This window comes from Carassius gibelio, chromosome B25 (assembly GCF_023724105.1).
Source record: "Carassius gibelio isolate Cgi1373 ecotype wild population from Czech Republic chromosome B25, carGib1.2-hapl.c, whole genome shotgun sequence".
Lineage (NCBI taxonomy): Eukaryota > Metazoa > Chordata > Actinopteri > Cypriniformes > Cyprinidae > Carassius > Carassius gibelio.
Window position 1 is genome coordinate 6,654,230 of NC_068420.1, and position 144,179 is coordinate 6,798,408.

Genomic DNA, 144,179 nt, shown 5'->3' on the forward strand with positions numbered 1-144,179 from the left:
AATATTTATAGTAAAGAAATGTCTGTCTGTCTGTGTGTGTGTGTGTGTGTGTGTGTGTGTGTGTGTGTGTGTGTGTGTCTGTTTGTCTGTCTGTCCTTGCTGTTCTATAATTATATTTATTTATGCTTATTCATATTTGAATATTAAATAAATATTTTGAATAAAATATTAAATATTTATAGTAAATAAATACGTAGTTCAGTTATTCATAAATTCTTATTGTTTAATTTATTAATCAGAAAAATGTAAATATCTATTTTAAAAGTATTTTTTCATTTTTACTTCATCTATTAAAAGGTTTTTAAATATGAAATAAATATGAAACTATTAAATATGTATAGTAAATAAATACACATTGTATTCATTCATAATATTTACCTGAAAATAATAAATATGTATATTACATGCATGAAATATATTCATCATTTATATTAATACATTTTTATATTACAATAATAAATATTTATTAATTCCTTTTTTTATTTACGTTTGTTTGTTTGTCACGGAAATGTTTATTTATTTATTGAAATAATAATTTACTTAGTGCAGAAAGATCTTGGTGCTCATGAAGATGATCATGGTTCAATTCTAACCATTCCTATTTCCAATCTATTTTTCCAATCAAAATTTATAAGGCAAAAAGCCCAACAAGGGGGAAAAAATGCAAGCAAAAGTTTAGAATATGGCCTGTCGAGTCATTTATCCATCATAAACAAAATGGACAGTGCAGCATAACTTTTTCAATGCCATTACAAGACATTTGGTGTAATGGTATTGAATTGAAATGGCATAGATTGATGGTGGGATGCCGCAAAAAGAGGAAGGATTGTTCACTTTAAATGAACTCCTATTCCCGCTTGAGCTGGCAGCTAGTCCCCCATCTGCTGTCCGGTGAAGTGAGTTATTTAGCCATCGCAGGACCATCAGGGGTTCAAAGAAAATGATATCGCTCTGTTATGTACCAGCTATCTTCAGAGGGGTTAAAACATTTCAGCGCTCGGTTCACATCAATTCTCCCGCTTGTTCCAAACAGGCACACTCACGTTTCACGGCCAGCCAGGTTCCTCCCGGGAGCCGCGTTTCACAAGACTCTCTGAGGTCAGGCAACACTGCGGCGTCTCTCTCACTCTGGGACACGGCAGCAAATGCTAAATTAGGACACAGAAAACCTTCATTCCAATAAAGCCTCGGTCTCCTGAGTCAACGGACAAAAAGATCAGGGTTTGCTGGAAGAGGTGGTAAATTATTCATGGCTTTATACGATTTGCTGGGAGCAATTCTCTCCCTCTCTCGCTTGCACTCCTCTACTCGTTCTCTCCCCTTTGCTTCTCTCGAAACTTTCCCTCCACCTGCCAGTCAAGACCTCCAGTTTCCCATCATATGTTAGACAGGATCTGAATATTGCATCTGAATCCTTGGACTATAAGCAGAAGACCAGATACGAAGACATTCTTCCAGGTAAAATTAGTCAACAATTCCAGCTCTTCAATGTTAAACTTTTTCTCCAAAGATGAACATTTGAGTTGTTTTGTTTCCTATTTTGGCCAATCATGTGGGGTAGCTCCGCCCACAACACAATCTCATTGGTTCAAAATCATGCACCACTGTTGTATATTAAATATCAGATGTTTGATGTTTTGTTCGGCTGTATTTCATTATTTATTTATTTTTTTACTTTGCGTTGCAGTTTCAGTTATTTATTATTTTCATATTATTTCATATATAAGCATTCAAATACAAAATAAAGCATATCTGTTTTTAATGTCTGTAAATATTTATATTTTGTTATATTATATTAATATTAATATTATAAAATATTATTACCATTAAAAATTATTTTATCTTTAAATTATTAATGTCATATAATTATTATATAATAAAATTGATATTTTTAACATCATTACTTCAGTCTTCAGTGTCACATGATCCTTCAGAAATCGTTCTGATCTACTGATTTACTGATTTACTGCTCAATAAATATTTCTTGTTAATCTCGATGTTGAAAACAGTTGTGCTGCTCAATATTTTTGTGCAAACTGAAGTGTTTTTAGTTTTGTTTTCTTCAGGATTCTTAAATTTTTAGAAAGAACAGCATTTATTTTAAATAGAGCATTTTATAATATTATAAATGTTTTAATGTCATTTTTGGTCAGTTAAATGCATCTTTGATGAGAAAAATAATGAACTTATTTAAAAATAATAATAATAATAATAATAATAATAATAAATCTTACTGAACACAGACTTTAAAAAAATCACTTTTTTATTAGCTCAAAAAGTCAAAACAATGTGCTGATAAAAAAATAATATAAATCAAAAAACTTATAAAAATTTACATTTTATTTATTAACATTTTATCAGTTAAAGTTTAAAATTAAAACTCATTAAATTAAATGATTCTCATAAAATGATTACTGTACATATATATATATATATATATATATATATATATATATATATATATATATATATATATATATATATATATATATATAATTTTACTAAAACTTGGTGAATAACATTTTTTAATTTTAAACAGTCACACACATATACCCCCATAGACTTTCATTAGAAAGATCAAAAGCTTGTGAGAAAACTGTTGACGGCAACAGTTGCCATGGTCGGATTGGTCAGTAATGTTTTTAAAGCGAGGCTTAGCAAATGGTCAATTTACATAAAAAGGTCAATCCAGTTCAATCCATGATCAGTTTGAGCCCGCGACAAAGAATCTGAGCAAACAAACAAGAACCTTTGTTGCCTGTGCTGAACGAGGATATCTGAAGATTCTCCTGGAGGCTTTTATCTGCTGTGCAGAAACTTTCTAAAGTCACACTGATCCTGGGCTTTGATCCTGAGCTTTCTGTTCTACACAATCCTCTTCCTCTCTCTTCTTCTCCACAATCCCATCTCTGTCTCTCTCTTCTTCTTTTTTCCTGTTGTCTGGTCTACTCCACACACATCATAAACACTGTCCCCTCATTCTCTCTCTATCAGACTCCAGCTGTCGAGTCCTCAGCTAACATATTGCACAGGAACATAGAGGATCCATCACTGTCATACGTGTGTAGAACAATGATTGAGGGACAAACAACTAACTCTGGAAAAATCAGAGCGTCATCGTTATTTTTGTCTTGTTTTTCAAACATAAACATGCTTAAAACGCAATACATTTTCTTGGAAACAAAACTAAATGAATGCTTTCATTCAGCGAGGATGCATTAAATAGATCAAAAGTGACAGTAAAAATATTTGTAATGTTTTATAGATTTCTATCAGCATCAGCATTTTATCAGTGACAATGACGCAATGATGCATAGAACTCAGGTTTGCATCACAGGAAGAAATTACATTTAAAATAGAATTACAGTACGAAACATTTAATTTTAATTGTTATAATAGATCAGTTAATTTGAACTATTTCACATAATGCGACCTTGGTGAGCATAAGAGACTCAAAATCTATTATGACGCTTACAATAATTTAACCTTATTACATAACATTTTTATATATTCAATTATTTTATGTAAATTTTTTAATGTATTAAAATTCATTTAGATTTTTTAACAAATTTCCATACAAAAATAGTGATATTTGATGCAAAAAAAAAAAAACATAGCTATATTGTTTGAAAACAAATTTGTCAGCTAAAAAAAATCATGTTTAGTGCATATGTTATACTTTTTTAAAATACTTTTTATGGATATTTCTATGGTGCTTTTAAATTATTTCAAATCAAAAGACATCTTTTCAGAAAATATATCTTGAATAAACTTTTTTTTTTTCTTTTTTTTTACTCTATTAGCATTTAATATTTTTCTACTTTTATGCATTTATTAACATACCCTAGTTAGCCAAAAGGCTAATTGTCATATATGGTCCCTGCTTTTATTAGCCAGAAATTAATATAGTAATAATAATAATAATAATAATAACCAATAATTATAATAAAATACAGGTAAATTTTAGCACATATAGTACAGTACTGAAATAATAAAATGATAAATAAAGCATTGTTATAGGTGAAAAAGCAACATCAGCATCAACATGGTTGATTACGAAAAAGTATAATTGCTAAAATTAAACTTTAATAATAAGAAGTATATTCTAGAATAGACTGTGGTATTGAATCGCACTGATGTAACGTCTAAAAGAAAACGTCCAGCGCGCTGCACCTCTAGTTGCTCTGCAGATTTGAAACAGATAAAGTCAACCTTCAAACAAAAGCATAAATCTAACAAAATCATCTTGTTCTTGATGTATTCAATGGGAAACAATATAAACAATACTGATGAAGAGAATAAGGATTCCCCCATTCATTCTCTTGATACCACTGAGATATTCCAGAGATCTCATTTGTAGTTTTCCTTCCCCATGGGACAGTTTGTTCCATCAGAAAACAGCTACTGTGATGGCAATGAAGAGAACAAATGTGATTGGTGCATCTTTGTCTCTCTCTCTCTCTCGGTTTCCCACACTCCACTTCCTCCCTCCACCTTGTGCCGTCCTAACACTCTCTCTCTCTCTCTCTCTCTCTCTCTCTCTCTCTCTCTCTCTGTTGGCTGACTGTAGGTACGCCCTCTGCTTGAGTGTGTGTCGGTGCGCTCGGAGAGTGCTGGTGTGTTCATGCGTGTTGGAAGCAGGTGGATCACGGATGTGTCTGCAAGCTCTTCATCAAGCGTGCGTTTTGTGAGTCTGGAGCATTCTGGATATAATTCCGTCCCTGTGGATACAGACACACGTTAGGACGACTGTAGCTAAACATCCGGTAAGAGAGGTGTTTTTGCACTCTTCTCAGAGGGTTTTTTCCCCCTCAGTTTGCGTTTTTGGGCAGGTGCGCACTGGCTTGGCATCAAATCAGACAGCTTTGGTTTTATCTGGAGCGCGTTTGCATGAGACATCCATTAAGATTTCAGACATCAGTGCGTGCGGCGTCTATATTTAGTCCAGAGAAATGCTGGTATGTTCGGATGGCAGCCAGTTTCTCTGCCTCTTTGGTTTCCACAGGACAGGCGGATCATTTAAAGAGCGGGAAGGGAGGGGCATTGTGGGTACAGCCGACACATCTAGAGAGAGGCAGGTAGAGAATGCTCTGAGAGACTGTAATGAACATCAATATTTATTAGATTCGGTCACTTCAGCCTTAATTTCTCTCGGTGCGCTTTGAAACCAATAAGAAGGAAATGTGATTAGGCGTCATGGGCGGAATAGCAGTTTCCACTTCTCTTCCCTCAAGATATGAAGCTAAAAAAAGGTCCTGAGGGAATGAAAGAAACATGAATGTGCGGCAGAAGCACTTTGGGGATATTTTAGCTGGCCTTTGAATATTAATGAGCCTTATTAGTAGATATAAGATGCCTTGCTAAAGCCCAAAACATGACATTTTCATAGCATATCGTATGTTAGATGAGGATATAGCGACTGACCACATGTCTTCTTCTGATTGAATAATGACCGGTTACTGTGGCCAGTGTCATGTGATCAGAAACAGGAGCACTTCCTGTCCTCTTAGATGCTCTGTCTAATCACGTCTGCTGCTGGGAAGATAATTCGTTTATGAAATATTACCTGAGTGAAATCTTGATACGTCTGGACACCCAGAGTTCTTTGGGAGTGTATTAGTGATTGAAATGGCTGGAGGTAAGACAGATCGGGAGATCTCTCGTTCCCTGTTTTTGTGTGTGTGTGTGTGTGTGTGTGTGTGTGTGTGTGAGCTCAGCAGAGTTTTTGGTGCTGGAGTTTGATGACTTTGGGGGAGGTTCAGCTAGTTGGTGCTAATGGTGCTGCAAAGACTCATTATACACTGAAGCATCTGTTCATCGATTCGTTCGTCTATTTTTGTTTTTATTTCCCACATCAGGTTCTGCGTGGAGCAACCTAACATGAGTCTGAGTGGCAAATTAACAGTATTATTTCAACGTTCACAAATCACCAATAATGCAGTAAATATAATTTTCAATGTTATACTTTTAATACTTAAAGATTTGATTTGTATTCCTTAGCATTTTTTTATTTTCAGATTTTTTTTCAATTACTTTTTTAATGCTTAATGAAAAATGCTATCTATTATTTACTTTCATATATATATATTTCCCTTTTTATTATTATAATTTTTTTTTCGTAATTGGATTTTTTATTTAATCATTTACTTTGATACTGATTTAAATTATATTTTATTTATAAATTATGATTTTTTGGGGGGTTTTATGCTTGTAATTTGCCTACTTGTTTTGTAAAAAAATTATTAACTTTTTTAATATACTGTATTACAAACAGTAACATAATTCATGTATTTTTATTAAAAATACATTTTGTATATTAAATTTTATTTATTATTTTCTACTTATTTTCTTTAGTTTTTTAATTACTGACTTTTAATATTAATATTTTATTTAAAAAAAGTTTAAGTATTTTTATTTGAATACTTAATTTAATTATTTACATTTAATTTATTTAACAATTCTAATTAAACTAAGTTATTTTAATTATTTAATAATTTTTGTCATGGCCTCAGTAATGATTTTTCAATTTTTTAAAGACATTTTTCAGAATTTTAAAACGCCTTAGCAGGTAATTTGATTACAGCGGTGGAGTGATATTTTCCACTAGTTTGGGAATTGTTGCATGCATATTGAATTCAGGAGTATTTTGGTGATTCGCGTAATTCCTCTTGACTGTTTCTTTGCATAAAAGCTTGTTTCTGTTGGAGTGGCAGTTCCCTAGCCACCATATACTACACCTTTCTCAGTCATCGGTCAATTTTCAGCTCCAACACGATGAGCCTTGGCTCACATATGGCCAACAAGTTTGAATCGATCTATTTCCATTTCCTGATCCCATTTCTCTACATTTTCCACCAAAAAAGTGGCCAAAAAGGAGTATCGTGTGAATTTCTTAGCCATGAAAATTCACAGTCTTGCCCCAATATGTTCTCATTGTCCATTTCACACACATTCTGTAAAGATGGATGAGGTTTTCATTTACCCAGAGGATGTGTTCACACAGAAGGCCTTGCTCTTGACGAACTGAAGAAGCTCCAGGTGGACATCAGCAATCCACAGAAAGCCTCTGGCAGCTTTATAGAGGAAGACTAATCTTTCTGTTGGCAAAGAAAGGCGGCTTCCCAAGGGAACATGAAGTGGATTTTTCCAGGATCTCATTGTTGAAGATGGTTAAGGTACTTCTCAACCAACAATGCCTCACACGTGACCTTCCTCCTGTGGGGCATTGATGTGGAAGCCTGTTAGGAATCAGCTTCGTTCAGGAATGTTTGACGCACATCAAGCTTCACACCATCACTCTCAGAAGATCACCATGGATTTCCACATACCAAAGAGCAAAAGAGACCGACAGAGCGACGTGGAGAGAGCGTGACCTTATATTCCCAGATCCATCTGCGTCATGTTGGATGATCTGCGCTCTCCTCACAGCAGATCTGATTGTTCTGGATGGTGTTGCTTTGGGTTGATAACCATCAAACCCTTGACAGATAGAATCCATCTCTTACACCTGTTCTTTAAATGCGTTTAATATAAAGGAAAAGTCAGTCCGCCACCTTTTATCAAAGACAAATTGCTCTCATCTGAGCGTTTCCTGATCAGAATTCCGTGCCGGTCTCTGACATTTAATTTGCAGCTAAATTGGGGTGAGAACGGTGTGTGTGTGAACGGGCGATTCTCCAATCTAGAAGCGTGCGAACAGAGCACTGCTGTTATTCATGCCGGAAGAGGACAATGACAGCAGTCACAATAAAAGCTTTTAAAGGAGACAGAGGACATTGTGTAGTCGAAAAAAGGCTTTATGGAGCTCAACAAGGATGAGTCATTAAATTATGGACTCCAAAAGCATTTTCTTAATCAGTAACTTCAGCTTGCTTTCTAGTAAAATATCCTTAAAATAAGAATCATTTATAAAAGAAATAGCATATTAAAGGAAAAGTTGAAAAAATAAATGTTTTCTATGCAATGTAATGAATGTAAATGTAAATGTAAATGTAGACTGACTGGCGCTTTTGAGCTTCGAAAAGGATGCATAAGTACCATAACATTTTTATAAAAGAGATAAATTTGACTTGTGCAATAAAATAATTCATTTTGGATTAACAGTTTTTTTAAGTCTCAATATAGCCAATATATCTTTGTTTTGTTTTATCTCTCTTTTTAAGAGATGCATTTAGCTATATAGTAAATGTATCTTTGTATCTTAATGAATTGATGCAATTAATAATATTAATATATTAACATATAAAATATTAATATATTAATTAAAAATTAAAGTATTTTGTTTTATTCATTAAATTATAATTAAATTAATACATTTAACAAATTAAATATTAATATTATAAAAAAAATAAGTACTTAATGAGTAATTTGTATTGTTTTTCAGTAAAACAAAATAATAATAATTATTATATGCAGTATTTTTCTATATATTTATTAATTAATTATTTGTTTGTTTAAAAAAAATTCACTGAAAATTCTGGCAAAAATACTCAAGTACTTTTTAGGAAAATTATATTTTTTATTTTTAGCATTATGACGCAAACACCCACATAAACCACATTAATGATTGACTTCTTCTCTGAAACGAAAGCAATTTGATTCGTCGTAATTGCCTCACAATTATATTTCACTACTAATGCACACTATTCAAATTAATGCATTCATGAAAATCATATAAACATGACAATCTATGAACACAATCTTGTCATCTCGTCTTCTCTCTCTCACACACTTTTTGAACTGTATTATTTTAATTACCTTGGTGATTAAAAAAATTTTCCCGCTCCATTTTCTCTGTCTGAATTAATATGGGATTTCGGTCTAATGAGAGAGAGAAAGAGACAGACAAATTTAACATAATCAGTCATTAAATGACTAAAAGAAACAAATGAGTAAACAAATAAACGAGGGAGTGATTATCAAAGCAATGGGAATAGTTAAAGTCGACATGACATCAAGATGGACCCTATTTACTTTTTTATGAATGTTGTTATCTTTTATTAAAATGTAATAAATTGCTATGCCATCTGAATTGATTGATTCGGCCTCATTCCTTGTACATTTTCACCATCCAGTCAATTCTCATTAGATAAAATCAAGCTCCAACCAACATTCCCATTAAATATCTTGATTCACTCATAAGTATGAAACATTTAAAATCATGTTTTTAACATTTTAATGTTGTTTCTATCCTGACCCATTGAAGTGCGCCGTCATGTTCAGCTCTTCTTTTGTTTTCACGTCTTTTTGTTTTTCGCTCGGCGTTTTGCATGAAGCTCTACAGAACGCACCTTTGAAATCTCTGCCGTCAGAGCTGATTGCTTTTGAAGTGCTTCGGTAATGAAATGGTGGTGGAGTTTCTGGTAGGAATAAGAAATGCTTTCTGTCTCACCTCCAGCCCCCTGCAATCAGAAAGAGGTGATTGAATTCAGCTCATTAACAGCCTGAGCAAAGACAGACGCTGCTCCAGATCCTAGTGAGCCGATTTTTAAACATGGCAGACTCGCTCTTGACATGAAGGCTGTTATCCTGTTTTATAAAAATGCCTGGTTTTGATTGCGTTGCATGAGCTTTGGGGCAGTAATGCTGGTCATTTTGTTACATTTTGAGATTATTGGCCTCTAGAAGCGTAATGGTCTGCTCAGATTTTGGAGCCAGGTGGATTTTAGATGCAGTCTTTGAATATTAAGTTGCACAATTAGGGTAGGTGAAGAAGTTTTCGTTGGAAATGCTGTGGCTGAAATCACCCATTCATTTGATCAGTCCTGTCAAGTCATGACTTTAGCAGATCTTTTGCTTTAAATAGAAATTTCTTCCATCAACCCATCCTCAATTATAGAAGTTAGAACTTAGTTTGAAAGCTGTAGAAGCTGGCTTCCAAAAGGAAAAAAAGGAAAATTAAGTATTTTTATATTTTCTTTTATATAATTTGTATAATTTTTTTCAACATCTGTTTTAATTTGATTTTTTAATTGTAGATCTTACATATAAATATAAATGCTCAAATTAAAGTGTAAGTATATACTATACATACTTATTATATGCATGACTTATTATTACATATACATTATACAGTATATGATATCATATATATATTATATATATATATATGATGAATTTTTATCTCACAATGCAACTATACTTTTCTTTACTGCATCATTTCTTTTTACCCTTTTCTACATTTTTTTAAATCGCATGGTTATTATAGTTAAAATCATTTTAAAAATGTTACTTGAAAATAAAATAAAATGAAATAAATATTGTTTCGATTTTTGTCTTAACTTAAAATATTTTATATTTAAAATATTTAAAACAATATGTAGCTTTCTAGTTATCATCATAAGAAGTTGCAGAATGCATTGCAAGGACAATCAAATTTTCCAATCAATATATCAAGTAAAGGAAATGTTGATGACAAATATAAGCATATTTTGTATGTATCTTAAAGACATTTATAATTCCAACTGATGTTAGTATTATTCATTTGTAAACCGTTTTCCATTCAGTATTTTGCTCAGGTGTGTGTGCATTGATCTGGTGTGGAGCCAGGAGCAATGAGCTTAAGCAGCCTCCTGTAAATGTCTATTAACTCGCGCCAAACCGCACTCTACCATGCTAACATTACAGCGTGAGTATCTGCTGAGTACAACTGATTCAGGGTTACGTTAGAAACCACCTCTCAGACTGATCTATGTCTCAACTAAACCCTCCATCTGGAAAAAATCACCCTTCATTAATCACCACTGAGCTCACGGTTCAAGAGCAATTTTCCAACTCAGTGTTAATTAAATAGGGAAACTCATCGCAGGTTAAAATCCCGACATCTGTTCACGGCAGTCATTTCATTATTATAATTTTTTTATATTAATAGTAACCTAAAAGGGCAAAAAGCCCCATAAACTGCCTGTGACATAATCCATAACAACCTCAGTATGACCTCACTCATTACACATCCCCACAGCAAAATCTGCTTAAATATCCAAACTACACGAGCATCAAATAATCACACACGATTGAGTTCAAAGCGTTTTAACATTAGATGTTCTTACATAACTGTTCTGTTGTCTTTGGGCCATTTTTGACCGTTTTATTTTAGTAAAGAATACACCATAAAATTGTTTGCTATTTGAAACAAGTTTTTGTTATTTTTTAATAGCATAATACACTTTCGTACTAAATAGAAATAAAGTTGTTATTGCTTATTTAAAATAAAATCGTTCATTCAACAGTGAACAAAAAAAGTGATAAATAACACATTGAATTAGAAGTAGTTAAATTGTTTTTTCTTGTAAACTTCAAAAATGTTTTTTTTTTTTTTTTTATTTAGATGTGTCCTAAACCGCATTATTTTTCCTATAAGTTTGTAGCGTTGTTTGTGGGAAGCTCCGCCCTCACTGAAATCTCATTGGACATTCCAACCATGAGGTCATTAACACACTGCATAAATTAATAAATATGGTAGTGTTGGACTGACTTTGAAACAATTCTCACTCAGAAGTTGCTAGTGAATTTCACAATTAATTACGAAGAAACAGAGAGTAAAAAAAAATGTAATTTAACATTGAAATAAAGACTTTTGAAGTTGTACTTTCTTGTAAAACTTTCTCCAATAATCAATAATAACTTTAAAAAAAATTATTACAGTATAGGTGGACTAACAACTTGTCCTAAACCAGCGAAAAATGCAATACTTTTTCCAATCTGTCTGTTTCAGATTTTTTTTTTTTTTTTCAGTATTGTTTCTGCGAAACTCCGCCCTCACTGAACACTCATTGGATGTTGCAACCATGAGGTCATTAACACAGAAAAAGAATTGTATTTCCTTTGAATCTATTCAGAAATTGCCCTCAGAAATTGGCAGTAAATTTCGCAAAAAAAAACAAGTATCACCTTGAATTTTCAGGGATTTGGTCTGTTGTGATGAACAACAGTATACATATATGGTGCTTACAGTCTTCATTTGCATGTCTTAAAGGTACAGTAGCCCGCGGTTTAACTGTGAGAGTCATGGAGAAGATGGAAAATGGTCATGTAAAACTAAACTTTGGTTGAGGAAACCCAGTGTAATCTGTGTACTTCAACAAAAGTGTAGAAAACCTCCCTTTTAACGTTATACGGTTCATCCCTCTGAGATAACGCAGAGGATCTGCGGACGAAGCTGTAGTGCAGCAGTCGTGATGTTTGACAGAGTCAGTGTGTCAAATACAGACACCGGTTCAAACTCTGTCTGGGAGCTAATTAGTCACACTTCATTATGAGTCTGACTGAAGGTGATTGTAATAATTACACTGAGGTTTCCCTGTTTATTCGGTCACATGAACCTTTGATGGTGGCTTCTCCGGAAGAAAAAACCAAAGGTCATTGTTGCTTTTCTGCACAATAATAAAGCCGCTCAGAGGAATCTCTTGAGGTAATGGGCCAGAACCTTGTAAACAGCAGAATGCGCGTCATTAACACCAGAAACGAGCGGCCACCTCGTGTCATTACAGGCTGCTTCGCCAAACAGCTGTAGCACATTATGGGATATCTGAAGCCCGACGGGGATGACAGAGGAAACCCTTAAGCCTGGTGCACTTTTTCACATTATGCAGTGAGATTTTGGGGAAAGGCCAAGATAGACTGTGTAGCATCTTTTATCACCCAGTGTTCTACACAGAAAAGGAAATAAGAACCATAGCATCTGGAGTCTGTCGCGGTTGGGTGAACAAGGAAACCAACTTGAGGTAATTATAAAAGTAAGATCATCATGTAAAAGAATGAAGCCTTTTAAAGATATTTACATAAACACTAACGTGCTTTAAAGGGGTCATATGACGTTGCTAAAAAGAACATTATTTGGTGTAATGCAATGTGTTTATGCAATTTTTTCTCCACATAATGTACATTATTGTTGCTCATTTATGCCCCGCCTTTCTGAAACACGTCGATTTTTGCAAAGCTCATCGTTCTGAAAAGCGAGAAACAAGACTGTCATTGTAAGCAATACCTATATTTGTAAACATTTATTATATCCATCTCAAAATTCTGACTTTAAGTTTCCACCAGCAAATAAAAAAGGTAATTGCAATTTTGTATCTCGTAATTCTGAGATATTTTGAGATTACAAAAAAAAACAAGGCCAGATTGTGAGATATAACAATGCATAATTTATTTATTGATTTATTTATCATGTGGTGGAAACAAGCTTCCATAGCATATCATATCTAATATAAATATGTTTTACTGTTTTTAATTCCTGTGCTCCTATTGGTTTTCATTAGACGGTTGTCATAGCAACAGACACACTGCAGGACTGTGACCCAAAATTTCAGTCAGAACATCTACATCTGAAATTACAATTATAAAGATGGAAAATGGTGAGCAGGTCACACTCTTAAATAAATCTTATTATCTTAATATTTCCCAAATTAATCTAGGATTGCAAAATCATAAAGTGTATGTTAGTCTTAAAACATGTAAAGTCTTCATGGGCAGTTAGAGTCACTTTTAAATTTTATCCAGGCACAAGTATTTTATTCTGAGGGTTTGAGAATTTAGTTTAAAATATAGTTTCCAGTTCTATATCATTTTATTCAAAGTCACAGAGTTGTTGTTTTGAATATCAATATCTGTTTATTATATATATTTAATCTTCAAGTTAATACTGAGTGCCTTGCATTTTTGTTTTCTTCAAACAATGAACTGGAACAGTGTATAATATAAGTGGAATAAACAAAGATTATTATTAAAAGCAGCTTAATATAAAAATCTCACATTTGCTGTCTTAATAAATGTGCCTGGTCTTATGTGCACGATCCATCAGTACATTATTCTAAAGAAAAATAATGTTTTTATGTATCTTTCTCCACGTCTGAAATTACTTTTGCTAATAATATCATAGTCTAATTATTAGATGGTAATCATTTCATGTTGCCTTTTTAAGAACGCAGCTCCAACGCTAATTAATATTATTACATTATTAAAGCAGAATCAGTGATCGTTCGATATGATAAGTCACCGGTCACAGATCGCACGCATCTCTCATAATCTCTCCCAGAAATTTAATTTCCTCTGTTTTCTTCCACATCCGAAAAGCTGCCGTTGGAAAGGAGCAACAGTTCATAAACACCTTCAAAAAGTACAAAACTTTAATTTCCTTCGATCTGCATCTGCCTTTGCTCCTCTCTCTCACCATCGGTCGCCACAGCTCTTCTCTTCTGGTCTCATCTGGGTGCGTGTGTTTGGCTCTGAAGGTCTGCTGGGAGGTTGACAGTGCTCTTCAGGTTGACTCTGCGTTGCGTAAACAGAGATTAGTGACCATCCTGGCTCTTAATTAAAGTCAGAAAGCTGTCAGGGGACACACCAGGCCATCAAATATTAATCTAGACAGTTCCCGCAGCAGCCCGGCCCTCCACTCAGGGGGTTCCAGCGGGTGTGTATCACCATGATGTGCCATCGCACACGGCCCAGAGGGATCACTGAGTGTCATGACAGATCAAATGATGCAATGGAACTGGAGGGGGGAGCGAGACGCCACTGAAACATTCAGATGATGGCCTGTGAATGTCTTTCTTCAGACCCCGCCGACGGCCCGTAATGAGCCTATGTTTCATTCTGAGGGATCACGTCCACCACGTCTGACGGAGGTCTCAATGTCATCGGCTTCTTGCCTGTCTGTAGCGTCTCTGATCTGTTGGACTGTAAGAACCACACTGTGGATTTAAGGTGTTTAGAGGCTTTAGACTTGGTACTTTAGGGTTAAAGAGCTAAGGGTTTATGATTAGATTTAGTCTTCACGGTTATAGACTTTATAGTTTAAGTTTTAAATGTAGTCATTTGGTAAATGGTTTTACGTGACTTAGAAACAGCAATGGTCAAAAAGGGTTAGGTGTAGTCTTGGATTGTAGACTTTAGGTTAAAGGTTTAGGGTTAAACTATAAGGTTAAAACATTGAGTCATTTGTTTCGTTGTTGTTTTAAGGGTTTATGTTCACGATTTAGGTTTTAAATGTGTTTAAGGCTTAATATTTGTATTTAGTCTGAATACTTTTTGTTTTTGTTTTTTTACTTTGGGGCTTAGGATTTAGGCTTTGGAACGAAGACAATTACTTATTTTTAGATTTAAGTGTTGTTATGTTTTCTTATTTTTTTTTTTTTTTTTTTTTTTTTTTTTTTGCTTTGCTTTGGAGTTTAGGGTTAAGGCTTTGGAATTTAAACATTTAATTAGCTTTTGTTTTAGGGTTGTTTTTTTTGTTTTAAGGGTTGATTTTTGGGGAGTCTTTGAAGTATAGGGTAAAGGCTTTGGAATTTGGATTTAATTAGTATGTTTTGTTTTGTTTTGTTTGTTTTTTTAGCTTTGGAGTTTAGTGTTTATGTTTTGTAATTTACACACTAAATTAGTTTTTGTTTTAAGGGTTTATGTTCAAGTTTTAGGATTTAAATGTAGTTTTAAGGGTTTAGGTTGTTACTGATGGAGTTTTTGGTTTAAAGTAAGGTAGTAAGTGTTTGGGGTTTTGATTGAATCTTTTTGTTCTTTTGTCGAAAGTGACTTATAAATGACCAACATCGCAAACAATCTCTCTCAGAAGAGCCAACAGCGCCAAAATATTAGGACTGGTTTTAGGGTTTAGTGTTACATTTAGTCTTTACTGTTTAGATTGTAGATTTTGTGGTTAAAGGTTTAGGATTGCGATTTAGAGACAAGACTTTAAATTAGTTTTAAGGGTTTATATTGAAGTTTTGAAATTTAAATGTGTTTAGGACTTCAGGGTTTGGCTTCAGTCTGACAGTTTTTTTATTCTTTGGGGTTTAGAGTTTGGTGTTAAATTTTGTTTATAACTTAGTTTAGTATTAGATGTCAATTGAGTTTATGTGGTTTAGGTTGCTATTGGAATTTAGAGATTAAAGTTAAATATTACGGGTTTGGGATTTAGATTCAGTATTCAGAGTGAAGGTTGTAGGATTTATAGTTTAGGTTTTACATTTATTGATTAGATGCTTTTTATTGCAAGCCATCTCTCATAAGAGAGCCAACACTACCACAGTTTTACCATTTAGAAATTTAGGATTGAGGTAAAGTTAAGACGTTATATTGAGTTTTAAGTGTTTGTTCAAGTTTTAGGATATATATGTTGTGTTTAGGATTTTTAAAATGATATTTAAAGTTTGGTTTTTGTCAAAGGTATATTATTTTTAGGCTTTGGCCTTAAAGATTTATGGATTCATTTTATGACGTAGTTTAGGCATAGAATTAGAATATTAATTTAGTTTTAAGGGTTTTGGTTGTTTTTGTTAGAGTTTAGGGTTCAGAGTTAAATATTAAGGGTTTAGTGTGTGAATTATTCTTTAGGTAGTAGGGTTTAAATTTAGTCATTTTGTAAAGTGAGAAATAAAGAACATTGCGAGCAATACAGTACCTCGTACACGAGCCAACAATACTGCAGTTTTAGAATTCTATTTTAAGTTTTAGAGTTATAGATTAAAGGTTTATGGTTAGATTGAGTCTTTGGTTATAGGCTTTTAGAGTTAAGTCTTAGAATTAGTTTTAAATCTTAAAAAGATTTATATTGAAGTTTCAGTTGTAGATTATACTGGAGTTTATAAATGAGGATTGAAGGTTTAAAATTAAGTACTCTGCAGGGTTTAGGGTTTAGCATCTTCAGAGTTTTACATGTTTTCATGTTGTTTTGTAGTGTTAAAATTTTGTGTTAAATTATTTCACCTTTTTAAATTCAGTCAATATTTCATCTTGTCATTTTCGTTAATTTAAGCCTGATTAAATGGTTTAATTTTCCTTAAAATTCCTGTGTCTTTGCATTTAAATTCATTCTAAATAATTTATTTTATTAAATAAATTAATATATGTATATATATTAGTATATGTGTGTGTGTGTGTGTGTGTGTGTGTGTGTGTGTGTCTTAAGCTGTATTTTCTTGTCTCAATAGTACAATAGTATTTTTTAATTTGAAATTTTTGAAATCCATCATGTCTTCTTTAACCTTGAAAAATCAAAAACCCTCTGTCAATAAAAGCATTTGATGATATTAACACTATACTTTAAATAATTAACAAATAATTACTTCTTATTTGTCAACAGTCTTCGCATGTTTATATCATCTCTGAGAGGATTTAACAGGTTTTCTTGCTTTCTCCGTAATGTTGGGACTTTTATTAATTATAACGTGTAAAGGTGAAGTTCTGGTGCCGGAAGCACTGTCAACAACTGATATCATTAGTGCTGATTGGTTTGATTAAAGGAGCGAAGATGTGGAGCTGCTGTTGGTGCGGTGTGTCTTTAAGAGGGGGCGTCGGAGCAGAAAGGGTAGGAGTAGATTTGTTAGCTTAGTGATTAATACCGAACCCATCTGAATAGCAAAGCTCAAGAGTGTGGGCACCACATTTAATTGGCCTGTTTGAGGCATGACCTCACAGGAAAGAGTTGGAAGACTTATGTCTACAGGATACACACATACACACATTCATCCTCATCCTATTTCCTTTTCTTCATCTCTGATGTCATTCAGCTGTTTGTGTATTATAGAGGTAGGAAGCATTAACAGTTTACGAGGATTGCTTTAGTGCGCCATGGTCTTGTGGCTCTCAAGGTTGTGGAATACGGCGATAATGATCTTGTTCTAAATTGATCTGCTGCAGTCATCCCCGGGTTTATATTTTTTTTTTCTACATCCTGTTTGTCCAGCACATGAGTGTCAATAAAATTAGAGCGGATGGATCTGGTAAAGTGCATCATCGCATCATGAAGCCGAGTGGTTTTGCTGGTTACTCCGGTCCATGTGAGTGATCAAAAGTTTCTGACACACCCTGATGTTCTCTGATGCTTCAGAAGAACCTTGCTTAGAACATATTAGAAGTTCAGGTACATTTATTTTAAGGGGTAGTACACAAATATTAATAATAATAATAATAATTCTGTCATCATTTACTCACCCTAAGTGAGTCGCTTTTTTCTGTTGAACACCAAAACAATATTTTGAAGAATGTTGATGACCAAACAGTTGGTTTGCAAGGCATTGACTTACATAGTATGGAATAAAATTAATGGAAGTCAGTTGCTAACGGCTACTGTTTGGTACCCATATTCTTCTTCTTATGTGTTTGGAAAAACATGAGGGTATGTAAATGTTTAAAGAATTTTCAAATTTGGATGACCAAAACTTGGTTCTAAATTCTGAGTGGTTACTAGGGTCTTAATGTTCCGTTGCTAAAGTATTCTGAGTGGTTGTTAGTGCACTGCTATACAGTTGCTAAGGTGTTCTGAGTGGTTGCTAGGGTGCTGCTGTCCTGCTGCTAAAACATTCCACAGTCATTAAGTGTATGGCTATACTGTATGGTTGCTAAGGGGATCTGGATGGTTGCCAGGGTGTTACTGTTCTATTAATAAAGTGTACTGAGTCATTTTTAGTGTTCTACTACATATATATATATACATATATAGTCGCTAAGGTGTTCTGGTTGCTTGCCAAGGTGTTTCTTTTCCATTGATAAAGTATTCTGAGTGGATGTTGTTATAGAGTTGCTAAGATGCTCAAAGCGGTTGCTAAGCTGCTACTATTATATTATCATGTCATTGCGCTGATACTGTATATGGTTGCTTAGTTGTTCTGGCTGGTTTCAAAGGTGTTACCGTTCCATTGATAAAGTATTGTGAGTGGATGTTGGCTGACACCACCACCGTCGGTGTATGAATGAGTGAGTGAATGGGTGAATGTGAGGCAACTTGTAAAGCGCTTTGGATGGCCATGGGTCTGTTGAAAGCGCTCTATAAATGCAGTCTATTTACTATTCCATTGATAAAGTATTCCAAATGGATGTTGCTAAGGTGCTGAAAGCGGAAGCTAGTGTGTTACTATTATCATGTCATTGTGTTGAAACTGTATACGGTTGCTAAAGTGTTCTACAGCGTTACCAAGTCCAAAGAGTTTACACCCACATCTCAATGGTAGTCTATAATATTTGTGTGCCGGACAAAAATTGCAACTTTGATTGCTCAGGAAAGTTATAGCACAAAACAAAGCCAAAGGGGTTCAGAAGGCAAATTGTTTTAATAATTCACCAATGATTTGATTACATGACAAATGCTCATATTGAAATCTTTGACATTCAATTGTAGACAGTAGTGTCTTGGAAAAGCTGAAAGAGATATTCAAGAACAGTAGGAGAACATGCAGGAAACTCCATTCTCCATTTAATCAGTCATCTAAGAGAAACAATTGATATATTAAAGACATCTCCATCAGGATTTGTCTTGCCTGTGGTTAGATTTGATCACAGTCGAATATGAATGAAAACAAGTGCTTTTTCTATACATATACAATATGTGCATGCTTGTTTCTTTCTTATTTCTCTCTCTGATCCACGGCGCCCTTAATGTGCAGCGAGAGTTTAATTCCGATCTGAGCAGCGGATCATTTAGTGATCCTTTCCCATGTCCCCCCTCCTGTTCTCGCCTGGTTTCCACAGCAACAGCAGAGAGACGGAGGCCAGTCTATTGGCTGCAAAATCTCACGGTGCACTTATGAAAATGCTTCAGGAAGTATACACAAAAACACACACATGCTCATTGACAAAAAAAAAAAAAATCACTTTTACTACAAGCATTATGTCTTAACATTGGAAATACAATGGTAGTCTTTGAATTACTGTACTTATGCATGATATGTAAATACTATGATACACACCCAAGTACTATAGTATTACAACTGACGCTGTCATAGCACTTTGTCATTGTACTTTAACTGAGGCTAGTGACATCAAAGGAAACTGTCCTGAGACCAGAGATTCGGTTCTTCTGATGTGGGAAGTGTTTTTCAGCTGTCTTCATACGGCGTCTGAGATGTTCACCTGACAGCCGAGCAGTTTGCACCACAAACAGAAGACTTTTTAGACAGGAGACATTTCTTGCTTACATGTGTCTATGGAGTCATATATGAGGCTCTGCTTTAAAATGGTGGCTTCCATGCAGCGAGAAAGATTGAGATAATATTGAGATAAATATAAACCTCTGGAGCGTAAATATCAGAGTGTAAGACAACAGCGTGTTTACCTTCAAAACAATGAGCTCTAAGGAATATAAAGTGATTTTTATGGGCTTCGCTGGCTGCTGGGTAAACATTCTGTCTTCTTAACCCATTCAAAACCCAACAATGGAATAAAAGAAGTATGTTGGTGACAGAAAATTATATGTCAGCGGCAACAAATCAAAACTGACCCCGTTTACTTTTGTAACATACGTTCTCTGTGTCATTGTGTGCGACCCGTCAGTGCGTGTTTTTCCAAATAAGAGAATGTTTATCTTTGTAATGTTTTTCATCAGAATGTAATAACTTGCTCATCCTCTGAAACGGATTTCCTTTTCGGATGATGTCACAAATCCTTCTTGCTTTTCAGCCCCTCGCGTTCAATCACCTGACTTCATGCTGGTATGCAACACCTTTTATTTTTTTTTTTTTTTTTTACAATGTAGTCAGTTCCAGATTGATAAAATCAAGTTCTTCTTCGTGTATTTTTTCATTGAAAATCCTTTTTCATGCCAGATTACTGAAGTAAAATGGGTTGCTTTCATGTTGATGTAGAACCAAGGAAGGTTTTGTGCTGCTCAGTGAAGATCCAAACACATGCAAGAACAACAAGAGATAAATTAGATCATTTTAAACCAATTCTGTTAAATTTTGTAGATGTGATACCAGTTTATAATAATAGCATTTAAATTGAAATGATGATAATTTAATTCATGGCCCAATTTTATCACATTTTAATCAATAATTTTTTTTTATATAGTTTGATTGAAATAAGATCAGTCATCTATAATAGTAAATTCTTCAGACTTTGTAATAATTTTTATCAATAAATCAGTATATGTTCGATGTTAAATTTTACTTGACTACATTTACAAATTTTGTTGAAATCTTACTTTATTTTATAAATATGATCAGTTATTATAGTGTTAATTTTATAGTTATTTTCATTACATATGGTCAATAGCCTATCAATTTCTGTTGATTTCTGTATATTTTCCAAGAATTATACTGTATGCATTCTTAATTAATTATATTTAAACTCTTATTCTGTTGAAACAGGCAGTTTTTGTAATATTTTTTATTCAAATATGATCAATTAAGGATGATTAAGTCCACTTTTGGTTGAATTATAACTATTTTCCAAATAATTATAATTGTACTTAATTATATTTAAAGTGTAATTCTGTAGAAATTGAAGGAGTGGATGCCGAGTTGCCATATCCTTCATACCAGAGATGGGACCAAGTCCCCATGTCTGCTTCATACTGATATTATATTATATTATTACATGATTTCTTGTTTGACTATTAATCAAGTTATAGCAAGAGTGAAATGTGTAACCTTATGTGTGCTGTATTTCTTTTCCTCAAGATTAATGTCCACATATTATGTGTGTGTATCCAACCGTAATGATAAGACACTTGCCAGTGCTAGAAAGCCTTGAATTTTAGATAAGTTCTCTGTGTATGTGTGTTAGTATCTGTCTGTACAGGGAGAAGCTCAGACAGTCCCAGGACAAACAATCAACTGCCAGTGTCCAGCGTATCAGATCTACGTCTTTGGAGAGTTTATCTAGGTTTTGGAACCAATCAGAATTTTGTTGACTCATGTATTGACGCAATTAGTATCCTCTGTCAGGGTATAACTGTGCTTGATTTTGTATTGTACTGGGGGCGGCCTGCGAACTCCTTCGAGAGTTTTGAAGCTGACTTCTGCTGATGAAATTGCAAACTATTTTCTTCAAGTAAAATTATTATTATTAATTGAACTCATCTCTGAGTCCTGGTCTTCATTGCGACATATCTGGTCCTTGGGTTTTAACTGTAAATTCCCCTACAGTTAATGGTGGAGGATCGGCGGGCAATAGTTCTTTGGTGACATCCCTGATCAATCATCAAACCAAGGTAGGAAAGATTTTAGATTTAATATTATTGGTTAGGAACTGTCTGTAAGTGGAGGGGGTCGAGAGAAGGAGGAACGATAGACTCACTCAGACGTGAGGGGGTAGACACCAGCTCCAGGGTGGAGTAAGGTAAATTGGTGTCACAATATACCTGTAAATAAGTAACCTTGTGAGTATAAGGGGTACAAGTACACATCGGTAGGTCTTGATATAAGATATTTAGAGATGTGTACAGTTACAGAGGGAACAGGTGCACACCTATAGGTCTTAGAGAGAGACGTAAAAATTTGTTTCTAGGTGTGCACAGTCCAGGGGGGGACAAAAACGCATTCTTAACAGGCATGTGAACCCGTAAAGGGCAGTGCTGGGTCAAGCACCGAGGGACAAGGGACACATAGAGCCGTAAATAGGCAGTGCTGGGTCAAGCACAGAAAGCCGAAAAGCACGAGAGGCCATAAAGGGCAGTGCATTTACGGCCAGGGAAGCCAAAGTAGGGGTATGGGAAATCCCGAGAAGAATGTAAGACGCTAGACGGGGGTTCTAGTCGTATCTCGCTCTTCCAACTCTCGATCACCCACCATTACAGACGGGGGCGCCCCGAGCTTAGAAATAGGCCAGGTCAGTGGTTAGGGAACAGAGTATCCAAAATTAGTGTTTAAAAATAAATAGTGATAATTCATATGTGCACCTATAAAAAATATAGGGATATATGCAAAGGGAAAGTATTGATTGATCTGGGATGCCTCAGGAACAACCCCAAAAGAGCTAAAATGTAGTTTTCATGACCCTGATTGGATTGGACCAGTATATGGAAATTCTGGAATATACTTTGCAGTTTCATCACGCAGAAGTCAAGTGCTGTTGGTAAGATCGCCGCCTCAATATGTTTTTGGTTTATGATAGAAATATGACTGACAAATTAGGTAACCTGGTAAGCCCTGATAGAAATAATGAAACAGAAGAGAGCAAATGCTGTAAACAGTTTGGCTCTGAAGCTCTGACTTTAAAAATATTCTCTGAATTCATTGAAAGAATGGTCAGTCTGAGCTTTGATTCTGGTTGGAAAGTTAAAACTAAAAAATGTATTGGCTTTAAACAAAGACAGAACCAGAGAAATAAACATTTATAAATGTATGTGCCGATTTGTTAAAAATAATCCCCGAAATAACTGAGTGCTATATAATTGTTGAAAGTCCTGATAAGGAATACTGAACAGAATTCTGGGTTAGTGAAAAAAACAACTGAAGGCACACAAATTGGCAGTGGCATTTTGGAAAAACTCAAAAGCTTTATGTAGTGGTTTATGTAGAACAGAGATAAGTTGAACAAAAACGTGTGGATAGCCCCTTAATGGAGCAAATCCATAACAAGAGGTTTGAATTAATTGAAATAGCACAGCAAAAAAAAAATTATAATAATAAATTTTGTTTAAACAACACAATTGTAATAGGCTCTATGGAGCTGCTTATGAACACTTGTCAAGTCAAATTAATATTGTGAACACTGACAGGTCTTTTTGATAATGTATACTGTTTCAATACAGATTTACAGAAACTGAGGATGTCTCTTTAATAAATATTTGGCTGTTTAGAACTAAGTAATAGTATTGTTCATTTAGTAATAATATTGGGAAATCTGTCTGCTCTTTTTTTAGTTTATAATAATTTTGAGTAAATTAATATCACTGCCAAATGACAAACATGAACGAGGGTTTTTAAGACATTGATCACGTAGCTGACCTGTAAGCATTTATCACTGACAAAACAGTGAGAACTAAATTGACTTTATACTAAGTATTGAGGATTTGCTTCTGAATGTGTCGCTAATATAGTCTGAGTACAGTAATATGGTATGATAATTGACAAGATTTGCATTTAAAAAAAAAGGTAATAATAAGGCAATGAGTATGGTTAACAGTAATGTCATGGTATAAAATAAATACATGCATGACAATAAGTGGATAGGTTAGTTGTATTTTAAAAGTTAGACACTTCGATACTTAAAATGTAATTTTAACCAAATGTGTTAACAATGACAAGGTTAATGGTTCATGTATGTTTAAACAGCATGTGAACTATGATGACTGCAACTGGATTTGTGGTCAAAGTAAAGCTTAATAAAAGGGCTATTAAGTAATAAACTAGGAACTGCTCTAGGTTTTCGAGGAAATAATGATTATGATTATTTTTATTTTTAAAGATGGCTCAATATTGATCTTACTTATTTTTGGTTTGTTTATTTTTGTGTTTTTAACACCAAGTTTGGAATGAAAGGGTAAAATGGATATTCAATCTCTATAATTGTACCATTGATCGGGAAAATGATAGATTTTCATAAAATAAGGGTATCTTTACTGGGATTTAGGTTATAAGCAATGTCTGTATTTGGTATCTGTGAGGTGACTGAGGGTCTGACATATGTCAGGAATGCAATAACAGTGGTTATTCATTTAGCCCGGCTTCCAGAGAATAATATATATACGTTTACTGTAATGAGTTTATTTTACTATATGACCAAATTAACTAAAATTCATCATAGTTGTATAAGACATGTTAAAAGAAAACAAATAAGACAAATATCCTTCTTAAGGGTTAAATTTTTTTTTGAATTGGTTATAGTGTATGCGTTTTTCTTTAATGATTTGTTAAATCTGGTTAATGAATATGCAAATTTAGTCTTAAGGCTGTTGGATAAATGTTTGGTTTTAGAGGGTAAGTGTGAAGTAGCTGTAGTAGGAAGAGAGGTATTTACAAAGATATGTTGATGAAAGTGAGGACACTTTTCCAGGTAGAGGGACACACAGAATGATTCACTGGAAAAGACATTATGTGAAGAAAGACTAGTGCAAGTGCCAATATTGTGGGATTAAGTAAGTAGATTAATGTATATGGGAAATAAGAATGTATATGGGAAGTATTTTGTACAAAATAATGTGTTTATTACTAGAAATGTCAGCCAGTACCAGAGATTTTAAGTATGCACATGTTTAAGTTGACCAACAGTCTGCATTCTTAGCATGCATCACAACTACACCTGACCGCATTTATTAGACCAGATGTGGGGTATTAGACCCCACATTGATCTAAAACGGGGGACTGAAGGAGTGGATGCCGAGTTGCCATATCCTTCATACCAGAGATGGGACCAAGTCCCCATGTCTGCTTCATACTGATATTATATTATATTATTACATGATTTCTTGTTTGACTATTAATCAAGTTATAGCAAGAGTGAAATGTGTAACCTTATGTGTGCTGTATTTCTTTTCCTCAAGATTAATGTCCACATATTATGTGTGTGTATCCAACCGTAATGATAAGACACTTGCCAGTGCTAGAAAGCCTTGAATTTTAGATAAGTTCTCTGTGTATGTGTGTTAGTATCTGTCTGTACAGGGAGAAGCTCAGACAGTCCCAGGACAAACAATCAACTGCCAGTGTCCAGCGTATCAGATCTACGTCTTTGGAGAGTTTATCTAGGTTTTGGAACCAATCAGAATTTTGTTGACTCATGTATTGACGCAATTAGTATCCTCTGTCAGGGTATAACTGTGCTTGATTTTGTATTGTACTGGGGGCGGCCTGCGAACTCCTTCGAGAGTTTTGAAGCTGACTTCTGCTGATGAAATTGCAAACTATTTTCTTCAAGTAAAATTATTATTATTAATTGAACTCATCTCTGAGTCCTGGTCTTCATTGCGACATATCTGGTCCTTGGGTTTTAACTGTAAATTCCCCTACAAAATCTTTCAATTTCATGTCATTTTACTCACATCCGATCAATTAAGTATGATTAAGTCTATTATGTTGAGTTCTGTATATTTCAGAAATGTCATTTTTAAAATCAGAAATAGTAATTTTATATTTATATTTAAAGTCTAATCCTAAGTTTACAATAACTTTTATTATATATGATCGATCAGGTCATATTTTTCTGTTCAGTTCCGAAGAGTTTATTTAAAATATGTCCAGTCAAATATAGTTCAAGTCAGTTTGTTCATTTCTGTGTTTTTTAAGAATTATTATTATTTATATACTTGAGTGATTATATTTCAAGTATACAGTAATTCTGTTTAAATCTATAGTTTCATAACAAATTTGATTATGATCAGTTAAGTATGATTACAGTAAATCCATTTTTGTGAGAATTTTAATTATAGATTACATTTAAAGTCAATTTCTCCTGACACCTGCAGGGTTTATAATCATTTCCATTCAGTTTGATCAGTTATGTGCATTTAAGTCAATTTAATTCTATGTGATTTTCTAAGAATTCCAATTATATTTATACTTGGTTGATTATATTGCATGTTAAATTCTGTTTAAATAGGTTTTAATTATCATCCGTTAACATGTTTTTGTTGAGTTCTATGATTTCTAAGAATTTTAATCATATTTATTGATTATATTTCAAGTCTAATACTGTTGAAATCTGGAGGGTTTCTAATCATTTAATGAAATGTGCTCAGTCTAAGTATGATAAGGTGTAGTTCTGTTGGTTTTCTGATAATTTAGTGCAGAACTGAGGCGGTTTGCTGAGCTGCACAGATGATTTCTTCAGACGCTCCTGACAGCATTAGAGAGCAGAGCCGCGCAGCAGAAAAATCAATAGCAGCCTGGATAATTGATGCTCAGAGTGTGTATGAAGGTCAAACACGACTGCTGACTTCATGATGCGCAGATTACACTCCGCTGTCTGATATACTGGGATTTGCTGATCAGAATAAACAAAAACTGCTGTGCATTTTGAAAGAGAAAACATGTGCACAGGACACATACTCTGATAGTCTTCCTAAAGCAGTGTTCCTCCATCAGTCGCTGATCTATTAGTATAACTGACCTTGGCTTTTAATGTCTATTTTTGGATATCAGGCTTATGGAAATGACCAGGATCTGTGGCGTTTGGTCCTGAGAGCTTTCTACGGCTCGGGGACTTGATTTAGATCCACACCCACTACATTTAGAGGCCAGAAAATGACTGATGGATGTGATTATTGTACAAGAACGCACTTGATACATATTTGACCTCCATTGGGTTGACTGGGACGAATCATTTTGAGGGCAAAAATTATGTTTAGTCCATAAATAGAGCTCTATTGTAGGAAATCCGCTGCTAATTTCCGTTGTGGCACAAGGAAAAAATGCCGCTCTGTTGACGAACAGGTTCTGTTTGCTGTAATTAAGGAAGATAATGTTCCATCAGGGGAATTCATTACAGATAACATCTTGTTCAGTGTTATTGATGCTCAAAAGGCTAAAATAAATTTTACTTTGTATCCCGGCAGTGCTTAAAAATGACAAGCCACCACATTTCTAAGATACTGCGTTGAAAATATTTTATGTTGCGTTACGATATTTATTATGTCAGAGGCAACCATTTAGGCATCCATTCTTCATCTGTGAGTGTGACAACAGACCAACATCTAGTTGTTTTGAGGCAGATAGTGAAACGCCACCTGAACATTGTTGTTTGTTCAATTCACTCAATAGTTTGTGCTGCGGTTGGCAATTCCATTGATTTTCATGTTTACTGAGTGCCTAAGGTGACAGAACGAGTTCAAACAAATGAAATGAGAATTGTCTTGTTATTTACTTATCCTCATGTTGTTTAAAAACCTGTGTGCTGTTCGTTTTTTCCATGTAACAAAAGGAAAATTTGGAGAATATGTACAGAGAAACCAATAAATAACACCATTAAGCACTATGAAAGTTATCCAAATAAGTTTATTGTAAGTCTTCTGAAGTCATACGATAGATTTGTGTGACGACAGACCATCATTTATTCACTGATCACTGAAGCAATGAGGGAATCATTAAGTCAGTGAGTTGAACTCAAGAACAAATAACTTTGATTCAGTCAACCAATAAATGAATCAGTGAGTCAGTAAATTGAACTTGGGAACAGATTAATGTTATTCGATCAAACAATGAGTGAATCAATGAGTCAGTAATTTGAACTCAAGAATCTATTACTTTGATTTAGTTAATCAATGAGTGAATCATTGATTCATTAAGTTGAACTCAAGATCTGATTACTTTGACTCAGTGATCCAATGAGTGAATCATTGAGTCAATACGTTGAACTAAAGAGCTGATTACCTGTGAGTGAATTGAGTCAGTAAGTTGAACTTAAGAACCGATTACTTTGATTCAGTCAACCAATGAGTGAATCATTGATTCAATAAGTTGAACTCAAGAACTAAATACTTTGAGTCAGTGAATGAATCACTGAATCAGCAAATTAAACACAAGATCCAATTTGTGAACTAAAAATTCATGCTATTTTCTGAATCATGATTCTGAATTAATTGAATTCTGAATCTACTTCTCTCATGAAGAGCCATGGCAGATATCAGGGTTTTTCACGAATTATGACTTAAAGCATATTACTTCAGAAGTCTTGAGATTTATTTAGTACTCTTTAATAAATATAATATGTCAGTGATAATAAAAGTTGTATAAATTGGTGGTGAAACAGTTTGGTGGTTAAAAAGTGTTTAAATATCCCTCTTTCGTCTTTTATATTGCAGGTTTGAAACAACATTTTGGTTCACATGAATTTGTTTGTACAGTAATAAGCACAATTACTCATCTAAATATGCTTTCGCTTCTCTTGTGAGTGTTTGTGGAGTTGTTCTGTGTCTTTCTGGACTTTGAGAGCAGAGCGGTGTGTTCAGCATCGCGGCTTGTGATGAATGGATGTTCTGATTTGACGCAGACTCTGCAATCGCATTCCTGCTGCGGTAGTGTTGAAAGCCGCAGTTCTGAAGGACATTCAGGTGAAAAAATTACATTTCCCAGCTGTTCTCTCAGCTCTTCAGCCCTTCATTTTTATGCGTGCTTGAAAAACATGGTGTGTGGCTGGTACTTGTTCATGAAGTATATTTAAAAAGCATTTTAGAGGTGTTTTCCAGCTAACAGCCATCGAGCATAAAACAAGAGTCTCAAATCAAACTCTGCTCTGAATTACAGTTTTTAAAACACTTATATTTACCATTACAAACACACAAAAGCATTGTGCACAGTCCACTTATCAATTAAAAATATAACAGATATATAATAACAGATTATATTCTTTATTATTTTATACAATATTATTGGAATAACATCGGAATCGGCCGATAATGGCATTAAATCTAAATATCGCCATCTGCACGATATGAAAAATTATGTGATATCTCTTTCAGATAAGAGAAATAGATTAATGCTAGCCATAAGATCACATCAGCAGTGTGTCTCATTGTTGAAGCAAATTTTTGCCTGAATGATGGTGAGATTCACTGCGTTTAAACTGAGAATGCATGTACAAAATGACACGTTTGGTGTATGATAGAGTAAACGATAATAGCACATACAGCAGCGGAAGCCTCCCCCGTGTCCTAATGCCCGTTCTGTAAGGAGTTTTAATTTCTTAGAGGGCACTGTTGGCCTACTTCTAATAAAATGAAAGCAAAATACACATTTTTAGACTGTGTCTCTGATTAAATAAAGCAGTAATTCAGGCAATAAAATCATGAGTTTATTTTGATTTAAAGGTCAAAAGCTGTAGCTTACATAAAAAAAATCACTTGAATTATTTATATATATATGATTTATTCATTAATGTGTTTATTTAAGCAAATTATGAAATTATTGAATGAATTATCTCTAAAAAAAATTCAGTATATTTAGAAATCTTTTGCTTTAGACATTTACAAATGTTAGATCTTAAAATAAAATGTTTAAGGTTACCACTGCATCTTTCTAAGAGAGAAAAAAAATGCAGTGTCCGAATATAGTTTATTTATAGTTCTTTTCAAATGTTCAGTGTACTGTCATTATAAAAGAACTTCATTATTGTTTATTTAATTCTAACAAATGAGTTTTGTTTAAAAACTAACCAAAATGAAAAATAATTTGCTTAGAATTTCTTCACTGGAGAGATTTGTTTCCAAACAAAAGGAAATATATCGATATCTGCATAAGCTATGGGCTATAATGAATTTAAAAATATCGGCATATCGGATATCGGCAAAAATACAATATTGTGCATCCCTTATTATTACTATATAATTTATTTAATGATTACAGAAATATAATGAATTAAGTGACATACTTTCATTAGGTGGTTCTTAGAGGGACGTCCTCCAGGAACATCCTGATCCACCGGTCTGAGGATGTTAAGAGTGTTAAGAATGATAAATGAAGTCTTTTGTACATTCGAGGGTGCTAGAATGGCTGAATTCACAGTCTTTGGTGTGTCAGTCTCTTTGAATGGCAGCTCTTATCTCAGGGGGTGATGGCTGGACTGAGCTGTTATTTGCCCGCTGTCAGCGCTGCTGGCCCTTTACAGCCCACAATCCTCTGTCTTCACTTCCAGGGCATTGATAAGGCTATTCAAACAGCGAGGATTGACTCCTGAGCTTCTGCTCAAACACAGATTCAAATCATATCATGATCATATGAGTTATGAGATTCCTGTTGGTCTGACCTCAACTACAATTAAACGACAGTCATGGAGTGCATAACAGGTGATGCGTAATTTTAGTCTTTATAATTTTTTAAGTCTGCATAGCTACCAATTGCATGGGCTCGTGGTGAAAAAATTTTCTCTTTCATTCTCGATTAGCCTGATGAGTCGTTTCATTCTAACTGCTCATTCGACTGAAGGTAAGAGGAGAAAGCCGCTTCACTGCACTTTTAGCACGTTCTGCTGGTGAGTGGAGTTAAAGTCCTTCCACAAGCATTTTTATTCTTTATATTCATGATAAAAAACCTTCAGCAGCTCATGCCATCTGCTGCTGAGCACAACTCGCAAGCCCTCAGAATCGCTGGATTTGTGATAAAATATTTGCTGGCCTTATAAATCATTCAGATGGGGTGAATTTAAGGGTTTTTTAGTGTTCACAGGCGATCTGAAACTCAGAAAAGCCATTTCTGGGTGTGAGTGTGTGTGTTTGTGTGTGTGTGTGTGTGTGTGTGTGTGTGTGTGTGTGTGTGTGTTTGAATGTGGGTTCATCCAATACTCCAAACAGTATATGTCTGTGAACTCTAGAGTTCAAAATTAACCTTAAGTTAAATGTCTGAGAATTATTGTGTTTTAATTAGAGCATAATTTAATTTATTGAATTTAGATTTTAGAATATAGAGACGACTGTCTTGAGAATTCTAGAGTTCTAAAGGAAATTTATACTCGATCATTTGAGTTCAAAACTAATCAAGAGCCAATTGCCTGATACTTTTGTAGTTTTTTTGTAGGATTAATCATGTATTTAAGTGTTTTGTCTGAGAAATTGTTGAGGTTAGACTCAGTTGTAGAGTCAGTCATTTGAGAAATTGTAGGGTTCAGAGTGAATCTAGACTATTGATTGTGTATTCTAGAATTCAGAACAAAGGTAAGAGTCAATCGTTTGAGAAAAGTTTGAGTTCAGAGGGAACCCATACTTTGTCATTTGAGTATAGTGTTCAGAACAGATGTACCTGTATAAGATGTCACACTGAAGAAGCTGATCTGACTCACATGTTTTGGACGTGCCCCACACTTACTGTTTACTGGTCAACCATATTTGATACACGCTTTCAAATATGTAACATACAACTGAAGCCATGTGCTGAATTTTCTATATTTGGTGCTCCAACTGATGAATCAAATCTGACTCGAAGACAGCTAAACATTATTGCTTTTGCATCCTTATTGGCTCGCAGACGGGTGTTACTACATTGGAAATCTGCAAACCCACGTAAAGCATCGCATTGGCTTCTGCATTGATCTGATGTTATACCTACATTTGGAAAAGATTAAATATTCAATTAAACATTGCCATAAATATTCATATGTCTGGCAACCATTGGCGGTTTCTCCATTAGGGTGATTGGGCGACGCACCACCAAAGCACCACTGTTTTTGCTGCCTCTAAATAGTCAAATCAGCGTCGAGTCGCGTTCTGTGTAGTACCACCCCTTTTTGGGCGATTTTTGTCAAACTGTGAATCGCCCAGAGTGCTCATAGACTTCCATTCAATTATCTTTTTTTTTTTTCGAACTGCAGCCACTGCAATGCAATCTCATTTAGTTCTGGGAGGGCTAGCCCTAACGTGCTTTCGTCATCGTGCGTAACCTTAACTTGTGCAACAACTGGTGGGAACAGTGACATCCAATAATATTTAAAAACTATTTTTAATTTTAACAACAAGGAAAAATGTATAAACTACTTTAACATCTTTATCAAATGTGAAAAAAAAACAGAAAGACGGGGACAGCTATGCAAATTCAGTTGTCAACTGAACTTGATTAACATCACGGCGAACGTTAACTCTGCGTAGTTAACGTATATAAGGATAAATTGGCAATTAAAGAATTATGATAACCAAGACCAAATTTAAACATCAAACAAGTATCTACAAAGGGCGGGAAGTCGTATAAACAAGTATTTTCGAGGAAGTGGTATGAGCAGAGAAAAAGGCTAATAGGCTGCGAAGTAGCTGACGCTTTATTCTGCTAATTTACAGCTGCATTTTGTTGCATCGCAAGAGCATGACAGACATTGCATGGACAACTACTGGTGTCACCGAAATGCATCATCTCTCGGAGAAGGTGAAAAAACACGAAAGAGCAAAGATGCATATGGATAGTAGGGAGCAGTGTAATATAAGTGAGTAATTTAAGTAAGTAGTGTAATGTAAGTGAGGAATGTGATATAAATGAGCAGTAATATAAGCGAGTTGTGTAAACAGGGATTAATGTGACTTCAATTATTTCTTATTAAACTGAAATCGAAGTAAAACATTTTTTTTTTTGGAAACCCACGTCTTGGCATCAGTCTTCATTTGCTACTGCTGTTAACATGCATATAAAAACATAAGGAGAGCCAGAGACTGATTCCTAATGTCAGTTTATTTTTAATTAATATTATAGTAGTTCAGTTCCCTTTACATCTTTAACTAGCTGTTAATTTATCATGTGTATATATATATATATATATATATATATAAAGGGACCGATGTAGAATCAATTATTTGAGAAATTGAGATTAAAAGACTTTAATCATTTGAGTATAGGGTTCGTGCCAGATTTCAGAGTCGTTCTTTTTGTAAAATGAAGAGTTGAAAGTGAAAACTCTAAAGTCCAAAACAGATGTAGACTCAGTTGTTTGAGAAATTGCTCAAACATTGGTATTATATGCTTCAGAACAGATGTAGAGGCAATCTATTTATAAACTGAAGAGTTCAAAGTGATTCCAGACTCAGTTGTTAAAGTACAGGATTCAAAGCAGATGTATACCCAATCATTCGGAAAACTGATGTTTGAGTATTCTGAAATTCAGAACAGATGTAGACTTAAGCGTTTGATAAATTGAAAAGTTCAGAATGAATCCAGACTCAATCGTTTCGGTATTCTAAGGTTCAGAGCAGATGTATTCAGTCTTTTGAGAATCTGTAGAGTTCAAATTGAACTCCAGACTTAATTGTTAGAGTATAGGATTCAGAAAAGATTAAGAGTCAATAGTTTGAGAAATTGTGGTGCTTAAAATGAATCCAGATTCAGTCATATAAGTATTCTGAGATTCAGAACAGATGTAGATTCAATCGTTTAATAAATTGTAGCATTCAAAGTGAATACAGTCTCATTGGTTTAAGTATAGGATTCAGAACAGATGTAGAATCAGTTGTTTGGAAACATACAGTTTGATCATTCTGAGATACAGAACAGATGTAGACTTAAGCATTTGATAAATTGAAGAGTTCAGAATGCATCCAGGACTGTTTGAGTCTTCTAAGGTTCAGAGCAGATGTAGTCAGTCGTTTGAGAATCTGTTGAGTTTAAAGATAATCCAGACTCAATCATTAGAGTATAGGGTTGAAAACAGATGTAGAGTTGGTCATTTGAGAAATTGTAGCTTCCATACTCAATTGTGGCATATTTATGGGCTCAGAAGATATGTTACGTCAGCCATTTTAAAAATGAAAAATTAAGTTCACAATTCAGGTCATGTTCCTTAAATAATACAACTTTACTTTAGCATCTGAACTGTCTAGACCAGCAGCGGTAGCCTCGGCCTTGAATCTAAGTTTAGTCCCGATCAGCTCAAATGTTCTGCTCATCTGCGGTCAGCAGTGAAAGTTGTATCATCTGCACATCCAGATTTATGATGACTCAATATACACTCCAAACCACACACACTCTAAAGAAATTAAAACCATGTGACTGGACACTGAACTGGACCAGACAGCTTTGTCATGCATGTCTGGTTAAATAAAACTTCCTCCATCAGCATGCTGTGAACCAAGAGCAGTACTACACACAGTGCACTGATATGCTGTATGTTTCCCCTTTTGCCCTATGGCTTGAAGTAACAGGTTCCTCAAACCCTGATTGTACACTTTAAATCGAAGATCTTGTTATCCAGACGTCTGCTGTAGGGGGGCTTTATTCACAGTGGAAGATTTTGGAGGAGGTTTTGCCGTTTCAAAATCTTAGGTCATCAGATTACAAGCACTTTGTAAAGTTTTGGGGTATTCAGGCGCTTCCGTCTGTTCTGCCATCGTTGGCTTTAATGAATAAGTCATCAAGGCCAGTTGCCACTGAAAAACAGATACTTTTTAGGCTCTATACCATAAGAATTCTGAATTATAAGTTGGAAATTAATGTTGTGGTTATGTAAGGCTGTCTGTCATCAGGTGTCATGATATTCTGCCTGAACATCCTGCTAAATTTAGTCAAGAAGTGTCATGAACTGAAACAGTCGGTGTCTGGTTTGCTGATGCATGTCTACAGGTTTGATAAAATATCTCAACGACTTACAATACAAGTTCAAGCAGAAGCCCAGCTGAGTATTTGATTGCTACTGGTTGAAAAAGGCCATTTATACGCCAAAGAAAGCATTGATATAGCATTTGATGGATAGAGAATCATAAGATTCGCTTGAAATGCTGTGAAAGAGCCAGGTCAGGTTGAACTTAAGGAATTCAGTGAATTGGATTTCTGAAAGCACAATTGATTGTATCCGTCTGTCTGCAGTTCTCAGCGGATGCCTACAAATGTGTCATAGCAAACATTGAAAATCTGGTCGTGTACCGGATTGTAACTTTCACAAAAAATTAAATGACCACTGAAATTATACAGTGCATGGTTTCCAAAATTATTAGTATTAACACTAGTATTTTTCACCAGCTACCACTGTTAGTGTGTGTTTGTGTGATAGATAGATAGATCCTATTTCCGCCTCCTACATACAGGCTTTATTACAGTTGCACACAGATAAAATTGAGCTTTTGAAGGCCTCTGTATATCTGATATAAACAGCCACATAGAGTCCAATGTGACGCATCACATTCTTTCCACATTAAAAAACCCAGAACAAACTAAATTAAATCATCACTCATCGCTGGTGGTTGGAGTGCAAGTAATGGTTATTTCTCTTCCTGCTGTTGAGGATGTGTTTTGGGTGGGCTAGAGGGGGGTTTCGATTCATGTCTCCATCACATTAGAACTCATTACCGCTGCTTTACCACTACAGCATCAGGAAACTTTGTGTCTATTGTGTGCAGCTCTAGAGCAGAACTCCATCTTCCATCTCCTGTGTTAGTAAATGTGGTTGCATTCAGACTCTTGGTACACTCAAATGACCAGAAATCACTTCCATTCAGGAATAAACCTGAAGTATGATTACTGTAAGAATAGACAGGCGTGGTTTTGTGGATGTGAGATATTTTCAGATTATTCAGATATGTTTTTCATCTGAACACTGGGAGAGAAAATGTATTAAATGTGACACTGAAGAATTGTTTTAAAGCTGTAGTTTCAAATGTATTCAAACTGATACATTTATACTAAATAAAACATATTATATATTTTTCAGTGAATCCATCTGTCTGTCTGCCTATCTATCCGTCTATCTATCTATAACAACTTGGTTTTCATAGATGACACATGCTCCACAAATAAAGCTCTTGTATGAAAGCTCCCTTCTATATTAAAGAAATGGTGGAAAAACCGACTTTCTGAGTCATCTGTCTTCTCCTTAATAGATTCATCAGCAGTGTCATTTCAGTGGTGAGTTTGATCAAGTCTTATAGAAATATATTTCATGTAAAATGCTCTGACAGAATCTTTGGAAAGGTGTCACACACAATAAATGCCCTTTGAGAAAGTAAAATGTGGAGCTTCAAACAGACGAGCATGAGAGCACAGCACGGCTCCTGTCAGGGAGAAAGATTTCAGAGTTTTTAGGTAACAGTAGAGGATGTCATTTTTTTTTTTCCTGAACACGGCCACACTAAGGCAGGTTGTGGCAGGAGGGAGTTGAAGTCAGCTGTGAATAGAAATGTTTCTGCCCGGAGGAGGAGGACAAGAGGCCAGCAGGTTCTGGCTTCAGACATGCTGCTGTTGTTACTCACCCTTCCTTGACTCTTAACCCCGCCCACCATCCCCTGCTCTAGCTGTAAGCCCCGCCCATTACTCCACCCCAGTCATCTCATCCCTCCCTACCTCTGTTTCCATCACCTTGCTTCTGTTTGTTTATCCATTCAGATGGTTTGCAATAAATCACACATACTAAAACATACTAGAAAGTAAAGATTGCATACAAACTTTGATGTTGACTTTATAATGCATGAACAAAAACTTTTATTTTGGATGCAATTAATCATTTGACAGCACTAATATATACTGTATATATAAATATATTATTAATCTGTGTTATTTTAGTATTTTATATACTGTTATTTTAGAAATTGTGTGTTATTTTGTCATTTTTTATTAACTTTACATTAAATCTTTGGTTAGTTTTAATCTATTTTGTAGTTTTATTACCTTCAGTACTTCAAAAGTTAGAAGTCAAGATAATCTTCATCAAGATAAGACATCATTTCCTGTGGCTCCAGACTGGTTGGTCATATTTACAGCTCAGGTGATAGCCGAGCCATTGGGATAAATGAGAATCTAATAGTAAGCTACCCACACAGCCTGACAGCCCAATCAACACTCCGCTGCTTGTCTGTAAGCCCCGCCTCCATTCCCGCCCCATTCCATTCATGTGTGCCAGGCTCTGAAGGCCGCCTCGCCACACAGCTCACTGGCAAGATTAGACCCTATTGTATGGAGAGTGAGCCGGCAATAGGCCTGTCAGCTTTCTGGCGCCCAGGGAATAATTACGCTTGGACTGATAGATGGCCGTAACTGCGGAAGAAGAATGGAGTAATTCTCATATGCGCCCTACCGCAAAATGCCGGCGGCCATTAACTGGAATGATGGGGAATTAAATTCTCTGCAGTATTTTAACAGGATCTCATTTGCAGCGGAAAGCCGAAATATTGCGGCGTACCTCACAATTGTGTCATTCGATTTCAGCGGCCTTTGAATGGCACTCGGTGTGTGGTAATCACTCTACTGTGCGTGACACAGGGGACAGCTGGGGGACCAGACATGCTCATAAGGCTGTTGAGTAATTAAAAGAGATCCAGTCAAATAGATCAATGAGGATGTGGTGTGTTTACACTGGGTGTGTGTCTGTTTAAGAGGACAGTTCACCATAAGAATGAATATTCTGTCATTTACTTACTCTTATGTTGTTTCCTTTATGACCAAAAAGAGACTTTTAAGCTTGAAAAATGATGCAGAAGCATCATCAAAGTAATCTAATATGTTTCATGTATTATATTTAAAGGAATTACCTTACAATTAACCATCTACTCACCCTCAGGCCTTCTACATCGAAAACAGATTTGGAGAAGTGTAGCATTGTATCACTTGCTCACTAATGGATCCCCTGCAGTGGATGGGTGCCGTCAGAATAAGAGTCCAAACAGCTGATTAAAACACCACAAGAATCCATATGACTTCAGTCCATCAATTAACATCTTGTGAAGATAAAAGCTGCATGTTTGTAAGAAACAAATCCAGCATTAAGGTTTTTAATTAAGGTGTTTTAAATTTAAACTTTAGCCTCTGGACAAAATACCAGTACATAATCTATAATAATGCTTTTAAGTCAATCCCCTGTTGTCCTCTCATATCAAAGTCTGCCCACATATTCATTTAAAATGGTATTCGCTTGTTAGCGGTGCTTGATCCTTGGATATTTTTCTCTTGATTCAGATGAGATGATCTCTTTTCACAAGAGAAAGCAATAATATGGACAAAGGACTCATATTTAGCTGAAAGGGTTAAAGTTGAAAATGTCTGCATGGATATGTTTATTACAAACATGCAGCTTTTTGTTTCACAAGATGTTAACTGATGGACTGGAGTGGTGTGAATTACTTGTGGATTCTTGTGGGGTTTTTATCAGCTGTGTGGACTCTCTTTCTGACGGCACCCATTCACCTCAGAGCATCCATTGGTGTGTGATGTAATGCTACATTTCTCCAAATCTGTGAACAATAAAGAAACTACATCTTAGATGGCCTAATGGTAAGTAGATTTTCAGCAAATGTTTATTTTTGGGTGATATATTACTTAAGTCTTCGGAAGCCATACAGTTGTTTTGTGTGAGGAACAAACTATAATTTACCTTGTTTACAGAAAATCTTGACATTTGCTCTGTAGCATGACCTTTGGTCGTTGTATCTAAAAAGTAATTGGGCCACACATGCATTCTGACTAACAAGAACTCAAGAGCTTTAATTTCCAACTCCTAAAACATCTGATATCCTGATGAGTTTAATCGTCTCTGTGCCGACTGATCAGAGAGCATCTTCAGTCTATAAGAATGTTTATGACTTATCTCAGCATTAGATTAAACTCCTTTCCCATGAGGATTCGTGTCAAGTTGAGCAATAACTCAAAAGCTCATTAATTAGTCTTCCGTTTGATTGCTTTTCCAATATCCAGAGATCATGGTTTGGCTCTTAGAAAGCCACTCGACTTTTCGACACAGCAAACAAGTAAATTTAAGAGTCTGTAATTGCTTCTTTGATCTTATTGTGGGTCACAGGTTCATTTCCGTTTTTTTCCGTTTATTTGCTGTAAATGTCTTTGTGCAGAATTGTTTCTTTAAAAAGAAAGTATTTTATCAGACTCCAAGGGTTGAGCAAAACCTTTTTTTTTATTCGGACATTTAGCATGTATTTGAAATATATTTTGGCCGGGAAAAAAACATCGGAAGACTTTAATAATTTCACCTAATATTCTGGCTTTTGGAGTTTAAGAAGAGATCTCAAACTGTGCTCATATTAATTTTTGTAGCCCAGCAAATTAATAACTGAAAGCACACATACTTATAGAGGAAAATATAAGCCATAATGTTTCTTCCAAGCTGTGTTTATCCATCGTTTATCAGTCTTTTTCATCTTTCTGGCCTCCCATGTTGCCCCTGTAAACATGGTGCCAATGGGTATGTGCCCAAATGCCTATATGGTCAATTTAGTCCTGCTTTTGTTCTCTCAAACCCATTCAGGTTATTTTCATAGATGATTTAGTTGTAGACTCTGGCCTGCTCCCACAGTCTTCTGTTTGAATGCAGCATGCATTTTCATTAACTTTACTGTTATAGAGTGTTTTGTGCAACAGCTCTTTATTTATTAAGAAAAAAGCTATACTTCTCAGCATTACAATGAGATTTTCTTTCATTCACGTAGCTGAGAGTGAGCTACTGATACCCTGTTGAACTTAGTATGAATTTCCCAGTGCGCATTAATGGCGGATGACCTAGGAACTCTTGCTTGTGAAGCTAAATGGGTGTTTTAGTTTCACAAAAACCTCATTTAAACATTAAATTGTCATTTGGGAGAGCCATACCCCCTTGTGTAACTCTAGATAGATTTGCTAATCCATTTTTTATTCCGTGAAGTTAGTGGAGAACATAATGATATCTCGACAATTTGTAATAAACAAGTCTTGGCATTAGATAAATTCTGCACATTCAGGGCTATTAAAAATACCCACCGTGAAGGGAGCTGCAATACAGGAAGTAGCTTTGATGATTTGTGCTGGTGGTGGGATTCAGGTGGAGATAAAGCCACAGCGGGAAATGAAGGGTGGCTGAGATGGTCTCGCAGCACGTGTGCGACTTTTGTATTACGCAACTCGTGACCAATCAGAGAGGGGAAAACTCTAATCGTGTGGCCGAGAGGAGACAAAGCGACCCTCCCAGCGGAGCCAATCAGTAACAGTGCACTCTTACAGCAGAGCCAATCAAATGGAAGGGTTATGAATTGTAATACCACAGGTCTCATTTAAAATAGAGTGCTGTTAAACCTTGAGATACGGTCACATCTGCTGCAGCCAAGTGAGGATACATGTAATGGAGCTTAATTTAAAATATATGCGTTAATAAAGGCTTGATGCTTAAATATTTCATGGGGGACTTCATTATGACTGCTTTCTCAACAGCAAAAAAGATTGTTTTGGGTCATCATGAAGTTGCTAATTTGCTCTAAGGAGTTTTAACACAGTTGCTAGGTGGTCTGTGTGGTTGCTAAGGCATTAAACTCTGTGACATTCTGCTCACTAGATATGGTTCGAGAATTTGATTGTAAGTCTATGGGATTGTAACGTTTTATCATCAAATGCAAGTCATTATGTGGGTGTTTCTTCAACGTGGGTCCTGAATTTTATTAAAAAGAAAAAAAAAACTGATTTTGTTTTGTGTTGTTTTACTCTCAGATATTAGATCTTGAATGTAATCATTTATACTTTTTTTTTAACAATGAATCAGATTAAAATATAAATTTCTACGTTTAGAACTTTGATACTGTACATCTAAATAAAAAAATCCTCACGAATGTCCCTCATTTGTCATTTTCACAACAACCAATACCCCCCCCATTTCCCCCCCATTGTGTTTAATTTCAGTCACACTGTAATTTTGTCCAAAATATTATTTAATCCTGTGAAATCCTGTGGCAAAGACATCATTCGTTTTGTTCCAAAAATGTTTCAAATGCATTTACACCACAAAATGCTTTAAAAAAAATATATGTAATTTGAGATTTGATGGAAATACCACTGTGGTTAAATTAAATATTTTTGAATTTGTCTTAAAAGTCCACCGCAACAAATATGTTCATAGTTGAAGAAAAGCCCATATCCAATAAATACAGAGTTCTGGCATGAAACTCTAGATGGCGCAGTCTGATAGGTCCAACTCTGTCTGACCTAATGACATCATTACTACATGGCACAGCTGATTGGTTCGCTCCTGTATCAGTAGCCAATGAGCTCGCTGCTAGACTAGATTATGACTAGAGCTTGCCATAGCAGGAAACCCTCCACCTTCCCCAGCTCCACATGTATAGATCTGCTACGAGGTGATTCATGTATGCTATATGGGGGTTATTTCAGGTACATTCAACAGTTTATGCAGCAGCAATATTTCTTACATGCTCACAGCAGCATGTTGTGGCTGTAACTGGCAGTAGCAAGTCTTTGTACTTACTCTGCCGCAGCAGCAGCGTAGCAGATCTATTCCGCCAAGACCAAAAAATTTACATTCTCATGTACATTACCATGCCAATCCCTCCAAGAGCTGTCATAACAGAAGTTCTGTCATGAACTTAGGAAAGTTCACCTTTAATTTGAGATATCATTCATTTCTGAAGCATGCAGGGTAAGATATGTTTCAAATTTCAGTAGTTACTATTGGCGTTTCTTCAAATCCTTAACCCTCAGTTTGAGTAATAGTACCAATAGTGATGGTTATTAGCAAGCGTGGCTAATAAATGTAATATATTTTCTAAGATAATTAAATCCAATGAAATAGACACAAATGACGACATACTGTAGCATAAATCCTGACATACTGTCTTCTGCTTTGTTTATCTCATTGCAGTTTCATCTGTTCTGGGATTTTCCACTGAGGAGACATTAAGACAGGGGAATGTGGACGTGGGAGAGAACGTGTCTCCGTCTCCTGCATGATTCCCTGTGAACCAGCAGCCTCCATCCTAAAGAGCAGAGAAGCGTTTACTGCCCGTGAGTACAACTCAGCCTCTCCTACAGTGCGAGTGATTTGTGTTTCTGTGATGTTATGTAAGTGCTGGCACAGTATTTTTCCTCAGTATACTGCCGTCTCCTGCAGCTACACTTTAAATCATATTAAAGTCAATGTGCCAGAAAAGAAATAGAGTTGATTTCGAAATAAAAGAGATGCCGCATTGACGGTCTGTGAGAGAGGTGAGTGATGTCAGCATATCTGACAGACAGCAGCTCTCGTAGGAGTTTACAGGGGTCCGTCTGAAGCATTCAGGGCCACCAGGAGACGTCCAAATGTGTCCGGACCCACAAACCCAGCCGGAGCAGAACAAACACACCCACTGACACGTATCAGCTTCAGATGACACCCCCACGGGTCATTTGCACACTGCCTGTCAAGCTGTAATCTGATTGGCTGTTTTTATGTAATTCATGGTACAGGGTTTTATTGGTTTGTCCTGTTTACAAGTTACCGGGTGGCTAAAATTACCATTTCTGAGGAAAGGTTTACGTTTTTTTCAGTTTTGAATTCTAGACAGCTTTGTTGATGGTTAAGAAGTCAATTTTGTACTTAATTTGTGTGTTCTGTTCAGTTTAAAGAGTCTATCATTAAATGTGGTATACATATATCGACATTATATCAGCCAACCTCATATTGTCAGCCATTGAAAAACCCATTTCGGTTAACTGCTAATCTCATTACATGTTTCTTTTCTAGTCTAAAACTAAACATGTTATACAATTAAAATTTCTCATCCATTAATGCTTTAAGTATAAAATTAAACAACTCAAAATGTAGCATAGATTCCAATTAAAACTGGATTTAACCACATTTAATATTTTCAATTTCTCCTTTGTAGCTGCAGTCAAGGAGGAGAATGACCTTGTAATCACATTCATATTTTGCAATTAATTGTGGAAAGTTTATATTTTCTAGTAAATTTGCGTACCTTCCAGTACAGAAAGGTTACCTCTCAATTTAAAATTGCGACAAAACCCGAATTATATTGTAGATGCTATGACGCATTTCATACTGGATGTAATTACGAAGCGGATGTAATGCTAATCGCTTTATATGGTAATTCTCTTTTTGAGAAAACAAAGAGTTTATTATGAGACTAAATGTTTTTGTACATTAATGTTTTAAGACAAAACAGCCTAAATTGTAGCATAGATGCCTAGTACACTGTGTGTACTTCCCTGATTAGTTATTAGTGAGGAGCAATAAGCAACAGCCAAAAAAAATTGTGAGAAACACAAAATTAGACACACTTTGTAGTTTTTTGGTGGATTGTGAAAGGTTTTCGTATTAGTAAGTTTGTATGAAAATTAATTTTGTCATTGTACCTGTAGACACTGCAGTTCATATTTTACGATTACTTAGTGAAAGTGTGTGCTCATATGACAGAAAACAACACAAATGACTTTGGAGCCTGAATGAGCTGCTTTGTGGACTAGTATTTATGCTTATAGTCCAAAAAGTCTGGCTATGCAAGGCTGTTTGAGTTTTATTTGATGGACTCTGAGTCTTTTAGGCCCAACATGCTGTAATGGCTATTTCCATGTAATTGCACTGTAAAAAATAATTCAGTGGCTTAGTAAATTTCACAAAAATAAAGAGCTATATTAACTTAATAAAATCTTTTGAAATCATTTAAGTGATATTTTGAGTGGGTCAGATTAAAAATAATAATTAAAAATCCAACCAATCATTTCTCAAAAATTTACATATATTATTTAAGTTTATGTAATGAAAATAAATAAGTATTTAACTAACTAATTATATTTTTAATATACCTTCAATATTTCTGGTGAATTCTAATAGAAATATTTGATAATTATTTACTTGTACTGATCTGTTTTAGAAACTAAAATTATTAAGTATTTCCTACCAATTTTCCTAAATAAAGTTCCAGCTTAATAAATGAAAGTTTAAATAAATTGAGTAAATTTCGCGGCTAAAGTGATCACGTGTGCAGCTCCGCAGGAAAAAAAAAAAAAATCTGCTTTCCTCAGCAGCGACGTCGACTAGCCATACACCTCACAGCTCCTGGTAAGTAACGTTAGTCAGCTAATCCTACTTACGTTTGTAACACTTTATTAAAAAGTTAATAATTATTAAGCATTTCCTAACAATTGTCTTTGTATTTTACGTCATATTCAACAAGTTTCGTAGCTTAATCGAAGTCACCTGAAGGACGGCTTTCCTCAGCAACGGCAAGGCCCGCACTCCTCTCATATTGTGGTACGTTATGTAATTTATCCAGCTAGTTAATACTAATTATGTTTGTAATGTTTAATTCAGAAGTTAATTATTAAGGATTTCCTAATAATTGTGTTTGTATTTTGCGTCATCTTAAGAAGTTTAACAAGTTTCGCGGCTCAAGCAAGAGGCACCTATCACTGAAGGACTGCTTTTCTCAGCTACGACGTGAACAGCATCACTCGAATTTCCTGTAAGTAACGTAGTCATTTTATAACTATGTATATTTGCAATGATGTATTCAAAAGTTGATTAAACATTGACCGTGTGTACGTGTACATAACAGTGTAGTTTTCTAAGTTAGTTAGTGGGGCAGCCATATGTATGTTAGGGTTTTTTTTTTTTTTTGGAGTGGGTTAACGTTCGTACTATTTGGATCACCGTTTATTTCAACCGCCATTTGAAAGTCTAACGATAAGTGTAACCGTGGTCCAGCAACTATACATGCCCAATGGAAAACGATTTTGTACAGGTTCCCCTTTGGGGTCAGTGGCTTGTCAAAAGGGAACACATCATTTATGAACTTTCAAATGACAACATTCTGTCTTGTAAAAAGCTGTCACGTTTTTGTAAAACATCATAATTACTACATGAACTCAGGTATGAGCTCTTAAATCACCACTACAAATACTCCATGCAAAAGTATTTAAAATGGCGTGGACATAACATAGACTGGTGCGTTTTAATCAGCTCCCACTATATGCTCCGTTGTAAAATCATTCTAGTACACTGAAACTTATGACATACAATATCGGTCAAAAGTTTGAAAACATTAAGCTTTTTAATGTAACAAATCCAGACCTGGTGGGTATTGAAGGACAGCCGAGGCTGGGTGAGGGGTACGTTGTTTTAATTGAGTGAACTTACTAAATTTCTTAAGAGTGTGTTTAAATATATTCATTTTGATTTGAATTAAGTAATATTTTTGTTCCCTGAAACAGATCAGTTTAATTTTCCATCCTTAAATAGTTTGATAGAAATTTCACAAATATATTATGTGTATTATAAATGAACAATTTGTTAGTCAAATACTAAATTGTTTTAGTGGAAAAAATAAAATATAACTGTACATTTTAGATAAAATAAACTGTTGTATTTTTAGTCAGTTAATATGTTTACATTTATGCATTTGGCAGACGCTTTTTTCCAAAGCAACTTACATTATTTCCTCAATAAAAGCCTATAGCATTGATTTACAGCATAGAAGCTCGCAGTTGGTCTCTTTTCATTTTTCTTTTAGGGTTATTGTTAAAAATAAATGTCCCTATGTAGAAAATTAACCTGTCTTGTTGTTAAGAAGAATGCTGTTAATTTTTGCAACTCCTCCCCCTAGTAAACTTTGTTTGAGATTTTACCTATCATATGGTCCAACAGAATGTTTGCTTCTTCAGGTGCTATTTGTTTTGTGTATTTGTCACTTTCTTGTAACATTCAGGTTAGAGTTGTTCCGATTCCGATACTAGTATCGGAAATATCTCCGATACCACAACAAATTCTGGCATCGGCATCGGCGAGTACATGAACCCATATACCGATCCGATACCATTTTCTTAAAAAAGACCTAGTTATGACCGCAAGCTTTGCCTAACCGCTGCACGGTTCTTCTTCGCTGCTCAAAATGCATTGAAAACACAGGAAGTTGTGCTGTGTTGCCACAAGCAACCCCTGTTTAGAGCAGCGAAGAAGAAATGAAAACGCGTTAGCAGCCCTTATCTATATATGACTGGATCACTCATCACATTCTAAACTGCCAAAAGACAGTGAAGCCGCTACTATATTATAGATCAGTGGTTAGCAGTATGTCTCTGTAGTACCGGTAGTTACAGACTCTCGAGTATATTCAGTACCGGCAACTGCGTTCAGTCGCTTCCGTGTAAGTCAAAACGCAGGGCTCCAGACAGTAGCCGAATATATACTAGTGTCTGTGAATATTAAACTGCAAAATACTATTTAAATATTACTCCCGCAAAATCTACATCTCTGTGGGTGACTGGCACAGATGCGCGAGAGCTCGCTGTTTTGTAGTCTCTGCTGTGTGTCATGAGGACACGAACGCATAAACCGTCACTTCATGAGAATTTACCGTTTCATTTGAGAATACTGTCATATCATAAACACAGACACTCAAAGATCTTCATGGCAGCCCATTAAAATAAATGTTTGGTTTACATGAGTAAATTGACAATATATAAAGCTACTGTTGTAGCCTACAGTAATAATAATACATCTCTATAATAATAATAATTATGCCTAGATGGTTGCTTGTTTTTTACTTGTTTTTTACTTGTTAGAGATTATCTGATTAATAGATCTTTTTTTATATTCCTAGACTTATTTGTTGCAGTTTTTTTATACAGTTATATTGTAAAACTTAAATACCTTTTTTAGTTTGCGGTGTTAGATTTTTGGCTGCATTTGAAGTTCTTTTTTGCATAAGAAAATAAATAATACTGTCAAATTCATGTTAGATAATAAAAATACTGTAATAAATACAGTAGTTCACCATGTATTTGTTCATGTTTTATTGAGGGATCTGTCTGAAGCACACCATAAAAAAATTCTAGCAATTTACACAGGGCTAGTAGTATATACAGCTGTATATACAGATATACACCCAGGTATCGGATCAGTACTCGGTATCGGCCGATACCCTGAGCCCAGGTATCGGAATCGGTATCGGGAAGAGAAAAAGGGTATCGGAACATCTCTAATTCAGGTTTGAATGTTAGCTCTAACCAGTTATCTTTAAAATTTGCCTGTAGGGTTCAGCTGATCTACCCATCTTCGTACAAGCAGAGTTGGCAGAGGAGGTCATAAAAATCTACATCCTTCGGGACAATGATGGGGCAGTCAGCGACGTAATCTTGGGAATCACAGCAGAGCCTGCTGCCATCTTTTGGGAGTCACATTGGATTTGAGATATCCCAAGACCCACAAATACAGGTCCTTCTCCAAAAATTAGCATATTGTGATAAAGTTCATTATTTTCCTTAATGTAATGATAAAAATTAAACTTTCATATATTTTAGATTCATTGCACACCAACTGAAATATTTCAGGTCTTTTATTGTTTAAATACTGATGCTTTTGGCATACAGCTCATGAAAACCCCAAACTCCTATCTCAAAAAATTAGCTTATTTCATCTGACCAATAAAAGAAAAGTGTTTTTAATACAAAAAAAAGTCAACCTTCAAATAATTATGTTCAGTTATGCACTCAATACTTGGTCGGGAATCCTGCAGAAATGACTGCTTCAGTGTGGCGTGGCATGGAGGCAATCAGCCTGTGGCACTGCTGAGGTGTTATGGAGGCCCAGGATGCCTTGATAGCGGCCTTAAACTCATCCAGAGTGTTGGATCTTGCGTCTCTCAACTTTCTCTTCACAATATCCCACAGATTCACTATGGGGTTCAGGTCAGGAGAGTTGGCAGGCCAATTGAGCACAGTAATACCATGGTCCGTAAACCATTTACCAGTGGTTTTGGCACTGTGAGCAGGTGCCAGGTCGTGCTAAAAAACGAAATCATCTCCATAAAGCTTTTCAGCAGATGGAAGCATGAAGTGCTCCAAAATCTCCTGATAACTAGCTGCATTGACCCTGCCCTTGATAAAACACAGTGGACCAACACCAGCAGCTGACATGGCACCCCAGACCATCACTGACTGTGGGTACTTGACACTGGACTTCAGGCATTTTGGCATTTCCTTCTCCAAAGTCTTCCTCCAGACTTTGGCACCTTGATTTCCGAATGACATGCAAAATTTGCTATCATCCGAAAAAAGTACTTAGGACCACTGAGCAACAGTCCAGTGGTGCTTCTCTGTAGCCGATTTCATGCACGGCTGTGCACGGTGGCTCTGGATGTTTCTGCTCCAGACTCAGTCCACTGCTTCCGCAGGTCCCCCAAGGTCTGGAATCGGTCCTTCTCCACAATCTTCCTCAGGGTCCGGTCACCTCTTCTCGTTGTGCAGTGTTTTTTGCCACACTTTTTCCTTCCCACAGACTTCCCACTGAGGTGCCTTGATACAGCACTCTAGGAACAGCCTATTCATTGAGAAATTTCTTTCTGTGTCTTACCCTCTCGCTTGAGGGTGTCAATGATGGCCTTCTGGACAGCAGTCAGGTCGGCAGTCTTACCCATGATTGTGGTTTTGAGTAATGAACCAGGCTGGGAGTTTTTAAAAGCCTCAGGAATCTTTTGCAGGTGTTTAGAGTTAATTAGTTGATTCAGATGATTAGGTTAATAGCTCGTTTAGACACCCTTTTCATGATATGCTAATTTTTTGAGATAGGAATTTTGGGTTTTCATTAAATGTATGCCAAAATCATCAGTATTAAAACAATAAAAGACCTGAAATATTTCAGTTGGTGTGCAATGAATCTAAAATATATGAAAGTTTAATTTTTATCATTACATTACGGAAAATAATGAACTTCATCACAATATGCTAATTTTTTGAGAAGGACCTGTACTCACTTAAGTTGTTCCAAAAACTGTTTCTTGAGCTGGATCCTCCAAAACTCTGTTAATGTTCAGAGGTTAAAAAATTATCTTCTTGCATAGTAGTGATTCATGATCATCCCACAGAATGGGTATTCCTGATGGAAGTGTTTCTGTTATCGGATTAATTCTGTTGAAGGGATAGTTCACCCAAAAAGATGATTTTGTCATAATTTACTCTCCCTCAATTTGTCCCAAACCTGTACGAGTTTCTTTCTTCTGTTGAACACAAAAGATATTTTAAGTGAAGTGACGTGACATTCAGCCAAGTATTAAAGAGTGTTGGTTAACGCAGTTAAAGGCTGCCATTGACTTTGCATAGTATACTTTTTTTTTTTCCTACCATGGAAGTCAATGGCAACTTTCAACTATCTGTTAACCAACATTCATTAAAATATATTTTGTGTTCAACACAAGAAAGAAATTCGTACAGATTTGGGACAACCCGGGGGGAGGGGGCGAGTACATTATGACAACATCATCTTTTTGGGTGAACTATCCCTTTAATATTGATGTAAGTGTTGCTTTTATTTTTTTTATGGTTTAATGTTGAGTGTGACTGCAAATGGACACCAGGAACAAAGTAAGATGTCATTTCTCTTATGGCTATCGTATTTTACATGTAATCTACTTGAATACTAAGATGGATGAAATGTTTCATAAGGTTTAATCATTTCCCTTATGGCTACTTTACAGTTTTAATTTTTGCAATTTACTGGAATATTAAAATGGATAAGATGTTTCAAAGGTTGATTTTAGACTTTGTCTTATGTTTAATTGAGAAATAAATTTTCAATAAAAAAATGTGTTTCTTTCTTTATTTGGTTTTATTATATTAATTATAAAGGGTAAATAGTGTAAAAAAAAAAAAAGTGAATGCAACATTTTGATAATTTATAGTCCAATATTAAGTTAAATTCACTTTTACATGTAGTAAACGTAGCACATTTTTTTGGTTAAATTTCATCCAATATTTCAATTATATCTACTCAATATTTTTTGTTTATTTTACATAGAATTACAGTTGTGGTGTTTTATAATTTTGATTATATCTAATTAATTTTATTTCTCATATAAAGTAATTCAGTTATTCAGATTTACTTAATTTTTTTACTGACAATTACTCAATTTAAACAGTATATTTAATTGATTTCACAGCTTTAAAATTTACTCAATTTTTTTGAGTGTAAAAATGTTTCACCAAAAAAATTGAGTAAATAATAGTTAAACTTTTTACAGTGTGGTTGAAAAACAGTTTGCTTTACGCTGGGCTGTTTTTGCACCTCCGTAGCTGGTAGAAACCATGAAGTAAAAAGGATCCGTCCAAAACAGCAGTATAAATGAACCTTGTATTATTTTGGTTTGTCATATTGAATGATAGCGTATGAAAACCAACCCGAAAGCCAGTTTTTGAAAGCCATATCTGTTTAGAAACATTACAGCCCTGCCTCTCTTTCTCTCTCTCTTTTCCTCGTCTTGCTTCTGTTCTCCATCATTTATCGTGACTGTGCGGAGAGGAAACCAGGCTGCAGTAAAGCTGACGGACGGTATTTCGCATGACTGAAGACAAACGACACGCTAGATTCTGCATGTATGATTCTCTTCCTCAAAAATATAGGGACAAAGATAGGAGCTCAATTTCTGTCTGAGAGTGAGATGAGATGACTGGGCCGTTCTCTCTCTTTCCTCATTTGAAGGATGGTTTTAGGTGCTCAGAGTCTTGTGGATGTTCTAAGGAGCTCTATTTTCTCTTCTGTCAGATCAAACACTAAAAACATCCAGTTAAATTTATGCTAAACACTGCCAGCTAAGTTCAGGTTAAAGAAATATGACAAAAATAATATAAAGCATATTGAAGTAAAATAAAACCATATGTGACTGCTACTTAGCTGCCATATGAGCTAAACAGGAAAATACATTTTTTTTAAAAAATCATTTGATTAATTTGTTATATATTTTTTAAATAATTTTACAGTGAAATAAAAAATATTAATCAAAAATATATATATTAACTATTGATTTATATATGAATATTTACTGATTTATGGAAGTAATTATACTGAGAAAAACATGTTTCATGGTAAATTATTGAAGAAAAAAAATAAACAGTATATACTTTTTACTGTGAAATTATTGGTTTCACTTTATTTTGATGGCCAGTTTTACACATTCTGTTGTCTGTAAGAAACATTGCACCTACTGTACATATACATTAATTCTTACTATAGTAGAAGTAGATAATTAGTAGACTGGTAGGGTTAGAATAAGTTGACATGTACTTGCAAAGTTATAGTCAGAAGAATGTCTGTTGGGAGACCATCACAATAAAGAGTTAACAGAAAATAAGCAGACAGTCTACTAATATTCTATAATATTCTTTTCAATGTTACTTATTACCAACAGAATGTTCAAAAGGGACCATCAAAATAAAGTGTTACCAAATTATTAAAATGTTTGATGCCAAAAACTTTCCTTTTTAACCATCCATCCAACCAACAAAACATCCAACCATCCATCCATCCAAACAACCATCTATGCAATTAACCAACCATCCATCCATCTTCCATTCATTCATTCAATCAATCAATCAACCAACCATCCATCCATCCCTCCATCATCCCTTCCATCCATCCACTTATCTATCTAACCGACCAACCATCCATCCAACAAACCAACCAAACATCCATCCATCTAACTAATCATCAAACCATCAATCACACAACAACCATATTTGAGGTTTATGGAATTGACTTGATCACATCTATATCCCATTTTCTCCGAGTTATGTCCAAATACAGATTTACCAATCTATAGACATTCTATATACTTGTAAAAACATTCTGTGATTGGTCATATAATGTGTCAGTCAAGTGGGTGGTTCTGTGGGAAAATGAGCAGACCAGATTTCATGTGAGACTAGGGCTAATGTTACTGTCAGTAATGTGTATATAGCCTTGTCAGGATTGACTGGTAATATTAATATACAGGCAGATGGTTTCTGTGCAATGGCTCTTCAGTGATTTATTAAAATATCTGCTTTTTCTAACAGCTGAACTTCGGTGCCTGTCTAGAATCAGAGCAAAATAAGATCAGAACAGCACTGCTGAATAGTATAATTTCAACACCTAACACATACAGAGTTGCAAATACAAGGTGCTGATGCATGCTGGGAACCGCTGTAGATCTCTGCTGAAAGAGCTGATTGTAATTGTTAGAAAACTCAAGAAAAAGACACCCCACTCACCTGTGTTTATGCATGTGATTAGTGTGTGTGCGATTGAAGAAAGAAGAAAAGAGTAAAGGTTGAGAAACTGAGCGGTACTTTGTGAATATTCATATGAACTTTTGAATATTCATGTTCATGAATCCATGCATGCTTAATGAGATAAAGAAGTGTTTATGCTGCCTCACAGTAAATTTGACTCTAATCTGAGTGTCCTGTGTTGTTGAATAGCTGCCGCTGAGATATAAAACCATCAGAGGTGGAAAAATTGATTTCTGGAAGCATGTGTGCTGGAGAAAGATTTGGTGTAATCTGCGTTTAAGAGAGGGACTTGTCGTCAAGGTCAGTCTTTTCCCTCTGAGAGGCGGCAATGTGAAGACATTTCTCGGGTGGTGAGGGGGCTGCTGGGAAGGAGATTTGTAGCCAGTGGTGAGGGGAACAGAAAGAGTTTGGAGATTATGCCACACATGCATGAATCTGGAGGGCGGTAATGTGAGCTGCAATGGGAAACTGGTGACCATATCTCTCAGAGAATACACCACACGATCATGTTTGCTGAAGTAATGCACAAAACCAAAATGAAAATGCTCTTTTGAAGCTTGGGAAACTTGGAGTTATAATTTATGTTTAATTTGAAGTGTCAACTGTTTCTCCTTATTCCTTGGAAATATACATAAACTGGATAGCCGCAAATTAAGAACTTGTTCCCACATTTTAATTAAGTTGTCGCCAAGAACTAAAAATGTGTTCCTTTGTTTCATTAAACTGTGGCCACCAATTCCCAATGTGTTCCCTCATATTAGTTAAATACTAATCATTTTTAAAGTTTGTTCCATCGTTTAAAGGGGTCATATGATGCAATTAAAATTTTCCTTTCTCTTTGGAGTGTTACAAGCTCTTGGTGCATAAAGAAGATCTGTAAAGTTGCAAAGACTAAAGTCTCAAATCCAAAGAGATAGTCTTTATAAAAGTTAAGAGCCAACCCCTAAAATGGTTCGTCCTAACACGCCCCCATGTCTACTTCACGATGTGGGAAGATTTGCCTTACACCGTCCAAATGTTCACGCAAAGAAAGGAGGCATAACTTTGATTCGCACTGTAGTATTGTTGTTGCCACGGTATTGGCTTTTTGCAACTGGATTGGCTTTCACCGTGGACAAAGTAGAGTCCAGCCTGGGGATGTCACATGTGGTTGCCCGCCGGCTGCGCCATTCTCAAGCCCACCAGCCGCCACTCACTCTAGGCTGCCATCCATTCCTCAGTTCAAACTTTGCAAGGACAGTCTGGCAATTCTGACTCACAGCCTGTAAGTAAGATTTTATATTCAAAGAATATGCAACTGATGATTCGAACGCAAGTTTTGAGCAGTGTAGAGTAGTGTTTGTTGTTTGTCGTTTTTCCAATCACAAATGCAGACGTGGTTTTATGTTTACGCAGTGCAATATGCAACACGTAAAAAGACAGTATAAGTCATTATAACCAGTAATTATGTCCCCACTGGATGCAACAAATGTCTAGTTTATAATGGGTTTTATTGTTTTTGTCTCATCATGCCGGGAGACGGCATAACAGTATGTTAAGGGGTGTAACATTTCCATCACACACTTGAGGTATTCAGCCAAACACAATGCAATGGATAACTTGCCAATCAGCGTACACCTCGCTTTTTAGATCGATGAGCTTAGTAAAAATCAACGTGTTTCAGAAAGATGGGGCATAGAGGAGCAAGAATAATGTACTTTATGTGGAAAAGAACGTGTTTTTTTTTAATTAAACTGCATAAACACATTGCATTACACCAAATTCAACAAAATGTTATTTTTAGCAACATCATATGACCACTTTTTAGTAAATCGTAGACAGATAATTTAGATTTAGTTCCCCCATTTTAGTAATTTATGGACACGAATTAAGAAATTGTTCCCTTGTTTTAACATAATTTGGTCACATAATTTGGTCTTGTAGGTAACTGAATAGAGATCTCTGAGTTTTGGCAAATCTGAGCTGCATAAGACATTGTTGAGATCTCTTCTCAAACATAACAGAAATAAAACATAAAACAAAACATAGTTTTTCTGAGAAAAAAAGTGAAGTCTTAGGTGTAGCTTTGTTTGCTCTTCATTTAAACCTTATAAACTGGTTTATAAGCAATTGAGATATTAATTAATAATGTGATTTTTCTTCCCTGATGTGCCACATTCAAACTCACTTGCTGATTTAATGTGCCAAAATATGCATAATCTTTGTTGATGTAAAATGCAAAACACTCTTGTTGGTTTTCATCATGAAGCACTTAAATGCTAAAATTCATTCTGAATTGAATTAGGTTACAAATCACTGCTGTCAGTAATTCAACAATAATATGCTGACAACAGTTTGTAATTTGTAGGTTCTAGACTTCCAGAAATTATAATTACAAATCTGGGATGGATCCAAACCAACCTGTGACAGCTTTAAATATCCAGGCTTTATAAATATCATGCCTGAAAATAGACCCTACGTGAGATGTTAATCATATGGACATTATATGGATGAGTGTAAATGAAGCCAAAGCAAAGAAACCATTATTCAAGCAGATGCGTGATTACATGTGCCAAAAATGGCTCTATCATGTAGGAGTAGAATTCACAGTTACCCCCTCGGGTCACAAGGGAACACTGACTCCATCTTTCCTATGGAAAATTCAAGTGGTAATTCCAGATGAGTCCAGCTGATTAGTGCAGCCGCAGAAGGGGCTGATTCGCACCCTCAGTGTGGTCAAAGTGAGGCTGTTGCTCCATTTGGGGAGTGCAGCGATGGCTTTTTAATCATCTCTGAATTACATCAAACTCTGCAGGATTATCTCCCCTGCTGCCATCTGCCTCTTAATTAAATTGTCTTTAGACTGAGTTTCTCGATTGGGATGATATGTGAGGATTTACCTAAAGGAAATCAATCGAATAACCCCATGATCCCTTCGAAACACTTTTTTGAGAGCTTTCTTTTTTTTCTCCTGACCTGCAGCTGGTTCCCTGTCCCTGTGTAAAACACCCTGTTGGTAAAGATTTTCTGGTTACCTTCACACCAATGTTTACCAGTGTAGTTTCCCCAATGGCAAGGGTCTCATATATAATCTTATATAGCCCCTCAAGAGTTAGTAATTTATCCTGAAATCCAGTCCACAAATCAGTTATTATCTAAGATTTGCTTTGGACTTTAATGTGATTCATGTCTTAAAGAGCCAGTAAGATGAAAATTCTAAGCTTCCTATCACTGTTTATAAGTCCTGTACAACAGGTTTAAATCCATCCAAGGTCAAAAAACATTGTCATTTTGTCAAAATATCATTTTAAAATTACCTCAATTCTCAGAGATCCCCAAACGGTTCGCGCGAAGCTGTTCAAAAGATTCAGTTTCCTTAAACTCCACCTTTCGGTAGCATACTGTGTTCTGATTGGTCAACTAACATAGTCATAGTTAACATAGTTTTGATTGGTTGTTCCGCACACAACTTCATGGTAAACAATGCGTTAGCATTTTTTGCGGTGAATTATGTCTTATTCCTCTCATCGCGAAGCAAACAGTAAAATAAAAAACTTGAACAGTCTCGCTGCTCTTGTGTGGGTGTATTCAAGTCGCACGCTTCAGTTTGAATCTGAATAGCGCGTTCAGCGCGGGGGCGTGGTCACATTAGATATAACGAAGCAAACATACTGATAAGACGCCCGGGAGAAAACAAACACATAACTTCATAATCATACTTCGCGTGGTGATTCGGAGATGCTTGTTGGTCCAAATAAAGTTGGTAATGAACCCTCTTTTATGGCCAAACGCTTTGAAAATCCCGCCTTGTACTCACGAGATTAGAAAAGCAGTCATCAGTGAAATGTTGTGAACACAACAAAAGGGAATTGTTGTACTGCTCTGTTACTGTGCTAAAAATGAATTTTAGCCATTGGTTCTTCTGATCTTCATTCATTGGCAGTGAAAATAAAACAAACTTGCCTTTACAATTAAAAACGCACTCTCCTCGACATGATGCTATCACACCAACCAGAGCGTCTGTGTGGGGGGTGGGGCAGGTCAGAGTTCCGTTTCTCTCAAGACGGTAGGCGGAGATTATTATGCAAAGTGCTCCTAGTGACGTACATAGAGATGGGCAAAAGATTTGAAATCTATAACGACTATATATATATAATAATTACTTCATTATTATTTGCAAATTCCCCCTGATCTAAGAGACAACAACAAACAAGCTCTCATTTACTATTCCCAATATAGCAAATGTCAAGTAGTGCATGCAGAGAAGCAATTTTGGATACATTGCATATGCATTACATTGTATGTGGTGCAAAAATACTAGATGGCTACCATTAATAATCAGTAGAGCCGTAGACACTGGCTGCGCAAGTTTAGGCGCGCTCCTTCAGATGATGAATGCTCATAAATTTAAATACCTGACCATTACATCAAAGCCGGCTTGTGATGTTTCTGGTCTCTTAATAGGACCGCTACCTGCCTGATCTTCAAGGAGCAAATTACAGTTCATTGCAGGCATCATTAATCCACTAAACATGCAGAGCAGTGAGTGTATGAGGGTTAGATGAGGCGCTCAACTCTGAAAAGGTCTGTCCATGCATCGATAACTGTGCCAATATATGTATACAGTTAAAATTCCAGGTGCTAAAACAGATCTGTTTGGTAATTTGAGAGCTCTGCTCGATGGTGCTGATCTGTTCCTGAGAAACAGCTGATGTTTTCAGCTACATTCTGCATCTGATTTGTGTACACGGCATTATGTATCTGTCTGAGAGATATGAGGAGAGATTTTGAGGAAAAAAATCCTTCTATCCTCACGTTTATAGCAGGATCATTGTACCAGCATAAGATATTTATGAACCCACTTAGGAGATTCAGGAGGGTGCATGCACACATGCATACTTACACCTAACAATAATGTAACGTCATTGATCTGTAAAATAGGCTGTGCTGGTTTATTCTCTTAGAGTGGTTTGATGGTGGTGAGCCATACTGGCACAAACAGTTGCCAAACGTTCAGCCAAGCTGCAAGCTGATCTGCATCCAAATTCTGCTGTCCATCCATGTTCTGCTGCCATAAATTTCCTTAATTTGCCTTGTTCATAAGCTAAGTGTTTTTAATTGATCTCACTTTGACCATTCATCTGGGAAATTCTGTTTACTGAAGTTGTAATTGAGATGCAGAATAAAAATCTATTTGTATTGGACTATTGGTTTTCCACACAGATGCTGCATGATCAATTCTCATTCCAACGCTGAAACTGAAGAGGATTTCTTATTAGTGACGCTGTGCTGTAAGATTACAGTACTGTTGTATTTACTGTAACACTTCAGTACCCTAAGGTTTCAGTTTTGTAAGGTTGTATTGCTTTAGATTCAGTACTGCAGGGATGAATTTCTGTAGCTTATGCCATTTTGTGTACAGTGTACAGTGTTCATTACTTTAAAATTACAGTCTAAATACTGTAAAATGTCAGTAGTGTAGATTTTTAGAACTGTCAAATGTAAAAGTTTTTATGTTGTATGATTTCAGTAATGTAGTGTTTTAATATTGTGATATTTCAGTACTTTACGGTCTTAATACTGAAAAATTTCAGTAGTGTAGTTTTTAGCACTGTAAAATATCAGTGCAGCAGATTTAAATATTAAATGACTTTAGTGTCGTGTTTTAATAACTGTAATATTTCAGTACAGTCAAACTATAAAATATTACAGTTTAATACAGTTTTAGTTTTGTATAATTTCAGCACTGTGGTTATTACTGTAATATTTCAGTATGTTACACTCTTAATACTGTGAAATATCAGTGCAGCAGAGTTAAATATTAAATGACTTAAGTATTGTTGTTTTAATAACTATAATATTTCAGTACATTACAGTCAAAAGATAAAATGTCAGTTATGTACAGTTTTACTTTTGTAAGATTTCAGTACCATGATTTTTTTATTACTGTAATATTTCAGTATGTTACAGTCCAAATGTAAGACATCAGCACTGTAGGGGTTCAATGACGTAAGATTTCACTGCTTTATGCTTTTAATAGTGAAAATTATCAGTGCAGCAGGGTTTAATAATGTATGACTTTAGTCTTTTTTTGCTGCAGGGATTCATTATTGTAAGGTCTGAATGTAGGGCTTATTCCTCAAAGAATTGCTGGCTTTGATGTTTGGGTGAAAATGTGTTTCATGAAGTGTAAAATCTCTTCTGAGAGAGAATCTGAATATTATGCGTGTACGTGGGCAGGCAATGAGTCCTGATTATGTAAACCCTAACAATGACCTCATGAACCTCAGTCAAAGGTTACAAGGCTTGTGTTCTTCTGTCGGATTTACAGAAATAATTCACTATACTGTTGAGGCTTAGAGTTTGACAGCATGTGTTGTAAGACTGAGCAATCTCTGGGACCTAATGTAGAAGTATGTGTAATTTCTTTAATGTGGATAGTTTTAATCATTGAAAGGTCTGGAGGCAGGATTTGAATTGGATTCTCTGGCCACAAAACTCTATTTATTATGTTCTATGGCCTGACCTGTGCCCATAGAGACATGAAAAACAGGTCACTCCAAAACCGGTCAGGGTTTTTTCTATTCAGTGTCTAAAACATTTTTAACATTTGCCATAATTCCTATTCATTTTTACAAAATAATATGTTATCTGTGTTTTTAATTAACTAAAATAAATTATTTGAAGTTAATACATCAGCTGATCTGGTCATGCCTGTGTATTGTGCTTTGGAGGAGTGGTCTCTCTGTTTGGGGTGTGGCTTATGGATCTTTCAACAGCATACATAATTAAGTAGCTCCTGAGAAGGAATGGGAACTGGTAAGGTTATAAATAGTTGCCATTTTTCAAGGATTATATATTTGGATTTACAGTTCTGTTTAGTGTTATCAATGTTATTTTGTATAAATTTATGGTGGTTAATTTACACTAAAGCATATTCCTGCTTAATATGAACATGTAAAATGAAAATTTTTAGATGTGGTTGGATTTACTTGTATCACTCCCTATGAATTAAAAATAAAATTACTTACTAATAATATGGTTCTGAGGTGGCTATTCACCTTAAAAGACAATTAAAACTAAATTTTTTCCGGTATATCTTCACGTTTTGTCCAACTATGAACCAGTGATCGTAAAATTAGATGCTGGTAATCCTGACAGCCCTTGACTTGCTGTATGTGATCTGAGTCAGTGTGGGTAGATATGATTGTTACCAGCATAGCAAGAGAATACAGAACAAGAGAATGAGATTTTGTTGGTTCCAGATTAGATGAGTGCTGTGCTGGAAACATCTTTTAAAGTAGCTATTGCTGTCTCTGCACTGCAGCCTGCGGCTGGGAAATGCCATCAGTAATACAAAGAGAAATATCTCAACATAGTATATTGTGTGTGAGCCCAGCTAAAGTGAGCTGAGCCATTTCTCTCCACACCCTTCCTTCGCTGCTTTGATCTGACAAGCTCAAATCTGATTGGCAGCTTCACGAAACCTCTCTGAGTCGGAGTGTGCAGGTTTTGTACTAGTCCAACTGGAAGCAAAGTCGTATCATTTTGGCAATGCAAGGTTGATAAAATGAGAAATATTAAAAACGTTGCATAAGTTTTTTTCAAATTTGTTAGATTAGCTGCAAAGGATAACCAGAATTTAAATCTTTAAAGGATAACCAGAATTCAATTGGAGATTCTTAGTAGCTATTAACCAAAATTATTCACAAGATTAACTGTATATTGTACTTTGGGTTTTATAAATGTCTACAGTGTAAAAAACAAAACAAAACAAAGATTTCCGACGTTGTACATAAAAAATGTTTTAGTATGTTTCATATAAAAAGTTGTTCTACTTAGAAATTTCTTCTTTAAAAAGTGTTACTTAACATTTTCTTTGTAATTATTTAAATTTACATTCATGTAAAATTTCTTAGTAAGTGAAACTAGTTTTAAAGCCATTTTTTTTTACTGTTGTGCTTTTTAATCGTCAATGGACAGAAGTTCTACAGTCTACACATTATTATTTTTGTGTGTGCATGTTTTTATAAACCTGCTATTATATGAATTATTTGTATACTTTATCTATACTGACACTGCTGTATGTGAATTAATTTGTATTATTAAAAAAAAAAAGATAATTTATGCATTACAGCAAACTAACGCTGCTGTCATTATATATATTTATATTTATAATTTCAACATTACTAGGACACTGTTGTGACATATTATTTTGAGTATTGTATTAATTATAATTTAATTATTTAAGCATATTTTATTTCCTCGACTGCCTACTCAACTATTTCAAATAGCTGCATGTGCAACAAACTGTGGTTGATTTCTTGACATGTTAGTCATTTGGCCAGAACAGTTTATGCTGCTAGTCAAAGTCTGGCTATACAAGACCAGGCCAGAATAAGCCACAATATGGGCAATAATCAAAAATCTGTCTTTTTAATCAGTAGAAGCCATTATCTTCTCCACTAGAGAGTATTGTGTTGGATTGTGCACATCACTTTGACCTTTCCAGCCTTGGAAAGAGGCGAGACGGAGATGGAGAGACAGCAAAACAGCAGGATTATTCTGAACTGAATGCCGTTGTGTGTGCAGACGGAGTTTGTGTCACACTGGAATTGTAGATCATATCAAGTGTTGCTCAGACGTCAGATTAGGCCTAATATACGTCTGCCCTCATCATGACGTCCTGTGCCTTACAAACTACTCAGATTTGTCATGCTGTGACAATAAATAATGTGGTTTGGAAGATACCATTCTGATGTTTGTTTTCTCCTCGCTGATGGCTCTATTCCTGTCGGGCTCATTTTCCCCAGTCACAAAGAATCAGCCAGAAAAGCCAATGCAGACATCCAACACCAATTGAGAGTAGAAATTGGCTTTGGCGAGTAAATAAAATTCAGTTGAATTTTTAAGAATGAAAGTTTAACCCTCTCTGAATGATGTGAGGCTTTTGGAAGACAGAAACCATGTACTAGAGAAAGCATCTGTCGCATCTACTTTTACATCTGTAAATTTGCCATCAGACGTTTATCTAGGATTTTTGTTTTAAATTTTTAAGCCACTAACTTGAATATATTATGAACAGACATCATGATTGGCTTCCTTCAAATGACATCACAAATCTAAAATGACATTTTGCTGATTTATGAATGATGTGGAAAATGCTATTTTAATGTGCGTTAACAGGTAATGTATTACTGTATGTCACAAATAAACAGAACTATTATGTAATAATGTGTTTGTTCATATATACGGTTTGTAACGTACTGTATGTATTCAGTCGTGTTATTTTAGTACCACTGAATATACAAATACAGTATTAAGTAATATTTTAAATTAGCTTTTATGTTTTAGGCTTAAATTTTTTATTTTATTTTAAAGTTTGCCTTTGAAATTTTGTGATGTGATTGCCATTTTTATAATATTTTCTTTCAATCTTTCTATTCAGCTTTAATTTGTTTGTATTTCAACAGTAAGTAGCCATGTTTATTAAGTTAGTTTTTCATCTAATATATTTTTATTTCAATTACTGAGCATGATATTAAGAAAAATAAAACATGTTACTTCAGACTTTATTTTATATATATATATATATATATATATATATATATATATATATATATATATATATATTTAATGGAATTTAATGGCCGCTAAGGAATATTGCTGGTAAATTCACTCAGTCTATTTTGGATCCTATACTCATCTCTCAAACTGTCAAATGATACAGATGTCACCATCTTAGATGCCACCATCTTGTGACAGGAAGTTCAGCTTGAGAACTTGAGGCTTGTTAGCTGTGACACACACACATACACACACTCAGGTGTTAAGTGACTCTGATCCTGTAGGTTTAGTCTCTGCATAGCCGGGGCGTCTGCAGAAATCTCTCATAACTCAACTGTTAATGCAGCCCAGTCGGAATAAGACCATCGATTCAGGCATATACGTCTGTCTGGAAAATCTCCTGAATGCAGCTTTAATCTGATTTATCATGCGGAAAGGAGCTGAAAATCCTGGGCCGCCCATTTACTGAATGCAGTTATGGGTGCGTGTGATGTGCACTGACCCATATTAATTTAAACAGACAGCTGTTATGTCATGGGAGGCCATTTGTTTATGCAGTTCACAGCTATTGTGTTTAAACAGCTTCTTCAGGCAGATGCTTAAGGTGCCCGGAAAGTGATTTTTTAGGCAACAGCAATCTGAGTGAGAGCAACAGCGCCCCCAGGACCTCGTGTTCTGTACTGCAGTCAACAACAGTAAGAAAAGAATGCTTCTGGATGTTTCCTTAGAAAACAAAATGCTGTAGGTTGTACCATGAGGATGTTAGAAGTTAATACCGTAGCACTTTGATATTGATAATGTAGAAATATAAAGTCACTCATTTGTTTAGTCACTTAACACATCATTATTTTGATCATGCAGCCTTGAAATGGTGACCAAATTTTCATTATTCAGTCAATTTTCTCATACACTGTGAAGAGAGAAATTATGGATCAAGTATATGTAAACATTGGAATGTGTGAATGTTGTATTGTTTAATGGAAGGCTAGCCGACTTTTCAATTACCACATTCATTCAATTGCGTATGCTTGCATTATTCTCTAGCTGCTTTGGATAAATGTATATTAACAGGTTTGGAGTATGATAGCATATTTCAAAGTATACTATTACCAGCACTATTATCAAAGGGTGCTATTACCGTCATGGTGTTTTCTGTAAGAATAAACATTAAATGTAGCTAGCTCAGTTTGATCACAAATATAGTTAACCTTAAAACATTTATAATGTTAACATGGAAAATCCCCCCCAAGTACCCTGCTACTAAAATTAAACTGAGGTAACTTAGTGTTAGTCTTGAAAAAATAACCGTCAGAAACAGGGGCGGTGTTAGGGGTGGGCTAAGGGGGCTGGAGCCCCGAATGTTTTTATTACCACCATGCCATCAATGAGTTTTCATGGCCAATAAAGTAATTTATATTAGAATTTAAATAAATAAATAAATATTTCTCGACTCTCATGTCCACAGTGTCTGTAAATTTACGTGTTGTCATTCACACCCGACGAAAACCACCCACTGAGTATAGTGCTTCTGACTGACATGTAAACTGGCCAACCATCGATGAGCGTCTGTACGATCCAGCCAATGAAATGAAATCTTTTGGAGGCAGGCGGTTTGTTGGCATGTAGTATTTTACTAGATCAATTTATTTGAAAATTAAAATGGATATTTCAAAATTAATCTTCTTCTTCTTCAAAAAAGGAAGAACCCCCCAACCCCAACGCCCCCCAGTCCCCCCCAGCCAAAACACTTGAATGCCAAGATACAGCTTCAGGTATCTCTAACTTTTAATCATAGTATTAGATTTCTTTTTCGGTTTTAAATTGTGTCTGATTTAACGTTACATTTTGAACATCTAAAAGTTAACGGTTGCACAGCACAGTCTTTAGGGGACACACACACACACACACACACACACTTTTTCTGAATGAATCATCAGTTTCAAACGAATCCATTGATTAAATGACTGACAGACTCACACATTAAGGCAGTGGCATGCCGCCACCTAGTGGCAAAGTACCAATCTAATTTTTTTCATAATTTCATATTTCTGTATTCCAAATTTTATATTTGATACATTAGCCTCATAAGAGTATTTATGCAATTTGTAAGTGCTGTGTAAGTGCTCCTTTAAAAATATAAGTGTAAAGAGCCCTGCGTTTATAATTATACTTGGCTTTAAGTGTACATAAACACAGAGATAAATTCCTTTGACCAGATATCTTTGTAGAGTAAGAGTGTGTCAGTGCACTGCTTAATGTTTGCTTCTTATCCCTGTTTTACCAGGACGAGTGTAGCCAGTCAGGCTTGATTGGAAAATAAAATAAAACAGAGACAGAGACAAAAAAAAGTAGAGACACAACATCAGCATATGTGTCGGGATACAAGGGATAAACTTTAAATAAAATGTTTTAAATTTGTTTTTTTGTTTTTATTGTTTTTGTATATTTTAAACAAGGTAAATCTTTCTGATTTATTAAAATAAAAAGTCACATACATGGATTTTTCTGGGCTAAGCCCCGGATCTCCACTCACCCTAGATCCAACCCTGCTTATGACAACAAACTGTTAAAAGAAAGGGATCATTGGGGTTCTATATAGAACCACAGGGTTCTTTACTCAACTCCAAAGAACCTTTTATGCTAAAAAGGTTCTATAAGGACAAGAAAGAACCCTTTTGGCACAAAGGGTTCATATCTTGAATTTTGTGATCATTCACATGCATTCATAAATGCATTTGAATACACCGAATAATGCAGTGAAAGAACGCACTCAAAATGCACATGCGCACTTGTATGACTTCATCATGTACCTTTACATTAGCCTAGATGCGTGCACTTTTTAGGCAAGATTTGTTTTCGAATATAATTGATACTGTTAAAAGGCACATCATTAAAACAAAAAATACGAGTTCACATTTCACACCTAAACAAGCGTGGAAATCGTAATTATAAATAGCTACTAAATTAGTTAAAAATGCCTATCCATATACAGCTATGATTCGCCAACCCCAAACTGACTCAAATGGTTCGCGATCCTGCTCCTACTCCCAAACTGACTCAAATGATTCACTATCCCCAAATTGACTCAAATGATTCGCGATCCCGCTACGAACTCCCGAACTAATTCAAATGATTCGCGATCCCCAAATTGACTCAAATGATTCGCGATCCCGCTCCGATCTCCCGAAATGACTCAAATGATTCGCGATCCAGCTACGAACTCCCGAACTGACTCAAATGATTCGCTATCCCCAAATTGACTCAAATGATTCGCGATCCCGCTACGAACTCCCGAACTAATTCAAATGATTCGCGATCCCCAAATTGACTCAAATGATTCTCGATCCCGCTCCGAACTCCCGAAATGACTCGAATGATTTGCGATCCCGCTACGAACTCCCGAACTGACTCAAATGATTCGCGAACCCGCTACGAACTCCCGAACTGACTCAAATGATTCGCGATCCCGCTACGAACTCCCGAACTGATTCAAATGATTCGCGATCCCCAAATTGACTCAAATGATTCGCGATCCCGCTCCGATCTCCCGAAATGACTCAAATGATTCGCGATCCAGCTACGAACTCCCGAACTGACTCAAATGATTCGCTATCCCCAAATTGACTCAAATGATTCGCGATCCCGCTACGAACTCCCGAACTAATTCAAATGATTCGCGATCCCCAAATTGACTCAAATGATTCTCGATCCCGCTCCGAACTCCCGAAATGACTCGAATGATTTGCGATCCCGCTACGAACTCCCGAACTGACTCAAATGATTTGCGAACCCGCTACGAACTCCCGAACTGACTCAAATGATTCGCGATCCCGCTACGAACTCCCGAACTGATTCAAATGATTCTCGATCCCGCTACGAACTCCCGAATTGACCCCACGTCAAAACAGTGCCACAAAGACAGACGTGCAGAAAAGTGAAAAATGGTATGGCAAGTTCAAACTAGACTGACACCCAAAATGAAAAACGTTGCAAATAAAGTAATTGTTATGACCATGGAAAAAAATATGTATTTGAAAAATCATTGCTTTTGCGCTGTTTCATTTGTTTTGCAATTCTTAATTTTTGTTTGCAAAAAGCAAATGTATTTTCCTCAATACTAATAAATTGTTTTAAATTTGTTTTTGTTTTTATTGTTTTTGTATATTTTAAACAAGGTAAATCTTTCTGATTTATTAAAATAAAAAGTCACAATATACATACATGGATTTTTCTGGGCTAAGCCTCGGATCTCCACTCACCCTAGAACCACCCCTGGTCAGAAAGGTTCCCAATGCTTTCAATATCGATTCTAGAGCACTTCTTACTGATATTTTGGCGGGAAATATGGTTCTCTCGGTAAACTGTCGTGAGGAAGAGACATCTATTTCTCTCAGTTTTTGCGTGAAAATATCTCTTATAGGCACGTTTCGGCGCAGTTTATTCGTTCAGACATTTCTGAGACAGTCTGAACAGACTCGGAGACGCGCGCGCGTGTTTATGTGTGTGTGAGCGCGCGCTCATGTGCGCGTGTGTGAGGTGCTCTCGTTCGCGCTGGGTGAGTCCAGACTGCAGACGGGAGAAGAACCCAAGCACTGCTGTGGTTTTAATAGGACAGACGGATGATTGCAGAATATCCGTGCGACTCCTTGAGCTCGTCGATCAGCCGAAAGATGATGTTGATGAAGATGGTGATGGTGTCTGTGATCATTTGAAGAGAGTTTATATGTAGCCTATGTTCCTATGAGGGATCGTCTGTGATCGCATGAAGGGTTCATCAGACACGGATATAAGCACTTTCAGCGGTGTTTGTGCACAGATCGTCGCGTTTTATAAGATGAACATATGCACCTGTGTGTTATTGCAGCGAGACAGAATGATGCTGTAAGTTCACAACGCTTCGGATTTTAAGGCGTGTGTGTGTGTGTGTGTGTGTGTGTGTGAGAGAGAGAGAGAGAGAGAGAGCATATATTGTAGGCTATTTAAGATTAAATGCTCTGTGTGTGTGTGTGTGTGTGTGTTCAAAATGAAAGTAATCAATAAATATATAAAATATATGCTTTTCATCTATCTATCTATCTATCTATAACTTAATAATAACTTATAATATAAATTGTCTTATCTCATTTTACGGTTAAACCTTTGGCAGACTTCTTAATGTCAAGATCCAAGACAATTCACAGGCATTTGGGTCAGTGTTGTCTGTGAAGCTTTCTTCTGGATTAATGACTCTGTCTTGTAGTTATTGAAGAAACGACAAATATTTCACCACATGGATAAATCAGACATTGTTAGAAATTGAGAGGTGCTCAGGGTCAAAAAAAAAAAAAGCCCCTGTAATGGATTTTTTTTTTCTATAACCTGATTTGTGATTAAGTTTGATATAAGTCCCATTAAGAGCTTCATATTGGCATTAATGGTTCAATTAAGTTCCTTTAAAACCTGGAACCTTTCCATCACACAAACGTTTTTTTTTTTTTTTTAATCATTAAAATGTTCTTGAGAGTAAAAAAGAAAATGGCTGTTTTAAGAACCATTCACTGAAATGTTCTTAGGGGAACCAAAAAAATATTCTTCACTACAGAAAACCTCCTTTTGGAACCCTTGTTTCTTAATTGATCAAATGTAAAGCAACATTTGACATAGAAAGATGTAAAACATATATATATGAAAATCACTCCCTTCATAAAATTATGTTTTATTATCAAAGTTTGGGGGGGGGGGGGCACGTTCAGTTAATTAACCTAATTAACACGAGAGGAGCACAATAAGTAATCAACCCAATTAACAAGATAAGATACACAGCAGACTTACCAACCTGATCTCATGGCAATTCGTACATATTTTACGAGGTGGCTTATTCGTACGAATTCGTACGACCACACTTGTAAGTTGCACAATTCGTATGAATTTGTACGAATGACCTACACCTAACCCCGCCCCTAAACCGAACCGTCATTGGGGTTTAGACAAATTATGTAAAATCGTACGAGTGAGGTCGTACAATTTAGTACGAATAGGTCGTGAGGTAGCATTGGACTTACCTCTGTTCCTTGACCGTTTTTCCAGAATCCTTCCGCCATCCCTTCTCCGCACTTACAACTATTTCTGTCCTAACCTGTAGGGGGGATACTATGGGTCCGGGCCAAAATTCAGAGCTCCGACAGCATGCCAAATACGCATAACCTTTACTCTGTTTATTATATGTAAGTGTGGACTCGTGAAATGTCCAAAAAATGTCCTTAAAAATCAAATAAATTAAAAAAAAATTGCTGGTCCTCATGGTCATTTCATTGTTTGGTACAGTCTAGTGAAGATCCATGCAGAAAAGCTTTAGAATGGTTGGATAAAGCTGTAGACTCATCATTCAAAAGGCTCTAAAATGAGCAGCTGTCTTTAATAAGTGCTCTGCCACTCAGTGAAGTTGATTTCTGAATTGATCTGATTTAGAATTGAGGACTTGATGCCAGGTGCTGTGGTATCTCTGTCCACACAGAATATTAAATCAGTCTGGGCTATTTCAGCCCAGCTGGCTCGGACTACGTTGGGTTGTGTGTGTGTGCGTGTGTGTGTGTGTGGGTTATCCGTTTTGTCTGCTGCTGTTGGATTAGTTCTTCATATAAATCTCACAGGAGCTAAAAGATTTCCCACAGAAATACTGGTCCAAATATCACTTCCTCAGTGTGAGCTATGAATTCAGAGCCCTCTTGAATAAACCTTGTGTACACATAAAATTTGAAACGCCGGGCTCAGAAGAGCACGCTCGCCATTTGTTACGCCCACGTGGGCATTTCTAAAAAGCTGGCTTGACATGACAATGTGCTTGCCGTCGTGCAAACATTTGACCCGGTGCATTTAATGTCTCCAGTGGCAAAAACATCATGTGCGTTTCATTGTGATCGCTGGTTTTACAAATGCAATCAGCGTGATCGACGGCACTTGTGGTGCAGTAAAGGCACCGGCAGAGAATAAATTCACTTTCTTTACTCCAGTGTGCAAATAATATGATGTACAAATAGGTCCGACTGATGTCATTTCGACAGGGCCTGGATGAATTTCTGGTTCTGGTATTTTATTAGATAGTAGCGATGATATCTGGCTTTACACCCAAGCTGTGAGACTGGGCTTCTTGATGAACGTGTTTGCAGCACTGTGTGAGGTGTTTTCAATGGTATAGCCAACAAGGTGACCGGGTGGGTATTTTTTATTTGTATTTTTTTTTAAATCACTCTCAGGGTACCCCGTATCTGACTGCAACCACCAATCCTTAGGGAGTAAAGGGTCATTTACATGTAATACTTTACCAGTAAATGTAAAATCTATCTTTGTTTACCCAATGTTGTTTAAACCCGTTTGACTTTCTTCCATAGAATACAAAAGAACCGAATCCTTTAATCTTTGATAAAAGAATGCTTAAAATTATGCTAAAAGTTTTCAATTTGTGTTCTGCAACTGTGATAAATTTGTTTAAAAAACAAACCAAAATTTAAGTTGTTCACTAACCATCTCCGCCTACAGTGAGCCACTGCTATTGGATTAGTGATTCAGTGTGTCAACTTTGTGTCTAATATAAAATAAAAGATTTGTTCTAAGGAAATAATCATTCATTACTCAGACACAGTGCTACTTCTCATAAACTAGAAAGAATGTAATATAATGCACAAGTTGTATGTACTAAAGTCAAAAATACAATATTTTTGGAAGAAAAATATAAAATAATTTCTGGGAAAGTAAAATAATAAATAAAATAATACTGAATAACGAACTAAATGCTTTTAAAAGAACGAATCATTAATGAATCAGACTCTACTTCTCATAAACTCATAAAGTCGTATGTTCTACTATTATAGTTGAATATTAAATCATTTGGGGTAAATAAATAAATATAAAACAATTTTAAATGACAAACGATTTGTTCAAATACAAATGAATGATTTATGAATCAGACTCAATGATTCAATGCTACTTCTCTTATGAACTAAAAAGATTTGTTGTAATATAGCGCACAAGTTGTATGGACTACTTTGTGTGTTATTTTTTACATTTGGTGTTGAACAGAAGAAAAGCATGCAGCTTTAGAGTTAATTATGACAAAATTGTCAACTTTTGGGGTGAACTGTTTCTTTTAAGTAAGTGTAGTGTACGTAGGATATAAAAATCCAAATGTGTATTTACACAATTTTTCAATACGGAAATTATGCTAAAGCTTTCCAAACATCAGGGATCTGTGATCTGTAGGTGGATCCACTGGCTTGTTGTGTAGCAACAAATAGCAGTATAATGGTCTGTGGTTATGCAGATGAGAGGGAGGGGCCTGTGAAGGGGAGGGGTTTGTCCAAGTGTGTCTTATTGCTAATGACTTCCTGTGTGGCACACACATGCTCACTTACCCTAGCTCTTTAAAGTCAAATCACTTACAGTCTCATTGTCAGAGCGAGAGAGAGAAATAGAGCAGCTTACCGCTAATCTTTAAATGAAATGCTTTTTGCCCAGGAGAAAAGCCCTACTGAATAACTATTATTTTATCCATTAGTTTTGCATTAGTTTCCTGAAATTTCAATCGCTGTCTGTTTAGCGAATAGTCAGACACGGTGCATCCAAATTAAATCATTTCCAAAATCAGGATTTTTGTCTCTGCGTTTGTCAAAGGAATACTCTCTTAGTTGTTATATTAGTGATATTCTCCAGCAGATGTTTAATGCCGCAGTATCATATTACGCTTTAAAAAGACATTATGTGCAGTTCAAGACGTTAACATAAAGCGACATGAAACTGCATTTATGTATGATACATGAATACTGGATTCATGTTTTTATGATGACTCGGAGGATGTTCTGGAAATGAATTGGCAGTAACGAGCCAGCAGAGCACATTAGTCTTGCAGGGAGAAGATGCTCTATGCGCCTGCTGAGTAAATGTTAATCACAATGGAAGACTCTATGGGAACAAGTTGGAAATGTCAGGTAGTCGTGTGGTGGGGCCTGGGTTGTGGGTGGCGCTCGTGTTTGGTTTTTTTTTTTTTTGTCTGTCTGTGGGCGGTGCCTGTATTGTCACTGGACAATTGAGTCAGTACTAGAATTTTAGCTTTAGATTTAAAACCTGCCTCAGACGACATGATGAAAGTGAAAATTATGTTATTAACAGCACTTCGTCAAAACGTACAAATTACATTGTAACTATGATTTAATTTTTTTTTTACAAAAATATATATTACAAATTATTTTAATAAATATATAATCCAAAGAGTAATCGAAAATAAAATAATAATATTATTATTATTATTTAAATAGCTGGTTATATATATAGCTCGAAACCAAAAATAATTTTGATTATTAAAGATATACATTTATTAAAAATGTAAATGTATTTTAAGTAATAAATTGTCAAAATAATAATCAAAATAGAATACAATCATAAAAATAGTCTTTGGTTCTTTTAAAAGTGATGATTTTGGCTCACATTTAACAAAAACCCACCAATTTACTATCTCAACAAATTAGAATATGGTGACATGCCAATAAGCTAATTAACTCAAAACCTGCAAATGTTTCCTGAGCCTTCAAAATGGTCTCTCAGTTTGGTTCACTTGTTTACACAATCATGGGAAATACTCCTGATCTGATAGTTGTCCAGAAAACAATCATTGACATCCTTCACAAGGAGCCACAAACATTCATTGCCAAAGAAGCTGTCACAGAGTGCTGTATCCAAGCATGTTAACAGAAAGTTGAGTGGAAGAACAAGATGCAAAACCAACCGAGAGAACCGCAGTCTTATGAGGATTGTCAAGCAAAATCGATTCAAGAATCGATTCAAGAACTTCACAAGGAATGGCCTGAGACTGGGGTCAAGGCATACAGACGTGTCAAGGAATTTGGCTACAGTTGTTGTATTCGTCTTGTTAAGCCACTCCTGAACCACAGACAACGTGAGAGGCGTCTTACTTGGGCTAAGGAGAAGAAGAACTGGACTGTTGCCCAGTGGTCCAAAGTCCTCTTTTCAGATGAGAGCAAGTTTTGTATTTCATTTGGAAACCAAGGTCTGGATGATGGGTGGAGAAGCTCATAGCCCAAGTTGCTTAAGTTTCCACAGTCTGTGATGATTTGGGGCGCAATGTCATCTGCTGTTGTTGGTCCTTTGTGTTTTTTTTTTTTTAACCAAAGTCACTGCACCCGTTTACCAATAAATTTTGGAGCACTTCATCCTTCCTTCTGCTGACCAGCATTTTGAAGATGCTGATTTGGCACCTGCCCACACTTCCAAAAGCACCAAAAGTTTGTTAAGTGACCATGGTGTTGGTGTGCTTGACTGGCCAGCAAACTGGTGATATTGTCAAGAGAAAAATTTGAAACAAGAGACCAAAAAATGCAGATGAGCTGAAGGCCACTGTCAAAGAAACCTGTGCTTTCATACCACCTCAGCAGAGCCACAAACTGATCACCATACCACGCCGAAGTGAGGCAGTATTTAAAGCAAAAGGAGCCCCTACAAAGTATTGAGTACATGCACAGTAAATGAACATACTTTCCAGAAGGCCAACAATTCACTAAAAATGTTTTTATATATATATATATATATAGCTTTTTTATTGGTCTTATGAAGTATTCTAATTTGTTGAGATAGGGAATTGGTGGGTTTTTGTTAAATGAGAGCCAAACAATTTTACAATTGTACAATTTAAAAAAACAAGTTTCACAATTTTAATTGAATTACTGAAATAAATTAACTTTTCCACAACATTCTAATTTATTGAGATGCACCTGTTTAACATATCAGAATTCTAAAATCTAAATTAGTGACCTGTTTTGAGCCTTTATTGTTATTTTTACATGGGAAGAAAAATCGTATTATAAATTTCATGGCTAAATACAGACTTTTCATTTCCAGATGTACATGTAGCCTAATCCAGTTTGACTAAAATATTTTCTGCTTATGCGATATCTTTTGCATGAACTGCCACCGTTGTCACATTCGGAATTCTGCGAATGAATTTTGAATGTTGAATATGAGTATTTTCTCACTGCAGGAAAATTTTAATTGAAAAGGTGGGCGGTGCTTGTATTATGGCTGTGGGCGGGGCTTCGGTTAACATGCAGATCTGAGGCAGAGAGTGTGAGTACTTCTCATACAGCCATAGCCTGTTAATATATTTTCAAGTGTGTGTGTGTGTGAGTCCTTGTGTTGGAAACCAGATTGCAGTGTGTGTAATCAGTATTCTTCACAGGCCAGTAGATCGATGGAAGCTCAGCAGCTGGTTTTGCTTCCTGAATGAGATGGCAACACCCATCAGGTTTGTGTGTGTACATGTACGTGTTTGAGTGTACAGTGTAATGGGTAAGTCTATGTGTGTTTGTGTGTGTATTTTCGAGGTGATTGGCCGTAGTGATCCGAGTTCAGAGTGGTTATAAATTCTTCAGGACAGTGAAGTCGTGCAGTGATGCTCAATGGTGATGCTGCTTAAAGCACAGATTAATAAGGTGTGTGAGTGTGTGTGTGTGTTAAAGAGGCTGAGGTAAGCATTCCCAGGCTAACGCTTTCTTTAATTGGATTTGTTTATTCATCAGCAGTCCTTCTGGATTTACTGCGTGAGGTAAATGTGCCGATAGCACCAGCAGTTAGCCTAGATCCACACAAGAGCATCAGTTCAGATAATTCATGTTTCCAAGAGAACATCAAATGAGGAGTTGTGTCAGAGCTGTCTTAAAGGGGCCATATTCTATTTCTTTCACTAAGCCCCACCTTAAAAATGTTGTTGACACATTCTAGCATACTGTTCAAAAGTTTGGGGTCACTGAGATTTATTTCTTGTTTTTGAAAGAAGTCTTTAATGCTCACCAAATCTGCATTTATTTGATAAATGTTTTCTATTTAAATATATTTTCAAATGCAATCTATTCCTGTGATGCAAAGCTCAATTTTCAGCATCATTACCCCAGTCTTCAGTGTTAAATGATCCTTAAGAAATTATTCTAATAAGTTGATTTGCTGCTCAAGATTTTTTTTTTATTATGAATGTTTCCTCATTATTAGATTTTTGAGGATCCTTTTATGAATAAAAAGTTCAAATAAGTTTTTGTTTTAGTCATTGTTTTTGCCTTTTAATACATTTGTTGAATCAAATGTAGTCAATAGTCAAAATGTCATCATTTTTGTCATTGAGAAAATTAAACCAAATATTCAGACAACAATTGTTAGTGCTAAATGTTTCAATTAAAATCATTCAATTTGCAATTTTCCCTTAACTTGAGCAACAAAAATTAAACAAAAATATATATTTTTGTCAGTAAAATAGTTTTTAGGAATGTGGTTTACATAGTGCATACCATATATTATAATGGTAAAACAGGCCCATTGCACCGTGGGCTGGTGAAATGTTAACCAATGCAGAAGCCTATGAAGTGTGTGAGTGTGTGTTTTGTGGTTCTGTAGGATTGATTTACATCGTTGAATCTCCTCTGAATCATTCAGATCAATCGGCAGCTACTAAAATAGAAAGCGAGCTGAGGTTTGTGTTCTGAAGAGAGGTAAAGAGCGTTGTAGAGGCGGTGGAGTTACAGAGGTCATGTGATCTCAGCCAAGGGGTTTGTATTTCAGGAGACGATGAGTGTGCGGCGTTCAGCAGATGCTTGGAGACAACGCGATTTATGAGCCTGAGCGAGAGAGACAGAAAACTGTTGGTGAAAACTGAGCTAAATGTGTGTGTGTGTGTGTGTGTGTGTGTGTGAGAACCCTGGAAGCCAGTGTTAAAGAGAAAAGAGTAAGGGGGGTGTGGTTGTGCTCCATTTCCAGAAAGATAGAGAGAGGATGACACAGCTAACAGCACAGGCAGGAAGCTTGTTGATGGATGATGGACTGATATCAAGAGTTTTTCCATATTATAGATGAATGCATAGTTCGATTTGCACTACACAAACTCCCTGATGGATTTGCAGGAAGACGATTGGCTCTATGAATCGCATCCCTGCTGGAACGATCCCGGGTCAAACCAGAAAAAGGAATGTTCTAGGTTAAAGCTGTAGCGATTCAGAGAGCACTGACTTCAAAAAGAAAAATATCGGCAGGTTTTACTGTCAGATTAAATCTGTATATCCATCTATGCTACAGTACAAACGTTATGTCTCCATTTAGTCAATGTACTCACAAAGACCTTTCATTACATTTTTATGTATTACTATGAAACTGCTGTGGTAGAACTGCTTATATAATGTTATATCCAATATTTAAACTTAAAAGAATTCCAAAGAAAGGCGTGTTCAGTTGGCTCAAACTCATAAAAAATGAAGGCAGAAGTTCATCCATCTAGAAAGTAGTCCTCCACCTCCTAGACAATTTAGTGAACTTCACAGATCAAATAATAACCGGTTCTTACTGAATAATTCATGGAAGTGCTTTAACAAAAAATTCAAGCTTCACATTTATGCAAAGCATTTGCTCTGTTTACTTCCATTTTTAGTGTGTCACTGCCTATTTTGCTGGGAGAAAATATTTTTTTTTTGTAGTCCATAAGATGTCATTTGAGCTTGTATTTAAACCATGGATATTCCTTTAAAGGAATATTCTGGGTTCAGTACGAGTAAAGTTTATTCCACAGCATTTGATATAGTCCACCTAAAAATTTGATGGCCATAAAAGGCCATAAAAGATTAGTTTGTTTCTTCATCAGAACATGTTTGGAGAAATGTAACTTTATGTCACATGCTAACAAATTAATAATCTGTAGTGAATGGGTGCCGTCAGAATTAGAGTCCAAATGGTTTTTAAAAACATCACAATAATCCACAAGTAATCCATATGACTCCAGTTCATCTATTAATGTCTGGTAAATGGAAAAGCTGTGTGTTTGTAAGAAACGCATCCATCAAGGCATTCTGGCATCTGAAACAGGAGAGAAATATGCACAGATCAAAGATTTTTACAAGCAAAAACCATTTTAAGCAAATATGTTAGTGGCTTCTGATGTAGGATGAAATGTTTATTTGTTTGTTTGCTTGTTTGTTGTAGATTATCGACCAGTCCTAACTAGTTTACATCTTGCAATTTTTACATTTTTCTTGGAATTGGGAGATATCATCTTGTAATTAGCTTTTTTTTTATAATTTTCTCCCAGGCAGCATAAAGACTCTGAATTTATCTTAACTAAGTCTACCAGCACTCTTAAAAATAAAGGTTCCAAAAGAGGGTCTTTGCAGTGTTGCCATAGAAGAACCTTTTTTTTTTCAGTGAACAGTTCCTAAAAGAACCATTTTGAAGAACATTTTGAAAATCTAAAGAACCTTCTTGACTGTAAAGACTTTCCTGCATTTGAAATTTTCCATAGCTGTTCAAGGTTCTTCATAGAATTATTGATGCCAATAAAGAACCTTTATAGGGCGAACCATTGGCTCATATTCCAGATATATACCATACATGACCAACTGGAAACCATGTAAAACCAGCAGCCACTTCAGGCTGGTTTCAGCTGTGTTTCAGGGAATGTCGGTCGATACCGGTCAATACTGTTGATGGGCATCAAGGCATTAACATGTTCAAACTAAAACGCTTGAACCGGTGGTGAAAAAGAGGAGCTTTTCCAGAGGTGTTGAAAGAGTGTCAAATCTAAACGCCTCGCGCCGAATGTGTCATTTCGCACATTTGTGTTGGTGTTTCGGACGTGCCTGACTCCGTCCCTGTCATTAGTGATGCAGGTCTGACTCTATTTCATCTAAACCAGAGCTAAGAGTGAATCAGGCAGTGCGGCAGTTAACTCTTTAAAATGACACTCTATAATGAGTCGCTCTGACAAGAAACACACTGTTATTAAAGAAAATTGCTCGTGGGTGTGGACTGAAGAGCCTTGCACAAACTAAATCAATATCTGTATCTATATTTTATATGGACCCTGTCAGGGTTTATCTTCAGCCATCATTAGAACAGAATACAATATAATAGAATAGATCTTTAAAGCTAAATACATTTAGGATACAGCTGTGCACTGTATAAATGTACTACATTAAATAACAGACAATGTTCAAGATACAAAACCATATTCATGAGAAAATTGGTGTGCATTTTAACTGCCGAGTTACTTTACAATGCCTTATCCTGGGTGAACGTGTTCAGTTTGTTCACATCCAGCTAATTCTGACAACTTAACATGCTAGCATTGTTTTGAAACACGGTAGGTAGCTGGTTTCCATTCAGACATTAGCCACTGTGTTAAAAACAGCATGAACTGGTAGCTGGACAAACTAATTACCAGCTAGCATGTTCCAGAACATCTACCTGGATTTTCCAGCAGGGGATAAACCGACAGCAGGGACTGAAAATGACTCAGTCAACTTTTACAGGTTATGTACTGACGTTACATAACATGCACATACAGGAAGAATGACGTCTGTTGAAGCATATTCTGAAAAACAGCAGCAGTGTAAAAGGACACGAGCGATCACCTCGTTTCAGGTTCTGCATTAAAGTAACACCTGTCTGTGGAAACATATGCGCTCCTTCCTTTTTAGCTAGATAAATTTCTCTCGCACTCCGAATAAATGAAAAGGGAGACGCTTTGGGGAACAGCGAATGAGTCATGAGATAGACCGAACCGAGAAACCCACACACTCAGAAACACACACACACACACACACAGATGCTATAGGACGGTTTCCTAGTGCGTATTATGTATTATACAACATTATTCATCATTTTGTATCTTTTGGGGTCATACCAGATCAGTTTGTGTATAACGATGTAGAATAAAAAAACATCTGATCATTACAATCAGAATGATTTCTGAAGGATCATGTGACACTGAAGACTGGAGTAATGATGCTCAGAATTCAGCGTTGCATCACAGAAATAAATTAGATTTTAAAATATATCCAAACAGACCATTTTAAATGGTTGTATGTCACAATTTTACTGTATTTATTGTTGATCATAGTTAAACCCCCTAGGCTTTCTTTTCCTTTCTTCACGTTAAACAAATTGGCAAAAAAAAAATAGTCATGAAAACTGCATGACTGCTGATCGAGGGGTCTGAGGAGGTCAAGTGGAGTCAGTCAGGGGGTCTCTGTACGAGGGAAACCTGCTGGTCATGTGCATGTGAATTTGCCCATGGTGCATCAGACTGACTGCACTTATCTCTAAATGTCTCTGTTCGGCAGATGCAATGCAAACAATCAATTTCCCAGCGTGCATTTCTGCATCACATCTCCAGGCCTCCTCCTCCTGCATGCAGAGCGTGATTACCGGTTCAAAATGCAATTTCATCACTCTATAGACTTGATCAGTTGTAATTTGAGGTTTCCGTAGTTATTGTCTCTCTCTCTCTATGAATCTAAAAGATATTTTCTCCAACTAATTGAAACAATTTCACAAAAGTTTAAGAATAAAATCATAGCTAAGATAAGGTTATGTTTAAGACAATGTAAAAAGTGAAAAGTGTGCTGTTTCATTTTTTTAATGACTTTTAAAATAAAATAAAATAGTTTTGTGTATAAGAGTTTCAAGTCATTAGCTTGGCGATATATTAACGTCAAACTCTAGTGGAATCAGCTATGAGTGTCCCTTTAAGGCAAGTCAGTTAATGGCCAGAAAGGGATCGTTAATGGAGTTTCTGCCCATTAAGAGCGTATCAGATCAATTACTCACGAGCCTCCATTTCTGTTAGGTTGCTGCCACAGAAGCTAGCTTGCTTCGTATACGATAGACAGTGAGGCTAGCGTTTGCAGTCTAGCCTATGCTTGTGTGTACATCCCGCTTTTAAAACCCTCATCTCACACTCAGCCAGAAAACGTGCCCTGTGTGATTGATTCCTCAGTGCTCTGACGTCTTGTGTGTTGGACCTCGTTATTCCAGATTCCAGCTGCCATTGTGGACTCGTGTTGATGCTTCTTTTCCTGCAGCTTCAGGGTCAATGTGTCTCCCTCTCCTCAGAGAGAGAAAAACAGAGAGTGACAGAGCGGGGAGAGTGGGAATCTGAGACGTTTGAGCTCTGAGGAGCTGTTAGGGCTGTAGAATGGAGCTAGATTTTCTGGGTGGAGGTGTTTTTAGAAGGTCAGTGGCAGATCTGAAGCTCTGAATAGAAACCTAGTGTACTGTTAGCACTCCCTGAGCCAGTTACTTTACAGACGCAATAATAGCGGAGAGGCAAGTAGAGGGTCTCTAATGAGGGAACACTCAGTCACACTCTGCTGATTCTGCAGCAAGTGCAACAAATAAATGAGCGGATTCAGCCACGGACCATGAGAAATGGAGTGCGTTTGCGATCTTGAACACTGCGTCCCGTGCACAAAAGTTTTAAATGAATGATACGATCTCATTCCTGACACTTGTTTTGTATTTAAATGAAGGCGCTCTGTTGCAGTGTTGTGACTGGTTTGTTAGTTGTTTTTACCTTCAAAGGCTGACTTTAAAGAGGAGCCCAGAGGAACATTTTGTTGCACAGATGTTGTTCTTTTACACCTCAGGAGACTTAAAGGAATACTCCACTATATTGAAAATAGGCTCATTTTCCAACTCCCCTAGAGTTAAAGGGGTCATATGATGCGATTTAAATTTTTCCTTTATCTTTGGATTGTTACAAGCTCTTGGTGCATGAAGAAAATCTATAAAGTTGTAAAGACTTAAGTCTCAAATTTAAAAGAGATATTCTCTATAAAAGTTAACAGTCAACCACACTCACCTAAACGTCTAATTTTAACACGCCCCCACATGTCTACATCACGATGTGGGAAGATTTGCATAACCCCGCCCAAATGTTCACGCAAAGAAAGAAGGCGTAACTTTTATTCTCTCTGTTGCCATCGCTGCCATGTCGTGGAGTCTCGGGGTGTTTCATTGTGAAAGCGAAACTACTTGATTATTACGCTGCAATGAGAGTATAGTTCCTAGCCTTATCAGCCTAGAAAATGGCAACTTTTCATTTTCCATTGGTCTTAGTAAACGATGGAACTACAGAAGAGTCGAGTTTTAAAAAGGAAATATATTGAAACGCTTTGGTCATTTTTGAGTGAGATGCTAAAGGTCTAATCAGATTTAATGATCTATGCTAAGCTACAGCTAAAGTGCTGCCGCCAGACCCAGAGATTTGCTGAATGGATTTGAAACGTATCAATGTTTGTATTTGTATACCTCTGTGCACCATGTTCACACAGACACACAGAGTAATCAGCGTGTTCCATTACACTTGAAAAAAAGGCGCTATTTGTATAATATTTTGCGTTTTTTTGCTGTAATGTTTTCTCACTGGTGAATGAGACATGAAATAATCTGACGGCATTTCATTCATTCATTCATTCATTTTGGAGGAGGCAGTGGTGGCTTTGGAGCGTGATTTGGAGGGAGAGTGGGATCTTATGCTTTGATAGTCCTCTGAAATCGCCTATTGCACCTTTAAAAATCATAAAGAGAAATGAAAATCCACTCTAATGAGATAATTATTCATATACATTAGAAGTGTAGTGCATTAAAATGAATGGATGGCGACTCGGGTCATTTCTTGAATCGGGACATTTTTGAGAAACATTTAATGAGAGTTCATTGTCATATCTCAGATTTTGAAATGCAGGCTTGGTATCTCGGTATCAAATCTAAGCACATTTTGAGCCATTATTGAGGGATTCCTTGAGGGATCATTTTTTTACTCATTAAAAATGCAGAAATACTATTTAATGCATAATTGTAAGCAATTTTTATTTAATTAATTGGCAAACAATCTGTACTTGATGTTTTGGTGAACGGATTCAGGAGATTTAAGTCACTTGGAAGACTCAAAGTCTTCTAAATAGTGGCAGCAGAGCTTCGTTAAGTCAATTAATCAGATTGATTTACGGATGAGCCGGACTGAGGTGTGTTATTCTTGTCCAAGTGTGTGTTTAACTCTGTCCTGTGAGGTGTCTGTGTGCCGAACTGACCTACATGAAGCTGAGGTAAAATAAGTCCGCCTGTCTGTGTGTTAGTGCACCATGCGCGTGTGTGTGTATACAGGATTAGCGAACAGGCTGATTCTGAACTAGATTAGACTCTTAGCGTGCTGTTCCTTTAGCAGTGACAGATGTGAGGAGGATTCTGCTGCTCAGGTATTTAGCTGCTGTCTTTTAGTGGGATTGTTGCTGCTGGGAAACTACGTCCTGCTCCAGACTGCATTAGTCTTACTGTGATGGATTCAGATGTATTAATATATAATATAATAGTAAGTGACGCAACAGATAGAAATATGATCACGTCAGAATAGACAGGAAGCAACTTTGTCATGTTCACTAGGAACTCCCTCACCGCATTGCTTTACAAATCACCTTCCAGCATTACGTTACATACTAACTTACCATGTTACTTCCATGCTACCTAACTGCATTACTTGATACACTACCATATTGCAGTACTTAAAATCATTTGCCATCACATTACTTTACCTTCTGGTGTTCTGCATTATAAGTTATTACACTCTAACTTCCTGCATTATCTTGTGTGCTACATACAACTTGTGTACATACAACTTTGTTGTTACTTTACACACTAATGCAGCAAATTAGATATGTTACCAAACTGCATTATTTCCAACGCTATCTCACGACCAATTCGTACAAATTTTATGAGGTGGCTTATTTGTACGATTTTATACGATCCCAGTGACGGTTAGGTTTAGGGGCGGGGTTAGGTGTAGGTCATTCGTACAAAATCATACGAAGTGTGCAACTCATAAAATATGTACGATTTGAATAAGCCACCTTGTGAAAAATGTACGAATTGCCATGTGATCGGGTTGGTATTTGTTACCTTTAGGTGTGTAACTTTTTACAGTCTCAAACAAACTACCCTATTGCATTACTTTGTGCACTAACGTCATTATTTGACATGCTGCCTTTATTTATTTTTATTTTTTACAGGGGATGAAAGGTCATAGACTCCAACAATGGGATTTTCAGTAGGAGGGCTTAGCAATCAGGCATTTCTTTTCAGTTTTTCACTGTGGGATAATACATAATGCTATTTGATAAGATTTCCAGAGACAGATCATTAGCTGAATAATGTTTCAGCTTGTTGCTAGCCTGATGACCAGACAGCGGTGATAGTTCTTTCATGTCAGATACGTATGAAGAACATTTACATATGTTCTCAGGTTTTGGCAGCACACACTGTAGGCTGCTTAATTTGCTTTGAACAGAACCCAGCCTCCCCTCAACAGCACTAACGGTTTAACACAGGGCCTCTGGGCCACATGCTGAATGCTTCCAGCCAAACTCAACCCTTCAGTGGCTTCATTATTGATCCTGATGAACAACTGGGGCTCACACTTAGATCACTGCAGTTTATTCATAACAAATTACAAACAAAAATCCAAATTGGCCTAAAATGTTTGTGAATCACTTCCTATACATATTCCTTTAGAACGGGAAATAGTCTTGTTGACTACCTGAATGTATGCAGATATTTATACACACATTTGTAAGTTTCATATACAGTAATTTCCTTATGAATCCATATAAATATTTATTCACATAGATGTGAATTATTTTGTGGAACACCGTATATTGGATGCATGCCAATTAATCAGAGGATATCTTACTTTTAATTTGCGCTGGGAATTTGCTAACAAGATCTTTTCTGTTTTTAGCTTTTTGTAACAAGCTCATCTTGGAGATATGTGACCCTGGACCACAAACCCGTCTTATGTGTACATTTTTGGCCGAGATACAACTATTTGAAAATCTGGAGCCCGAGGGTGCAAAAAGAAATCACCTTTAAAGTTGTCCAAATGATTTCTTAGCAATGCATATTAGTGTATTAATCAAAAATGTAGTTTTTATATATTTACAGTAGGAAATTTACAAAATATCTTAATGATACATGATCTTAATATCCTAATGATTTTGGGCATGAAAGAATAATCAATAATTTTGGCCCATACAATGTTTTTTGGCTATTGCTAAAAATAAACCCCAGCGGGCGGCTTAAGACTGGTTTTGTGGTCCAGGGTCACATTTATGTATTTTGTGTTTATGTGGGTGGGTCAAGTTCTCCTGCACACCAATGACTCTGTTTAATGGTCATTGTGTTTCAAGATTTGTGATTCCCTAAAGAACCATTTTAAAGCTCTACAAGTTCTTCGAGCTGAAAAGTCCTTTGCTTGTGGGGGGTTTCTGATATCAGTATCACAATGCATAGTATTTACCAGTCTTTTAGGTCAGAAGCAATCATCACTGACGTCAGTCTTTCTAATGCAAGTTGTACATCTTTTTTTAAGATCATTAGACAGCGATGTTGTGTTACAAGAACAGGAAATGAAGACTCTCAAAAGAACTATTCCAGTGCTGTGTAGGTGGTTATGAAACCATAATCAGAGACACGACAGGTCGGCAGAGAATAGCGTGACAGCAAATCAAAAAAAAAGAACAGAAAAAGTAAAACCCTGAGACATGCAAGCTCTGTTTTCTGTGAGCTGCCTACTTAGACAGCATTTTAAGGCAATTTCTATGTGCTATCTATGCAAACATTTTTGTAATTTTGATGGGACTGGCTTCCGGTGTCATCCTCATCAGTTTTACCGTTTACTGCACATTGTTATTCTTCTCGTTATTTCCATAAAGCAGCTAATGAACCAAAAGTATCGCCCATAGGCTTACTTCTGCATTGAGGAATAAGGTGGATGGTATGGCATCATTAGCTTAGCAGCATGCGAACAGCAGGGCTTAGTAACATGCTAACATTTGAAGCTGCTGCTTGTGTAGCATTCAGAATCAGTCCCTTATGAGGTTTTAATTGGATGATGTATATGTAGGCAAGGTGGCTTACTCGGTTTTGGGACAGTTTCCACTTAAAGATGAATTTCTGAAGATTGTCTAACAAGTCTGTTTTATCTTGTAGTTGTGTTTCTGCTGTTATTTTGAAGACTTTTATCATGGTCTAAGTGCATGGAAGACTCGACCAAACCAAAACTAAGAAGCTAAACCTCACAACAATGGCAGTTATGCATAAATAGTGGGGAGGTTTTGCTGATTCAGGAAGCATTAGAATCTCTGTGTACAGATTTCAATGGTCAGCATGTCTTTTAGTAATTCATCAGAGAGCGAGAGTGTTTCAGATCGTTCTTAAACCAATTCCCCATCTTCTGGTCTCTCTCACAGATGGTATATGCTAGCTATTTCATGCGCGTACCTCCTGACTTCCTGTGAAGTGGATTTCTTGCGGATAAATTCACACAAATGCCTCCATGCCATCATTTCTTATGGATCCCAGACATGGAAGTGTGAACACTTTTAGAGTGTTTAAGAGTGAAAAGGCAGGTTGGGAAACAGGAACAGCCCTCTAACTCACTGCCCAGCTGTGTTAGGTGCACCAGAGGTTTAGAGGATTCATAAATATTTTATGATGGTGATGTAACCTTTGCAATGGATTCCAAGTCAAGTCCCTGAGCTCAGTTAGCACAAGTGCTACTGTGTGTTAAAAGCTTTTGAAGTTGAACTAGCTGGGGTCAAAACAAAGGAGATAGAATCAAAAAGTTCCAATTTGCAATTCAAGGCAATTATGCAAGTACACGACATTGGTTCTTCCTTTTCACAGCTCTGACTAAGTTCAGAATAATTTAACAATTCTTAGTAAAGTAGTTTTATGAGCCTATAATTTAATGAAACTCAGTTGACACTTTGGAAAATGGAAAATGTTTTCTGCTATATTAGTTAAACTCTTAGTAAAACACTCTTTTACCCTCTCCACTCATTCAATGAATAGTATTCAATGAATACACAATTCATTCATGTTTTAGAGCCATATCCTGCCCGCCAAAGAAAATAACGCAACAGAAGTTCAGTCAATGCTGTGTGGTATAATTGTTTATTGATTTGGATGCCTTGAATTTCATATTTTATAACTCAGCACTATTTTTCTCTTTTTCTTTCTCTGTGCAGGTAACCGGTAGGATGGTAGCAGGGGAAGTGAGTGGGCACAGCTTCCTTGTGGCATGCTGGCAGCCCATTCTAATCTTAATGCTGGGCACAGTGCTGTCTGGCTCTGCCACGGGCTGCCCATCACGCTGCGAGTGCAATGCTCAGGAGCGTTCTGTCCTATGCCACCGCAAGAAGCTGATGTCTGTTCCAGAGGGAATCCCATCTGAAACACGACACCTGGACCTCAGCAAGAATCGAATCAAAACTATCAACCCAGATGAGTTCTCTGCCTTCCCACAGCTGGAAGAGCTGGAGCTCAATGAAAACACCATCTCGACTATTGAGCCAGGGGCCTTTAACAACCTCTATGGCCTGCAGAGTCTGGGACTGCGCAGCAACAAGCTGAAGCTCATCCAGCTGGGAGTGTTCACGGGCCTCAGTAACCTAACAAAGCTGGACATCAGTGAAAATAAGATCGTAATTCTGCTGGACTACATGTTCCAGGACCTCTACAACTTGCGCTCTCTGGAGGTTGGGGATAATGACCTTGTCTTCATATCCCACAGGGCGTTTCACGGCCTCAGCAGCCTGGAGCAGCTCACGCTCGAAAAGTGCAACCTGACCTCTGTCCCGACAGAGGCCTTCACGCACCTGCACAGCTTGGTCATGCTGCGCTTACGAAACCTCAACATCAACAGCATCAGAGACTACAGCTTCAAGCGGCTCTACCGTCTCAAAGTGCTGGAGATCGCCAACTGGCCCTACCTGGATACCATGACCACCAACTGCTTGTACGGATTGAATCTTACCTCCCTAACGATCACTAATGCAAACTTGACATCAATTCCGTATTTGGCTTTGCGGCACCTGGTTTATCTTCGTTTCCTTAACATGTCCTACAATCCTATTCAGATGATCGAAGGCAACCGGCTCCATGACCTGCTCAGACTGCAAGAGTTCCACTTGGTGGGCGGTCGACTGACGATGATTGAGCCCTATTCCTTCAGAGGACTGAACTACCTGAAAGTCCTAAATGTGTCCAGCAACTCCCTTAGCACCCTGGAGGAGTCTGTGTTCCATTCAGTGGGGAACCTGGAGACCCTTGCGTTGTACGACAACCCGCTGGCCTGTGACTGCCGTCTGCTATGGGTTTTCCGACGCCGCTGGAGGCTCAACTTCAACCGCCAGCAGCCGACTTGCTCCTCACCCGAGTTCGTTCAGGGAAAAGAGTTCAAGGACTTCCCTGACGTGCTGCAACCCAATTACTTCACGTGTCGCAAGTCTAGGATCCGAGACCGGAAACCCCAGCAGAAGTTCGTTGACGAAGGCACCACCGTCCACTTTATCTGCCAAGCAGATGGAGACCCGACACCCGTCATCATGTGGCTTTCCCCACAAAAACAGTTCATCACAACGAAAACGATAGGACGGCTCACTGTTTTCCCGGATGGCACCTTGGAGGTGCGCTACGCTCAGATTCAGGACAATGGGACATATGTGTGCATTGCTAGCAATGCCGGTGGAAACGACACCGCTTTGGCCCACCTTCACGTCCACAGTTACTCGCCAGACTGGCCCAACCAGCCCAACAAAACCTTGGCATTTATCTCCAACCAACCCAACGACAATGGAGCCAATGGAACAAGAGCAACAGTCCCGTTCCCATTTGATATAAAGACGCTAATCATCGCCACCACCATGGGCTTCATCTCCTTTTTGGGTGTGGTTCTGTTCTGCCTTGTTCTGCTCTTCCTTTGGAGCAGAGGCAAAGGCAACAGCAAACACAACATTGAGATAGAGTACGTCCCGCGCAAATCAGACGCTGGGATGAGCAGCAGCGGCGCCGATGCCCCTCGGAAATTTAACATGAAAATGATATAATCCAGCCAGGGAGCTCAAAAGACCCTTTCAAAAAAAAAAAAGACTCATAAAGATAAAAACAAAAGATTCCCTGCCTGAACAACCTCTGGCTCTGACGAGCTCCCCATAGAGGAGGGGTGTTTTTCCCCCTTTCTAAAGATGGATGTGCGGCACAGAGGTCTTGCTTTTGTTCAATATTGAACATGGGAGGGGGAAAATGTCCTCATGCGCTCTCCTCTGTGATGGCCGCTTAAACTCAGCCTACAGGGACCAATATCTTTGAGAGAGGATTTTGTTTTAAAACACTTCAGTTCCTGTGGATTTTTATGGGCAAAAAAACATGAAAAAAAAGGAAAAACCGAACCTCCAAAATGTTTTGTGTCAACCTCCACAATGCAAAGGCAGAGCATCCTTCTCCCTGCTGTCCTTCTGCCCACATCCTTTTTGTTTGTTTGTTTATTTGTTTAACCCATTTCTTTTCTTGTTTTCTACTTGCATGAATAGTTTTATGACAGAATAACAGTAGATAAATCAGGGGTGAAAAGCACATTTAACACACCTAACAGCTGCCCAAATTCATCTAACAACAGAAAATGGAATATAATAGATTGCATTTCAATTCCTGCAATAGAGAAATATGTGTATAGTGCAACTTTCACCGCACATTTCTTTCTTTGTATCTGTACTCTGCTGTTTAGTTCTCATTTTGCTTTCAAACCCGTATTTTAATGCATTTGTTGGATAAGCCGAGGGGATTTTATGACTCAAGCATCTGGATACACAAGTACAGGTCGTTTATTGTTGGATTAATGGCTTGGCAAGTGAAAGCAGCGGTAATTATGTGACTTTTGTTGTCTGTTTTGCTTTATGTAGAAATGATCACTGTAGCCTGCAGTGAACATTTCTGTAGTGCCTGGTCAGGTTTACACCCATTTAACGGTACTGCAGCATCACACTTTTATATAACAAACCCATTCCAAGTTTTATTCGCCTGAGAAGCTACACCGAAAATGGACAGCTCTGTCTCAGAGTGTGTATGTGCGAAAGCGAGCAAGTTCCTAACAGAATCAATCATTTCATCAAAAGGTGAGAGTGTTAATATGCTCGACAGCACCCAATCACCTTCACCTGCGGCTGCCGTTGGGTCTCACACCTGTCTCATGCTCTCAGATCTGTCTCATGGGTCTCATCACCTGTCTTATGGTCTCGCGCCTGTCTAATGGTCTTAGTCTTAGACCTGTCTTATGGTCTCAGATCAATTTTTCTTTACATTATATGAAGCGTCGGTGCCCAAAGAAACCATTTTAAATGTAACTCAGCACATCTAAGGACTCAGACGGTGCTGGTTGTTACGATGATAGATGTCTTCATGCAAGAGAGGACATCTATTTAAGTTAATAGCACAGTGTTTGTGAATAAAAAAGTGGGAGTAAACTGAAAGTAGGCATGTTTTACGCTGAAAAGAATGCACAATGGCACATTGCTGGAAAGAGACCGGTTAAAATGCACTGGTTAGTGTGTATGAAGCAGGTTTTTGTGCTAAAATGCAACGGTTAAATGAATTCGCTCCACAGTCCAGCTGTGTTTTAAGTATGTGTTCAATCTGGGCCAAGCAGGGCAGGTGATTTCCGTGGAAGGACACTGAGCTGTGTTTATGCACTGGATTTTGCTCAGGTGTAGATGGGTTTCGCCTCGCTAAGTGGTTAGTACTGTTGACTAGGGCTGCAGATGGAGAAGCTGCACAGATGGTTTAACCCTTACTGATCCACTTTAGCGTTAATCTGTCACATGCACACGCGCGCACACACACACACACACACACACACACCTGAATTGTTCTCTGATCCTCTGCCTCTGTGGTCTACCTGCTGTTTTCATCCTATTACGTCAAATAAATCTTTATATGATCTCTGCCCTCTCCAACATTCAGCCCAGGACGATAATGTGCATTAATGTGGTCCATTATATTCTTTTATACAAAAGAAAAAACAGAAACCTAAAAAGGTGAAAAAATCTAGTATGAAAAATGTTTAAATTGTTCTGTGCAATAAAGGTAATATGCATTTTGTTTTCTTTCTGTTTTTTAATTAACACAATTTTATTGATGTTGAATTGTTGAAAATATGGTATGTTGTATTAAACAATCTATGGAGATTTTTTTTTACCAAAAATGTGCATTGTTTATTTTGCTCTGAAGGGAGAACTTTGGCGTTTGCGCAGTTAATGTGAAATAATATTAACCAGCAAGGAAGAAAACAGTGTCATTTTATCGTAATGGGTTTTCTGTGTCCCTGTCGGAGTCATTATGGTAATACAAGACCTTCTGAAAGTTCTATGTAAGAGCTGAGCAAGAACATTTTTTATTTTCTCTGAATAATATTGTTCACACATAGTGATTTGCAGCGACAAAATGACTGGAAGCCATTGGGTGCTTCCTTTTAGCAACCAACAGTACAGAAACCTCATGACCTCCATGATAATAATCACAGTATGTGTGAAGGGGGGCTTAAGAAAATGACAAAAAATAAGGAGATTTATTATAATTAGAAGTTTAAAGGAGAAAAAAAGCCTAATACTGCTGGTTTTAAAAGTGATCATTGTCTGATCCTAACTGGAGCTGATGACCAGATAGATGCCTGCAGGATCTTATCAGGGAGCACACAGAAAACAAGGTGCCACTGAAATTATATTATGCATTCTGTACAACGTTTCTAGATTTTTATAGCGATTTGAGAGCATAAAAATAAATTCACCCCCTCGTAGTACTGGAAATAATTCCGTAATCACTTATCGAAAGAGAAAAAAAGAGGCAGGCAGAGAAAATGATGGTTTTCTTTAGAGATGCAGAATCATCCGGAAACTCCCAGAATGAGGCACTCTGACTAATTTATCTAATGAATAGAAAATAACTGTTTTGGGTTTATAGGATGCCGACTGACGCATACAAACAGAGACATCTCAGATTCGCTCTCTCGATGTTGTTTTCATTTCTGATTTCCTCTTGACAGGCGTGTTTCACGATTTCATTATAGAACTGAAGATTAAGGTGTAATTATCCATTTGAAGGGTGCTCATTTCTTTTCAAAAGACACTGGAATAGAGCACTTTAAAATCATAAAAGCTTCTATTTTATCGTCATAGGCAAATGAACAAGGTTTAAAGATGGCCTCTTGACAGGAATGATATTTCCTGCAGGTTGGGTTTGCTTCGGAGGTTTCACCAAAATTAGAAACTCATACAGACATTCTGTCAGTAACACACTCTCACCTGCTTATTCTCACAGATTTTTAGTATCACAGACAGAAACAGCAGGAATTTAAACACCCAACATCTGCCGATTCAAAGACGACTCGGAATCAAAGCTTCACTTACTGTAAAATTCATTTTTTAGAAGTACAAATCCAACCATGCAGTGTTACACAGAGCTCAGTAGATTACTTACAAATTGTAGTCCATTACTGATTACAGATTACATGATGAACTACCATCTAGATGACTTATTTTAGGTAATGTATTCTGAGTACTTTTTAGATTACTTTTATACTGAGATTACATTTACCTTGAGAAATTAGTATGTGAACATGTAACAGAAACACTTAAAATCCTCACATAGCTATTATAGCTAATATTACTTCTAATATTTTTAAAGGATGTTGCATTGCATTGTGGGTTACAGTACTCTGTGCTCTGTTGTATACTGCACATTGAATCAAATATAGGAAGTCATCTGTGCATAGTACTAAAATTCAATATACCCGTAGTTCATCCTGCAGAAATAGCACAAGTAGCATGTTAGCATGCAGTTGCTAACATTAGCTGCAATTTGATTGTCCTCGTGGATGTACTTGAAGGGAAATCACACTGAATCTCATCTTTTAATTCTCTTTTCTAATCATTTGGGTGTAGTGGAGTGGATGTGAGTGCAGTTTTAATATAATAATTATCTCCAAAGTTCCTGTACCCGAGGCTAGCATGTTGTATAATTACTGACCGTGTGCAGCTCTACCTGCGCTGTAAGCTACACGCTCAGCACTTTAAAATGTCAAACATGCCAGAGGAGATGTGTGAACAATGTTTAACAGCCCTCTGGTCAGTGACACACGCATGTTAATTATGCTAATATTATGTTAATGTCTGACTAGATGATGAATGAACTGGTGTAACGAGGCCAGATCTGATGGAGGAGAGGTACAATTAAATCTGCAGTGTGCATTTTAAACCAGCGTAGGTGTTTAACTTAATAAAATTACACATTTATTACCTTTAAACCCAACTATAAACCCCAGGTCAAACTACAACCATCCTGGAAGCAGTTTGAGGAACTATGAGAACATTCTAGACTTTTTGGGGAATATTAACACAAGCTAATTCATTTGCTTAAGTACTTTTGAGACATGTTTTAAAGAGTGTAATAACTCCATTGAATTGCGGTACATTTTTCTTGATAGCAATATTTCTTTTCTCATTCAACTGAAAGCGCTTTAGCGTTTGCCGTGATTCTCATAGGTCTGTCGGATCGCTTTGAGACATGAGATGAATTCGCACTGCACTTTTTTACTGATCTGTTTCCATTCTCTAGTTGAGCTCTAAAGAGGCTTCATTTTCCTTTGGTCTGACCTGCTAATGAATGTCTCTTTGTATGAAGCATTAACACACATCTGAGATTAACACACAGGAAGAGAAAGAAACCCTCCTGAGAACTGAAAAGCTAACATCAAGGCAGCCATTTTAACGGCTGTATTAAAGAAGACAATTTCAGTTAATTACAAAAGAGAGTTTGCTTTAAAGAAATTTAATTAACGTGATTTACATTTTAAATATATATTTAAATCTTTACATAGTATCTAATCTATTAAAATGACGTTTAGTAAAATATATTTGGTTTGGCCATACATATATATATATATATATATATATATATATATATATATACACACACACACACAAAGAAAACTCAGACTCAAAGCTTCACTTATCGTAAAATACAGCAATAATTCAGTGTTTAGAGATAGAGAGAGATAATAACATAAAAAATACATAAAATCAATTTTTCATAAGTCAAAGCAATATGAGTACAACATATATAAGCATCATTATTGCATATGAGTTGTATAGCCTACAGTTGGACAAATTAGTATGTGAAAATGCAACAAAAACACTTTAAATGGTCATATGTTATATTGTCACATGACCTCATAATGTGCATTATAAATTGGCATTATCATCCAAATTATTTAGCATTTAACTTGTTGTACTTGTTGAGAGAGAGAGAGAGAGAGAAAATGCAGCACTTTCCCAAAATATATTTTCTTGCCCTTGAAGTGCATTTTGCCATTTGAATAGCATTTTTAACATAAAATTATATTATAGGATATTAAGCATAAATAATATTTGAAATATATATTTTTTCCAGAATAAAAATGGACTACATTTAATTTATATTATCCATCCTAAGCATTATTTTAGCTATTATTTTCTTTCTGCTGTTCTTTGTTCTATGAAACAGCTGTTAGCTTAGCTTGCTACATTTTTGCTAATGACACTTACTCCAAAGCGGACTTGTTAGAAGAGAAACTGTTTTAAAAAGAGTATAAAAACCGGTGGTATTCACAAACGACATCAGAAGCCAGATCAGCTGAGCTCACAGTCCAGATGTGAGTATTTAACAATGAGAGCTGCTGCTGTCAGAGAAAGAGGCCACAACACCTGTGCAGATGATGAACACCTGCCGTTCCCACAAAACACTGAACATCACGTCTTTGACAAACCCTGCAGAGAGGTAAGAGGCTTCACCTGCTTTTTGCTGACCGATTCCTGTTGGTCAAAGTCGTGTCTTTGTTTTAAATGGCAGTGAATTTAAGGTCACTGTTTGGTTTCTGAAGTGTTTGCTCTCTGAAATGATCTGATTCAAAGCGGACACCTGCTCTCTGAGGAATCACGCTCACCTGGACATGTTTGTGACTCACCACCACATTTAAAGCAATAGTAGTGTTTAATTTTTGGGCAAACTTTTCCTTTAGTGATGCTTTTAGCTCATTTTACATGCACTCTGTTTATGGTCATTGACCAGGCATGTGGAAGGCTTCTTGGAAGGCAGCCTAATGCATACTCCATTCAGCTGAATTTGAAAGATGCATGGGATGTATTATTGAATTATTATTATTATTTTACAAGAATGGCATGAAGCGAGCATGCACAGCTGTTGTTTATATTGATGTGTGTAGCCTGTGGAAGTAACGTTAGCAAGGGGCTACGATATTTTTTTGTTCAGTATTTTCCTAATGACAATTTTATGATTGGTTTATAAAGGCTACACGAACACCTTTTTCCCCCATTTTTAACACAGAATAAGGCTTGAGATATGTTTAATAGTTTCTATACTAAATGATATGTCAGTCAGTACTACTGCATATTTCATATATTTTTATTTTTATTTTTATTGGAGATAACTTTAAAAACCCTATATTTTTGGAAACGTGTTTATTGTCTTCATGTATCATCAGTAAAAACGTTTCTGGTTTCAGCTCTTGTCCATATTAGGGACTTCCTGCACATCACAAGTTTTTGATTCTGTTTTGAACATTGTGCGTGAGAGCGCCCTCTGGCTTCGAGTATGAATGAATCAGGCACTGCATGAAAATGTTCAGCGCTCTCCTGCAGTATGAGCTGTAAAATTATTTTTTTTAACTTAAAATGGTCTTTTCTGTTTCTGTGTTTCTTTTTCAAACCTGCGTCATGGCATTTGGTGTTATCAATACAGAAGCATCCGTTTCGATACACATATCAGAAACAAGCACAGTCCTATCTGTTCCATGTGCCCCTTTATACTTTGGGCACCTGCCCCTCCAAAGGTCTCTGCATGGCCCTGTTATTGATTACTGCAGGAGATTATATTATAAAATCTCACACTTGTTATCTGCTGTCATCTAAATAACAAAATGCCTCATGGATTGGCTTTCAAAAACAGGAACCAGATTATGATTATCCTCATAAAGCACTCTATCAGTACTGTCAAATTGTCTTTGTGCTGTGACAAAAAGCATTTTCACGGATCAGTTCAGCTGTAAGGGACAAACGTGGCATTTGAAATCACATTAGTTTCGTGCTGTTTATCGTTTGGCAATATTTGCTGGCCGCTTCACATCTTTTGCGCGCTGCGGGCTGCAGGCCAGCGGCTGACGGTCAGAGCGATGAAGTTTTTTAAACAGCGTTTCACAACAGACACACGGCTGATGCTCGGAGCGCATACACCTATGGCAAATCCATCTCTTATCCCATACTCTGTAGAAATAATCAATATTCATTAGCTTCTGTTCCAGTCGTGTGGGAATAGTGTTAAGAGACTTTTTTGGACAGTTTATCCCTTAGAAGGATTCCTCAAGTGCTACACAATCTTTTATTAAATGTTCTCAATCCTATTGAGCTGCCTTACTGCCTTCTAGCTACATAGACAGCTGACTTCTAGAAAGCATACAAACTATCATGCAGCTTATTAAACATAGAGAGCATCACATGACTCATATAACAATAATTAAAACACAATTTTTGGGTTATATATATATATATATATATATATATATATATATATATGTTGAACAAGCCTCATGTCTGTAGTGCCCTTTAAAAATGCTGTCTATGTAGACACCTCACTAGGATTTGGGACAGAGCTTTAGTTCTTATTCTCTTTTTGGCCAAAATTCCCCTGAAGTGGCCTAGAAAACTTCATAAGAATATTTTCTATATAGCTGTCATTCATCAGACCCACTGATGCACTGGATATAATCAATGACACACGCTGAGATAAAGCCTGTGCGCTTCTCGTGTACATCAGAGTCCCGAAGCTCTCGGCCCCGGTGACTGTTCCCTCAGATAAAGCAGAATATTTTAGGAGTAAATATCAGATATCATACTATCCCGAATCCCGCAGGATCGCCACTGTGGCCTGCGGTGGAGTTGCTCTGAGACGGCAGCGTCCATGTATTCGGTATTAATGCACTTTTTTTGTTTACAGACTATAGTGTTATTTTGGTGAGGCCTGTGTCGGAATACATTAGGTTCAGTTTAAGCATTTCTGCATGCCTCATCTGTTCGTGTAACTTTAGAGTAGTAGATTAATGTGCCCTAAACCCTAAATGCCAGCGGGCTAGTGGAGGGTTCGCTCTGAGACGCAGTGCATTACGTTCTTATCCCTAAAGCTCCTGTACAGACCTATTATTCAGGATTTGGAGTCGAATTGTCATGGATACAGAGATTATTCATGCACTTAATACAGTTTTACCTCAACCAGAGACGCTGGTGGAGCTTCAGTTCAACGTGTAATCAGAATATCCATTATTCAATGCAGGAGATTTGCATAAGTTTCCCTCGCATTTTCAGTTCATTAGTTGATGCTCTAGAGTCACTTTCACACCATGATTCATTTATTTGTGTTATCAGTAACACAGAGTTCTGTGCTCATTTGTCCTTGTATTTATTTGTGCGACAGTCTGTATGCTTTTCATTAGTAAGTATTGATCATTTCACGTGCTTTCTAACGCAGCTAACCATCATCAAACCTCAGAAGTCAACTGAAATGCTCAACATGGGCAGAAAGACAAGCAGGTGACAAGCAGGAAATATGCAGTTAGGACAAAAACTCATGGAGCATTGTTTCCATATAGCTATAATTAACATATTTTCACTAGAAAAACAACTTGATATTTTATGTAATTTCAGAGTAAATACCGTATTTTTGGCCCGTATAAGTCACACCATAAGTATAAGTCACATCAGTCCAAAAATACGTCATGATGAGGAAAAAAACATCGCACTGGACTATAAGTCATATTTATTTAGAACCAAGAGAAAACCTTTCCGTCTACAGCCGTGAGAGGGCGCTCAATGTCTTCAGTGTAGATTACAGGAGCAGCATTGAGCGCCCTCTCATGGCTGGAGAAGGTAATGTTTTCTCTTTGTTCATTTCTCTCGGTTCATGTCAAATAAATTTTGATAAATAAGTCGCACCTGAAAGTGCGACTTATAGTCCAGAAAATACGGTATATATGTATTTTCCAAAATGTATTCAAGAGAAAAGATTGGTAATGTATTTACTTGTGCCTTAAAGTATATTTTGTACTTCATTTTGGCATATTATTTTTTATTTGGGGATATTAAAAAAATTCTTTATAGATATATTTTGCATATAAATATACTTTATCTATAACTTTCCTGACTATAATATAATATAATATAATATATTATATCATTATTTTATATTGTATTATATTATATTCACATTTTGTTGTCAATATTTGTCAATATTTATTTTTATGTATAATTTACTATTTACACTGATGCAGTTTTATATATATATATATATATATATATATATATATATATATATATATATATATATATATATATATATATATATATATATATATATGCACTTTTGACCTGGTGCGACGTTTTGTGTTATTTATATACATACTCTATTAAATGCAATGAATTAATAGATACAAACATTTTACATATAAAAAGACCCCTATTATATTATATTATATTATATTATAGCATTATTAGCATTTTGCAATGCTGTATTGCAAAGACAACATCTATTCCACTTATAAGGGAATAATTCTTTACACAAAATCACATGAATAAATGTTGTTGTTTTTTTGTTGTTTTGTTTAGTTTTTTTTTTATAAAAAAAAAATTCTTATTTGAAAGGTCTAAATCAACTTCCTGTAGGGCGTGGCTTTTTGACATCAAATGCATGAATTAAAATAGAGCCAGTTATTAAATTCTGAATTTTGCTCAGTCCTGCTGTTCAGTCTCATTGTCTGTCTCGAATCCCTGCACGGAGGAGGATTTGTGAGTATTTGCGAAGTGTGTTTGGGCTACAGAAGCCGAACACCAATAACTGCTCTGCTGTATTAGCCTGATTCAAATTTAGATTGTCCTGTTCTTTTTAAATTGCAGTAGTGTCTCTGAGCGTATGAGTAATACTAGTGCTCAGATGTGTTTTCTGCTCTCTGGGGTGTGTTTCAGACTGTTCTTCAGATGCTCATTACATTAGATGAGTATTTGTTCACTCAGACAGAGCACTGCTGCTACATGCAAGCGCTAGCATAAAAAAAAAACTGTCATGGAGAGTCTTGATGCTGGAGGATACGTTTGGCTTCGTTATTACTCCATTAGCGGACATTTGCGTCTCTGAACCAACTTCTCGTGCAAATACCCCGGGGTTTATTTTCTGTCGCAATCCGCAATAATAATTGCCTACCAATTGGTGAAGTTCATTGCCCCTTGAGGCTTTCCAACCTACAACCTTCAGCTCACATCTTCTTAAGTAAAAAATCATAATGTTGATTACCACCAAAAAAAAAATGTCCACTTGTCCCTCTTTATGTTTAAGAAAAGCAGAAATCTGGGTTACGTATTATTGAAGTAAATGAAGCCAGTGAGTACACATTAAAATACTCAGTTTCAATAGTATAGTCACAAGATGTGAATAATATGCATGTTTACATGATTTTAGTATGAAAATACACTTCCTAACCTTTTCTGTGTAACGTTAAAATCCGATGCAAACTTTGTTACAATGACATCGCGATGTCAAAAATGAATGTAACAAACGTAAACATTGATGAGAACAATTTCAAAGCTCAAATAATATACAGTACACATTTAAACAGAAGAATTATAAATGACATATTTCTGTATTTAAAAAAAAAATTGGCCTGATTCCCTTTCTCTGGAAAATGCTGTATATTTATATATATATTTTGAATCATACGCAATGAAACAACGAATCAAAATATGTTATTCGAAGCTCAAATAACACACTAATTTTAACAGAAATAATTATTGTAAATATTTTTTATCTAATTATTTGCATATTTCTGAACTTACATAGGCTATTGGACTCCAAAAATTGTCCCAGTTCACTTAAAAAAAAAAAAAACGGCATACTGTATTTAGATATACGTTTAAAGAAAATGTAAATTTGTATAAAACAACAAACTTAATATTTCTGCATTGAAATGTTACAAAAATTGGCCTCATTAACTGTTTTTTTTTACTGTTTATAATAGATTTACATATATTTGATATCAAATGAAATGTAAAATGAATATGTATTTCAAAGCTCAAATAATTTTATTAAATAATTAACTTCTAAATTTAAATGCTCTAAAAATGGTTCCATCAATTTATTTTCCAGAAAAAAACTGTGTGTGTGTGTGTGTGTGTGTGTATACTGTATATATACATACTTCCAAGCTCAAATAATACAGAAAAAAATAGAAAGAAAAATTAAATGCTTTTATATAGTAATGAGCTTCATATATCTGCATTTAATTGCTCAAATGCTTTTTTATATATATTTTTTAAATGCAGTATATATGTTAGTACAAATGTTTTGTATAAAATGCAAATGCAGAAGTCATTCTAATATGAATATAATGCTCAAAATCCATTGAAAGTGAACTTTGTTAATGTAAATAAAACTTGTATCAAACTTAAAATGTTCCTTTAACCAGTCAGCCACAAACCAACGAAAAGGAGTAAAGTGTTGTAGTTACTTTAGGGCCAGTTGGTCATTCATTGCATCTCAGCAGAAACACATATGAGTGGCTTCTGTAAAATTCAGCTGCTTTATTTAAAGCTTGCGTTCTTTTTTTTAAGAAACCTGAGCTCAGCTGTTCCCCGTGATGTCCTCGGATCCTCTCGTGGAAGCAGCACAAACCCAGTGAGGATTGATTTGGCCCGTAGAGGGCAGCAGTCCTGAGCCGCAATCTGCAGGACAGAATAACAAACCTCTCGAGATTACAGTCCGAGAACATTTGGCCTAAAAGAAGCTGATCGCTTCAGCGTTGATGGATACAGAGTTTATCTCTGATGTTGTGCAGTGGGTTTTAGTAGGTTGAAAGGTGCACGTCTGAAAAGCTGGAAGGCAACCTGTAGTCATAGCAACAAGCTGTGTTTAAAGCACAATGCATTCAGAGTACTTGCAGAAGCTAATGTGCTCAATACCTCTGTCCCAGGAGACAGAAGCAAGAACGTGTTTCAGGCATGTCAGACTGAAACGTTTCTGTCTAAATATAATCATGGTGCAAACAGTTTCCTTTACATATGCTGTGTTCAGTGTCTCTCGTGTCCTTAAAGCTGTACAAAACCTTCATTTATTTTTATTGCATCAACATCAAACTAATGCATATACAGAAATTGATTTTAGAAAATAGGATCTGTTATCTCTTAAATTTCTAAGCTGATACATAGCCTAATATTATTAAGATTATGGGAATATTAGTCATTTCTTTCCTTATTTCTCCAAATTAACTATATTGGGTTTTATTGTATTTGGGGTGCAAAAGTCTGAGACTAAACAGTAAATCAAATTTAAACCGAAATAAATAAACCAAAGAAAGGAATATTATGTATAATTATTTTGCAGAAAGCTATAGAAAATATAACGCAGTGTAAAATATAATAAACTTCATGTACCTTTTTCAGCACAACTTTCTTTTATCATGATGATAAAGAAAAAATACTTTATATTTAACCCTAACGTATTGCTTTTATATTTAAGTTGGTTGCAAACTGAAATACTAAAATTATATATATATATATATATATATATATATATATATATATATATATAACATAATATACATAATTTAAAAAATATGTGTGTACGTTATACATAAATCATATATGTATATGTTGGATGTGATTAATTGTGATTAATCAATTAGACAGCACTTATAATGATTCATCTATCTATCTATCATATGTGTGTGTGTGTGTGTATGCATGATAAAACAGGCATTTTCTCTTGTATTTACATACATATATATATATACACACACATGTAAATACAAGAGAAAATGCCTGTTTTATCATGCATACACACACACACACACACACACACATATATATATTGTGTGTGTGTATGTATGTATGTATGATAAAACAGAGGCATTTTCTCAAGTATGCTCTGATTTTTAGGCCCCACTATCAATCATCAGAGCAGCTGTCTTCTGATATTCACATTTTCGGCTGAATATTGTTTACTACGCCGCGTGTGTGTATATTATTTTCAGTGCTCCTGTTTTAAATCTCCTCTCCTGTAGTAAACAGGCTACTGATTATTTTATTTTTGCTTCAGGCTTTCATCAGATCCAAATAGGAAAACAGAGATAATTTGGAAGCAATGCGGCTGAGCTGAAAATACTACAGAGGGAAATAAGACTTTCCTCTGGTGATTTTACACATCAGAAGAACAGCCAAAGAAATAATCCAGGTTCAATCCTAACAGGGGTACTGTTTTTTTTTACACCTTTTATAAAGTATATAGGAATTTTTATGCACCTTAATGATCATGTTTCTGTTCAATTCCAACACGTTTTTACAGCTTTCATGCTTTTTACAGCATGTTTCGTGGATCAAAACAGATTTGGAATGTAGCCTTACATCACTTGCTCACCAATGGGTGCTCTTCAGTGAATGGGTGCCATCAGAGTCCAAACAGCTGATAAAAACATCACAATAATCCACACCAGTCCATCAATTAATATCTGGTAAAGAGAAAACCTGTTTGTTTCAAGTTTATGTTAAAATCCATCCAGATGTTTTTTAACTTCAAATGTTGTTTTATGACTAAATATGAGTCCTTCTTTGATAATATTGCTTCCTTCAGTGAAAAAGTAATCTTGTCTGAATCAGGAGAGAAATCTGTACAGATCAAGCACAGTTTACAAGCCAAGTCAGGATGAAAAATATGTAATTGGATTTTGATGTGAGAGGACAACAGAGTATGGATTTTTTCACTGGAAATGAATACAGCTTGATGGATTTGTTTAGAATTAACACACAGCTACACAATGTTTATTGCTGAACTAGGGTTGCTTGGATTACGGTACTTGTGTAATATTGTGCTGTTTGGACTCCCATTCTGCAGTTTTCAGCTTTTGCTTGAAATTTGTCAGGGATTCAGCATTCCGGATCGGGGTGGGAAGATCATTCCACCAACCAGGAATTGTGAACAAGACTGTTCTGGAAAGTGATTTTGTGCCTTTCTGTGATGGTACCACGAGGCGTCGCTCACTAACGGATCTCAGACTTATGGAGGGGATGTAGATTAGTAATAGTGAGTGGAAGTAGGCAGGTGCTGAGCCAGTGGGTGTTCTGTATGCAAGCACCAATGTCTTGAACTTGATGCGAGCCGCAACCTTTAGACAGTGCAAAAAAATAAAGAGCAGTGTAACATGGTATAGCCTAGAAATGACAAGGGCCTGGACAAGAAGTTGTGCAGCATGCTCTGTTAGAAAGGGCCTGATCTTTTTGATGTTGTGTAATGCAAACCTGCAAGATCAAGCATTCTTTGCAATGTGGTCTTTGAAGGTCAGCTGTTCATCAAAGATTACACCAAGATTTCTGACCGAAGTTGATTGGGTAATTGTAGAAGAATAGCTGGATGGTGAAATCATGCTGTAGAGTTTGAGTGGCAGGGAAGACAAGAAACTCAATCTTTGCCAGGTTGAGCTGTAGCTAATGTTTTTTTATCCATGCCGAGATGTCAGCCTGAGAGCCGTACAGTTACCATTGGATCATCTGGTTGAAATTAGAGATCGAGCTGTGGGTCATCAGTATAGCAATGGTAGGAGAAGTCATGTGCCAATATGATGAGACCCAGTGATGTAGTGTATATTTAGAAGAGTAGGGGTACAAGAACTGATCCCTGAGGAACCCCAGTGGCCATCTTTCTGTTAAAGTGCTAAACTTACTTACTGAATAGACTTATGCCTGCAACTCTAAACTTACTTTTGAAATTAATAGAAATGTTATTTTTTGAAACAAGTCACCCTCACGCTGATCACTCATGTCACCTGATCCTTTTCAGAAACTGAAAAAAGACATTTTATAGATTTAAAGGGTCGTACCGATCACATTAACACAACAACATAAGGGAAACTATGAAAACAAAATATCTTACGGTTAAGTAAACAGAACACAGACTATAAGAGTATGCACTGTCATAAACGAAGCTAGCTAATGTTAGCTTGTTAGCTTGAGAATACGTACCTTCAAATATTGAAGGAGTGACAGATGCTAATCTTACAATTCGATTGACATCGTTCACTGTCATCCGTGGAAGTTCTAGCAAGCAGCAACAGAGATGAAACGCGGAAGTAGTCGTGCATTGGTAGTCTAGCGCATTTAGGCCACACCCACACCGGGGGGGGGGGACAATCCAATGCTCTCCATTGACTTTGTATTGCAGGAAGCTGCCTTCTTGTCATTTCGAACCAGGTTCTGACCTATTTCAAAATATAGGTAATGTTTAAAAGCTGCTATGTTATAAGGTGTACAGTAAACAAGCTAAAAAAAAACAGAACTACGGTTTTACAACCTGTCGATCCAAAAAACAAGCATTTAAGCATTAACCATCTGAGGGTTGTCCCCCCTCAGAATATGATTTAAAACAATGCTACGGTCACTCTGTAACAGCTGAGTCAGCCTGCTGCTGTTGAATTGCTCTTGCGGTACTTTGATGCCACATGTGACATCGCTCTGTTTCAAGTCAGACAAAATTTCGAAACGGCATGCACTGCTTCAAGTCAGAATTTGCGCAGCACTGTGTTAAGTTGAACACACCTATAGCCTCCTCTCACGTGATTTTTACCTCATTCATTCTCCGTTACCCCCCACTAAACGCATAGCACGCTAAGGGTTCGCTGTTGTAAGTCTATGGACTGAAGGGAGGCAGGTATTCTACCTGCGGGCGTCGCTGTTGTAAAGCGTTACCTTATAAAAACGTTTATTCTTTTAATGATATATTTAGTTATATTTGCGTTTGTTTTATTTTTGTAGTATATTTTCTCCACCAGTTATTTGAGGGGACACTGCCTCCTTTAGCAGTGGAAATGCCCATGAGATATATATATATATGGTGTGTTAACTATTCCTTTGGCTATTTAAAATTCTAGTATGAATTTTTTGCAAATCGATTCAGTTGAATCATTTACGAACCCTATACCCTTCAGCTGTTCTTTACACCTGCTCTTCTCTCTCGTCCACCACAATCGCTCCTGATATTCTTCTGTCAGGCTCAAAGCTGAGCATGTTCAGGGTTAATGGATTTTGTGTGATGGGATCTTCATATCGCTGAAGGGGCAGAGACCGCCGAGACCTGTGCAGACGTGACACATTTTAAAAATGGATAGAGCTGAAATTGGGACAGTTATGGTGATTTATTGGCATTCGGACGGAACCATATGAATGTCTCGTTTAAATGATGAGCCATGTTTTCCAATTAAATTGTGGGTGCGTAGCCTGTCAGAATGATAGCTCTGTTCCTCATATATCACTCTGGTATGTGAGAATGTGTGTGTGTGTGTGAAGGCAGAAAAGACATCTGTTCAAAAAGAAAAACCTCTGTATGTGTGTGTGTCAGGTTTGTGGGAACCAGATGCTTTCAAAAACCTGAAAAAAAATAGTAAATGGTAACAAAACTCATTTTTGTGGTTTAAATCAGGTAACATTTTATCCTGTAAAAGTTAAAATGCCTTAAAAATGCATTTGTTTCTTACAAACAAGCAGCTTTCCACGCCACAAGATGCTAATTGATGGATTGGTGTGTATTATTGTGACTCTCATTCTGACGGCACCCATTCGGTACAGAGGATCTATTGGTGAGCTAGTAATGTAAAGCTAGATTTCCCCAAATCTATGAAGAAATAAACTCATCTACATCTTGGATGGCCTGAAGGGTCAGTACATTTTCAGCAAATTTTCATAGCTATTTCCTATAAAAAATCAATAATATCCTGCTATATGGGAATGCTTGTTCAGACTCCGTTTGGCTGGTGGGGACAACATTCGGTGGGAAACTGTCTAACCTGTTTTATGTGGCTTCAAAGTGAATCACATTTCTTAGTGACTCCTCGTATGCTGGATAAAATGTAATTCCTTTTTATACTGTGTGGCTGACGATCTAAGAAGGTTTCTGTTCAGGTCTCCATTTCTAAAAGAGTTGTCAGCTACTTTTACATCAGAATGACATACTGTATAAATCCCCAGGCTTCAAAGAGTTCTTAATTATCACTGTCACAAGAAGAGAGGGGGGGGAGTCTAATTTTCATCAAAAACAGCTTGAAACTCTGAAGTTTGTCATATTATCACATTACCCTTCCTACTAAAAATAGAGCTTCTTTTTAAAACCAAAAAGGCTTTTTAGTTCTTTTGTAGTTCCACGAAGAACTAATATTCTCTCTGTCTTTGTGCAAATATACAAAGTGTTCAAAAAAATCAGATTCTTGAGCAAATCAGCTTATGAGAAGGATTTCTGAAGGATCCTGTGGCACTGAAGACTGGAGTAAAAACTCAGCTTTGCATCACAGGAATAAATTATATTGCATATAGAATTTTTTTTTTATTATATATTTTTTTTTAATGCAGTCTTTAAGAATAAGAGAGTTATTATGCTTATCAAGGCTGCACTTAAAATTATTATTATTACTAAAACAGAAATAAAACAATAATCATCCAAATAGGTTATTGGATATTTAAACCTAAAAAATAATCAGTACTGAACCGTTTGTGAACAAGCTATATCAGTTCATCCCTATTTTGCCACCCAATAATTTAAAGAAACAGTCATTTCCAAAGAAATTGTTCTTTGCAGAGGTGCGGCGTCAAAGCTTGTGAAATTGCGCTTTGTAAATGGAGTTCAACAGTTTTTTGATTTGCATAATTCCTTGAGTGAATCGGATGCTGAGACCTCACAGACAGCCGTGCAAATAAACTCCGCTATCAGCAGCAGCAATTCACTCTGATTGGATTGCCCCTTTAGCGTCTAAATTTAGTTTCCAGGTCACTAAATCCTGGAATTGAACATACAACCTTCGCAGTGACTCCCGTATTACTCTCACTCTTACATTTACTGCTGCATGCAGGTGCAATCAGCGCTTAAACTATTCGATCCCAGACTCCTGGAACAGATCAGGGTCATCCACACCTGGAAATAAACCTGCAACCATTCCATCAGCCTCCGCGTCCTTTACCATTAGACTAAAACAGCGACAGCTCTGACTCACACTTTGACATTTATTGCGACGGCGCGCACACACGCACAAACACCGTCATGTTTAATCTTTCAGTGTCCATGGGATTTACAAGCGGATCATGCAAGACTGCAGCATCAGCCGTGACCAGAATGATCTCGACGGACACACACACAACGAGCTTGTGTCCTGAGAGCTCTTTACGGTCAGTGGTCATCTAAATAACACTAAACAATGTTAGTGGACACCCTTTAAACACAATGTCATCGTGAATGTTGATCAATAAACAGACACCTTAAATAAAAGAGTGGCTTGATTAGTGTCCAGATTTACAATGACCATCAGCAAGATGCTTTAAATATGAAAAAAGTCAATATAATTCACACTTCTAGACTAGAATCTGAAACGATATGTTATATTTTGTGCCCTTAAACAAATTGATAATATGCAGCCCAGCAGCCTCCACAAAAACAAACTAATAGAAGAGTACAAAAATAAATCAAATACTATAATATGACATTGAATAATGTTCTTTATGGGCTGGTGTCACTGTTACAGTGTTGCTTTAGAGAAATAAGTGATTTATGTATATTTTTCAATATCCCAGGCTATAAGAACCCACCTGGAAAGCAAGCAATATGAGCCATAAAGGGCTAAATAATGTCTCTATATACTTCTAAACACGTTAAATTTGTATTTCATGGTATTTTTGTCTTTGCTATGTATAAATTGCTTAATTTTAGATGAAACTCATGCAGGTTTGCAACAACTTTAGGGTGAGTAAATGACGGCAATGTTCATTTTTAGATGAACTGTCCCTTTAAGATTTCTTGTTGTGTTGCTCTTTTTGTTCAGATGTGTTCGTTTTGGACATTTAATACTATTTAATGAGTAATATTTATTATATGAAGTTTCTTAGGGAGGCCGTGCATCTTGTGAGGGAGTTTTCTCCTCCTACAGATGAAAAGTGCCTCCACATCACCACGATTGGCTGACTACCCTGTCAACATGATAATACCTGCTCCTTCGATTCCCTTTACTGTCAATGTGATAACACTCACCTATCTGTTCAGAAGACCATATAATAGAGTGCTGCAGGTATGACAGGTATAGGCCAAAACACGAAAACAATTTGATCATTTCCAGTTCTATCACCCTGAAGTCAATGGATCTGTAGTTAGCCCACGCTCAAGATATTTTCACCTTTTATTCTACAACATAAAATACATCAACCCCCTTGTGATATATAAGCTTTTACTTAGTGATTAAATGTTTTTTAAGCATGTGAAGCATGAAAGGGTTGTTGGAAACTTAATTAATACTGGTATTAAAAATATAAAAAACCTATTATACACACAAAAACCTAAAACGTTTACACAACAACAATGTACTTGAAATGGAAAAGTGTTAACTCTTGAGTTTTGCATACAGATGACAACATTGTCAAGACGATCCACTTTCAAACTGTGAACATGACTAAAAACAGTGTATTACGCATGCCAGGCTATAGCTGGAGATGTCAAGAACTTTGTGAAGAAACTACGTACCTGTGCATATACCTACAGACTGAACACATCATACACATCCACACAATGTCACCGTTCTCACAAATTCACATGTTTATAGTTTACACAGATACAATAAGAGCACTGATTTTAAAAACTTGCAATTTGAAACCTGCTTTCAGAAGTTTGCACGTTTAGGCAGATGACTGCCGAAACATGTAAAAGTTTTCCATTTTTTCTGTATTGCGTAAACAGCCCTCTAAGAAACGGAGGACTTTGAATTCTCATCTGATGCATCGCTAATGAGAACTTTCTCTCTGTTTGACCCAAATGTCTTCTGTTCGTTCTGGACTCTTGAGTGATGAATCTAAATGCAGATATCGATTAACTTTCAGGCTAAAAAATGCAGAATCCCTTTCTATCCTATGCTTAAAAGCTTCAAGTGTTTCTCCAGAGTGCAGCATCTCCTTTTTTATTAAATCAATGACTGCCGTAACCTCCAAAAGGGCCATGAGCCAGTCTGGGGGTGGAGAGGTTCCTTTAATGTCCTACGGCAAAACTCTGAACTTCCTGTTATCTCAGACAAAATCGAAACATTATATATATATATATACAAAAATTTGTGGAGATATATATATATATATATATATTCACTAGATTTTATAAGAGTTAGTGGCCTTTACATGCATAGGCCTGCTAAATGTTTTATAGACAGACATGTGTGTTTGTGAGTTGTCTTAAATCAGAATAAAATTGAAATATTTATATAGCAATTATTGCGTTAAAAAGGCTGTGATTTCAGAGCAAAGCACAGGGCTGTGTTCATTTACACAAGAGCAGCTCAAGATCTTGGTTTACAGTAAATGCTGCTCCACACAAATTTGTTTCTATCTTCACAAATTTGTAATAAGAAGTGATTATCAACTAAAGAGAAGTTTTAAGGCCTCTCTGCAGTTTCCTGTCAAAATAAAAAACTGAAAAAAGTTTGATGCTTTAACCATAAAAATTAGTATTGCAATTTAACTTAATTGCTTGATTATAGTAAAATGTTATAATAGAATTATTTCTATTTTTTTGTTTTTATTTAGTTTTTATTTATTTTTGTAATTTTAATGAACAATAGCAGTAACTTGTAATAATTATTTATTTGTATATCTATTTATTTAATGACTACTATTTTATTATATTGATATGTAATCTCAAACATTTGGCCAAATTTTTCCCCAAAATTTATTTTTGAAAAATACTTTTTCTCAAATTAATCATTTCAGATTTTCTTTTTTTCTGTAAGCTGGAAAAATCAAATAAAACAAAGAAAACTAGTTTTCCGGAATAACTGGTTTAATCTTTATCTTCATAAAGTGCACAAAACTGGAGACCGTCTACCATTACACCAGAAAAAACGGTTTAAAGATGGTTGTCAGCAGGTTGAATTCAATCACATTTTGAATTCAGTGTGAATTTTTTTTTAATTGAAAGACTGAAATAGTATCGAAATAGTAAAACATATTTTACCGTGTATAGTCCAGTTCTGTCAGATTTGTAAATGAATGGTTCTAGAGCTCATAATTTACTGGAGTGATCAGTATCTCTCTCTGGACCTCTGCTCGGAGCGGTTGAGGGGGTTCTGGCACCTCTCCGCCGCACCTGAGCTCTGTGACACAGCTGCTAATTACAGCAGTGTGTGACACATGGCTGCGGCACACACTCTCTGATCTCTCTCGCGCGCTCCCTAATCAGCGATCAAGAGCTCCAAACGTTCCTCCACTTCAGATGATCCCAGATGCTCCAAACATTTCCACCAATTTGCTGGGCAGCGTTTTGGCTGTGATTCACATCAAAACATGCATGTTCTGTTACTGTTCTGTTAATCGAGCTCAACACCTTGTCTGATAGTCAATCATTAGACATAACATCATCAAGCAACATAATACTATCAAGCATTTCACACATATGCTTAAAATAGCTAAATCAATATGCTGCCTGTGGCTTTCTGATGAAAAAACTATAATAAATAAGCCATAGTTATTGAAAAATTCACTACTTGGTGAATGCAAATGTTTTAAGAAAGAAATGTTATTAATTAAAAATAACAGACTAATTACAATTATTTGATGTTTATTGGAGAAATTCATTTTTTTTTTATTTTTTTTTTACTGCTTACTGTATTAGCGGAGGGGATTTTTCAACAGGTTATAATATTACACTAACGGGTGGTGCTAAGTGACTGTATTATTATTATTATTATAATTATTATTTAGACATTTGAATCATAAACTCAAATGATTAATTCAAAATTGTTTAATTTAACAATGCTACAACTGTTGCTCACAGACTCACTTCGAAGTCTGACATTTTCACATGCGTGTGTGTGCATATATATATATATATATATATATATATATATATATATATATATATATATATATATATATATATATGTTCATCCTTTCCTATAAAGTGCTTGTTATAGATAAGAAAATGCAGAAAATCAAACCCGATCCAAATTTTTATACAACGGACAAAACTTTCAAAGGCAGTGTGTAAATATGATTAACACAACGTTTGTTCATTTATTTTTTAACATGTGAAAATGTCAAATGAGAATGGAGTGTGCAAATACCTTAATTTTGTTTCTGCTTTGTTCTGGAACTGTTTTTGTTGATGCACTTAAAATAGACATACCCTATTTATATAAAATTCTTAAATGTCATTATTATTGTGCTAAATCGTCTCTTGCGCTTTCTTTAATTAGCATAAACACTCAAGCGCAAGAGTGGTAATTTAACACATGAAATTAGTGTGTGTAGAGGTCAGGTAGGGCAAACCTGTGTTGTGTGTATAGGTTCTTGCTCTGAAAACGAACCTGCATCTGTGTGATGTGATGAGAAAAACTGGTAACCTGAAGGTTGCTGGTTTGAAACCATCACCACTGAATAAGACCTTTAAAGGGGTCATATGACGCGATTTCAAGTTCTCCTTTCTCTTGGAGTGTTACAGGCCGTTCATGAATGGTTAAAATCTGTAACAAAGACTAAAGTCTCAAACCCAAAGAGATATTCTTTATTAAATTTAAGACTCCACTCCCTCCTAAAATGTCTTATCACGCCCCCACATGTCTACATCACTATGTGGGGAGATTTGCATAAAGCCGCCCAAATGTTCACGTAAAATTCAGACATGGTTTATGTTTACACAGTGTGATATGCAACGCAACATGTAAAAAGACAGTAGAAGTCATTATAATCTGTAATTATGTCCCCACGGGATGCAACAAATGGCTTGTTTGTAATGGGTTTTATTGTCTTTGTCTTGTCGTGCTGGTGTTCTGACAGCAACACACATCACAGTATGTTAAGTATGTTGGAAAACAATGTGTTTAATGAACCTTCAATTTCCTTACACCAATTACACAAAATAATGTTATTTTGGCAACATCATATGACGCCTTTAATCCAAGCATGCTCATGTATTTCATTCATATTGACGTCACAAAATCAAGAGGTAGGCTGTGTATTTTTTATTCATATTAATTTTATAGAAATGTTATATTAAATATTATTTAATACAAAAAAATGTAGATTCTAGGTAGACTTTGTCTTTTAAGCAACAACATACCAACAAGTTATTATCAGGGCCCTGTAAACTGCCTAGAACACCCTACCAAGCGAGTTTTGTTCTCACACTTTTCACGCTCTTGTTTTCTTCAGAAAAGTTTATTTTAATTATTCACAGAGAATTGGCGATCCTTGTCAAGTTGCTGAATGAGATGCAGAGAGTTGTGGCACTCCGTCTGAGTTGAGTTTCAGGCAGTGTCCCTGGAGTTCTGTCGGGGCGATATATTGATCCGCAGCTCGGTGGTGTGTGACTGACAGCAGCTCCGCGCGGCAGGAGACGCTACTGTTTACATGATTCTCCAATGACTTACTGCCATGTTGCCTCATCATGCATAAATTAGCATCTAATTAATTGCAGTATTACAAAAAAATCATAAAGCCAAAGTATAATAAATGTTTTATGGAGAGATGTCTTCATTTTCAAAGCTCCATCTAGTGCACGAAGAAATATTGGAAACACTTTACAATACGATTATTATGTATTAGTTATAGCCTACATCAGATCACAACTATACTACAGCAGGTATATTTATCAGTCGTAATTAGTTTCAGGATTTTCTAGAATAGTTTTTAAAAAGCTGTATTTGCAAATTCTGTGAATTTTCTTTTAAATAAATTAGCCTATCACACACAAACGTTGTGTTATTGACAAAGTAAAGGAACATAAAACTAACACATGGGTATCTTTTTATGACATTATTCCAAGTGCCACACTTATGATTTATGGAAGAACATTTCCACCACAAAATAAAAAATACATTTTTCTGTTTTGTTTCTTGTTTTTACCATGCAGTCAAATATAAAAAAACATAACTGTGATTTTTTTTTTTTCTCAGTTTTTTTTTATTTATATCTAGCAATTTTGTATCAGAATTGTCCGTTTACTTGTGATTCTCAGTCTAAATCTTTTTTACACCCTGAGAAGACAAAATAAAGATAATTGTGACTTATCACACAGTTTTAACTTCTTTTCTTGCAATAGCGAGTTTATTCAAACTTTTTCCACAATTTTGATATATCTCACAATTCTATATATATAATATTTTTGAGATTAAATAATCACAACTACCTTTATATATTTTTTTTATTATGTGACAGAATCAAGCTGCCATATCAGTTTAAAGGGGGGGTGAAATGCTATTTCATGCATACCGAGTTTTTTACACTGTTAAAGAGTTGGATTCCCATGCTAAACATGGACAAAGTTTCAAAAATTAAGTTGTACGTTTGAAGATGTGACAAACCGGAAGGAGTATTTTTGGAACAAAACTACTCCTTCCGGTTTGTCACAAGTTTCAGAAAGTTTTTTTCGAGTATGGCTCTGTGTGACGTTAGATGGAATGGAATTTCCTTATATGGGTCTTAAGGGCACTTCTGCCGGAAGAGCGCGCGCTCCCGTATAGCAGAGCACTGAGAGCACAACAGACTTCACTGATCAGAACGAGAGCGTCGCGAAATGTCACAAAAGGAGTGTGTTTTTGGTTGCCAGGGCAAGACAACCCTGCACAGATTACCAAAAGAGAAACAGCATTAAGGGACCAGTGGATGGAGTTTATTTTTACAGAGCATCAACGGAGTTGTGCAAGTGTTTGTGTTTGTTCCCCTGCATTTCGAAGATGCTTGTTTTACAAACAAGGCCCAGTTTGACGCCGGATTTGCACATCGTTTATTTCTTAAGGATAATGCAGTCCCAACGAAAAAGGGTCACGATCGTGTGTTGGAACCGCAGGCGGTGAGTAAAACTGCTTCAAATATCTCTGTGTTGTTAACTTAGCTATCGGCGCGTAAGCACATCAAGTAAACAACATGCGATGTTGTCATCAAACTGCACTTTCCACATGTACAGCTTAAAAAAAAAAGAAAGAAAAAAAAAAGAGACGACATGAAGTGGAACTTAGTCATTTTCCAAAACCGCTAAGCAAATATATACAGATTCAGTACATACCACATAGAGACGTCGTTGCTGATGCTGCTCTTGTTAAATTTCAGCCTCTGGATCTGATTCTGGATCATAAATATACGCTGAATCTGACTGTTAGCCATGGTTTGTTTTTGAAGTTTTTTTCCTCACGGTAATGTCACAGCTTCCAAACGCTCTCAACGCAAAAGCTTACTGGCGCTCGTGATTCTTTAGCTCCACCCACACGTCACGCCTCCAGCCGGTCGAGTTTTTCCGGGAAAAATCGGTACAGACTATCTTTCTATTATGATTATAATAAAACTAAAGACTTTTTGGAGTTATGAAGGATGCAGTACTACTCTATAGGTACTCAAGATTAACAGGATATTGAGTGAAAACTAGCATTTCACCCTCCCCCCCCCTTTAAATAAGAACCCCTGGAAAAAAAACATGCACATAACAACACAAATCAAAATCTTTATATGAAAATATGAAGACCAAATAAACACAGCATACCTGGATGGTTACCCATAATTAAAAAAAATGCATTATATGTATATATGTATATGTGGCAGCCTGAAGACTGAATAAATAAATATAAGGAATCTGGCAAGCAACTGCGATGTACTGGGAACTATTTTCTCCTTTCTAAATATTTTAGAAGCCCTCAACAAGTCTAAAATTCTCTTTGAATTAATGATAAACAAAAGATTTCATTTAAGGAATTTACTTCAATGAGCATGGAGTATTAAGTAAATACTCATTATGAGTAATTGCCATTCCTAGCAGACTGGATTTATTCTTTGAACCAGATTTATTACAGCAAAACAAGAAACAACTGAGATTTTCTTTCTCCATCCGAAACGATGATAGTTGCTTTGTTGCATAGATTTTATCATTATCATTTAAACTATATAAAATGACAAAAGGAATGCCTTTTTAAGTAAAAGTAAACTATATTTGGCCACTTTACGCATCTGTCAGTTGGCTGTGTTTTGTCTAAGTGGGTGTTCTTGGCCAGAATAAGCAGTCTGGCTTTGCTAGACTACTACACACAGGCTACAAGAAAGTGAGCATCTTTCACTGCCCTTTCATGAAGGTGAGGGAGATTTTCAGATGACTTTAATCTTGGAGACGCCACTGAGCTGCGGTAATTATGAGTGCTTCAGAAAAGGAAGATTAACACTCTGCTTTTCAATTAACAGCCTGGAAATGTGATTATACAGCCGCACGTTTCTCAAGGGGCGGGAGGTTTGTCCTGGCCACTTCATTCCTCTCTGCTGCGTTTGTTTTAATGGCTCTTGGTAAAGCTAACAGCGGAGAGTGTTTCTGGCTTCATTAGAGATGAAACTAACACTTATCACGTTCCCCCAAAAGTTCCTGAGCCACGGAGAGACGGGAAATGAGCGTGTGTGTCCGCGGATTAGACTCAAGGATTAACATTGACGCAAACAATGAGGAACCGACAATTAAAACAGATTAATTAGGGGAGAAATTTCTCTCGCAGGGGTCAACACAAACACTCGCACGGCCCTGGAGGAACGAACAAACAGCTAAGCACTAACAGAGCTTACTGAGCCCTAGATAAATGAACTGGCAGATGTTCTGCACCCAGTGTCCTCTGAGTTGCTCTTGATGTTGTTTTTGAGCGGATGCCGTGCTTTCGAGAGGAGCTGATTCCACGGCGAGGGACTTCTTGAGAGTCATGTCTCATCACGGCCTGAGAGTTTTAAAAGCGTTGTGAAACACCATCAACAATGATTTTTAATTGCTGTTATGTGGCATATGCTGAGTGAAGCTGGATATTCAGATGGGCGGGACTTGATTTTGTCCATTGGGGGTTTGATTGGAACATAGGTGTCACGATCATTAGCTGGAGTGCCCATGAACTTCAGTAGAGGTCACTCCACTCAGGACCATTCCACCCATCATCCACCAGATATCACCATATCACTTGTACACACACACCTCTAACCTGTTGCACTACACCCAAACTACATCTCACATGAGCCTCTGCATCACTATCACCTTGCCACACCTGCACCTCATTCATCAGCTAATCTCCTTGCCACACCTGCACCTCATTTACACACACATATAAACAGCACTTACACACAGCCACATTGTGAAGTTTTGTTTAATCCGTCTGACATTTCCGAGCATTTTTCCTTGTGTTTGTTCCTTCCGTACCTGACCTTTGGTTTGTTTTACTGACTCTGATTCTCTGCTGCCTGCCCCGGTATGCTCGTTTCTGTTATTGATTCTAGTTACCCCTGACATACCTGACGCTGTTACTGATTATTGCCTGTCCAGCCATTCTTAATAAAAGTTCTGCATATGGATCCGAACATCTCTGGCTCATCGTTACAGAAGGCAGCAGACCACTGGATATTACATAGTATAATTAGTGCTAGTCCTTAAATGTGACTGGCCGAGTGATTTGTGTTGTTTGTTTTGTATGTCTGTGCATTAGGCAAGGCAAGTCAAAGCAAGTTTATTTATATAGCACATTTCGTACACAATGGTAAAAAAAAAAACTTGTAAAATTATTAAAACATTTACTTAAAATGAATTTAAAAACACTTAGAAAATGATTTTACATAAAATAAAAAAAATAATAAATAAAATAAAAAAACTGTGAAAATATAGTGCAATCAGCATTAGTGGTAGCGCTATTTTAAAATTATAATTTAGATTTTTATTCAACTTTGTTTATAAATATGGTAATATAATTAAGTAAAGTGTTTGTTATTTTGTTGTGTTTGTCATTTTTAGTATATATATTTTTATAAATATGTAATTTTACTTCAGTTTTTGTTATTTTAGTACATCAAACAAAAACTTGCAATGCAGCTAGCTGAAATATAATATTTTTATTTTTTTATTTTTTTATGGTATTACTCTTGTAGATTTTTACTGACTCTATATGCAAGTAACTGATACATAACACAAAGATATGACTCATTTGAATGAACAATACTGGTTCATTCATGAAGAAAACAAGTTACGAGTGAATCATTAAACAGTTCACTCGCCCCATTTGTTCTAACACACTTTCATTTATTATATAGGGTTTCCGGTTTTCTATTCATTAAGGATCACAACAAGTAACTGTCTTTATAAATGTCTTTACTCAAATTTGTTTCTAAATGTATTTACTCATTTTAACTTCTTGATCATTAAACTTGCATAAAAGCAATGTCACGCTTGCGGTCATTCAGAATTGTCATTAAAAAAGCAAAAAACATCTTTGAGGCAGAGGAAGTTATTTCATTTTGATGGACGAGTATAAAAACAACACTGTTTTTCCTTTAGAAAAACAGGCACTGATGAATCATGCACAGTTATATACCAGGGAAAATTATTAAGAAAACAAACTGACTTCAAGCTAAGAAGCTTTTATTGAAAGACTTGCTAAAATGATGAGCAGAACCTTGGGTTACACGGCAGACCTCAGACATTCATTGTTTTATTTAGTTTCCTACCAAGCTAGCTCTAGATCAGCTAACCAATGCCTTAAACCAGCACCTGATAGGCCTGAAACATACTGTATGCAAATACACCAACGCTTCTAGCTACGCAAGCTCGATTTAACATCTTTGCATTCTGAAATGTGGCAGAGCGCAATACATTAAACAATGCTTGTATGTGTTGCATGGCTGCAAGGGGTGTATTAGTGGGCATTAACATAAATTGTCTGCTTCTACAGTCAGTTTCCTCTTTTTCAGGTCAACTATGGCAGAGCAATAGTTTGAGAGGATGCTTGCTGATACAAAAACTACGCTAACAATAAATGATGTATAAAAAAAGCACAGTATATTTTCTGTCCTTAGAGGTGACCCGAGCGCAACTGTATAAAGCCTGACTGATTCTGAAAGCTGCTTCCCGTCCATAAAAAGGATCGTAGCGCTTTAACAAACACACACTCACACACTCTTTCAGGATGCCCTCCACGGGTCATTCTTCACACTCAAGTGTCAGAGCTACAGATCAATATCACACTGAAGCAGAACTCCGGGTCTCTGTCTGTCTGTCTCTGTCTCTGCGCTCCACTTGTTAAACATGTTCTCAGGCACATGGCATTTGGCAAATGTTCTAGTATGATGAGAGGAAGGGTAAATATTTTCAAGGCAAATTCCGCCATCTGGTAGGCAGCTGGGACTTCCTGGTGGCGAGAAAAGCGGATGACACACTTTTGCAGTAACTTTTCATGCTCTTGCGCAATATATTTATACTCTTTTGCGTCACTGTGTCTCATTCTCCAGGTTAGCATGAATGCGCTAAATGCTAAAGGCAGAGTCTAATCGTATCATCTTGCCACAGTGCTCTGAAATGCAAACTTACAGATGTGCTTACTAATTAGTTGGGCTTGTTTAGGCGATTAATTTTGCTTGTACTTATGGGTATCATACTGACTAAGGAACACTCTAGAAACCACTCTAGCAACTGCCTAGCAATGTGCAAACAACCACCGAGAGCATCTTTGCACTGTGGTGACAAGTTTTATGCAGGCTATACTAATACAATAATTCCAAAATTATACATTACTTTTAAAAAAGTGTGGGATTGGTGAGATTTTTGGGAATGTTTTTGAAGAAAGTCTCAGGAGTGCTGCATCTGCTTGATGAAAAATACTGTAATATTGTGAAATGTTACTTGTGTTTATATCTTGCAATTCTGATTTCATATATTATATTATATTATATTATAAATGAAAAAAAATCAGAAGTGTGAGATATGAACTTTTTTTTTTCCATGACAGAAACCGATTCAATGTAAGATTGGAATCTTAGTGTTCATCGTTTTAGACTTTGAAGTGTAAAATGTATTTTAAAGGGGTCATCAAATGCCCATTTTCTAGTTTCTTAAAGGTCTTAATGAAAAGTCTACAACCTACTTTGGTTCAAATTTCTCCTGGTTAGTGTTAAACAACACCCTTTTACCCTGTCAAAAACAACTTTGTTCACAGCAAGCCATTTCTGTGCATGTCTCTATAAATGCTAATGAGCTCCAATCAATCGTGGTTCTCTAAGAGACTGTTAAAGGAACACTCAACTATTTATGAAATATAGTCTCATTTTCCAACTCCCCTAGAAATAAACAGTTGAGTTTTACCGTTTTCAAATCGATTCAGCCGATCTCTGAGTCTGGCGGAAGCACTTTTAGCTTAGCTTAGCACAGATCATTGAATCATTCTCAGTTGGTCTTAGTACACGATGTAACTTTAAAAGAGTCAAGTTTTAAATAGGAAAAATATAGAAACCCTTTGGTCATTTTTGAGCGAGATGCTAATGGTCTGATCAGATTCAATGATCTGTGCTAAGAAAAGTTAAAGTGCTACAGCCAGACCCAGAGATCATCTGAATGGATTCGAAACTAGTAAAACACAACTGGTTAACTCTTGGGGAGTTGGAAAATGACCCTATTTTCAAAATAAAAAATGAATGTTCCTTTAACTTTAGCCGCATTCATTGTTAAAATTGCTGACTAGCACATTATTAGAAAAGGCAAACATATGCCGCGTTTCGACCGAAATTACCCGGAACATTTGTACCAGGAACTTTTTCACCAGGAACTATTTTCCCCACAGACCTGTTGCTTGCTGCGTTTCCACTGCGGTGTAAAGTACCGGGAAGATTAGGCAAATAGACTGGTGACGTAGATCTGCGCGCGTTTCTCAATACAAAGTACGCTGATTTTGGACGTGCATACTCGGTAGTTCAGACGATGTGCATTCGACTCGGGAGTGTGATGTCGCAAATCCGGTAAATCTGCAAACAGCGGCGTACTTGATAACATCAGTCAGCTGACCATGGCTACTGCAATTTTCCACTCTATATATATATATATATACAATAAAACGAAATAGGATATCAAACACCTCTGCCTCCTTTCGTTTTCATTTAAACATATTAACAGCTGCAGAAATTTACTTAATTCAGGGATATGTGTATATATACAGCCATTACATTGAAACAAAATATTATATTTGCCTTTTTTATTTTCATTTTAAACATATAGATAAATTGAATACAGACCAAAGATAACCTGTTAGATTCACCCAAAACGAATGATATGTATATTTAACCACTAAAGAGACATCAGAGCCAGCATCCGAATAAATGGTGGTTGAATTCAACCAATGCTGCATGAACTCAACCAATCAGGATGTTTAGCGCCCAAGTCCCGCTCCCGAAAGTTCCGGAACTTTGAAAAAGTACCACCTCACCAGCAGGGACTTTCTGAGGGGGATTATTTTACCTGGAACTTTATTTAGTTCCTGGTTCCTGCGGTGGAAACACACCAAGTACCAGGCCAAAGTCTCTAGTTCTGGGCTCAGATGTCACGAGTAAATAATGACTTGCTGTGTTCATTATTACATCCAACAACAGAACACCTCAATCTCTTAATCAGGGACATTTTTGTCTACAACCTCTGTGGCATCGAAACAATAATGACAGCTCACTCAGGGCGGGTCTAAGTTAAAACACCAGTGTCAATCAACAATTGTGGGAGGGGCCTGGGTATGTGTGACATCACACATCCAAGAATCAGAGAACGTCTTGATCTGAGAAAGGGGTTATGATTTATGGGGATTAAAAAAAAACACACACACTGGATGGATTTTAATCATTATAGGGTATACACACACTGATAACAAACATTTTAATTCAAACAACATGTAAAAGTGAATTTTGCATCCAATGACACCTTTTAAAATAATTTTTTTTCTTCTTTTTCTTGCCTTACAACCAAAATAACAGCTTTATTGAAATCCAGATCTCCCAAAATAAACATGCTTTCAAAAGAGTGTTTTCAGAGAATCTTTAAATGCTTCGATTTAAATGTCTCTTTCAAGAACTACATCCCTTCAGAGCCCAGGACACACAGTCATGTGCCGCACAAAAGCATCTGTGTTCTTCCCGATGTATTCAACCCTGGTCCTCTATTACTGCGTTCTTCATAAACCAGACAACATTAATCAACATAATCAGTTTCTGTATTACCATAGACATTTTAATGTGTTTCCCTTGTTTCAGAGAGTGTTTAATTATTAAGATTTAATTAGTGCGCACCTTATCTTCTTTGTCCTGGGTTAATTACAGTAATGTGTCATGGTAAACAAACCCCCTCTTTTGCAACATCACACTCAATTTGCTGTAAAACGTGAACAGACATGCAATTATAAAGATCATATATGATTTTTTTTTTTAGATTGTAGGGTTCATTAAGAGGATCGATTGACTGCTGACTGTACATTAGGTCTCGTGATCATCATATGAAGAACATCAGACACATCTGGACTTTCAGCAACACCTCTGACCTCTGACCTCTGACACTTCCAACGCCTCCTGTGATGTTCTCTGAAACACCAGCTTCATTAGTGTGATTCTGAGTAATAAAACATTAGAACCGGTCATAACGTCAATAATGACTTTGATTTGGGATTTATCATTTTGAAGATGTGAAAAACTGGTTATGTAAGTGGCCACATTGTGAAATGTTAGATAAAAACTAGATGTTAACTGGTGAACTGGAGTGGTGTGGATTACTGTGATTGTATTTATCAGCTGTTTAGACTCTCATTCTGACGGCACCCATTCACTGCAGAGGATCCCCTGGTGAACAAGTGATGTAATGCTACATTTCTCCAAATCTGATGAAGAAACAAGCATATCTATGTCTTGGATGGCCTGAGGATGAGTACCTTTTCCGATTTTTATTTTTTATTTTGGGGGAGCTATTTCTTTAAAATTTGCTGAAAAAATAAATTAATGCTAAAGTGTTGTTGAATAAATGCAACAATAAATAAATATAACACATCAAATATATTTCTGTGTTGTAATATTAAAAAAATAATAATTTAATTAAATTTTGGTTTGAACAAGTGTTTTCTAGTAGGATAATAAACATAATATAGAGGGTCAGGATATGAAAAATGTACTTATTTATTATTTTACCATCACGCTCTGTTAAGATTATCTAATAATATTAATTTAATGCTAAATTATTGTTTAAAAAAAACTCAATCTGACCTCAAATTCATTACTTTACCCCAATATTTGCATGTTTTGTATTTTTTACCAATTATTTCAATACATTTTGAAATATATGGTCATGGTATGAAAAATGTTCTTCTTTATTTGTTACACCTTAAGATTAGCTCTAGCTAATAAATTTAATGGCAAAATATGGTTGAAATACCTCAGTCTGATTAAAATTTATTATTTAAAAATACCAGAATTGCATTTTTTATTTGATATAAAAAAAAATTATACAGTACAGACCAAAAGTTTGGAATCATTACTATTTTTAATGTTTTTGAAAGAAGCTTCTTCTTCTCATCAAGCCTGCATTTATTTGATCAAAAATACAGAAAAAACAGTAATATTGTGAAATATTATTACAACTTAAAATAATAGTTTTCTATTTGAATATACTTAAAAAAATAATTTATTCCTGTGATGCAAAGCTGAATTTTCAGCATCATTACTCCAGTCTTCAGGGTCACATGTAACATCCAGTATCACATCTTCTGAAAAAATATTAAGCAGCAGAACTGTTTCCAACTTTGATAATGAATCATCATATTAGAATGATTTCTAAAGGATCATGTGATTAAAGCATAATAAATTTAAAAACAATTATCTTTTTTTTTATTATTCTATTTATTTATTTATTTTACAAAGAACCTGATTTGTTCAAAATGAAAGACAGTTTTTCTACAGAGCACAATCTTACTGGGATACTTGTTTCAGTGTGTTTCCTGTCTCTTTCTATTTCCTGAGCTCAAGGTGAATGTATTTACTGCACTTCTCTTAAGGTGAAATAGTGAGCAGACATTAAACCGAGGCAGACAGAGGATTTTGGCTCAGCATGAGCATACAGACTCAAACCCTTGTCAGGATCACATCACAAAGAGACATTCAGAGAGGTTCTTACCCAAACCTCATCTGACTAACAGACAGGCACACCAGGAATACCTGCACAACTCCGGTCTAAAGCATAGTTCACCCAAATAAAGTCATGATGGTTCGGAATGACTTGAACTATGTAGCATTTTAGAGTGAATCTGTTTTTCTGGTGTTTAGCAGAGCTGATTGTTATGTGTTCACAAACACACATCTCAAATGATCCGGTTCTTCTACAGTAAAGCAATGTTTCCAGTCCTTCAGGCGTCTGGCGATGGGAGACTCCAGGGACACTCACAATCTCTGCCACTGATCCGCTGTAAGTCACTAAACGGCAAAATAACAATAATTCAATCAAATAGAATTTATACTGTGAGAAACTTCTGTGTCACTTTAACAAGTTCTCATTGGTTCTCAATGATATTGCAAACTGATAACTCGTGAAATTGCTGTTACTGATCAATAAACTGATTTATTTTTCACTTAGTGTAAAACAAAAAAAATCATGTGATTATTTTTCAACCAACTCACTGCTGTCCCCTACAGATCAAAACTGAATCTCAGGTCTGTTTTAAAGGAGGAAAAAAAATGAGCAAAAAAACGAATAATAATTATGTCAGTTAGGACTACATTTTCAATTTCACTATTATTAATGTTATGTTTTAATATTTGTATTATTTTTACTTAATATCTATTTAATTTGATTATTATTATTATCATCATTATTGTCTGATTATTTGTATATTTTTAGATATTAATGTAATATGTCAACGGATTTTTTAACAATTATTATTACATATTTTAATTACAATTTTTGTGTTATGTAAGTTTGCCATTTCGTTTAATTTGATTAATTTTAAAGAGATATTTAGTTTGATTTAGTTTAATGATACATATATTATTATTTATTCTCAAATTATTATTTAAAAAAAATTATTAATATTAGTGTTTTTTATTTTATTAATTTACTGATAAATCTTAATTATGTATATTTTAATTATCATTTGTATTGATTTTTGAAACTTTTAGTCATTTCGTTTAATTTGATTAAATTTAAAGACATATTTAGTTTGATTTAGTTTAATGATACCTATATTATTATTTATTCCCAAATTATTAGTTTTAGTGTTTTTTTTATGATAAATTCTAAATATTGTCATCACATTTTTATCATTTTTGTACTTTTTGCCATTTCATTTAATTTGGTTAAATTTAATGATACACATTATTATTATTATTATTATTATTATTATTATTTATCATTAAATTGTTATTATTATTACATATTTTAATTATAATTTTATGTAATTTTAGATTTTTTTATATTAATGTATTTTATTGTTATTGTAATTTAATATTTTATCTTCATTTTATTTCATTTTTCATTTTATTTATTTTCATTTAATGTAACCTGTTTATTTTTTTTTTTAAGGATATATATTTTTTATTTTTTTATATTATTGGTCAACACTTGACTGTTGTGTGTAAAATCTTTATCCTGAAGCCAAACCATTCCAGGATCTCAGCTATAAAAGCAGCTACCTTAATTTTCCAAACCAATAATAAACAACAAAAACATGCCCCCATCCCAGGAAAGGGTCACCTCATTAACTTCATGAAATGATGTTCACATTCCCCGAGCCCCGAGGCCTGAGTATCTGTCACTGTGATATCATTCATACAGACAGGAAACTGATCCCTCAGACCACATGGATTAATTACAGCCTTCAGCACAATTTCAGACTGTCTGTAATTCTTTCCGACATAATGGAAAGTGTTTATGGAAACATGAATTGTCTTCACCCTCGGCACATACACAGTCATCTGTAATTCACACCTTCCTTCAACACTTTGGGTTACTTTAGACCTGCTGTGAAGACAGAGTCGGGGTGTGAACCTGATCTGACAGTGTCCAAATAAAATAACAGGTCTGGTGAACATGTCAGTTTAATAAAATGTGGGAAAAAGAAGGGCTGGCTCCAGCAAATACTGTAGTTTATTATTATTGATTTATTAACCGTATTATTATTATTATTATTATGGAAATTAACTGTAATTTATTAAAATATTTGTTAAATTAAAAATACATATTTATTTTTTATAATTTATTCAAACAAGATCGATTTTATATTACGTCTTGATTAAATAAACTATGAATGAGCAGAAAATGACAGGATAATACAGGTAATAATACAGGAAAGTAACAAACGGGATCTATTATTATCTTTTACTGTCTATGATTATTATCGATGAACATGCAATATGTGGCCAGAAGATGGCAGTGTGGCAAAGAAATTAAATTCCTACAGCAAAACATGACGTTACAAAGTGGGAGGGGCATACTGGCTGCAAAGTTGTTTTTGATTGGTGAGATATGATGTTGTTCATAGTCACGTGGTAAAGGCAGAAAGACGATTCAGTTTCTTTTTCACTTTTTGCATTACACCATAGGACAAGAAACAGGAAATAATAATACAGTGTAATATTAATTAATAATTTCTCTTAAGTTTTAAATCGAAAAGGGTTTTGAAAAAGCGTCATTAAAGTGGCAGCAAAATTGACTAGACAGTATATGAAATAGTGATATATATATATATATATATATATATATATATATATATATATATATATATATATATATATGAAATGATGGTGTTATATTTTATTCTCACCACGTTGTTGTTGTTTTTAACGGAATTTTAACAGCCGTTAAGTCAGTTGCAGCCAGTGGCCAGCGGAGGGCAGCAACACTCCGCTAATCTCTCCAAACCCCGATTAAACTTCAGCGGTGCTCCACCGTTTCAGAGAACGCGTCCGCGATCGAGCGCTTTCACTGAGGCGGCGATGATGTCCTGTCGCCGCGTGATGACGTCGGCCGGCTCCCTGCATTGTTTTGAGTCGGAATATTTTTCTTCTGTAAAATTCCTGAAAAAAACGCGCGAAAAACACATTAAAGACGCAATTTTTCACCCGATTCCAGCCTCAGCTCAAACTACAGGTGAGATGATTGATGTCTGGCTGGCTTTGCATCATTGGAATGCATCGCTTAGATTATGAGTCTTTACTGTCTTCTGGTCGATCCTCTAGAAAGTACTGTGTTTGTACTGTAGTATAATACCAGGAGACTAAATCATTTTTATATCAATTTACTATAGTAACGTTACTTAAAATAAGAATAAAAATGATGATATCATCATACTACATGTCCAAAAAAAACATGGTAGTAATGCTGGTACTGTATTCATAAAACCACTGCAATGTTAATTTTAGTCAAATTAAATTTTAGTAACGTAAATTATGTTCATATAATTTATATTATGTAATATATATATGTGTGTGTGTGTGTGTGTGTGTGCGCGCGCGCGCGATGTATCTATAACGTTACATTGTTATTTAAATATATAAAGCCATTATCATCTTATTTATCTTATATAGCTTAAGCTAAATAAGATATATATATATATATATATATATATATATATATATATATATATATATATATATATATATATATATATATATATATGTGTGTGTGTGTGTGTGTGTTTGTGTGTGATATGTGTATACATAATTATTTTATATAGTAATAAAGAAATTTGTATATGTTTACAGGAACACATTTTTTGACATAACAAATCATTTAGTTTTTATGAACTTTAATAAATTTTATATTTTATTTATGTAGATGTTTTATTATGTAACAGAATGCACATAAATATATAAAACATTTCATTTTTTTAATCTATTTTATTTGTATATCTTATTTACATTTTCGCATATGTTTAACCATGTCTATGTTTAAGTTGTACTCATGATGAGTATAATATACTCAAGTGAGTATAATAACTTAAAAAAAGAGAAACTTATAGTAGTATGCATGTAATCAACTAACATAATAACAATCAAATATTGTACATGTGCATATATAGTTTAATTAGGGTAGCTCTGAATTATTTAAAAAATGTTGAGTCCAGTCATGTTCTCTTTTTTTACATCACTGCTCAATGTGTAACTAAAGGTGAGAGGTAATGGAGGAGCAGAGTGGGTCACCAGGGGCCAACACAGACAACAGCAGCCAGCGTAACGGAGAGGAGGTGAGCAGATCATGTGATCGCTGAGCTTCGCACAGGTGGAGCGATGTTCATGTGAATGGTGTTTATGACAGAAACCTCGCAGGAGCAGCTGGACCAAAGGCAGGAGGAGGAAGAAGCCCCTGAAGGACAGTAATGCCCCCAAAGCCCCGTTAACAGGATACGTGCGCTTCATGAACGAGCGCCGCGAGCAGCTGAGGGCGGAGAGACCAGACGTGCCTTTCCCAGAGATCACCAGGATGCTCGGGAATGAGTGGAGCAAACTGCCTCCAGAAGAGAAACAGGTCAGGATACACACGTGTGTAATACGTGTGTTAAAGATAAAGTTTAAAACCTCTGTGGAGACTGACATCACTCTCTGTCTCGTTCTGTGTCAGCGGTATCTGGATGAAGCGGACAAAGACAAGGAGCGCTACATGAGAGAACTGGAGCAGTATCAGAAGACTGAAGCCTATAAACACTTCAGCAGGAAGGTGCAAGAGAAACAGAAAGGAAAGAGACACAGAGGAGGTGCGAACACAGGCAATCTAAGGCACAGTCCTAAAGAACTGTTGGCAGGTGAATTTAGACAAAGCTGTAGAGAAGATTGGCAGTCAGGTAACTGTAAAGCAATGCGGAGCAGGATTGTGGACCAGTGAGGTTTCACAGAAGGTGCTGCTACACAGTAAAGCAAAAATAGAAATGAAGAGACTGACAAAATGTGCAGCATCGCAAATCACTTGTCTCATCTAAAATTCCTCTCTCGCACTCTTTATCAGATGCTGGAAGGCAGGCGCCTGGTGAATCGCTTCATGAGGTAAAATATCAATACCGAGCCCACACAGAGTCTGCACTTTATTTTCAGGTCAAAGAAAACCTGGAATTAACAGATCGCTTCAGTTTTCAAGTCTGGGAATGTTATGGGAAAATGAAAATAAAGAGGTCAAATCTTAAATCTTTAGTCGACATCGGGGTTTATATTTTATATGTTTCTATATTATTCTGAAATATTTAATTTGCCATTTTGTACAATGATTATTTATATGTTACATAATAATCGCAAAAGACTGGAAAAATCATGTCAAATTACTTTTATTTATTTTTTTATTAATTTTTGTCATTTTTATTTATTTAAAAAGTGCAATACTAACTAATAAAACATAATTAGTAAATGTTTTATTAACATTTTATAAAGGTATTTTAATGAAATATTTAAGTAATCATAAACTTATGGAATGTGACTAGAAAAGTCCCAGAAATTAATAAAACTTAAAGTCTTGGGAAATTGGAATAGAACTATTTTTATTTTTCTGAAATATTTAATTAGCTTTGATTTTAAAAATGTAAATTGATTTAAATCTTAAACTACTGAAAAAAAATGTAAATTAATAAAATGGTAAAAAGTTATTTGAAAGTCACGAAAAACTCAATAAAAGTAAATATTGCTATAAAACAAAAGGTTATTTAAAATTTCATGAAAATATTTTTATGAAATTATCCATTAACAACAAAACTAATAACAATTATGGAATTGTTTTTTTTTTTTTTATCTTAAATTAGTCAAGCAAAGGCCATTACTATTTTATACCTATTTAAACCCATTTCCATAGGTTTTACTATTTTAATTTAATGTTTTTATTTCTATTAATTTCCAGCAAAAAAATATATGTGTGTATGTATATATATATATATGTATATATATATATATATATATATATATATATATATATATATATATATATATATATATATATATATATATATATATATACACACACACACACACACACACACACACATCAAATATATAATAGGTTACGCTCCTTATAAAATTATCCAATAATAACAATCAACTGGAAAATAGATTTGTGTAGGTCAAAGAGGGTATTTAAATTTGTGTTAAATAGTGTTGAGGATACTACACTGTTATTGGTAGCTGAAACATGATAATTTTAGCCAAAATATGCTAATGGCAGAGGAAATGAGGAACATTGTAATTCTGCGGGTGCAGACTGTGAGAGGGTCTATCTACGACTGATCTAAGGCAGTTTGAGCAATGATTTCATTCTGTCCTCAAAGTAAATGAAGTCTGTCTCTCAGAAGGATCTGGGGATAAAGGACCGCTCCGTGTTTGATATTCCCATCTTCACTGAAGAGTTTCTGAATCACAGTAAAGGTGAGAGCGGAGTGCTGCTGAATGTGTGAGTCTGTGTGTAATGGTGGGATGCATGCTCGTTGATTGTGTGTGTGTTGTAGCGCGTGAGGCTGAACTGCGGCAGCTGAGAAAGACCAATATGGAGTATGAGGAGCGTAACGCGGCGCTGCAGAAGCATGTGGAGAGCATGCGCTCGGCTGTGGAGCGTCTGGAAGGAGACGTGCAGCAGGAACGAACACGAAACGGCCTCCTGCAGCAGCACCTGGACACCCTGCGCTCGGCCCTCACACACAGCTTCTCTACCGTCCCCCTGCCCGGTGAGACACACACACACACACTCGCAGAGCTCACTGAGAAAACCTCAACCAGCTGGGTTCATCTGAGCAGTCTGATTCACTTTAGAGATTTCGTTTTTGTTTGAATTGCTTCAGTGATTCAGTTCATTTGAGTCATGATTCAGTTGTGTTAGAGAAATACTCGATTCCTATATAAATGATAAATGTCTGTTCGGTCACATTTGAGCAACTGATATCCTTGCTGAATAATGATAAAAACATATATTAAAAATTAAGATTAAAATTAAGATTGTGATTTATGTAAAGCACTTTGAATAACCATTGTGTAAGAAATGCACTTTATAAATAAACTTGCCTTGCCTTTTAAAAATATATATTATAAATATAATGCATTTTCAACAAAATACTTTCAGTAAAAATCAGTCAAAAATGATTTTGTTTATGGTTCTGTCATTGAACTTGCTTTGTTATATTCCTAAACAAGTTTCTCAATTGTATTTGTTTGGTCTATACAAACTTTATGATCCTAAATCTTAAAAATAAGAGACTAGAAGGAGGTTTTTTTCTGTGAATCAGATGATGTAATGATAAAATCCTTAGGAACAGAAACAGAAATTCAAACAGAAAGTGCTATATCATGGCAATAAAAGCTCTCTGTTTCTATTTCTAAGAAGGATGTTTCATCTATGAATCAGATGTTACTATTAGGTGTACTTTTCCTGACAGTCTGTTTCCCGTGTGCCTGCAGGCAGCGGCGAGACTCCCACACTTGATTCCATCGACTCTTACATGAAGAAGCTTCACGGCATCATTCTGTCCAGCCCACAGGAGAACCAGCACCTGATCAGCACCGTCAGGGATGTGGTCAACCGCCTCGACAGGTAGCTTCAACCACACTACTCCTGCTTTCTGTCTGGATAATAACCAGAGTGTGATAATGCACTGCTCTGATTCGCCTGCAGGTAATTGAGAGGCCCCGCCCCTCGCGCAGTAGCCCCTCCTCCTTTCCTGCTATGACCACATTTTGTGGCAAGCAAATATTCAATTGCTCCCTGTTATTTATTTTTTTACAATATCGTTTTTATCTGCTCATTTTTTATTTTATTTTTTTATTTAGCAATTCACATTTGCCATGCATTCCTGACACTTTATAAAATTTACACAAAAAAAAAAAACATTATTTTAGCAAAGGTGTGGTTTCATCTGCATGTGTACATGTTATTTTGTTTTTAAGCTCAATTTTATACTTGTAATTTCTTTCTTGTTACGTAAGAAAGTGAAATGTTGTATTCGTGAGACGAGAGTAGCTTGTGTCTTGGTGCTGGAGTTTCTGAATTCCCTGTATGTTCGCCACATTTGAAGAATTCAATAAAGCTAATGTATGAAGATATTGATAAGTGTCTGACTCTTGCCATTAATTAATTTGATTTTGTTCCTTCTGGGAGGGAGCGCTTGAGACAGCAGTGTTCTAGTTTTCTGAGCTGCACACACTCTGGAAGGCTGCTGCTGAACAGCTGTAACCCAGTTGGGCATAACAGGTGTGAATTAATTAAGGATAATATTAATAAAACCGATGTCTGGGGTGAGGTACGGTGACTCTGGTGTTTTTATTTAATGCAAGAGTGCTGTATAAACTAGTATAAACTAGCAGACTCACAGTAATGAGTAGGAAGATAATATTGACCAATATCATTGATCATGTGAACTTCAAATATGAAACCATTTATAATTCTGCTGGAAAACAACTACAACTGACATTATTCAGCTCAATTCCGTTTAGAATGAAAGCTTGTTTCTGCAATGGAATAAAATATTACAAAAGTTAGCAGTTAGTTTTTTTAATCTTTTATTTCATTGCGGAATATCGTTAAATTCCTTTTTTTTTCTCGTAATTCTGAGGGAAAAAAGTAAGAATTGCTAGATATAAATGCAATTGATTTCTTCAAAGGTTTACTTTTTTAAATGTTTACTTTTGTCTTTAAAATCTTCATAATTTCTCAGCTGTTGTTGTTGTTGGCAACTCTAGGAGGAATTCATAATTTTGAGAATGGCTACAGCTGCACTGGCAGTTCTGGGACCTGTGTAATTTCCTATTTGTTGTCACGTCCATTTCCTGTCAGACAGCAGGACTTCCTGTCATCCGTCAGCAATGGAGTGCAAGGCATCCGTTGCACAGGAAGGTCAGATGAACTAACTTCCTTTTAAACCTTGTGTCCTTCACGCTCTAAAATTAAATGTTAAAGGCATAGTTCATAAAAAAAAAAATAGAATTTTAAATTGTCATCATTTACATCATTTTCTGTTGTTCAGAACTCTTATGTAGAAAAATGTGGTGCATGTCTGATTTGTGCACAGCTAATTCATTTGAACTGGATCTTGTCAGTGAATCAGTTTATCACAAAACCAGTTTGAATGATTCATTTGTGAATCAGACTCTGGTTCTAAAGTTCAACTTACTGACTCAGTGATTACCAAAAAAATTTAAATAAACTAAATTTTCACCAGTGCTCTAGTATATTTTCAAAACCCTTTGAATATAGTTGTATGGACTACCTTTATTACCTTTAGAATTTTTGCATCTTAAAAAAAAAAAACACCTTGAATGCTCTGGTCCTCCATTGCTTGCAATTAAAAAGGACAGAACTATGTATATGCATTTAAAAATCTCTTTTTGTGTTCCCCAGAAAAACCCAATAGGGATCTTGGTCTTGTAACAGCATGCCATTTTTGGTAAACTTTTCCTTTAAACTCTCATGTTTAAAAACCATGGAATCGTCTCCTTTCTTTCTCTTTCTCCCAAAGGGAAAAGTGACGGCTGATCTTAGTCTTTCTGTTTGAGCTCAGAGATCCAGCTGAATGCAAGAACTCATAATCATATCATAAAATGAGACTCCCTTTCCCCTCAAGATGTTTTTCATTTCCTCAAATGAGAGGGACGACATATTAAAGAGGATAGGAGAGGGGATTCGTCAGGGTTAGGATGTGGCGAGTGTGAGTCATGAGATGTGGAGCTCATTTCCTGTCTCTTATACTGAACATCCACCCTGAACCCACAGACAATGGAGTCACACAAACCAATAACCCACACACAATGAGCTCAGCAACACTTTCTCTGAATCAGCTTTTGTCCTGTCATGGGGGAATAGGATTTCCCTGCGTTTCTGGACTGATGACGGTCTACTTCTGTCATTCTCATTCTTCAGTATTCTGCTATAAATGTGGTTTTGGGAAGAAAAAAAAATACTTCTCAAAGTGCATGGAGATATTTCATGGAGAGCTACGGTCAGTTATGTATTAGATTCATCTTGGAGTGATGGTTTATGCATGAGTTTCAGACGACGCAAAAAGAAATAGCTATAGGCTTTGAGGAATAATTTATGTCTTTCTTTTCTCAGTGGAGCACAAAAGAAGAACGTTAGGCAGAATGTTCACGCTCCTCTTTTTTATAACAATGAAACGCATATAGCAGCCAGCGGCTGTCAAGCTGCATAATGGTCAAATAAGCGGCATAAAAATAGTAAATACGGTATGGAATTTAGCAGCATTAGTTCATCAGATCTCAATCAGAATGCTATGAGATTACTGAAGTTTCTAAAATAAAGATATGTTGAATGATTTCATCAGAAGGTTCCCATCATTGTGAATGTGCTTTCTGACATTATCAGTAGACATTAGCTTGAAAACAACCCTTAATACACCTCTCAAAAACCCATAATGCACCTCTCAAAAAGATGGGGACTCAAAAATACACTGTTATTGTCACTGCCACTTCATTAAGGGTTTGTAGCCATTCATATGGTTTTCCAGTCATGTTGTACTGTTCTCTGTCTTCAAGCATTGCACTATGTAGTGCTAAACTATTGAATGCTTCAGGGATGATGTATTTTTCAAAAGGTCAAACCCCAAATGAGTTAGCATTTTAGCATTTCATGTTCCATCGTCCTGAAGTCACTGGGTTTTTTCGATTTTTTTTGCAAGAAATATGGTCTTTGGAGAACACAAGCTCCAAATATTAATCTTTTGTTCAAAATATTCATCAAATGTATTTATATTTTATACTACAACATAAATAGACCCCCTTGTGATTTTTTTACTTTCTGGAAAAAGTCATGTTACCGCAAATTGCTAAAATGCTAAGTGTTGTCAGGTTTGTTAAAAGTCATCTACTCACTTGTCTGCATTTACAGCCTCATTGTGTTGATAATTATTCTCTTGTGAACTTTGATCACTCAAATGCTTTTAAATCAAGACAGAAAGAGTTGTTGGAAACTTAAAGGGATAGTTCTCCCGAAAGTACCATGCGTGGTAGTCTTGTGAACGCATGTCAAAGACTGACATGGAAGAGTAGAAATTGTTGAATTAGGTCATTATTTTTGTTTTCTTTGCACACAGAAAGTATTCTTGTAGCATCATAATATTACGGTTGAAGCACATATGGACTATTTTAATGATGACTTTACCACTTTTGTGGGCCTTGAACGTGGTAGTTTCTTTGCCGTCTATGGAGAGTCAGAAAGAAATCTTAATTTCGGTTTCGAAAAAATAAACGAAGGTTGGACAGGTTTGGAACAACATGAGGGTGAGTATTAATAACATAATTTACTTTTTTGGGTGATTGATGATGGTGACACTGAAATTGATGTGGTTTAGTTTGTTTATAGCCTATGTTTAGATTTTACTTTTGGCTTCAAAATGTATTACAGTTGTGTTCATTTGTAAAGAATGTACAGTACAGTTAAATATACAGTTAATTTGTTGATTTTTATGATGAAAACATGCAAGAATTATAAACTTTTTGTCAGTTACATTCATAATAAAAGAAAATTTAAATGTAAAAAGAAATGAAAAAAGTACTATATATATGTTTATGCTGTACAAATTATGAGGTTGATCATACTAAGTGACCCCTGAGATGGAGAGGTATGAAAATGTCACTTGTGGGTTAAGATGTTGGGACGTCTCATCAGGACAAATTGAACTTTCTGACAACACAGATATGTGACCCTGGACCACAAAACCAGTCAAAAGTAGCTTGGGTATAAATAGCCAAAAATACAAATGGGTCAAAATTATTATTTTTTCTTTTATGCCAAAAATTCATTAGGATATTAAGTAAAGATCATGTTTTATTAAGACATTTTGTAAATTTCCTACCATTAATATATCAAAACGTAATTTTTTTATTAGTAATATGCATTGCCAAGGACTTAATTTGGACTTCATTTTTTTGCACCATCAGATTCCATTTTCAAATAGTTGTATCTAGATCAGATGTTGTCCTAACAAACCATACTTCAATGAACAGATGAAATCTTTTTTTTCCTAATTTAATTTCTTAATGTATTATTTATTCAGATTTCAAGATGATCTAAAATCTCAATTTCAAACAAATTGACCCTTATGTCTGGTTTTGTGGTCCAGGGTCACATGCACAGTTTATGCAAAACAATAATTAATACATTGAATTGCTTCCACTATCACGTATTTTGTATTAAATGTAATTAAAAACATTCTAAATGAAACACCCGCAAGTCTTTCTTTATAATGAGATGCATTTCCCATTTCAAACTACAGTTTGCCTCAAAATGTAATTTTAATCACGATTATTAATGTTCTTCAAATCTCAGAAGAAAGAAAAAGCCAAACTGGCTGGAAGCAACGCGCGTCTCCGACATTCCAACACCAAGTGCGCGTCCACAGCGCCCTGCCCTCCGCGCGTCCCCGTGCAGCAGGGCTCGAGCGACGTTAACGGAGCGGCGGATCGCGGACGTGTTATCACGCGTTTCTCCCGATTAAAATACCCACCAGAGCCCACGTTCAGTTTAACGACAGTTCAGCGATATCTGGATTACGATGGCGCACGCGGGTTCGTGAGAAGAGCCTTGTCGTTCAAGAGCAGGTAAGAGCAGAAAGTTCGTAAGTTACGGAGTTGCACAGAAAGATCCACGCGGCGCTCCGCGAGACGCATCAGCGCGTGCGAATGGCGCATATAAACTAGCGAGACGCGAGAGACGCGGGACGGTGACGCGCAGCTTTGATTTTCAAAACACTTTAGTGTCAGTTTAAGGAGTTAAATATTCAAGAAGGGCCGTTAAACGTTTGTGCTGTGGTGGTTAAACGGTTAAACTGAACCAGAAGGCAGTTTATGACTGATTGCGGTGCGTAACAGCTTCTGGGGTAATTATTCTGTGGAAGGAATAAAGTGTCATTTATGCCAAATCATTCGGCGAGGAGATAAAGTGTTATTTTCTCTGGAAAGTCCATGAAGGAAAACCTGAGGAACGTTAGATCTGAAGCCAGTTCTGGAGAATTCCTCAGTGCTTCTGTCAGGATGCTGTTGAGTCTGATCCGTTTTCAATATCAGCTTTCCCTTCAGCAACTGTAAAGAAAACATATATTTCAGAAATGGTATGTTTTATCGTATCTTCTCAGTTGTCATTAATATGGATCGGATGATTTGGCTTTTTTTTGTTGTTGTCTTAACTGCCAAATAGTTTGGAAAGAAATGAGCTTACACGTTATGCATGCATAATTTATATGCTGTTATTAATACCATAGACGCATAATGTAATTTTTCAATGCTTTTGAAAGATGATAAACAGGATTTGCAGTATTTGTATCCAGAGGGCACAGGCAATGAAAAGGCAGTGAGTGTTAAATCATATGGGTGTCATTATTGAGTTATTGTTATGCGCATATTTTCAGAGTAAAATGTTGTGTAAAATATTTTAACTTATTTTTTAGCACTTATTATTTACTTTTTAGAAATTGTATTATATTATAACATTATTGGCCACCTTGGTTATCAGATATTTTTGCTGAGCAAGTTACCAAAATCTTAAAGGAATACTTCACCCAAAAATGGAAATTTGCCAAAGTTTTACTCACCCGCAGGCCATCAAAGATGTAGATGAGTTTGTTTCTTCATTGTTACATCACTTGCTCACCAATGGATCCTCTGCAGTGAATGGGTGCCGTCGGAATGACAGTCCAAACAACTGATAAAAAAATCACAATAATCCACACCACACACCACAACAATCCACGCAGTGCATCGCTTAACATCTTGCGAAACAAAAAGCTGCTTGTTTTTAAATGAACACATTCATCAAAGCATTTTTAAACCGTCACTTTTTGCAAAAATACGACTCCGTAATCCATGATAACACTTCCTTCAGTGAAAAAGATCATCCTCTGTTGTCCTCTTGAATCAAAATCCAACAACATATTTGTATACTATAGAGCTGTTTTCGTTTGTAAACGGTGCGTGATCCGTGCATATTTCTCCCCTGATTAAGACAAGATAATTTTTAATTGGAGAAAGCAATAAGTGCACAGTATTTTATCTGACAGCAGTTTGAAGTTAAAACTGTCTTGATGGATTTGTTTATTACAAGGATGCAGCTTGAGGATTACTAATATTGTGATGTTTTACTGCGTTGGGTATCTCATTCTGATGGCACCCATTCACTACAGAGGATCCATTGGTGAGCAGGTGATGTAATGCCAAATTTGTCCTAATTTGATGAGGAAAGAAACTCATCTAAATCTTGAATGGCCAGAGGGTGAGTAGTTTTTAAGTACATTTTTAGTTTTTGTGTGAACTAGTCCTTTAACAATCTCTTTAGTAGTTTAATGGAAACTGTGGTTAGTTAGTTACCATGGTGAATTTTCGCGAGGTGACTGCAGAGCTTATAGAAACATCAAATTAAGAAGACTAGAGTCGATCCACAGGCTTTAAGTGGAGTTATGTGTTTCGGTGAATAGTGGTGAGTTGGTTGGGGAAGGATTTGAGCTCTAGGAAACAGGTGTGATGGGCACCCTGGGGAGGAGTGTGTGTGTGTGTGATTATTTTCACAGAGTGAAGACTCTGAATCAGATCAGGACCTGACTGAAAACAGGGTGTTGAACAAAGATCAGATTTTATTAACCAGACACAGTCATCCCTTCATATGAACTCTGGGTAATTAAACCCAACCCATTAGAGGCGTTCACACTGATAGCAACAAAACAGTGTTGAATGGAAGTGGATTTGATGGTCATAAAGTGACCAGACAATCGCTGGTGATTAAATCGCTGTCAGTTTGATGTGTGAGAGTCATAACAGATAAGCAAATCAAACATATCAGTGCTGTCATATAATTCAAACACATGCATTCACAAACAAAACACGAACACACATACCTGTGTGTGAAAATAGCATTAGTGCATTTGTCAAATAACAGGTGGTGTGTTGACACACATGATGACAGAAAGGTGTTTGTTGTGCGTTGAGTCTGTAGCTGGCGTGAGTCGGATGGACAGACAGAGAGTTATGGGAGCATTTTGCCTCAGGTGTTTGGTATGAGACACACATAATCTTTAGTTTCAGCCAGACAGGTTTAAATATACACCTCTGCTAGCCCTGTGCCCAAACACTCCCAGAGCGGTTTGACTCTCTCGCAAGTTCAAGTTCAATGAAGCTTTATTGTGCGGAGCAGGATTTCATTTGTGCACATTAGTTCTTGCGCTTTACAGAAGTCAATAGCTGTCCGCTGACGTGATGCTGTTAGTAATCATATTTAGTGCCTTGTCATAAATCAAAAGATAATGGGGATGAGCAAGACCATATATTTTCTGGCACTGGATAGCCTGAATATTTTGTCAACACATCGGTATTAAAAGGATTGTTCATCCAAAAATGAAAAATCTGTTTTTGTATTCAATGTTTTATATTCAAATCTCTTTGGTTTAATTAAAAATAACTTTGTGAAAATGGTCATACAGATTTGGAGTGACATGAGGGGTTCTATATATATACTTCATATGTAGTTTATTGATATGTTATTACTTATAATAATTTTGCAACTGATTACAATATAAACATAAGTTGTTGTTTTGCACATAAGAGGCTTCATATTTCACAAAAAGAGAGAGGCTGAATCCCAATCCTCATGCTATCCCACCTGTGTAGTATGCAAGATTGGTACCATTGTGTCTTATTCTTAATAAAAACACTATGGCAAATTCACTCTTTACATTTGAGTTAATATTGAGTTTAAAACAGATGAAACTGTGAGGGACGGTCTTTGTAATGGTGCACACACACTGCATTAAAGGCCTAGAGTTTTCACAACTCTTAACTGTTTTATGGAGATTTTGTCTACTTTTTGGAAATACTTTTTGTCAGCTGAAGAAAAGGTATGTTGTTAAATGACAGTAAAATCAATTGAACGCACTTTATTTCTTTCCCTCACAACTTTGTTTTTCTTCCTGTCGAAAATTAAATGAGTAGTTCACTTCCAGAATGAAAATTTCCCAGTGATTTACTCACCCCCATGTCATCCAAGCTGTTCATGTCTTTCTTTCAGTCTAAAAAAAAAAATAACTTTTAACTGAAGAAAGAAAGACATGAACATCTTGGATGACATGGGGGTGAGTAAATCATTGGGAAATTTTCATTCTGGAAGTGAACTACACCTTGGTGAAATCCTGATTAAAGTCTACAGAGTCTTTCCCGAACAAACAGCCAGTCATGTAAATTGACAGCTTTGGTTTTGATGTAGTTCTTTAGGTTTACATCTTTGCATCTGAGCAATGGCATTTCTCATTAAATGTCAATCTAAGATGGGTAGATGAGCAAAAATACCCACGACTGTTAAAAAAAAAAGAACACAAATTTAGCTTGTAACAAAGATTAATTTCATCCTGTGGATGCATTACTTCAATAAAAACCAAATATACCAATAAAAAAACAAATATTGCTACTTGGAAGCACATGGCATTTCCTCGGCATCACAATTAGGTACCATCCAGTATATTCAATTTTAAGAGCAAGATTTAGGGAAGGAATCGGTTGGAAAGTACATTTCAAGCGGAGGTGCCGAGGAAAATCCATTTTTGTGTGACTATTCATGCACACATCCTTAGTATGCTGAAGTATGTGAATTGGTATTCGTCATAGTACGTGATCATCTCCACAGTGATGATATTAGTTATATGAATTTTGAGTTTCAGTCAAAATGACATCATGACGACAACATCAGCAGTTCCCATAGCAACAGTGTGCCAGTTAGCTCAAGGCTACTCTGAATGAAGTGCAGCTAATCCTGGCAGGGTCTGCAAAAACCGTCTCAATAAAACCTTTCTGAACTCTGATGCAGTTTCATTTGATGTTGACTTGAAACTCTGAGTGAAACGGGAGTCTTACGCACTGATCCAAGATCTGTTTACGTGTATGTGTGTGTGTGTGTGTGTCTTCCAGTGGATAACACACACCATCTGCCTGTCGTAGCACCTCAGGACCTAAATTTGATTTACTGGCATGTTTTATGTTCTGTTAATCCACAGTGGGAATATAAGGCTTAATAATAGTGGGTGATATCATACATGATGTCACTGCCAAGACGCCTTCACAATCCTGATGACAGCATGCTTTTCTTTAAATGATCCCGTTGGAAATCCTGATATGAAAAACATGTTTCCTCCAGACGGGCTGCCCTGATTTGCCCTAATTGTCGTGGAGATGGTTCTTTCTTGCTGTCATTGAATAGGAATTTGCTTGAATTGGCTTGGTTCTCACGTGGGTTCTTCCTGTGCTGGGGTCTTGGCTGCTCCGCCCATATTAGAGGCCCCGCCCCATTGCACATAGGCCCCACCCCCTGCTCCACTCCATATCAGCTCCTAAAATCTTGTCTGTCGTCTCGGCTCTTTTATAAGTTTCCAGACTCTGGCCACCCTGAACTGCATTTGGCTTGGCCCGAGGGTCAGGAAGTGAAGTTGAATGAACCTGATTTCATACAAACTATCTAGTGGAATAAAAAAAAAAAAAAGAGTTTTAGATCTTTGCAGAACCACCTTAGGATAAAAGTAAGAGAGAAGATGTTATCAAACAAGCATGAGGGAAAGAGAGCTACAGCCCACGGGCGTTCAGAATAACAGAGGGAATGTGAAATGCCAAAGGAAAGAGGCAGACAGTGAGAAAGAAAGAGTGGAGGTGGTTTGAGATTGGCATCGAAAGCCGTGTAGGCTGAAAATGTGTTAATGCTGATATTTTAGAACTGTAGTGCTGCCACTCGTTCACTCTAAAGTTTCCCATCAAGGTTGCATAATTGCCTGCCCATTAACACTCTCACACTCATACATAAACGAACAAAGGGTTTTCAGGCTGAAACACTCTCAGGGCCAGCTTTTTTCCTTTTCATTCTTTCATTTCATTTTATTTTTAATGGCTTTCTATTCCCGATTTGACCTAGACTGTTCAAAGTTCAAAGTTCTTATTAAACAGGCAAGGACTACTGATTTACTCTCCAAGTGCGTATTGGAAAGTACTGTTTTCTTATTTGTAGATTTGCTTACATTAAGGGTGTATTCACACCAGGAAAGTCCGCTAGTTCACTTGCTTTGGTCCAGGCCAAATACAGTGTTGATTTTATTTTAATTTGGTGTGGTTTGCTTTCACACTGCCCCTTTTGCAAGTGAACCAGAAATTTTAAACAAAACCACACGTGTGATAAGGTCATTCATTCATTGGACAGAAGTTCTCAAGCACATGCATCTTTTTCTAAAGGCACGTCTAATGAGGAGATGGCAAGTCAGGATCGTCAACTTCGGAATCGGAAAACACTAGTTTATTAATAAATAATTAAAATATCCCCTTACTATGTCACCCTGACACATTCATGGTAATTTTTGCTTGGACTTTAGCCTATTATGTGCACTCACGTCATGTTGCTGTGCGCCATGGTCACAAAAACTCATTATCTGGACGCGTTTTTAAGCATTGCAGTTCAAAAACAAGTAATTTAAGCCATTGAAATGCAAACAACAGCACTATATGCTTGAGCTGTCTGTTCCTGAACATGATTTGTGCAATTGCTTCGGGAAATGTTCACACCTTAAACCAGGGGTGGGGAATGTTGATCCTGGAGGGCCTGTGTCCCTGCAGAGTTTAGCTCCAACCCTAATCAAACACACCTGAACAAGCTAATCAAGGTCTTCAGGATACAGGTATGTTATACATAAAATATATTTTGCATTCAACCGACAAATGAAACTTGAGTCTAAGTAAATGAGGACAAAATTTTCAGTTTTGGGTGTACTGCACCTTTAAGCATTTACAGAAGGCTTGCGAAGGATAAGCATTTGCATACTTGCATAAATGTGAAGTACGTTGCAAGGAATCCAGTATCCCTCAATATAATACTCCATTTCTAGTCTCCTTTTTAGGACGCTTTCCATAAAATTTGAAAAACAAGATGATAATTTGATTCAACATGTTAAATCAAACATCGAGGTGTGACTGAAAATAACATTGCACACTAATGCATTTAAAAAAAAGCTCTGCACTGAGCAGCAAGTATTTTGAAGATTGTTAATTATACAGGCTCATTTAAACTTCAGGGACTTCCTGTCACTCACCCCAACAGGAAGTGATGTAAGAACCCCCACCCTGTCTTATTATTAAACCCATAGGAAGTGATTATTCTAATGGGTGTGTGTGAGTGCTCATATAAACATTTGTAGCACAAACACACACATTCCCTGACCTGTAGTGTAAATATTAGTCCTGCTCCCTTATAAAGCTCTAGCGCCTACTCACAGCCCAAAGGAAAACACCTTATATAGAATTGTGCTTGTGTTTTTTAGGTGTCTAGCTGATGTACTTCCCTGCATGTGAAAATATGGGCTTGCTTGTCTTTGTCTTGCTTTTTTGTTTATCTCCAGGGAGATTTTGAGGTCATAATGCCATAATTGGTTGTGGATGCTGATTGGCCGATAGTGAGGCCATTATGGCGACTGAGAAATGCAGTCTGGGATCTGTTTCCCCAAAGCCACATCCTGTGAGCACACAAACGCACACTAAACCCCCGTTCAAGATCGGCTCGCAACGAATGGTTGAGAAATGGTTAAAAGCATTCAGTGAATCAGCCAAATGGCACTCAAACACCAATTACGGCGAATAAAATGCTGCCCTTGCAAAGACCTCTCTCACGCACACACTCGAGTGGGTGACAGCACTGAATTCCTCTGGTTTCTATCACTGTAGCTGGTGTTCAGTCTTAGACGCGGTTGGAATGTGCCGTGGCATGAGAACATGCTACCAACACTCACACAAAGGTTCGCAAAACGTACCGACACACATCTGTGTGTGCGTGTGAATCACGTTTCAGTTGTTCTTTAATCAGAATAGCATGTCACACATCTTATCTGAGGGAACATTTGTTTGTATATAATTCTGTTGCTCCTGTGTGCATCTCAGAGTGTGTTTGTAAGGTCTGACTTTGAGAGGAGAAGGGGGAGTTTCGGGTTCGGATTCGAGCAGTTTGTGTCGCTTGACATTACGGTTGTCCAAGGAAACCATGAAAATATTCAGACAACTACAACATTAAATAGGATACTGCTGCACCATTTTGGCACTTGGACATCTGATATTGAAGTTTGATCAATTTGATAAATTTGAGATTATATGTTATAAGAAAAATACAAAAATTATGTTCTTGCAGTCTATGGGAGGATCAGAGAGCTCTATGATTCCATCAAAAAAACCTAAATTTGTGTTTTGAAGATGAATGAAGGTCTTACAGGTTTGGAACAACAAGAGGGTGAGAAATTAATGACAGAATTTTTCATTTTGGGTGAACTAACCCTTTGTAGCCTTAAAAAGTTTTTTAATTCTCATTTACATTAAGGACAAATATTATAGTTTTTATAATCCTGAAAGAGGAAGTACATCGATGGGATTACTCACAGAATTTTTTTATTTTATGTTTCTGGACGTAAACAGGCCATTTGGCTACGAGTCCATTAAATCACCTCCTGTCTAAGAGGGCGTATCTTGTCCGGAATAAGCTGGATCAGTTTAGGGTCTGTTGTGGTTCAGGTATTGATTACTTGATGAAACATAAAGGGCGAGTTCAAAAGCCTGTGTGTGTGTGTGTGTGTGTGTTTGAATTCTCACAGTATTTCCTCAGGACAGCTGCTTTGACCGGCTTAATGCGTGCAGGAAGATCAGAGGCCATGGTGGCCCCCAGGGGCCCGGTGTAATCCTGAAGGCTGTTTGTATCATTCGACTTCACCCAGTCCTGCTCAGGCTGGCCTGTTATTGCAGCTGTGCGACAGGATGCTGGAAATTATGGCGATATCACTCTCTCCCTTTCCTACTGGAAAATAACTCCCATCTCATTCTTAATATTTTCATGACAGAAATGGCAACATACGTAATGTGACACATATCCGAGTAAAACTGAATAGTAAGTGGGAAATAATTTAGGGTGGGGACTTGATTGTATCCATCATGCTTATCATGAAAATCAGTATGACTAAATTTGAATTTGTTAGCACAGCACCTTTCTTTATTTAATGCAAATCATTCCAAAGCAGCTTTACAGAGAATAGGGACTTGAAGTCTTCAGTGAGCAAGCCAAGGTCAGTGCCAAGGAAAAGGTAGATGGTCTGAGAAAGAAACCTTGGTAGGAAGCAAGACAAAGCAGCCTATTATCAGATAATGGTATTTTTCTCTGCCTCTGCAGCCTTAGTTTACCTCAGTAGAAAGAAAAGGTCTTTTCAGAAGCAGAGAAAGCTATTACATTTAGATAATGTTTTATTTTATTTTTATTACACAGAACATATATTTATTGTGTGGATTTTAGCTTATTTAATTAATGTCCTCTAATTTAGCTGTTAAACAGAATACATGGTAAAAACATTTCCAAAACATTTCCTCTTTAAATGTTTCTTTTGAGACACCAGCATTGTCAGTTGCATCATACCATGTTGGCTTTATTAGCATCCCACTTATGAGCATTGTTTTTTTTTTTTTTGTTTTTTTTAGATGCTGTCAGGTTTAAAATCGCATTATAAAACCTTTGCATTCAGTTTCGTTCTGTAGCCCTCCATAATGCTGTTTTTTTCATAAATCCTTTACGAAGTAAAATCCAAAATGCGTTGTGATTTAATAAAAATAAAAAATCACGATGTGGACAGCGTGAGAGAAACATGTAATTACAATTAATTGAATAGAGAAAAATAGCGAATTTAAAGAACACAGTGGTGTGATGTCATTTCAAACAAGATCAAGCTAAAATGAATGTTTTGGATCTTGGTAAACACCTTCAAACTACCATTGGTCTGTGGCGATTAAATAACAGGTAGGTGTGGCTCTGGGGCTCCGCCTTCTTTGACATGAAAATCTTCTCCGGTTCATTTCTTTTGTTCAACCCATCAAGATCAATCACAAGTAAATACTGCTGGCTTTAAATCAGTTTATTGCATAAATTGGGATGTTTAGCTATTGGTATACCACTGCTCAGGTATTTCCATTCATTTATCATTTTTATGTATGTGCAAAAAATACAGCAGAACTTTGACATAAGTATGTTGTGGCCTTCAGTGTGCCGCAGACAGTAATGCGGAAATCAAATGTAGGTCAGTACACTTAAATTAAAACATGATATGGACTATTGTCTGTAGATATTAAGCTGCAAAATGAATATTTAAATATGAATCCTCCATGGTCTGCGTCTCTTTGTGAATTAATGACGTAAATGTGCGTTTCGTTTACTACACACATAGTGAATCGTGCATGATGCTTGCTATGTTTTTGGCACTGAGGAAGTGAGGAAATAAATACATGAACATAATCTCAATAACTGCTCTGAGAATCACGCAAATTTTATGGTTTCTTTTGAGAAATCTATTGTCTTGTATAAACTTAAAGGTCTTCCGAGCAAACCATCAAAATAAAGGTTTGGTTTTGAAGAAACTTTGATGGAAATAATTAAAACATTATTTCAAAGGAATATTTACCAGAAAAGAATACTAGTTTTTATTTTTATTTTTTTAATAAATTGATGTAAAATTATGTAAAATTCAATGAATTAGAATGTAGATAGTTTATGATAGATTTCATTGGGCCCTACATATAGAGTGTGTAGAGTCTTCCAGATCTCACAAATATTGTGAATAATGTAGGCAGCTCACTAGTTTTTGGAACAGGCCTATAATGTTGCCCTTCTCAGTGATTTGGGGCAGCTGTTTGTATGTGCGAATTCGCATTATCTGTGTGCCTTATTCATGAATTCCCTGTCCTAGTTGCATTGAGTGTGTTTAGCTCTCCAGTAAACATCTACTGAATACTTTCAGTCATGGGTTTGTTAATCATATGCAGAATCGATCACCCACTGAGCGAGGGAGAGACTGGAGCGACAGATGGAATAAAAATAGTAAGATGAAACTATTGTGTAGTGAAGATGATTTGGTTATGTAACGCTCCCATATGGAAGCTGCATGCACACTGCTGGAGGATGCCAGTGATATTAAGCTGTGTGTGCGCTGCAGATCAGTTTCTCATTATTATTCACTGTGTGATTAGAGTAAAGCTTTGATCCTGCATTCAGCTCACTGAGGGAATCTGTCATCCCTTTGATGCACACACACATACACAATGGTTAATCTGCATGCATGACTCGGACCGAGCATGTTCTTCTAACACCAATGTTAAACATGAGCAACGTGCTTTTGTTTCCATTGGGATTCAGGCTGATCAGCCCTCTCTCATTTGTCTTCAGGAAAAATGGAGAGATGCGCGTTCAAGCACTGTTGGGTCAGATTAGGAGAAATTTTACTTGGCAATTGCTTGTATTACACAAGCTCACAGGTGATCAATAAATCATTAAAGGAGACACAGGATGTAAACAAGATTTTTCTTGATCTTTTGAAATAAGAGTTCATCCTGTAATGCGCAAAAATCCCTCCCCGCATTTACATTTTATTTTCAAATTGCTACTCCACTGGCAGTTGTTTTAGGGAGAGGGAAATATTTATTCTATAGAGAATTTGATTGGACAAATCTGAACTACTGATTTTTGAGTCATCAATAACATTTTCTAAGAAAAGAGACCTAAACAAACTTCAGGGTATAATAGTTAACTAAAATTAAAACCATAAAAGTTAAACTTATTTTTTATAATTAATAAATTAAATAAATATAAAATAACTATACATACATACATATATATATATATATATATATATATATATATATATATATATATATATATATATATATATATATATATATATATATATATATATATATATATATACAATTCAATACATTTCATATAATATTTATTTCTACACTGGATGTGGCGCGGCGTTAGCTGACAAATTACCAACAGTAAACTGCTGCTGCGTTTTATTTATGACGTACTGACACAAATTTCAAATGATTGTTATCGGTCGCTTTGTCGCGTCCATTGTAGTCAGACTTTAGCTGCTGCGGGGCAATACGACAACACAGTGTAATAAAGGCTGTAATCTGTTTGCATTTTTATTATATCGACAACAGTTTATCCAATCAACTTCACGCTTGGCGGGTGAGTTGCTGTGGAGCCAAGGGAGTGCAGTGTTAGGCCTGTCGCAATAGTCGATTTCATTTGCTTCTGGATGTTTGCGTCGCAAGTGATATTGCATTGTACTTGCACTACTGCTTTATTTTAATACCGCATAGCATATTTTGCAAGTAACTTCGTTGCCCTTTCTGTCGAAATGGGCCTACTTTTCGCTTGCTTCATTTGGCTTGCTAAGCTAAATAT

The 144,179-nt window shown here is 36.1% G+C and overlaps 3 protein-coding genes across 7 annotated transcripts in view; all 3 read left to right on the top strand.

Annotated features, from left to right (window-relative positions):
- Positions 1–4,534: 4,534 nt before the first annotated feature.
- Positions 4,535–88,170, top strand: LOC128014592 (leucine-rich repeat and immunoglobulin-like domain-containing nogo receptor-interacting protein 1). Of its 3 annotated transcripts, none has more exons than XM_052598273.1 (3): positions 4,535–4,766; positions 41,665–41,807; positions 84,263–88,170. In XM_052598273.1, exon 3 carries the CDS (start codon positions 84,275–84,277, stop codon positions 86,120–86,122), a length of 1,848 nt encoding a protein of 615 aa, XP_052454233.1. In that variant the 5' UTR covers positions 4,535–4,766; positions 41,665–41,807; positions 84,263–84,274; the 3' UTR covers positions 86,123–88,170. The 3 variants fall into 3 exon arrangements, with proteins under 3 accessions (XP_052454233.1, XP_052454234.1, XP_052454232.1); XM_052598274.1 differs by lacking the exon at positions 4,535–4,766 and adding an exon at positions 28,487–28,696; XM_052598272.1 differs by lacking the exons at positions 4,535–4,766; positions 41,665–41,807 and adding an exon at positions 65,931–66,266.
- Positions 88,171–122,890: 34,720 nt separating this feature from the next.
- LOC128014610 (high mobility group protein 20A) lies at positions 122,891–127,993 on the top strand. 3 transcript variants are annotated; one of them, XM_052598303.1, is made up of 9 exons: positions 122,926–123,080; positions 124,101–124,176; positions 124,248–124,457; positions 124,551–124,683; positions 124,932–124,969; positions 126,253–126,328; positions 126,409–126,624; positions 127,352–127,484; positions 127,566–127,993. In XM_052598303.1, exons 2-9 carry the CDS (start codon positions 124,111–124,113, stop codon positions 127,567–127,569), a joined length of 876 nt encoding a protein of 291 aa, XP_052454263.1. In that variant the 5' UTR covers positions 122,926–123,080; positions 124,101–124,110; the 3' UTR covers positions 127,570–127,993. The 3 variants fall into 3 exon arrangements, with proteins under 3 accessions (XP_052454262.1, XP_052454263.1, XP_052454265.1); XM_052598305.1 differs by having other exon boundaries at positions 126,256–126,328; XM_052598302.1 differs by having other exon boundaries at positions 122,891–123,080; positions 127,352–127,993.
- Positions 127,994–132,285: 4,292 nt separating this feature from the next.
- The window catches only part of LOC128014579 (inactive tyrosine-protein kinase PEAK1), a 31,410-nt gene continuing 19,516 nt past the window's right edge, over positions 132,286–144,179 (top strand). Inside the window, exon 1 of the mRNA XM_052598248.1 lies at positions 132,286–132,502. The gene's annotated coding sequence lies outside the window, so the exon portion shown is untranslated. The remainder of the gene's footprint in view (positions 132,503–144,179) is intronic.

Excerpts from the sequence above, each read along its gene's own strand:
- LOC128014592 (XM_052598272.1), top strand. The coding sequence starts at position 66,228 with ATGCACCTGTGTGTTATTGCAGCGAGACAGAATGATGCT. Across the intron at positions 66,267-84,262 it reads CAGCGAGACAGAATGATGCT|GTAACCGGTAGGATGGTAGC; the intron begins GTAAGTTCACAA and ends TTCTCTGTGCAG.
- LOC128014610 (XM_052598302.1), top strand. The coding sequence starts at position 124,111 with ATGGAGGAGCAGAGTGGGTCACCAGGGGCCAACACAGACAACAGCAGC. Across the intron at positions 124,684-124,931 it reads AGGAAAGAGACACAGAGGAG|ATGCTGGAAGGCAGGCGCCT; the intron begins GTGCGAACACAG and ends ACTCTTTATCAG. Across the intron at positions 126,625-127,351 it reads CTCTACCGTCCCCCTGCCCG|GCAGCGGCGAGACTCCCACA; the intron begins GTGAGACACACA and ends GTGTGCCTGCAG.